The sequence below is a fragment of the Artibeus jamaicensis genome, unplaced genomic scaffold (assembly GCF_021234435.1).
Source record: "Artibeus jamaicensis isolate MK-2021 breed Jamaican fruit bat unplaced genomic scaffold, CSHL_Jam_final scaffold_2693, whole genome shotgun sequence".
In the NCBI taxonomy this organism is placed as follows: Eukaryota; Metazoa; Chordata; class Mammalia; order Chiroptera; family Phyllostomidae; genus Artibeus; species Artibeus jamaicensis.
The window spans coordinates 51,791-173,686 of NW_026522033.1; the positions used below are offsets into that span (position 1 = coordinate 51,791).

At 50.2% G+C, this 121,896-nt stretch overlaps 7 protein-coding genes and 2 pseudogenes across 11 annotated transcripts; 4 read left to right on the top strand and 5 right to left on the bottom strand.

The window, feature by feature from the left end:
* Positions 1-2,026: 2,026 nt before the first annotated feature.
* On the top strand, positions 2,027-7,138 carry LOC119036003 (leukocyte immunoglobulin-like receptor subfamily A member 5). 2 transcript variants are annotated; one of them, XM_037127569.2, is made up of 6 exons: positions 2,027-2,116; positions 2,237-2,272; positions 2,462-2,746; positions 2,891-3,193; positions 5,862-5,912; positions 6,055-7,138. In XM_037127569.2, the coding sequence occupies exons 1-6, from the start codon at positions 2,083-2,085 to the stop codon at positions 6,189-6,191; spliced, it is 846 nt and encodes a 281-aa protein (XP_036983464.2). In that variant the 5' UTR covers positions 2,027-2,082; the 3' UTR covers positions 6,192-7,138. The 2 variants fall into 2 exon arrangements, with proteins under 2 accessions (XP_036983464.2, XP_053512706.1); XM_053656731.1 differs by having other exon boundaries at positions 2,579-2,746.
* A 3,255-nt stretch (positions 7,139-10,393) lies between these two features.
* On the top strand, positions 10,394-15,887 carry LOC119036002 (leukocyte immunoglobulin-like receptor subfamily A member 6; annotated as a pseudogene).
* Positions 15,888-18,539: 2,652 nt separating this feature from the next.
* On the top strand, positions 18,540-23,644 carry LOC119036000 (leukocyte immunoglobulin-like receptor subfamily A member 6). Of its 2 annotated transcripts, XM_053656726.1 has the most exons (9): positions 18,540-18,734; positions 18,910-18,998; positions 19,176-19,211; positions 19,386-19,670; positions 19,823-20,128; positions 20,358-20,639; positions 20,929-21,228; positions 22,571-22,663; positions 23,103-23,175. In XM_053656726.1, exons 1-8 carry the CDS (start codon positions 18,730-18,732, stop codon positions 22,657-22,659), a joined length of 1,392 nt encoding a protein of 463 aa, XP_053512701.1. In that variant the 5' UTR covers positions 18,540-18,729; the 3' UTR covers positions 22,660-22,663; positions 23,103-23,175. The 2 variants fall into 2 exon arrangements, with proteins under 2 accessions (XP_053512701.1, XP_053512700.1); XM_053656725.1 differs by lacking the exon at positions 22,571-22,663 and having other exon boundaries at positions 18,548-18,734; positions 23,103-23,644.
* A 5,709-nt stretch (positions 23,645-29,353) lies between these two features.
* On the top strand, positions 29,354-33,714 carry LOC119036004 (leukocyte immunoglobulin-like receptor subfamily A member 6; annotated as a pseudogene).
* Positions 33,715-43,022: 9,308 nt separating this feature from the next.
* Positions 43,023-48,373, bottom strand: LOC119035994 (leukocyte immunoglobulin-like receptor subfamily B member 3). Its single transcript, XM_053656739.1, has 9 exons — positions 48,340-48,373; positions 47,629-47,913; positions 47,168-47,473; positions 46,661-46,942; positions 46,067-46,366; positions 44,806-44,922; positions 44,179-44,234; positions 43,636-43,797; positions 43,023-43,556 (listed from the first exon to the last, which is right to left on the bottom strand). Exons 1-8 carry the CDS (start codon positions 48,371-48,373, stop codon positions 43,648-43,650), a joined length of 1,530 nt encoding a protein of 509 aa, XP_053512714.1. The 3' UTR covers positions 43,023-43,556; positions 43,636-43,647.
* An 8,315-nt stretch (positions 48,374-56,688) lies between these two features.
* Positions 56,689-65,358, bottom strand: LOC119035993 (leukocyte immunoglobulin-like receptor subfamily A member 6). Of its 3 annotated transcripts, XM_053656730.1 has the most exons (7): positions 65,141-65,358; positions 64,889-64,924; positions 64,432-64,716; positions 63,967-64,275; positions 63,463-63,741; positions 62,858-63,157; positions 56,689-57,254 (listed from the first exon to the last, which is right to left on the bottom strand). In XM_053656730.1, the coding sequence occupies exons 1-7, from the start codon at positions 65,289-65,291 to the stop codon at positions 57,133-57,135; spliced, it is 1,482 nt and encodes a 493-aa protein (XP_053512705.1). In that variant the 5' UTR covers positions 65,292-65,358; the 3' UTR covers positions 56,689-57,132. The 3 variants fall into 3 exon arrangements, with proteins under 3 accessions (XP_053512705.1, XP_053512704.1, XP_053512702.1); XM_053656729.1 differs by lacking the exon at positions 63,967-64,275 and having other exon boundaries at positions 62,858-63,172; positions 63,463-63,744; positions 65,141-65,350; XM_053656727.1 differs by lacking the exons at positions 62,858-63,157; positions 63,463-63,741; positions 63,967-64,275 and adding exons at positions 59,122-59,421; positions 60,218-60,523 and having other exon boundaries at positions 65,141-65,344.
* Positions 65,359-74,568: 9,210 nt separating this feature from the next.
* On the bottom strand, positions 74,569-90,920 carry LOC119035999 (leukocyte immunoglobulin-like receptor subfamily A member 3). Its single transcript, XM_053656740.1, is given in 12 exon segments — positions 74,569-74,654; positions 75,062-75,343; positions 75,569-75,874; positions 76,025-76,309; positions 76,482-76,517; positions 78,201-78,500; positions 78,801-79,082; positions 79,301-79,606; positions 79,758-79,895; positions 79,898-80,041; positions 80,213-80,248; positions 90,902-90,920. Coding segments are annotated over 12 exon segments (2,220 nt in total).
* Positions 90,921-94,022: 3,102 nt separating this feature from the next.
* LOC128626094 (leukocyte immunoglobulin-like receptor subfamily A member 2) lies at positions 94,023-102,493 on the bottom strand. The gene is made up of 5 exons (XM_053656741.1): positions 102,460-102,493; positions 101,761-102,045; positions 100,792-101,073; positions 100,197-100,496; positions 94,023-94,604 (listed from the first exon to the last, which is right to left on the bottom strand). The coding sequence occupies exons 1-5, from the start codon at positions 102,491-102,493 to the stop codon at positions 94,498-94,500; spliced, it is 1,008 nt and encodes a 335-aa protein (XP_053512716.1). The 3' UTR covers positions 94,023-94,497.
* Positions 102,494-111,425: 8,932 nt separating this feature from the next.
* Positions 111,426-121,329, bottom strand: LOC119036001 (leukocyte immunoglobulin-like receptor subfamily B member 3). Its single transcript, XM_053656724.1, is given in 13 exon segments — positions 111,426-113,099; positions 113,285-113,599; positions 113,893-114,174; positions 114,404-114,709; positions 114,866-115,150; positions 115,323-115,358; positions 118,920-119,236; positions 119,530-119,797; positions 120,024-120,186; positions 120,189-120,328; positions 120,485-120,769; positions 120,946-120,981; positions 121,197-121,329. Coding segments are annotated over 13 exon segments (2,664 nt in total). The 5' UTR covers positions 121,246-121,329; the 3' UTR covers positions 111,426-112,917.
* Between the last annotated feature and the right edge of the window lie 567 nt (positions 121,330-121,896).

The window sequence follows — 121,896 nt, forward strand, 5'->3', positions numbered from 1 at the left end:
CCCTATGACCCATGGATAATCCAGAGCAGTACGGCCATTCAGTTTCAGTCTCTGTTCTTCAAGGTCATTCCTTCTCCATTTGGTGCCACGTCCACAGTTGGATCCCTTCCTTGACAAAGTCAGGAGGGGAGGTCCAAGACTTCAAAGAAGCATTTTCCAACCTGGTGGACGTGGCATGGAGGGCATGTTTACCCGCCCCCCTGAGTCAATTTTAGACATATCTAAAACGTAGAATAAGAATAGGCCCCCTGGGACAGCCTAACCAAGGCAGACAGCCAAGTTCCTGTTCAGACCAAGAAGCATAGTAACAGTAACTGCAAAAGCCAACGAATCCGAAATCGCTTGCCAGCTGAAATCGCTTACTAGCTAGAATAGTATAAAAGCTTCAGCTTTACTTTCAATAAAGGTCTTCAGAGCATCACCTGCCTTGAGCTGCGTAGTTGCCTGATTTCCGCGCCGACTTCTACCTTCACCTCGAGGGGACGCTTAGACCCGTTGCGGCCGGACCACGGCAATTTGGGAACTTTCATTTCTCTTTCCTGCACGTGTCTTACCTACGTACTTTAGAGCTGTTGTGAGTAGCTGTACTTGGTTGGTATTCAGAGCACATGTGGTCTCGACTGGGTGCTACAATCCTGCCCTCGACCCTAGACACCTTGATCCTCTCATGTCCCAGCACCTCACGTCTTCATCTGGTCTGCAAATGGAACTCTCCCTCCCATGAACCAGCACCACTGACCCACAGTCACTGTGGGGACTGGGCTTTGTGAGAACATCATTTACATTAGGAGACTGAAACAGAGACTGGACATCCCAGAGCTCACACAAAAACGGGGACAGAAACCACTTCCAGCCTTCACCTGCTCCCACACCCTTTAAAGGTGAGGACCTGGGATCCCTCCCCATCCACTCAGGAGCAGGCAGAATTTCCCTCCTGTGACTTGTGGGTAGTCCTTGTCATGGGGGTCCACTCGGTTTTGGTCTCTGTTCTCCACTGTGCTTCCCTCTTCATTTGTGGAATTTCATCTCTCTTTCCTAGACATGTCCCTGCCTACATAATGGAGAGCTATTGTGAGTAGCTGTGCTTGGCATCCAGAGAAGACAATGTCTCAAGTGGGTGCTAAAACCCTGCCCTTGACCCTGGACACCTTGATCCTCTCAAGTCCCAGCCCACTCACGTCCTCATCCTGTCTGGAAATGAAAGTCTCTCTCCATGAACAAGCACCACTGACCCACAGTCACTGTGGGGACTGGACTTTGTGACAACAGGATTTAGATGAGGAAACTGAGGCAGAGACTGGACACTATCACATGGATCACTTGGGCAATGGTTGATGGTTATTTAAATAAGTATCTGCTGTGAGTAAAAATCAGGGCTGTAACCCATAGCCATGTCCCCTGAAGCTTGATGGCAGGACCACAGCTTGAGGAAGAGGCCTGAACCAGGAAACAAGGGCACTGAGGGGGCAGGGGTCACTCAGAGGCTTGTCCCCCAGAAGGTGGGTGGACGCAGTTGCTGAGAAAAAACGAGAAGTCAGTGGGGGTGGCTGGAATAGAAAGAAAGTCACACTCTGGGGCCAGGAGGAGGGGTGTGTGTCCTTCCCTCATTTCCCTGCTTCTGTCCTTTGTGCTCATTGTCACAGCGACACTCATCTGCACTGCACAGTGAGGAGCAGACAGTGTCTCTGCTGAGCTGAGCTCTGCAGGCACAGGGACCCCGTGTTCCTGAAGCATCTGCAGGGCCTGGGTGACCACTGCCCATGGGGAGGACCCACAGGAAGGGGTTGATAGTTGGACTGAGGGGGAAGGGGACCTCATGGAGGGGGACCTGGAAGGCCATGCCCTGGGTCACTTCACTTGCAAGGGGCATCTCAGGAGGCTGAGGGTCTATTTTTTCCTCCATTATGGGAACAAGGGCCGGACTCCTCAGGAGACACTGTTCCCCTTCCTGAGGGGCTAGTGATGTAACAACCCCGTGACAAAGATGGTCAGCCTCCCAGTGGCCACACCCTATGAGTCTGTCTACACTGAGGACTCCTTGGGCTCTTCTTTCTGCACAGCCAGAACCAGACAGGAGACGCCATGACCCTCATCCTCTGGGCCCTGCTCTGTCTGGGTGAGACGTGAGGGGGGAGGGGAAGCCCTGCTCTGTCAGGACCCCAGGACTCAGGAGGCCCCTGGGGAGGAGGGTTCTGCTCAGGGACAGGGCAAATCTCTCACAGGGACTCTCTTGCAGGACTGAGAGTGGGCCTGAGGACCCCAGTGCAGGCAGGTGAGTCTGTCCCCAGGGGTCCCATATCCCTCTCTGCATAAAGAACAACGGGCCTCCTCATCAGGCACCTTGGGATGAAGAACAGAAGTTCTGGGTTAATGGATGGGGTATGTCAGGGAATATCTTGGGGCTGATATTTGGGGACTGGGGGTGGAAATATCTTGTGACCCAGCCTCTGACTCCTTCCAGGGACCCTCCCCAAACCCACCACCTGGGCTGAGCCAGGCCCCGTGATCCCCTGGGGGAGCTCAGTGACCATCTGGTGTCAGGCGGCCCTGCAGACACAGGATTTCCGTCTGCATAAAGAGGGAAGTCCAACACTCTGGGACAAACAGATGCCACTGGATCCTGAGGACAAGGTCAAGTTCTTCATCACAAACATGACAGACTACACTGCAGGGAGATATCACTGTTACTATGTCAGCCAAAATGTCTGGTCAGAGCCCAGTGACCCTCTGGAGCTGGTGGTGACAGGTGAGAGGACACTCAGAGGTCCCAGCCTCAAGCTCTGCCCTCAGGAAGGGGGATACTTTCAGGAGGTCTCCCCCTCGCGGCCCAGCCCTGGGAGACATGAGGGAGGTGTGGCCCCATTTACCATGCTGCCTCCTTCTCTCCTAGGAGTCTACAGCAAACCCAGCCTCTCAGCCCTGCCCAGCCCTGTTGTGACCTCAGGAGGGAAAGTGACCCTCAGATGTCACTCATATGAGGGATTTAGCATGTTTGTTCTGACTAAGGAAGGAGAAGACAGGCTCTCCTGGACCCTGGACTCACAGCTTCACCCCACTGGGCATTTTCAGGCCCTGTTCCCTGTGGGCCCCATGATACCCAGACAGAGGGGGACTTTCAGATGCTATGGCTGGTATAGGTCCAGACCCCAGGTGTGGTCACCACCCAGTGATGCCCTGGAGCTCATGGTGTCAGGTGAGTCCCTTTCTTGTTTCATCCATGATATGAGGTACCACACAGGTTATTGGGGTCTTTGCTGGGAGGGGAGCACTTGTGAGAGGTGGGGTGAGGGGAGCTTAGGGACTTGTAGGTCAGAGACACAGATCACCCACGGAGATTGAGTGCCTCTGAGGATGTAATGCTCCTCAGATATTCAAGCTCTGGCTACAGTGTCAAGGCTCTGGTTGTCAGCAGGGAGAGATTTCAGGGGAACCAGGGGCTCCAGGGTCTCTGATGGTTCTCGCTTCAGCCCAGCCCAGTGAGGCCTGTGGATGGGTAAGGGAGGCAGGTGACAGGTGAGGTGGCCATGGCAGTGGGTGATGTTGGGGGCCCAGCTGCACAGAGGAGCAGCCCGGTTCACATCAGCAGAAGGCGGATCCCACCCTCTGCTACCCAACCTGGGCTTATGGCCTGTGGGTGGGATGCAATGACAGAGGCTCAGAGTGCCCCCTGGGGTCAAGATCTCATCCAGTTTCTGCCCCGAGACCTTCTGGTCTCAAGTGAGCCACCCCTTCCCCTGTCTTCTCTGAGCTGCAAGGTCAACTGGGGGCCCTGTCCCCAGGAAAGTCTAAGGCATAATGGGAGTGCCAGGTGGCTCCACAGAGAAGGGTCTTCCTGTGAGAGGTGGAAGCAGGTGGGCATCTCCCACCCCTGGCACCTCCTGACCCTCAGGCTCAAACACAGCTGTGCAAGGGAGGGTGATGGCCTTGCTCAATGGTGACACAAAGAGTCAAGTGAGAATGGACTGGAGTCACAGGAGAGAGTCCTGGCCCACTGCCTTCAGGTGTCCCCCACTCAGAACTAGTGTAGCACTGCCCCCAAGAGGTACATGCCACAGGCAGGACCCCCAGGAGAGAGGGTAGAATGTGTGTAGACTCAGCTGCCTAGGGAGGTGAGCTCTGAGGATCTTTCCCCACCTGAGTGAGGGTGAGCTGCCTCGCCAGGACCCGCAGGGGCGTGTCCATTTCTGACTTTCTGGGGCACCAGACAAGTAACTGCTCCAAGACCTGCTCCTGGTCCCGCCCTCTCTGGGATGGTCCTGCCCTCAGGGACAGTCCTGTTTGTCCCAGTAACTGGGACCTTGTACAGATGAAACAGCTGAGGGAGACATGGGTTGTGGGGCAGCAGGTACCTCCAGCCTGGGGACTCAGCTTAGCAAGCAGAAAGCTCGATATCAAGGAGAGTGGGAGGATTTGGAAATTCCCATGGAGGGTGTCAACTGTTCCTGCTTCCACACCGAATCTGTGGGATTTTCCACCAAAAGCCTAGGCCTCTGAGTAGTTTGCTTGGTGCCAGTTTGGAAAATTCGGTGTCCCAATCTGGCTTCTAATACAGGAAAGATAGCTGGACTGTGGAGGAGAGACCGGGAGGGTTAGAGAGAGAACAGACAGACTCTCTCCTGGCCCCTCATTCCAGAGACAGTGAAACCCACCGACCTGCATGGGTGTCCCTGAACACTCTCAGAGGAGGACAGGAGGTGGCTTGGGCCAAGGTGGGGCTACTGTGGGTGATGGTGGAGTCCCCACTTGACACTCTCCAATGGGGAGAAGGGCCCCCACCTGTGGGCATCACTCTGCAGGCCCCTGGGCCCACCTGGAGGCCTCTAGCACTCAGTGCTCACTTGAGACTCAGGTTGGCTGTGGGAGGCCATGGATGGTTCATGAGGCACTGGGGTTTCCTGCCCAGGTTCGGTATGAAATTCATGTCTGCTGTGTATATTTCTGTGCACACTTGTCTATTATAGCATGTTCTCTGAGAAATTGAAAGCAATGCTTCCATATATAGATTTAAGTTATAAACATTTCTGACTTTCAAAAGATAATACACTCATTTTGACTGTGATTCTGTTAAATTTGTCCCTTTATTATGAAAAGTAACCATTTCACATGGCCGCTGTGTGTCAGTAGATTGAGTGCCAGCCTGCAAATCAAATGGTAGCTGGTTTGATTCCCAGTCAGGGCACATGCCTGGGGTGTGGGTCAGGTCTCCAATAGGGGGTGCTCAAGAGGAAGCACACATTGATGTTTCTCTCCCTCTCTTTCTATTTCGAAAACAAATAAACAAACAAACAAATAAATAAATATTTTTAAAGAAAAGTAACATTTTAGTAAAAAGAAGTTTTTTAAAAAATAAATGTGCTTTACATATTTTCTTCTAGACTTCAGATACATTTTGAGGTTTTTTTCATAAAATTGTCCATACATACATCTCAAGAATTTTTCAAGTATCCCGTATATGTGTGTGTATAGATGAGACTAACCCATGGACCCTGAGTCCTCAGCTGCTGAATAAATAAAAGCTCTCCTCTCTAGAGGAGTGAGCTTGGGTGGTTCAGTCTCCCACTGTGAGCAGACAGATTACAAGGACATCCTCTGTTCTGTAATAAGAGACCACATTTCTCAGTAAAACTGAATTATCAGGGCAAAGACAACCTATGTCCCAAAGGGCCTCAGGACCAAAGTCTACACTCAAAAGTCCCCAGGAGACTGACAGGACCCATGACAGCAGACAGGACCCCCATTGCAGAGAAAGGATTCCAGAAGGGCCTGGAAACAGTCACATCATGAGGAACAGGAGAGTTTTGAGGACAGTTGGCTTGAGAGGAATTAACTCCTCACACACGCACTTCTTTATGTTTTTCAAGGAGTAGCCGACATCATCCACCCCTCACACAACAGCTCAGACAACTCGAGTGGTGAGTAGGAGAGTCCTCAGTTGTGGGGCTGGGGCAGAGGGTCCTGTCTGTCAGGGGGAGACTGGTGTGCTGGGTGGGCACCCAGGATCCAAGGGTGACTGTCTGCTATGACCTCTGTGACGTCTTTGTCCACATTTCCTAGACTCCCACCCCCAGGACTACACAGTGGGGAATCTCATCCGCATGGGTGTGGCTGTTCTGGTCCTGCTGGTCCTCGGGGTGCTGCTGTCTCAGGCTCGAGACAGCGAGAGAATGGCCCAGGCTGCCACCAGGACCTGAACACAGAGGTAAAGGAGCACCGTTCAGAGTGGGAGAGACTTGGATTGTGCCCAGAAGGTTCTGGAAGATAATCTGGGACACACTGCATAACATGTCTGGAGCTCACTGCAGGTGGAGGACTCCTTGCTCATATGCAGGACCATGTCTGGACCCTTCTGCCATTAAATTCAGCCCATCTCCTCCCAACCACTGTTGAGTCATGTGACCAGTTCCTACCTTTTCCCAATTCAGTTAAATTAGTGTTGATCCCACATGGCATGGCCACCTCCACACCTCCCAACACTTTCAGAAAACTTGTCCTTCTTTATGTCTAATTACATCTGCCTTGGTGTTTGTATGGAGTGTCCATCCACTCAGTGCACAGCATGCAATCTATTTTAATACATTAATGAGCTGGCATCACAGAGATTCAGTTCACAAGAGAAAAATTTAAAATGATGCCCTAGCACCCTCTCTGGACCCCAGATGCCTTCACCTTTCCCCAGATGGCACCTGTGGACTTTCCACAGGAACCTCCTCACATGGAGTCAAGACTTTTTTCTCTCTACAATTGAGGATATTTACATTGCTTTTTTGGAGAGATGGAAGAGAGAGAGAGAGCAACACTGATGTGAGAAGCAAGCACTGATTGGTTGCCTCCCATACATGCCTGGACAGGGGTTTGAACTTGCAATGTAGGTATGTGCCCTGACTGGGATTGGAAATCACAAGGTTTTGGTTATGGGACGATGCTCCAACCAACACAGCCACACCAGCCTGGGGGAAATCAAGACATTTTTGTCTGAAGGGATCTCCTGGGATGCACTGCCTGGGAAAACCCATTGTTAAAACCATGGGAGTATACAGATAATGTATTAGAGAACTGCACACTTGAGACCTATATGATTCTATTACTCATGTCATCCCAATGAATTCCTCTTAATAAAACACTGGTTCTTGGCATTTTACCATTTCTGGTATTTATGGTCCCTTTGTGGACAACTTCAAGGTGCCCTGTGAGGTCCTGATGCAAAGCTGGGATGTGAAACACAAACTGACTTTCAGAGACAGTACAAGCCAACGTGGGGCACCAGCAACACCAGTCTGACAGACCCACAGTGGGCCTAAGCTGCCTGTCCTTTTGTGTGTAATGATGATTTCTACTTCAGTGTTGTGGCACCATTTCTGTGAAAATACAAGGCCACAGTCCCAACTTATGCAGACAATGGACCAAGGGGAAAACCCTTCTATCCCTTCAGGGAGAGAACAGTGAGCAGATAGAGTTCTAATGCATCACTTGTAGAAGTGCAAATAATAATTGCCAATTGAGTGGATATGTTACACTTACCCACTTAGAGACACAGAGCTGTACCTTTGAGTACCTGCCTTAGAGAACTTGTGTACATGGGCATCATTCACAAGGGCATTGATTAGGGTTCAGGTAGTTCTGGTTTGAGAGTTTTCAGGGAAGTGTGAAGCATGAGGCAACAGAGCCCCTTCCTATGGAAAAGCCCCAACAGAATGCTTGCAGGCTGTGTGCAGTGGGGTCTCAGGGAGTCACCAGGGTGGTAGAAAGAATGTTAGCCAGATAGATAGAGGCTCAGATAGGGCACCTGCCTGCCAGCTGTGTGTAGGCAGGGCTCATCAGAGGAACCATATCCTGTGTTAGTACTGCTGTTGGCAGAGAGCTGCCCCCTGTCTCTTGCCCTGAGGTCAGACAACTCAGTTCATCCTTGTGTGTCCCTGGTTTCTTTCAAGCTGCTGCCCCAGTGCTGAAACTTAGAGGGAGTGAGTCTGAGTAAGTCTGTGTGTGGTTCCTGAAGGTGGAAGTGCCTGGGACTCCAGCAGCCTTCAGACTCAGCAGCTCTCCCTCCTGACTTTTATCTGCCACACAGGGGTGTGGGACCATCCCATTTTGTTTCTCTGAGTCTCCATGTGGCTTCTTCTTTAACCCTTAGTTGTGAGACTCCTGTTCAGCTAGAATTCAGGAACTTCTGGCTGATGGTTTTTCTGTAGTTTTGTAATAATTCTGATGTGGATGAAAAAAGTGTGTGTCATTTTGGTTTTGTTTTGATGTCTTGTGATTGTTTATTTCCCTTGTCCTTCAGATGCATCCATGTAGCACATGACCTCCTTTCCTTCTTTTATAACAAGTTTTATTTCTCAATAAAGTTGACATCAAATATTATGTAAGTTTCTCGGTCACAAGATAGATTACAAATGTATTTTTGAATTTTTGTGCCACTTTTTCTCCCTCTTGCATCTCACTCTCTCCAGTTTGGTGTCATAGTCCTTCTAACTGAATTAAATCATTTTCTATTCCTTTCACCAAGGGTAGAAATATGAAAATATCTAATAACTTGCTCCTCTGGAAGTACCTTGTTTCAGGCTCATTTGCTTTATAAAAAGACTAGAAAACACTTTCCTATTTCAATTAAAGTGTATGATTCAACTCCTCAGAGAGAAAAAAATGTCCCCTGTGGTCAAGGCTCTCTCTCCAGAAATTTGTTCTCTCTCCTGGAGACTCAGCCTCACTGGGTGGAGTTGGGAGGACACACAGGTTCCCACTTAGGGACTGGCCCGGCTGACACATTCACCTTGTCCCTTAAAGCAAATGGGGCTCCGTGTACAATCTTCACTAACACTCTGCTCCTGGAAGGTGTGTCCCCACTGTCTTCTGGTGTCACTCTTTGCTATGAGGAAGTCTGATCCCAGGGAACTTGTCACTATGGTGATGTGCACGTCCTCTAGGAAGTAATTTTAGGGCATTTTATGACCCAATGCCAGTCATGCACCATTTTCTTTTTGATTTGAAATTCACATTAAAATAAAACGAACCATTTAAAAATTTTTATATTGATTGATTTGAGAGGTGGGGCAGAGAGAGAGAGAGCAACATTGATTGTTGACCCACTTCCTGATGCATCCATTGATTCTTTGTGTGTGTGCCCTGACTGGGGATCAAGCCCACAACCTTGGATATTGGGATGATGCTCTGACCCACTGAGTGACCCTGACAGGGCCTAAAATTAACCATTTCTGATGTGTTAAATTGGGTGTAGGATATGTTCTTGTGTTATTATTTGATCTTCATTTTTCTTCATTAAGCACAAAAAGTCAAGATACAGATTTCATATTTATATACCTGCTCCCTAACACTAGATTGGTTTTTCTTCATCTCGGTAAAATGTGGGATTATTTATCTCTCAAGCTGTTACTAAATGCCATGCTCACTTCTTTCTTTCTGACAGTGAAGATATGATGTCCACCCTCCTCACTCTAGTCCCCAATTACCTTCAGTCCCCCCTTCTTGTCTCTCTAGGCTGCATTCTGGAAATTTCCTCTGTATTGTACTCCACTGTCTAAATGGCCCTTCAGCTCTGTCTCATCCTTGATGGGAAGAATTGTTTTCACGTGTCTGTCTATTGGGCTTTTTCATCTCTAAGGTTTCTGACTCATTATATTCATCTACATAAAACAATTCATATTATTGGCTCAAAATTTGAATCCTCCCTATATTTTTTAGGTATTTACATGTGATCATCTTCCATTGCTCTCATATTTTCCTTCTCACTCTCTTTCATTGGGTGTGACAGTCCCCAGTATCAGTAGATGGCATCTACAGCATTGTCTGTCCCTCTCAGGAAGTCTCCACTGTCCACTCTTGTAGGAGCCTCTCCCCTCACACACCTGGTCTCCCTCAGATTCTCCAGGGCTGTTCTGGGAGTCAAGCTGACCAGAGGCTGTGGCAGCTGTCCCTGCCCCATGCAGTCCACTCTCTCAGACTCTGCACCTGCTCAGCGTTCTGCCCACCAGGGCTGGTCTAATAGGAGTCACACACACACACACACACACACACACACACACACACGGGTCAGACACCCATGGCAGACATACTGGACTCAGTGTGTTTCACTGAGGCAGACTGCTCACTGCTGTCCATGAACTTGGGCAAGTCGGAGAGACATCCCAGAGCCCACACAGAAACACGGGGCAGGGACCACACTTCCAGCCTTCACCTGCTCCCTGACTCCTCTTCCTCTGAGGACCTGGGGCCCTTCTCTGTCCACTCAGGTGGAAAGCCCCTTCCTATGACCCTTGGATGGTCCTGGTCACTGGAGGCCTCTCACTTTCAGTTTCTGTTCTCCACTGTGGTTCCCTCTCTTTTGGGAAACTTTCATTTCTCTTTCCTGCATGTGTCTGTGCCTACATACTTTAGAGCTGTTGTGAGTAGCTGTACTTGGTTGGTATTCAGAGCAGACAAGGTATGGAGTGAGTGCTACAATCCTGCCCTTTACCCTGGACACCTCGACCCTCTCATGTCCCAGCCCACTCACGTCTTCATCTGGTCTGGAAATGGAAGCCTCCCTCCCATGAACCAGCACCACTGACCCACAGCCACTGTGGGGACTGGGCTTTGTGTCAACAGGATCCAGATGAGGAGACTGAGGCAGAGACTGGACATTACCACTCAAGGACACAAGGACATTGGATGATGAGTATTTAAGTAAATATCTGCTGTAAGTAAAAATCAGGACTCTAACCAAAATCAATGTCCCCTGATGCTTGAAGGCAAGACATCTTGAAGGCAAGAATTGAACCTGGAAACAAGGGGCACTGAGGGACCAGGGATCACTCAGAGGCTTGTCCCCGGGAAGGTGGGTGGACGCTGTTATTAAGCAAACATGAGAAGTCGATGAGGGTGGCTGGGATAAAAAGAAAGACTCACTCCGGGGTCAGGGAAACATGCGTGTGTCCTTCCCTCAATTCCCTGTGTCTGTCCGTTGTGCTTACTGTCACAGTGACACTCGCTTGAATTGCACAGTGAGGAGGGGACAGTGTATCTGATGACCTGAGCTCTGCAGACACAGGGACCCTCGTGTTTCTGAAGCATCTCCAGGGCCTGGGTGACCACTGTTCATGGGGAGGACCCACAAGGAGATGCTCATGGCCATACTAAGGGGGAATGGGACCCTGTTGGAGAGCCTCTGATCTGAAAATACTCGACCTGGGTTCGAGGAATACTCACCTGCATTCCTGAGGGGCATCTCAGGAGGATCTGAGTGGGATAGTCCTTCATGAGAATATGAGTGGGACTCCTGAGGTGAAACTGTCCCTCTTCCTGAGGGGCTGCTGATGTGACAGCCCCATGACAGCAACAGTCAGCCTCCCAGTGACCATATTCTGCATCTTCCACTTTAGGACACCGTGGTCTCTTCCTCCTGCACAGCTGGGTTCACAGAGGAGACACCATGACCCTCAGCCTCATGGCCCTTCTCTGCCTTGGTGAGATGTGAGGGGGGAGGGGACATCCTGCTCTGTAAGGACCCCAGGGCTCAGGAGGCTCCTGGGGAGGAGGGTTCTGCTCAGGACTCAGGGCAAATCTCTCACAGGGACTCTCTTGCAGGGCTGAGCCTGGGCCTGAGGACTCCAGTGCAGGCAGGTGAGTCTGTCCCCAGGGCTCCCAAGTGTCATTCCCCACTGGGGACAGGAGGCCATCCCCTGGGAAGTTGGGGATGAAGAATGGCAGTTCTGGGATGACAGATGAAGGACATCTGAGATGTTGGGGGCTGAGAGGTAGGCACTGGGGTAAAAAATGTTCAGACTCAGCCCTTCATTCCTTTCAGGGACCCTCCACAAACCGACCCTCTGGGCTGAGCCAGGATCCATGATCCTCTGGGGGAGCTCAGTGACCATTTGGTGTCAAGGGACCCTGGAGGCTAAGGAGTACCATGTGTATAAAGAGGGGATCTCAAAGCCCTGGGATAGGCAGAAGCCACTGGATCCTGGGAACAAAGCCAAGTTCTCCATAACACACACGACAGAGCGCACTGCGGGGAGATATCACTGCTCCTATCTGAGCCAAGGTGTCTGGTCAGAGCGGAGCGACCCGCTGGACCTGGTGGTAACAGGTGAGAAGACACTCAGAGGTCCCAGCCTCAGGCTTTCCCCTCAGGAAGAGGATGCTCTCACGGGGTCTCTCACTCACAGACAAGCCCTGGGTAATGTGAGGGAGGTGTGAGCCCCATTTAACATGCTGCCTCTTTCTTTCCCAGGAGTCAACAGCAAACCCAGCCTCTCAGCCCTGCCCAACCCTGTTGTGACCTCAGGAGGGAATGTGACCCTCCAGTGTGACTCTCGGGAAGAATTTGACAGGTTCATTCTGACCAGGGAAGGAGAAGACAGGCTCTCCTGGACCTTGGACTCAAAGCGACACCCCAGTGGGCAGGTCCAGGCCCTGTTCCCTGTGGGCCCTGTGACCCCCAACCACAGATGGAGGTTCAGATGCTGTGGCTGTTACAAGAAGACACCGCACGTGTGGTCACAGCCCAGTGACTCCCTGGAGCTCCTGGTCTCAGGTAAAGAAGTCTTATCCTGGACCTACCCACAGTTTAGGCACTAGACAGGTTCCTGGGGTTTTTATTAGGACGGAGCCCCATGTGAGAGGTGAAGTGAGGGGAGCACAGGGGCTCCTGGACCAGAGACAGAGAGAGAGAGTGACCTGGGGCCAGGCCAGGAGGGTTCATGGCAGGAGCAGCCCTGTCACTCCTGTCTGGTCCCTGCAGGTGGCTCAGGGAAGCCCTCCCTCCTGACCCAGCAGGGCTCCATTGTGTCCTATGGACAGAGTCTGACCCTCCAGTGTCTCTCTGACATTGGCTGTGACAGATTTTCTCTGTTCGGAAGAGGAAGGACCTCCCCAGATCAGTCCTGCAGCCCCAGGCTGGGCTGCCTCAGGCCAACTTCCCCCTGGACACTGTGAGCAGCTCCCACGGGGGCCAGTACAGGTGCTATGGTGGACCCAGCTTCTCCTCCAAGTGGTCGCCCTCAGTGACCCCCTGGACAACCTGGTGGCAATCCTAGAGCCTATGGGCTCAGTCAGGGACCCAGAGTCTGCTCAGGCACTGCTGGGGGTCTCAGGTGGTAATGGCCAGAATAAGGGGTGTGGGGTCCCCAGGGAAAGAGACAGAGAGAGACAGGAGATGGAAGGGGGAGGAGGAGACAGAGGAAACAGAGCCAGACAGAGAGGAGGGTCCTCAGAAAGGGGCCTGGTGACTCTCAGGTCAGAACATGGTGGGCAGCAGCCCCTCACCCGCCCCCTCTCTCTAGGATGGCTCCCTGACAGACCCTCCCTCTCGGTGCAGCCTGGCCCCATGGTGGCCTCAGGAGAGAACGTGACCCTGCTGTGTCAGTCATGGAGCTGGAGGGACACTTTCTTTCTGACCAAGGAGGGAGAAGCTGGTCCCCCGCTGCGTCTCAGATCACAGTCCCAAGCTCAGCAGCACCAGGCAGAGTTCTCCATGGGTCCTGTGACCTCGGCCCACAGGGGGACCTACAGGTGCTACAGCACAAACCACAGCAGCCCCTACCTGCTGTCACAGCCCAGTGACCCCCTGGAGCTCCTGGTGTCAGGTGAGGCCCCTGACCCTGTCCTCTGTACTCTCACTGGGCCCTGTCCCTAGGAGATTCGGGGAGAGAAATAAATGAGGAGTGCAGGAGGCTCCACAGAGGGGGATCCAGCCCCTGAGAGGTGGAAAGAGACTAGGCCTCCCACCCCTGAGCCCCTGTTCTGAATCTCAGCAGAGAGAAAGAGCAGGAGAGAGGAGGGAGGTGTGTGAGAAGTGAGGAGAAAGGTGATTAGACTGAGCAGAGAGGACAGATCCCCTCCCCCACTCACCTCCTGCATCTTCATCTCAGAGTCTGAGCACCTGGGGTCCCCCCTCCCCTGGGAGCCCAGCTCTGCAGGCCCCTGGGCTCACCTGGAGCGTCCAGCACTCAGTGCTCACCTGAGAGTGAGGAGGGGCTGTGCCAGGCTCAGGAGGAGCTGGGGGCTCCAGCCCACACTCAGGGCTCCCCTGTCTGCTCTGTGGTTCTTGGGGCCCCTCTGTTCCTGCTCCTTTCTGAGGACTTTTGGGCAGTGTGTCAGTGTACAGAGTAACAGTTTAATTTACAGTATATGGAGTCAACATTTAAATGTCTATAATGCTGTTCCTAGTTTCATAGGGAAGACTAAATTCAGACTCTTGTTGCAGAAAAGAACTTCTGGTTACTATTAAGTCTTTGTATGACACACATTTCAAATGAGGTTTTAGTGAACTTCAGAAGCATTTGATAGATATTTGTAAAACTGAGTAACCTTATAGCCAACTTTCAGAACCACACATCTAAGAATGTAATTTGTGTGTAAGCGGTTTGATTCCTTTGTACAGTCTAAATAGTAGAAAGTACCCATAGGAAAGATATTGGTTTGGGTGCATTTATTTCCTCACCAGTATAACTTCCTAAAATTCTCTTTCTTTGGATTGTTTTTCAATTGATCTCACTGATACACTGAGAAAATTATTATAACCACACGTCAAAGGTCACATCACTTATTGCACACTGTATACCTATTTTTCTCGCTCCAAATTCCACATGATAAAATGAGCAAATCACATATGCCATAGCTTTTCCTCTGAATAACAGTTCTATTCATAACCCCAATTATTTCAAGGCAAACTCATTGAGATATCTACATTTTATATTGAATGCGCTATCAACATTTATTTCAATGTTTTTTGATTTCCTTAGAGTTTTGTTAGGATTTATTTTTTACTGACAGATACGCATCTTCTAAAAATTATCTTTTCTTTCTCCTCTATAACTACATGAGACACATTCCAAAAGGCTTCCTGCTTTCAACCATTTGAATATTAATGCAAATGAATAACATTTATTGTCCATGTGCATTTTCCGAACTGTGTGACCTGATATTTAGAATTTTGGTGGGGACCTTTGGAATTAGAACATAAGTGATTAACTTTTTTATATCTTATTTTCTATATCAAAATGGGGAAGCACATTCTCATACTTTCCTAGTTTTGGTGCTTGCAAAATACAGCAATTTGGGGACATTTCTCTGTTCCTAAAAGTGTGAAAACCACAACTGTGGGTTTTCTTGGTTGGCAGTGTTGATAAGTAGTGTGTGGAGTTTGTGTTTTGGGGTAAATATGACAGGATTAACCATCCATCCATGAAATCTTGCCAGAATTTACAGAGTTTGTCCAAAAGAAGAGAGAAGATGACCGGCTGCCCCTTCTGGGCCACTGACCTGATCTCTGACCCTATGGTCCATGGTCCCAAGTCCCTATTCCTTTTCTCCTCTGCCTCCTCCCTACATCCCAAAGAGAAGAAGTTGTTCCCTATTGAAGACCAGACTAGAAACTTCTGGGGACCTGCCTCCTTATGACCTGTTCTGGGTCTTGCGTCACAGACTGAACCCAGAACTCACAGCTCTAAATTATTCCTGAACTGGTACCATTTTTCCCACCTGATCCAGAGCTCTTGGGCACAGCTTGGTCTTTTCATGGTGGCTAGGAGTCAGAGCTGAATTCAGACATTCCAGGGATGCTGACATCAAGGGGATTAAAGAGCCTGGGGGGATACCAGAGTCCTGGAGATTTGGGGCTGCCTGACTATGCTGACCTCCGACCCCACATTTTGCAGCCTCCCAACCCAAAGACTACACAGTGGAAAACCTGATCTGCGTGGGCGTGGCTGGATCGGTCCTGATGGTCCTCGGGGTGATGGTGCTTCAGGCTCGAGACAGTGAGAGACTGGCCCAGGCTGCAGCCAGGACATGAACACAGAGGGGACAGGGCACCATTCAGAGAGAGGGAACCATGGAGCCCATCTGATGACCCAGGAGGAGGTGAAGGACAGTCTCACCGCAGGTGGAGAAACTCTGCTGATTTGTCCATGGGGCAGACAAGTTTTGGGAACAGGAAACGTGAGCCATGTTCCTATGGAGACGCCTCCTCCATCCCACTGTAGGGGGACGCCCCTCCTCATCCTCACTGACTCCCCTTGACTGTCCTCCTGTTCTCACCCCTGTGACATGAGGGGCCGCCCCACATGGCTGGTTTGGGTTCACATCTACACACCCCTTCATGCTGGATCCCACTCACATAAACAAAAGTGGTGTCCTCATACCCCGGGAGGACTTTTTAAGCCATAAAGACAAAGTACTGACACCAGCAACAGAGTGAATGAACATAAACATTCTGCAGCTAAGTGACAGAAGCCACACGGAAAAGATCACGTTTCCTGTGACTGTGTTTGTGTGAAGTGTCCAGCAGGAGGAAACCCACAGAGATGGGAGTCAGGTGGGCTTGTCAGGGGCTGACGAGGAGGAGAAATGAGAGACTGAAGGCTCTGTGGTATTTGGGGGCAGGATTACACAAATTCCTTGTTAAAACAACATTACAGTTCTGGTTGAGACAAGTGTGTTGACTACATTCCAGTGAATTCTATATATTCAAAGGCTCAAATCTATGTTATATGATTTTACCTCATTAGTAAGAAATCCAAGTCAATGGCCATGGTTCCCTGTGGATCCTTCTTACCTCAGAAGTGGCCCCACGTCCCCAGGCAGTTTCATAGGAGGTGGGACTCTCACCAGGTCCGAGATGCCCTCAGTGCCCAGTGCTCAGGCTCAGCCCCTGGGGGGATTCCCACCCTCACTCCTGAGTGTGGTGAGCCCAGGATCCAGGACGAGCAGCATCCTACCTGTCTCCTCTCAGTCTGGGCTCAACTGCCATTCAACAAAATGTGCCCTTTAGCTTCTGATGCCCCCTGAGGGATTGGGAGGCAAGTATGAGGCTTCCAAGTAGCCCTTCCTCCCAAACTCTCTCAAGCCTGGGTCTTTATCAGGCCCAGAAATGACACAGATGAAGCCTCTCCATGTCTCAGGCTCTGCTGATCCTCACAACACCTTGAGAGCTGAGCTTCCACCCTTGTCTGCAGTGAGGGCAAAGGGAGAGGAGAGGGGACTGGCCCACTTCCGATAATGTTTCCCCTTACCTTAGATGAAAATCTCTGAATTGTCTGCAACTGCTGCTACTGCTCGATGCATAGAGACGGGGTGACCAGTGTCAGATGAAGGGTTACCCCTCACAGAGCAGGGTAGTGAGGAGGCAGACCTGCTCAGGGGCCTAGATGGGAGAGATGGAGAGAAGGTCTCCTGCTCACAGACAGCAGGGACTCAGAGGGAGGAGTGGGAGGGAGATACCAAACCACACACCCAGCCAGGAGAGTAGGTGGCTTTTGCAGTGCATCAGGTGACCATGTGCTAATCCTCCCCCCACACCTTCAGCCCCTCAGTGGGTGGTCAGTCCTGGGAAAGCCCTATTGGCTTCCCAGGCCACCCAGGCAGAGATCAGACTTGCCCTCAGCTCTTCCCTCTTTCCGCCCACTACAGAATGAGCACACCCACAGCTCTGACCGAGACCCTGTTTGTGGGTCTCACTTCCCCTTCACAGTCACACTCACATGAAGACCCAGGACATCGTGGGGGTGTGACCCCATCCTCTTCCTCTCTGGCCTCCTGTGGTCCCTCACTCTCAGCTGAGGGGTTTCACTCCCATGCATTTGAAGTTATCTGTCATAAATTCTCCCTGCACGAAATCTTTCCACAGGTCCCCACCTCACTCCAGCCCAGCCAAGCAGCCCCACCTAACGGTCCATGTTGTTGGAGACGAGGCTGAGCTAAACTCTCCATCCCAAGCAGAGACAACTGGTCCCTACAAAGCAGACCCTTCCCAGTGCCCACCTCCCCTCCTCAGAGTCACACACCTGGGTCATGGCCACACCATATGTGTCATGGGCGCCCCCCGAGCCCATCAGAACAGAACACACTCTGCACACCTCCTAGACCAACATAATGACAAAGAAATGTTCCCACCTCTTCTGACTCAGCTTCAATCATATTTGTGCTATGGGTTTTGTGTTGGGTTTCATAAAAAATTCTCATAAACCACACAGAGTACTGATCAGCTCATTACCTCAGTGTTAGATGAGGGCTGGAGTTTTATCACAGTTTATCAACCATTCCTCACTCCTACAGCCTATTCCCACAGAATGTCATCTTCTCAAAGCAGCAACCTGCTTGCACATTTCTTTACTCAAAAGTGCTCCCTTACCTGAAAGATCAAACCCAGGAGTCCCTGCAGGGAGCAGGGACCCCGTGGGACCAGGGCCCAGCACAGCCTGATGACTCACAGCTCTGACAATAATCAGTCTCTTCCTGGTCAAAGGTCCTCTGACCCCCCCTCTGCTGACCCCTAGTGTGTCCTGGTCCCTCCCTCACCTGCAGGTCCCCACACTCCATGGCGTCCACCAATATGGAGTCTCTCTGTGCTCCATTTCCTCCTTCTCTGAAACTTACCAACACAACACCCACATCATCCATTGCCTACATATTTGTACTGTCTGGTGTTGCTAACCAGCAGTGGGTGTGTCCAGGGGAGGAGTCAGTCACCTTCCCCAGTGAACTTCATGCCTGGACTGGGCACCTGCTCGGAAATATTGGCCGGTTTTTGGGGTTTCTGGGATGGAGAAAGGCCGGAAGAAACATTGCATTTCTGTTGTCTCAGGAAAAGGAAGTGAATTGCCCATGGTTACAAGGGTTGTAAAACAGGCAGAATCAGAAATGCAACAGGAACTGGGCTGCTCCTGAGTCCTGCCTGGCGTCCTCTGCCCTCATGTTCTGGGCTAGGTGTCACCCTCCGGATTTGGGTGTCACATGAGGTGGGTGCAGGACATGTGGGGTCTGCAGAGACTGAGATCTGGTCTCCATGGTGCCAGGACCTGCTGTCTCCTCCACCACCCCTCAGGGAGGGCAGGTTGCAGCTGAGGAAGAAACTGACTTGTCACAAAGAGCCAGGACCTTGGTACACACCATGTGTGTCTGTCTGTCCTGCAGGGCTCAGGGACAATTTATGTCATCTGCACCCCTGGAAACCCTGGCAGACAGCTTCATGACCCTGACCTTCATTGCTCTTCTCTGTCTCGGTGAGTTCTGGGGAAAACAGAGGATGGGGTTCTCGGCACTCCCAGATCTAGGACCCAGGAGGCTCAGTGGGGGCAGAGATTCTAAGGAGAGAAGATATCAGCTCAGCAGGGGCCCAAGCCAGGCCTGGAGCTTCTGTGTGTGGGGTGAAGGAAAATCTCACAGGGCCTCTCTTCCAGGTCTGTGTCGGGGCCCATGGCACCAGGTTCAGGCAGGTGAGTTCTCCCCAAGAGCTCATGCTTCAGCACTAAGATGCCCCTTGGCAGCTGAGAAACACACACTGGGTCTGGGCTGATGGTGCCCAGTGTGAGAGGGGCTTTGCAGTGACAGCTGGGGAAACTGAGGTGACAAGGACACCCCGTGACACTGTAGATCTGATTCCTTCCCAGAAGTTCCCCCCAAACCCTCCATCTGGGCTGACCCAGGCCCCATTGTCAGCAAGGGGAGCCCTGTGACCATCTGGTGTCAGGGGTCTCTGCAGGCGGATGGCTACATTCTGTATAAAGAGAGGAGTTCTGAGTCCTTGGATATGAGGATCCCACAGGCCTCCAGCAACAACACCGGGTTCCTCATTCAGTCCATGGGCTCAAAGAACACAGGGCTGTACCAGTGTGCATACAGCTCTGGGGGCAGGCTGTCTGAGAGGAGTGAGCCCCTGCTCCTGGTGCTGACAGGTAAGGGGGAACAGGGTCTCCTATCCAATGTGGGCTCCTGAGAAAATAAAGGGGACAGAGTGTGGCTTTGGGGGGGCCTTACCCCTCACAGCCTACTACTAGGAGAGGTGGGGCGACAGTTCCCTTTAACTCAGATCTTCCTTCTCCCTCAGGAGAGTACAGCCCACCCTCCCTCTCAGCCCAGCCAGGCCTGGTGGTGGCTTCAGGAGGGAACGTGTCCCTCTTGTGCAGCTCCCTGTCCATATGGGACACGTTCCACCTGCTGAAGGAGGGAGGAACTGAGCTGCCCCAACACAGGAAAGCGAAATGGAATTTCTATGCTGTGAGGTGGCAGGCTATCTTCCCTGTGGGCCCCCTGAGCTCCTCCCATGGGGGGACCTACAGATGCTATCGTTCCTCCAGCTACAACCCCAATGTGTGGTCACAGCCCAGTGACCCTCTGCACCTCAAGGTCACAGGTGAGGTGGCCCACTCTTGGCTTCAATTCTTTCCTGGACCCCTAACAATTGATCTTAGCTTGTGCTCAGTAAAGCCATGGGGGATATTGGGGTCAGTGACAGGGGTTTACTGGGGACAGCACAATAGGTAGGACACTTAAGGAGGGACAAGTGAAAGCTCTCCCTGCAGCCCCAGTGGGTGGTGTGTGTGTGTGTGTGTCCCCTGGGTGATAATGACCCTTCTCCCCAGGTGTGTACAGGGAGCCCTCCCTCTCAGCCCAGCCAGGCCCCCTGGTGCTGCATGGAGACAGCCTGACTCTCCAGTGCAGCTCAGAGCCCGGCTTTGACAGTTTTGCTCTGACCAAGGATGAGGGGCCCACATCCCCCTACTGTCTCCATGGGCAGCACAGCCCTGAATTCCCCCTGGGCCCTGTGAACCTTGCCCATGGGGGCCAGTACAGGTGCTACAGTGGACACAACCTCTCCTATGTGTGGTCAGCTCCCAGTGCCCCTCTGGACATCCTGATTGCAGGTGAGGAGCCTGCCCTTCCCCATCCTGACTGTCTGCTTAGGGCCAGGCCCAGGGTCACAGTGGTGGTGATGGAGTCCAGGTCTGGGTCCTTGATGAGAGGCTGAGGGGGGGCTGAGGTTTAGAGGAGGGAGGGACAGGCATAGAAATAAAAGTTGCCCACCAGATGACTGAGAGAAACTGACTGGAGTCACAGAGAGTGTCCCTGGGGAAGGACAGTGTCCCTCAGCTCAGGGAGAAGGTCATGGGGGGAGAAATGACCCTCTGCACATCACAGCCCTCCTCTCCCCAGGAATGTACAGGAAACCCTTCCTCTCAGTCCAGCCGGGGCCCTCAGTGCCCTGGGGAGCTAAGGTGACCCTGCAGTGTCGATCTGAGGTCAGGGCTGACACCTTCCACCTGCACAGGGAGGGGTCCCTGGATCCTCCCCAGCAGCTTCGTCTGCAGGACACAGCTGTCCCCTCTCAGGCCAACTTCACCATCAGCCCTGTGACCTGGGGCCACAGAGGGACCTACAGGTGCTACAGCTCACTCAGCTCCTCCCCCTTCCAGCTGTCACAGGCCAGTGACCCCCTGGAGCTCCTGGTCTCAGGTGAGGGACCCCCACCCCACATCCACTGAGGGAACAGACTCTGTCCCAGGACAGCTCTGGGCTGGGATGGGAAGGAGAGCGAAAGAGTGAGATCAGCAATAGGGGGAATCTCACCCCATAAATGCCATAGAACATGGGGAGTCCCCACCCTCTCCATGCTTCACGCCCCTGAGGGTCCATCCAGTGGTATTTGCAAGGAGGAGACTGAAGTACATGAGGAGACAACATTTGGCGGACATCTACTGGACTATAGGAGACATGAGGAGGCAGGGACACACACAGCCTCCCCTGGTTCCTGTGTTATGCACCAGCTGGGGTCTGCAGACCCTCCTCCACAAGGACAAACTTCATGTCTGTTGGGTAGCAGAGTCCTCATAGCCCAGAGGAGACACAGACTCCACCAGGTTTCTGCTGTTTCTCACTTTATACTTCAACACATCAAATAGTTCCAGAAGGTCTTGTTTTCTACAGTCCTGGGGATAAAGGTGGAGACATAAAGAAGGGGCCTCTTGTCTCAAGCAGGAGGGAGGTCACTAGGTCCCCTGTAATCAGGGGGAGGAAATCCATGAAGGGGAAGATGCCCAGGTCAGGTGGGGAGAAAAGAGCAGGAGCCACACCTGCCTCTGTCTGTGTTGCTGATTCTAGGCTCCTGAGTTGTTCTGGTCCCTGTGGAAGAAATCCCACATAGGAAATAGAGTCGGGGAGACCTCTTCTTTATGGGTTAGACTGAAGGGAGTCCTCTGATGGTCTAAACCCAAGTAGAGGGTTGTCTCAACCCTCTGGCAGTGGGTACCAGTGACAAAATCCTATCTGTATCTGAGACTCACTTCTCTTATCTATCAAAACAGAATCCAACCCAGGATTTGAAAAAGCTTAATCAGTTTAGAAATTTGATGCCACTGAATTCCTGTGGGAGAAAGAGCATAAGTCCACTCTGAACTCTTCCTGCATCCACCAGGGACCACTTTCATTACATGGTTGGGGGAAGACAGTAAAATTTCTGCTCCATTTCCATGACAACCGGTGGTCAGTTGTGTACTCCAAAACACCTCCCACCAGAACTCCTGTCAGTGCCCCCTCCCCCTCCCAGAGTTCCCTGCACTGCCTGTGATTTCATTGGTCACATCAGGGGTTGTCTGTGATCTACAGAGATCTGTGTTTTCATGCAGGTGTGCATCTAAAAGACTTTATTTTTTCATTTACCTTTTTGCTACTTTCTTACCAATCTTCCTATTAGATTAGAAACTGAATGATCACTTAAACTTTATGTAATATTTGGTAATCCTCAATATAAAACAAATATCTATGTTGTACATATTCCATCATTTATTTCTTTAAAAAGAAAGATTGATAGAAAGAAGAAAGGAATGTGACGTGGAAATTATGTTTGTGGATCAAAGACACAAGCAGGCAGCTGAGGTGGGCCAATGAAAAGGTAGATCCGGCTATCACTCCCTCATGTCCTGACCTTCTGGACAAATTGAAGTCCCTCATGTGCATCTTGGGTTTCCAAAGCAATGCAAGTCCAGGCCCCAGAGATGCACACCTGGGGGGTTTGAGTTTGGTACCATTAGTTTGAGAGACACATTGAAGATGAGAAAAGAGATGATGAAAGCTATGCTAGGTCTCTCCTCTCATATCCTATTGATTTTCTTTCCCTCTGGAGCGGTTGATCCTGTGGGATGATGGGTAAACAACTGAGGTTCCAAGAGTAGAGAGGAGGGGAAATTCTCAATTATGGACTCTGCTCACAGCAAAACTGGTCCATGAGATGCAGGTGCCCTGGTGGACATGCAAGGGGGACTGGGGTGATCTGAGTCTGTCCTGACTTCTGGGACTTTTTTACTCACAATTTCTGCCTTGTCAACCCCAAGACTACACAGTGGAGAACCTCATCCGCTTGGGTGTGTCTGGCTTGATTCTCATGGTCCTCGGGGTGCTGCTGTGTGAAGCTTGGCACAGTTGGAGAAGACCCCACGATGCAGCCAGGAGTTGAACACAGGGGACAACAAACCCACCAGTCAGTGAGGCAGAGCCTGGAGAAGAGTCTGATGACCCCAGGAAGCTCTGGAGGAAACTGTGGGCACCCCTGGGAAAGAGTCTGCTGAGAATGTGGAGGGTGTGGGCGTGGTTCCCCTGCAGGGAGAGGCAGGGCTGGGGCTGCAGAGGCTTCCCCACAGTTAGACTGTGGGCATCTCCCCTCACTGCACTGCTGACCTTCCTTGACTGGGCCTCTGTTCTCACCCCCCTGACCTGGGGCTCAGCCCACATCACAGGTTAGGATCCACCCCTGGGCTCACCTTCCATCTCTGGTCCACTTTCATGTAGGACAGTTTTCTTCCTTTTATTCTTCACATTTGCTGATTCTGTATGTCTCTGGGTTGGACAATAAATCTGTTTTAAACAACTGGTTAAATGGATAAATACCAGGCTAGTTTCTTCAGATGGACACAGACAACCCAGTGGTGGTCACCAGGGGGAAGGGTCAGAGTGAGACAGAGGAAGGTGAAGAGAGTGAAATCTATGGTGAGGAGAGATTTGATTTTGGAAGAACTCAGTGCCATATACAGATGATGTATCTTAGAACTGTGTGCTTGAAACTTCTGTAATATTTTAAAGATTTTATTAGTTATTTCCTAGAGAGGGGAAGGGAGGGAGAGAGACATCAATGTGCCATGTAAACACAGATTTCTTGCCTCTGACACACCCCCTGCCTGGGACCTGGCCTGAAACCCAGCCCTGTGCCGTGACCAAGAATAGAACAGGGGACCCTTTGGTTCACAGGCCAATATTCAACCCACTGACCCACACCAATCAGGCCCGACACCTGTGTAATTGTATGACTTCATATCACTGCAATAAATTTCATTGTGAAAGACTAGTCTGAAAAAAATAAAGACAAAACCATCATGAAAAACACAGCCTGATGCCATGAAGGATGCTCTGTGCATCAGATGATGGACCTGGTGTGTTTGCTCCAGAAACTCCAGAGGTGTGTGGAGGGGTGGTCAGGGGGTGTTTGTAAACCAGCTCCCAGATAACACCATTGTTTTCATAAACTCTGATTGTGGCATTTGCCTAATTCCTGGTTGTAAATACTCCTTTCGAGGACTTCCGCCAAGATGGAGGCATAGGTGGAGACGCTGTGCCTTCTCTCACAACCAAGTTTAGAGACAACTTAATATTAGCAACAGAAAACACAGCCAGAACACAGAAAATTGAACTTTTCGGAAGTCTGATAACAACAAATTCTTCAGCCTGACCGGTAAGAGGGGCGAAACCAGCAGCTGTTGGAGTGGGGTTGCACAGAAAAACTCGGTCAGACAGACTCGGGCGCGTGGAACCCAGGTGCAGGGTTGGACCTAGTAAGCGACTCAGCAAGCGACCGTGGGGAAACAGCAAGGAAGCAGGGCTGCGGGTTGACTGTGGTCGCGCTTTCCTGCGCAGATAGACAAGCGAGGGAGTGGGTGGTGAGACTACGGGACTGAGCAGGCCCCACGGGGCTCCGCCATTTCCCCGCTCTGACCCCGCCTCCACATACAGCATCATAACCCAGCGACCTGAGTGGCCCCACCCTGGTGAACCACCCAAGGCTCTGCTACTCACCCAGTGGGGAGAAACAGCAGAGGTGGCCGCCATTTCCCCGCTCTGACCACGCCCCCACATACAGCATCACAACCCCGCGACCTGGTAGTTCAAGGCTCCGCTCCTCATACTTAAAGGGCTCGAACAGACCAAAAATGGCTCAAGAAGATCTCAAAGCCCCAGAGCCTATAAATCTAAGCAACAAAGAAATAGCAAAACTCTCAGACGCACAGTTTAAAACATTGGTGATCAGGATCCTCACAGAACTGGTTGATTATAGCCACAAATTAGACAAACATATGAAGGCAAAACTAATTGAAATGAATGAAATTGCACAGGAAACCAATAGCAATGAAAAGGGAACTGGAACTCAAATCAATGGAGTGGACCAGAAGAAAGCAAATAATGGCCAAACAGAAAAGAGTCAAGAAGCAAGAACTCAAAAAAATGAGGAGAGTCTTAGGATCCTCCAGGACATCTTTAAACGTTCCAACATCCGAATTATAGGGGTACCAGAAGGGGGAAAGGCACAGCCACCAGTGGAAAACTTATTTGAACAAATAATAAAGGAGAATTTCCCCAATCTGGCAAAGGAAATAGACTCCCAGGAAATCCAGGAAGCTCAGAGAGTACCAAAGAAGTTGGACCTAAGAAGGAACACACCAAGGCACATCGTCATTACATTAGCCAAGATTAAAATGAAGGAGAGAATCCTAGAAGCAGCAAGAGCTAAGGGGACAGTCACCTACAAAGGAGTCCCCATCAGACTGTCAGCAGATTTCTCAAAAGAGACCTTACAGGCAAGAAGGGGCTGGAAAGAGGTATTCCAAGTCATGAAATCCAAAGACCTACAACCAAGATTGCTCTATCCAGCAAAACTTTCATTTAGAATGGAAGGACAGATAAAGTGCTTCTCAGATAAGATCAAATTCAAGGAGTTCATCATCACCAAGCCCTTATTATATGAAATGTTAAAGGGACTTATCTAAGAAAAAGAATTTAAAAAAACATGAACAGTGAAAGAACAGCAAACTCACAGTTATTAACAACCACACCTAAAACAAAAGCAAACTAAAAGGACAGCTAGATCAGGAGTGGAAACATAGAAATGAAGATCTCAAGGAGGGTTAGCAACAGGCGAGTGAGAGGAGGAGAAGTGGGGAGAAGGTACAGAAAATAAGTAGCATAGACAGTAGATAGAAAATTGATGGGGGGGCAAGAATAATATGGGAAATATAGAATCTAAAGAACTTGAGACACATGGTCATAAACTGAGGGGGGGTAATGGTGGGGACGGGGGGTAGGGTGGAGGGGAATGAAGGGGGGAATAGAACAACTGTAATGGCATAATCAATCAATCAATAAATAAAAAAATAAATACTCCTTTCTTCCTTTTTATTTTTTGCAGTTATTTATTTATTTATTTTTTAAATATTTAAAAATTATTATTGTACTACAGTTCTCCCGATTTCCCCCCATACACTCTCCTCCGCCCATTTCACAGCGGCCCCACTGGACTCCAACGCTCAGTCTCCATCCACCCTGTTCTCCGTGTCCGTGGGTCATTCATGCACTTTCTTTTCTAGTCCCTTCCTCTTCTTTCTTCTTGTGAGAGGGGAGAGCCGCCCACCACCTTCTTTCACATCCCCTGGTGTTTCCCCAGTTCCATCAACTCACTGAGTCCCAGGGGCGCACATTTTAGGCCGATGGCAGTGGTTACCTGCAAGGATTACTTCACCCAAGGAGCTCAGGCCCAGCTCCCTGGGCATAAAGTGCACTGGGACCAGCCAGGCACAGAGCAGGGGCCCCACCTCGGGCTCGGGTGTGCGCAGAGTCTCTCCTGGACTCAAAGCCACTGCCGCGCCACCTCTTCTGGGCTCCAGGATCGTGGCTGACATGCATTGCAAGCTCCAAAGTCCCGGGGAGGCGCTGCACCACCCTTCCCACCCTGTCCCTCGGGTCCCTGTCCTCCTGTACCTAGGCCTGATCCTGACCCCGAGCAGCTGCCACCAAGAGCCAGTGCACTCCCTTCCCGGCTGCACCAAAGCTCCTTCAAGTCCATGCAGCACCCATCAGCGTGCCTGCCACAAGCCTGGCTGCCACAAGCCTGGCTGCCACAGAAAGTTCGCACACTGGCAGGAGCTGGTCCCCACCGGATGCACACGGACAGAAGCACCTCCCCGGCCCTCTCTCCTCCAAGCCCTTCACCAGCAGCGACCACCTGTCCAAGCTCGGGAGCCTCCACCCTGCTTCCCCTTTAACTGCTCAAGAGCCCGGGCCACACCCATTGCCTCACAGCTTGGCCAGAGTCCCAGCACACAGCCCAGACCCTGCCTGCCCTGCTGGGTCCTGTGCAACCTCGCTCCGCCAGCTGCTGGCTTTGCCCCTCCTACCGGTCAGGCTGAAGAATTCGTTGTTATCAGACCCCAAAAGTTCAATTTTCTGTGTTCTTGCTGTGTTTTCTGTTACTAATATTTTGTTGTCTCTAAAGTTGGTTGTGTGAGAAAGCATGACATCTCCACCTATGCCTCCACCTTGGCGGAAGTCCTCCCAAATTTCAGTTTTAAATACATGCCCCTGTCACTTAGCTTGACTTCCTCACCTGTGAAAATGTTCGATTATTGTTCTGTGGAGCTCTTACTAAATGTCATAGTCACTTCTTTCCTTCTGACACCAGAGATATGACATTGGCCCTCCTCACTCTAGTCCCCAAGTACCTTCAGTCCTCATACATGGTGTCCCTGTGCTGCATTCTGGAAATTTCCTCAACACTGTACTCCACTGTCATAACTGCCCCTTCAGCTCTGTCTCATCCTTGATGGGAAGAATTGTTTAAGTGTGTCCATTCTATTGGGTTGTTCAGCTCTTCAAATTGTAATCAAAACATTCCTCTGTAAAACAATTGATATTCCTGATTCAATATTTGCCTACATTTTCCAGGTATTTGAACATGATAATCTTAATTTACTTTCATATTTCCTTACATGGTTGGTTGCATGTGACAGTCCCCGGAGTCAGTAGATGGTGTCCATAGCTGTCTGTCAGGGTTAGGATTTCTCCACTGTCCACTGTTGTAGGAGTCTCTCCCCTCACACCCCTGGTCTCCCGCAGATTCTCCAGGGCTGTCCTGGGAGTCAGGCTGACCAGGGGCTGTGGCAGCTGCCCCTGCCCCATGCAGTCCACTCTCTCACACTCAGCACCTGCTCAGCATTCTGCCCATCAGGGTTGGTCCAGTGGGAGTCTCACACACACACACACACACACACACACAGGACAGACACCCATGGCTGACATACTGGACTCAGTCTGTTTCAGGACACACAGGGCAGACTGCTCACTGCTGAACATGAACTTGGGTGAGTGGGCAGAGACATTCCAGAGCCCACACAGAACCACAGGGAGGGGAACACGCTTCCAGGCTTTACCTGCTCCCTGACCCCCTTCCTGTGAGGTCCTGGAGTCCCTTTCCTTTTACTCACGGGGGGTGGGGTGGGTCATGTCCCTATGACCCGGGGACAGTCCGGAGCACTACGGCCACTCAGTTTCAGTCTCTGTTCTCCACTGTGGTTTCTTCTCCATTTGGGAACTTTCATTTCTCTTTCCTGCACATGTTTGACTTACATACTTCAGAGCTGCTGTGAGTAGCTGTGCTTGGTATTCAGAGCAGAAAAGGTCTCAAGGGGATGGAATAATCCTGCCCTTCACCCTGGACACCTTGATCCTCTCATGTCCCAGCCCACTCACGTCTTCATCTGGTCTGGAAATGGAAGCCTCCCTTCCATGAACCAGCACCACTGACCCACAGCCATTGTGGGAACTGGGCTTTGTGACAACAGGATCCAGATGACGAGGCTGAGACAGAGATTGGACTTTACCACTCAAGGACACATGGGCATTGGATGACGAGTATTTAAGTAAATATATGCTTTAAGTAAAAATCAGGTCTCTAACCCAAATCAGTGTCCCCTGAAGCTTGTAGGCAGGAACACAGCACGAGGAGGAGGTTTGAACCAGGAAACAAGGGCACTGAGGGGGCAGGGATCACTCAGAGGCTTGTCCCCAGGAAGGTGGGCGGACATTTTTGCTAAGATAAAACGAGAAGTCAGTGACGGTGGCTGGGATAGAAAAAAAAAAACACACACTCTGAGGCCATGGGAAGGGTGTGTTTTCTTTCCTATTCCTCTGTGTCTGTCCTTTGTGCTCATTGTCACAGTGACACTCACCTGAACTGCACAGTGAGGAGGAGACCTTGTCTCTGCTGAGCTGAGCTCTGCAGGCACAGGGACCCCGGTCTTCCTGATGCATCTCCTGGGTGACCACTGTGCATGGAGTGGGGACCCACAGAGAGGGGCCGCTAACTGGGCAGAGAACAAAGGGAGACCCAAGGGGGAGGCTCTGACCTGGAAGAACTTGCCCTGGCTCCACTCACCTGCAAGGGGCCTCTCAGGAGGCTCAGGGACTATAACTTTCCTTATCGTGACAATGACAGCCAGACATGTGGGAAGACACTGTTCCCCTTCCTAATGTGCTGCTGATGTGACAACACTGTTACAGGTCCAGCCAGCCTCCCTGTGGCCACACCCTATGTGTCTATCACCCTCAGGACACCGTGGACTCTTCCTTCTGCAACAGCTGGATTCAGAGACAAGACGCCATGCCCCTCACCCTCACGGCCCTGCTCTGCCTCGGTGAGATGTGAGTGGGGAGGGGAAGCCCTGCTCTGTCAGGACCCCAGGGCTCAACAGGCTTCTGGGGAGGAGGGTTCTACTCAGGACTCAGGGAAAATCTCTCATAGAGACTCTCTTGCAGGGCTGAGCATGGGCCTGAGGACGCCAGTGCAGGCAGGTGAGTCTGTTCCCAGGGCTCCCAGGACTGTCTTCACATAAAGGACAAGGGGCTTACCCATAAGGCAGCTGGGGATGGAGATCAGAAGTTCTGTGTTAATGCATGGGGCACATCAGGGTGGATGCTGGGGCTGAGAAGCAGGGATGGGAATGCAGAATATTTTCTGACCCAGACTCTGATTCCTTCCAGGGACCCTTCCCAAACCCACCCTCTGGGCTAAGCCAGGCTCTGTGATCCCTTGGGGTAGCCTGGTGACCATCTGGTGTCAGGGGACCCTGCAGGCCCAGGAGTTCCGTCTGGATAAAGAGGAAAGTCCAACACCCTGGGACACAGAGAAGATACTGGATCCCAGGAACAAGGCCAAGTTCTCCATCACCTACATGGCAGAGCCACATGCAGGAAGATATCAGTGTTCCTATCTCAGCCAAGGTGTCTGGTCAGACCGCAGTGACCCCCTGGAGCTGGTGGTGACAGGTGAGGGGACACTCAGGGGTCCCAGCCTCAGGCTCTAGCCTCAAGAAGGGGTTTACTCATTCAAAAGTTGAGGGTCTCCCCCTCAAAGCCCAGCCCTTGGGGACATGAGGGAGGTGTAACCCCATTTAATATGCTGCCTTCTTCTCTCCTAGGAGTCTACAGTAAACCCAGGCTCTCAGCCCTGCCCAGCCCTCTTGTGACCTCAGGAGGGACCATTACTCTCCAGTGTGGCTCATGGCAGGGATTTGACAGGTTCATTCTGACCAAGGAAGGAGAAGACAGGCTCTCCTGGACCCGGGACTCACAGCCTCACCCCAGTGGGCAGTCCCAGGCCCTGTTCCCTGTGGGTCCAATGACTCCCAGCCACAGGTGGACATTCAGATGCTATGGATATAAAAGGAACAGACCCCACGTGTGGTCACAGCCCAGTGATCTCATGGAGCTCCTGGTCTCAGGTACATCTCCTTCTTATCTCATCCATGGATAGAGGCACCAGACATTGATTTTCCTGGGGTCTTTGCAGGGAGGGGAGCTCCATATCAGAGGTGGGGTGATGGGGGAATAGGGGCTCTGGGGCGAGAGAGACAGTGGGGACTAGGGGCCAGTCCAGGAGTAGGGTTCATGGGAGGAGCAACCCTTGTCACTCCTGTCTGGTCCCTGCAGGTGGCTCAGGGATTCTCTCCCTCCTGACCCAGCAGGGCCCCATTGTGGCCTATGGACGGAGCCTGACCCTCCAGTGTCTCTCTGACATCAGCTGTGACAGATTTGCTCTGTCCAAGGAAGGGGGAACAGGGCCTCCCCCAGATCACTGACCTGCAGCCCCAGGCTTGGCTCTCAGGCCAACTTCCCCCTGGACACTGTGAGCAGCTCCCACGGGGGCCAGTACAGGTGCTATGGTGGACATAGCCTCTCCTCTGAGTGGTTGGCCCCCAGTGAACCCCTGGACATCCTTGTGGCACGTAAGGAGCCAATAGGTTCAGTCAGGGTCCCACAGTCTGCTCAAGGTCTGCTGGGCGTCTCAGGTAGTGATGACCAGGACAAGGGGTGTGGGCTCCCCAGGGAGAAGAAGGGAGAGACTCAGAGAAAGCAGAGACAGTGAGGAGGGTCTTCCAAAAGGGACCTGGTGACTCTTGGGACAGAACTAGGTGGCCAGCAGTCTCCCACCCACTCCTTTCTCTTTAGGATGTCTCCCTGACAGACCCTCCCTCTCGGTGGAGCCGGGACCCACTGTGGCCTCAGGAGAGAATGTGACCCTGCTGTGTCAGTCACAAAGCCCAACAGACACTTTCCTTTTGACCAAGGAGGGGACAGCCAATCACCCCCTGAGTCTCAGATCACAGTCCCGAGCTCATCAGCACCAGGCAGAGTTCTCTCCATGGGTCCTGTGACCTCAGCCCATGGGGGGACCTACAGGTGCTACAGTGCAAACCACAGCACCTCCTCCTTCCAGCTGTCACAGCCCAGTGACCCCCTGGAGCTCTTGGTCTCAGGTTAGGGACCCCCACATCACGTCCTCTGTGAGAGCAGACTCTGTCCCAGGACAGCTCTGGGCTGGGATGGGAAGGAGGATGAAACAGTGAGGTCAGCAATAGGGGGAATCTCACCCCGTAAGTGATGGAGAAGATAAGGAATCCCCACCCTCACCATGCCTCACCCCACCTAAGGGACCATTCAGTGGTGGTGTGTTCAGGGAGGAGACAGAAGTGTATAAAGGGACAATATTTGGGGGACATGTATTGGACTACAGGACACATGGGGAGGCAGGCTCACCCACAGCCTCCCCTGTTCCTGTGTCATGAAGCAGTCAGGGTCTGCAGACCCTCACCCACACAGACTGCCTAAGTTCTTTTTTTTTTGACCAAGCTTAATCACTGTTGTAAGCATTTTGATTTCCAGGGTTTTAAACCCTCCATCAAACAGGTTGGCTATCTCCTCATCACTTAGCTCTCTTTGTGGAGTTTTGCTCATTTCTTTCCACTATTTCTTCTTCCGGGTGCACCTATTAGGTGGTGAGGGGGCAGAGTCTCCTGAGTATTGAGCAGGGCAGGGCAACCCTCCTCGCTGCATTGCAGCACTGCCTGCAAGGGAGGGTCCAGTGAAGGAACCATGGAACTCCCCTGCTCGGCTCTAGTTCCACTTTCCGAGGAACTTTCATGTGAGCCTGGGAGTTTCTCCCACCACAGCAACCCCCACCAGACTCCACAGTCAGCTCAGAGTCCCAGTTTCCCCTTCAGCCAGCCCTGCCTGCACAGTCCACTGCCTCTCTGTGGGTTCTCTCCTTCCACCTGTCCTACCGATCTGGTTGGTGTTCTTGACTGTTTTTTAGATTCCTTAGTTGTTGGAGTTCCATGCAGTTTGATTTTCTGGCACTTCTGGTTGTTTATTGACTTGAGATGGCTGGAATCCTCCTTTTGGTTGTACATGGAAGCAGAGGGTTCATATCTATACCTCCATCTTGGCCAAAACTCCAATTATTGATTTTTTTAAACAAGAAAGCTTGATGAAAAGAAGAAAGAAACATGACAGAAATTATGTTCCTGAGTCAGAAACATAGGAACTAGCTGAGGGGAAGCAATGAAAAGGTAGACCCAGCTGTCACTCCTTCATGTCGTGATATTCAGGACAAATTGAAGTCCCCTGTGTGCATCTTGGCTTTCCAAAACAATGCAAGTCCAGACCCAGAGATGTCACCTGGGGGAATGAAGTTGGGTCCCATTAGTTAGAGAGACACATTGAAGATTAGGAAAGAGATGACTGAAGCCATTCTACTTTTCTCCTCTCATATCCTGTTGGTTTTCTTTTCCTCGGGAGCTGCTGATCCTCTGGGATGATGGGAAACAAGTCAGATTCCAAGAGTAGAGAGGAGGAGAAATTCTCAATTATGGGGCTGTGCTCAGAGCATCAAAACTGGTCCATGAGATGCAGGTGCCCTGGTGGACATTCAGGGGGACTGGGGTGATCTGAGTCTGTCCTGACTTCTGGGATCTCTTTACTCACAATTCCTAGCTTATCAACCCCAAGACTACACAGTGGGGAACCTCATCCGCTTGGGTGTGTCTGGCTTGATCCTCGTGGTCCTCGGGGTGCTGCTGTGTGAAGCTTGGCACAGTTGGAGAAGACCCCACGATGCAGCCAGGAGTTGAACACAGGAAACAGCAAACCCACCAGTCAGCAAGGCAGAGCCTGGAGAAGAGTCTGATGACCCCAGGAAGCTCTGGAGGAAACTGTGGGCGCCCCTGGGAAAGAGTCTGTTGAGAATGTGGAGGAAGTGGGCTTGGTTCCCCTGCAGGGAGAGGCGGGGCTGGGGCTGGAGGGGCTTCCCCACAGTTAGACTGTGGGCGTCTCCCCTCACTGCACTGCTGACCTTCCTTGGCTGCGCCTCTGTTCTCCTCCATGTGACCTGGGGCTCAGCCCACATCACAGGTTGAGATCCACCCCTGGGCTCACCCTCCATCTCTGGTCCACTTTCCTGTAGGACATTTTTCTCGTTTTTATTGTCCACATTCACGCATTTTGGTTCTCTTTTGGTCAGATTGGTGTGACACAAAATCTTTTTAAACAACTGAATAAATGAATAAATATCAAAAATAGTGTGGCCAGGGCATTGGTGTGGCTCAGTAGATTTGTGGCATTTGCCTAATTCCTGGGTGTAGATGCTCCTTGAGGACGGGGAGAGCCGCCACCACCCTCTCCTCCATGCCCCATCTTTCTCCCCCTCCATTGATGTCACTGAGTCCCAGCTACCAGTGGGTTGTGGTGACCTGAGTGGATTTCTTTGCATGGATATGCTCAGGGCCTCTCTGCGGGCACATGGTGGGCTGAGCCCAGGCATGACCAGAGCGTCCCCACCCCTCCCACAAGACTGGGTTGCGCAGGGTGTCTCGCAGTGCAGGGACATGCCTGCTGGCCACCAAGATCCTGGCCGCCCTGGGAGGTGCACTGCGGAGTCCCCTCCCAGCCCTCTTAGCCCCAGTGCTCCTGCACCTGGTCCAGGTCCTATGCTTGCGTCGCTGCTGCCAAGAGCCACTGAACTCCCTTCCCGGGATTCCCCAAAGCTCCTTCTACTCCTCACCTCTCATAACGCCCTACAAAAGCACACCAGTGAGCGCCCCATCTGGCTGCGAGTACAAGTTCGAGCGCTGCCAGGAGGTGCTCGCAATCACCGGATACACAGGGGGCAGAAGAGCTCCCCCTTCCCTCCCTGCTCCAACTGCTTCACCTGCAGTGACTCCCTGTCCAAACTAGGGCGCCACCACACTGCTTCCATTTTAACTGCTCAGGAAGCCCCGAGCCCCACTCAGAGCGTCCTTCAGCAGCCAGGCTGGAGCCCTGCGCACAGCCCTCAGCTGGACCCCTGGCCGCTCCCAGCACCCCATGCATCCTGGCCGAAGCTCTCCCGGCCCCGAGCACCAGCAGCATGGCTGTAGTACCGGCCCACCTGTCAGCGATCCCCTGAGGACCCTGAGATGCCTCTGATCCCCTCAAGAGAGCAAGGGAGAGGTCTGAGACTGGACTGCAGTCAGTCACCTGAATATGGCCTTCTGGTATGGTGAGTGGAGCCCGTGTCTGTAAAAGCCCATGAGCCATTAATTAAAAAACAAAACAAAACATGAGAGAGAGAGAGAGAGAGAGAGAGAGAGAGAGATTTACCAATAACTGGCCAGATACAGTGAAAGATGAGGACCAGACCTACAACCTGAGAATCCTGCCACAAGAGGGAGCCACAAGCATGAAGCTGGCCCATCCACAGCCCCAGAACACACACAGGACCAACAGAAAGGGTCTCTCATCTGAGAGCAGCTGGTCAAGCTTGCAGGAGGTGACTGCCACATCAAATACAGAAAGAGAACACAAATATTTCAAAGAACATGAAGAATCAGAATCTCTGCCATCACCAAAGATCGCAATAACAGACTGTCATTCTCACAATGAGACGCAGCCTACAACTTCCTGTGGAACAGGGGCTTTAGTTCACCCAAATGGGGGTCTTGCCCTCAGGCAAAGCCAGGTGAGTCCAGGAGAGATTGTGCACCCACTGGCCCAGCAGAGAGTCTTCAAGGCCCTTCAGGGGGGGACCCCTCACATCTGTCTCCCCTGAGGCTCCTTGCTGCTTAAATGTACCTTCTCCTAAACCATTAGCTCTCACAGCTCTGGGATCTCTCAGTGTGTGAGACTCCATGTAATAGACGTGGGTGGGAACAGCAGGGGACTAGGAGTTTGAACCATCAATTCCAGCTAAGAGGTGTGTGTGGGGCAGCCCACAGGGCCCCCCAGCCCCCAGCCACCAGGGAGGAGAATAAGTCTACCAAGATCAAATCTGCTTGCAGAGCAAAGGTGGCTCATCTCTCAAAGGAGAAGGGCCAGGAGCTTGTTCCTCAGTGAACTTTCTTTTTTTTTTTTTTTTGTTGGCTTTTATTTTTTGTAAAAGTGGTTTATTCCCTGGCCATTGTAAAAATTAATGGCCTGCTGAGTAAATATTAGCTTAAGACTTTCAGCAGAGCAGCTCGCTCCTTCTTTTTTTTTATAATTAATTTTATTTAGTTATTTTTCAAGTACAGTTTTTTGTCTATTTTTCAGTGAACTTCTATTGGGTTTAATTTGCATAGGAATACAGGGCATATAGGTAAAGCTCATCAGTCACTGTCAGGCAGTAATGGTCAAACAATAGATAATATTCAAAGAACTCTGAGGGCTTATTGTGAGTCAGGGTCAGAGAGCTAAAGGGCCACGAAACTTTGAGGAACCAAACTCATTTCGTGCTTGGACCCTTATTTAAATTGAGGGTATTAGCATAGCAGGTTTCACAGGATTTCATGCATTCTTTCTTAGCCTGATTGCCCTGGGGAACTGCCTGTTCCCGCCCAGGGCTGCACTGACCTCTGGCATTTTTCAGGCTTAAGTCAGGCAAGGGAAGTAAGGCAGCCAAGGGATTCAGAGACTCCTAGCATACAGAATGAGGACTCAGGCTATATCAAAGCCAAGGGGTGAGGGTCTTTTTCAATAGCCCCCCAAGTGCTTCCCTCAGGGCCCCTTCATGACCATGCTTGTCTTAGATCATCCCTCCCTTGAGGAATCTTTCCTGTCATTGGCTCACTCGTCATCAGCTGGGGCCAAGCAAGGTGAAGTAAAATGGGGCAGAGGCCGTGCTCGTACCAGGAAGATAAGCTTTGTCTCCTTAATGGCTTATGGTCCCAAGGTTTTTTACTCAGCCTTAGCCATGGGGGGTGGGGGGCTACAGCTTCTGAAACCAGGCAGGGAAGTTCCCTACAAAAAGAGTTATAGTTTGGTGACCTGGGCACTGGCCTGCAGTGCCCATGGCATCATGGATGAGACAGAAGACAAATTCACACAGACTACTGAGTCCTGTGGAGGAAAAGGGACGGCCCGGCTACTTCCTCAAGCAGGGAGAGCCTGGGAGCAGCCTGGCAACTCTCTCAAGGGGAGAGCGCTGCGCACCCTTCCCTAGACAAACTTTTATTGGTTTTTTTTGCACAGGAGTTCAGGTACAACTTATTAATCATTGTTAGGCAGTAAACAGTAGATAGCATGCAAAGAACTATTAGGGCTTCTCCTAAGTTAGGGTCTATCAGCTAAAAGGCTACAAAACTTTGGGAAAACAAACTCATTTTCTGCTCAGGCCTTTATTATTTCACTAAGAGAATTCTTAGCAAAGCAGTCTCCACAGGATTTTACATATCCTCTCTCAGGCCTAATCACCCAGGGAGCCCACCATTCCCAGCACAAGACTGCACTACCCTCAGTCATTGTTTCAGGCTTAAGTCAGGCAGAGGAGGCAGATAGCAGAGGAAATCATGGAGATTTCTTGCAGACAGACTGAGGACTCAGTATTTGTCAAAACCCAGGGGTGAGGGGCCATCACCCCCTTTTTTCCATAGCCCCCCCCCCAATCCTTCCCTGGGGCCTCTGTGTGATCATGCCTGTCTTAGGTCGTTCCCCATTTGGGGAATCTTACCCGTCATTGGCTAACTGATCAAGCATTGGGGGCCAGTTATGGAAAAAGGAGCAGAAGTGGCACTCCTGCCAGGGGGATAAGCTTTGTCTCCTTAGTGGCTTATGGTCCGAAGGTTGCTCACTCAGCCTTAGCCATGGGGGGTTACAGCTCCTGAAACCAGGCAGGGTGGTTCCCAACAGGTTGGCATGCGGAGTGTGGACAAGTCACATTTCGTTTCTGAGGCAGAGCTTCTGCCTCTGTTTAACAAGGTAAGTATTACTCTACAAAGTAGTTGTGAAGCTCACATAACAGGATGCATGGATCACAGAGTACAAACATAATTACTATTATTCACCATTTGCAACTTTGGGGACCATACCCTCTCAAGATCACGGAAAGCAAAGAGCATGGACGTACATTTTCCCCCTCAATGTGCATCCTTAAAAGGCTAACCTTACCTGGAAATTCACAAAACATAAACACTTTCTGATTGAGGGTTGGGGGGGGCCTGGTAGCCCCCAGGTCTTAGAGGTGGTATTATCTACTCGTTAGGCTGGGGAGCCCTGGAGCCCCGGGTGAGTGAGTGAGACCAGGATGGAGGAGGCTGGGGTGCTGCCCCAGGACCCAACAGGACTAGGCTTACCAGGGGCCAGGAGTCTCTCTGCTGCCTGTGGCTGGCTCTCTGCTGTGGGCAGCAGGTATGGGCAGGAGTAGCTAACATGCCTGGCTTGGGCTTACTGTGCAGTTGCTCTGAGGAAGGTCTTTTATTTCAGCCCCCATGGGAGATTCAGGGCTCCGTTCCAAAGCAGAAAGTTCTGAAAGAAGCAGGAATACACAGAACCACCTCCAGACTTCAGAGCAGCAATCCCAGGAGTGGAGGACTCAGAAACTGGGATGGCAGAGCTGATGAGACTCAGTGCAAAATCTTCACTGACAATCTGCTCTTGGACGAGTGTCCCCACTGTCTTCTGGTGTCTCTCTTTTCTATGAGGAAATCTGGTGTCAGAGGGCTTCTTATAGTAATTTGCATTTTCCATAGAAAATAATGTTAGGACTCCTTCTCTGGGATCCCTGGCCAGTGCTTCTTGACTTTTTTTTTTAATGGAAATTCACACGATATACTCTTAACCATTTTAATGTGTACAATTCAATGTAAAATAGGATTTTTTTTCATTTTAATTTGCCCTTCATTTGCTTCACTTTCCACAAGGACAAAATACAAATTTCAGTTTTATTTTTTTTAATTTTCTCTTTATTGATTATGCCATTACAGTTCTTCTATTTCCCCCTTCATTCCCCTCCACCCTGCACCACCCCAACCATTTCCACTTTTAGTTTATGACCATGTGTCTCAAGTTCTTTAGATTCTATATTTCCCATACTATTCTTGACCTCCCCCTATCTATTTTATACCTACCGTCTATGCTACTTATTTTCTGTACCTTCTCCCCCCTTCTCCTCCTCCCACTCCCCTGTTGCTAACCCTCCATGAGATCTTCACTTCTATGTTTCCGCTCCTGATCTAGCTGTCCTTGTAGTTTGCTTTTGTTTTAGGTGTGGTTGTTAATAACTGTGAGTTTGCTGTCCTTTCACTGTTCATAATTTTTATCTTCTTTTTCTTCGATAAGTCCCTCTAACATTTCATATAATAAGGGCTTGGTGATGATGAACTCCTTGAATTTGATCTTATCTGAGAAGCACTTTATCTGTCCTTCCATTCTAAATGAAAGTTTTGCTGGATAGAGCAATCTTGGTTGTAGGTCTTTGGATTTCATGACTTGGAATACCTCTTTCCAGCCCCTTCTTGCCTGCAAGGTCTCTTTTGAGAAATCTGCTGACAGTCTGATGGGGACTCCTTTGTAGGTGACTGTCCCCTTAGCTCTTGCTGCTTCAAGGATTCTCTCCTTCATTTTAATCTTGGCTAATGTAATGATGATGTGCCTTGGTGTGTTCCTTCTTGGGTCCAACTTCTTTGGTACTCTCTGAGCTTCCTGGATTTCCTGGAAGTCTATTTCCTTTGCCAGATTGGGGAAATTCTCCTTTATTATTTGTTCAAATAAGTTTTCCACTGGTGGCTGTGCCTTTCCCCCTTCTGGTACCCCCATAATTCGGATGTTGGAGCGTTTAAAGATGTCCTGGAGGTTCCTAAGACTCTCCTCATTTCTTTGAATTCTTGCTTCTTGACTCTTTTCTGTTTGGCCATTCTTTGCTTTCTTCTGGTCCACTCCATTGATTTGAGTCCCAGTTTCCTTTTCATCGCTATTGGTGTCCTGTGCAATTCCATTCATTTCAATTAGTTTCCCCTTCATATATTTGTCTTATTTGTGGCTATGATCAACCAGTTCTGTGAGGATCCTGATCACCAGTGTTTTAAATTGTGCGTCTGAGAGTTTTGCTATTTCTTCATTGCTTAGATTTATAGGCTCTGGGGCTTTGAGATCTTCTTGAGCCATTTTTCATTTGTTCACGCCCGTTAAGTACGAGGAGCAGAGCCTTGGACTCCCAGGTCACTGGGTTGTGAGACTTATGTGGGGGTGTGGTCAGAGCGGGGAAATGGCGGCACCCTCTGCTGTTTTGCGCCTCGCTGGGTGAGGAGCAGCGCCTTAGGTGGTTCACCAGGGCCGGGGAGTCGCTGGGTTATGACGCTGTATGTGGAGGTGGGGTCAGAGCAGGGAAATGGCGGCACCCTCCCTGCCGCTTGCTGCGGGGACCCGCTGGGTCCCCGTCCAATCGCCCACTCCCTGGCTCGTCTATCCGCGCACAACTGCTCGACCACAGTCAACCCGCAGCCCTGCTCTCTCGCTGTTTCCCCGCGGTCGCTTGCTTGGTCGCTCACTAGGTCCCACCCTGCGCCTGGATTCCGACCGAGTTTTCCTGTGCAACCCTGCTCCACCAGCTGCTGGTTTCACCCCTTACCAGTCAGGCTGAAGAATTTGTTGTTAACAGACTTCCGAAAAGTTCAATTTTCTGTGTTCTGGCTGTGTTTTCTGTTGCTAATATTTAGTTGTCTCTAAACTTGGTTGTGTGAGAAGGCACGGCACATCCACCTATGCCTCCATCTTGGAAGTCCAAAACTTTGTTGTTTTTAAACTTGGTTGTGTGAGAAGGCACAATGTTTCCATCTACGCCTCCATCTTGGTGGAAGTCTTTGGCCGGAAGATTTCTTTGTCATTATCTCAGTCTAGGAGGTGTGCAGTGGAGTCTGCTCTGAGTATACTGGCTCAGGGGACCCCCATGACAGGCCCAGTGTGGCCATGACCCAGGTGTGTGAGTTTGGGGAAGGGAGGTGGGCACTGGGAAGGGTCTGCTTTGTAGGACTAATTGTCTCTGCTTGGGATGGACAGGTTAGCTCAGCTTCATCTCCAACAACATGGACCAGCAAGTGAACCCACTTGGATGTGCTGGAGTGAGGTGGGGACCTGTGGAAAGACTTTGTGCAGGGAGGGTCTTTGACAGGTAAGTTCAGGTGCATGGGAGTGAAACCCCTCAACTGGGAGTGAGGGTCCTCAGGAGGTCAAAGAGGAGGCTGATGGGGTCACACCCACATGATGTCCTTGGTCTTCACCTGAGTGTAACTGTGGAGGGGAAGTGGGTCCCAGAAAGAGGGTCTCAGGGTCAGAGCTGTGGGTGTGTTCATTAGTGGGGGGAAGAGAGGGAAGAGCTGAGGGTTTGTCTGATCGCTGTCTGCATGGCCTGGGGAGCCTATGAGGCTGTTCCAAGACTGACCGCCCACTGAGGGGCAGGAGGGATGGTGAGAGGATTACAACATGGTCTCCTGACCCACTGCAAGAGCCACCCACTCTCCTGGTTGGATGTGTGGTTTGGTCTCTTCCTCTCCCCTTCCTCTCTCTGACTTCCTCATGTCTGTGAGCAGGAGACCTTCTCTCCATCTGTCCTATCCAGGCCCCTGAGCATGTCTGCCTCCTCACTGCCCTGCTCTGTGAGGGGTAACCAAGCATCTGACAGTGGTCACTCTGTCTCCATGTTCTGGGCAGTAGCACCAGTTGCAGACAATTCACAGGTTTTAAGTTAAGACAAGAAGAAACATTACTGACTGTTCTGAGCCAGTCCCTTCCCCTCCCCCTTTGCCCTCATTGCAGACAAGGGTGGAAGCTTAGCTCTCACACGTGTTGTGAGGATCAGCAGAGCCTGAGACATGGAGAGACTCCATCTGTGTCATTTCTGGGCCTGATAAAGACCTGGGCTTAGGAGAATTTGGGAGGAAGGGCTACTTGGAAGCAGCCTATGTATCCACCCCTAGCCCCCAGGGGGCATCAGAAGCTACGGGGCAGATTTTGTTGAGTGGCAGTTGACTCCAGACTGAGTGGAGACAGGAAGGTCACTGCTCTTCCTGGATCCTGGACTCATCACACTCAGGAGTGAGGGTGGGAATCCCCCCAGGGGCTGAGCCTGAGCACTGGGCACTGAGGGCATCTCGGACCTGGTGGCAGTCCTGCCTCCCATGAAACTGCCTGGGGATGTAGGTCCACTTCTGAGGTAAAAAGGATCCACAGGGAACCATGGCCATTGACTTGTATTTCTTATTAATGATGTAAATTCATGTAACAGAAAATTGAGCCCTTTAATAAATACAATTCACTAGATTCTAATACATACACAATGTCAACTACAACTTTTATGTAATCTCAAATTTGTGTAACCCTGCCCCCAAATACCATGAAACCTTCAGTCTCCCATCTCTCCTCCTCCTCAGCCCCCGACCAGCCCACCTGACTCCTGTCTCTGTGGGTTTCATCCTCCTGGACACTTCACACAAATGCAGTCACAGAAAACATGATCTTTTCTCTCTGGCTTCTGTCACTTAGCTGCTGACTGTTGATGTTCATTCACTCTGTTGCTGGTGTTGGTACTTTGTCTTTATGGCTTAAAAAGCCCTTCCGGGTTATGAAGACACCACATTTGTTTATGTGAATGGGATCCAGCATGAAGGGGTGTGTAGATATGAACCCAAACCAGCCATGTGGGGCGGCCCCTTATGTCACAGGGGTGAGAACAGAAGGATAGTCAAGGGGAGTCAGTGAGGATGAGGAGGGGCAGTCCCACAGTGGGATGGAGGAGGCATCTCTACAGGAACACGGCTCACATTTCCTGTCCCCAAACCTCGTCTGTCCCATCTGCTACCCTGGACAAATCAGCAGACAGTTTCCCCACCTGTGGTCAGACTGTCCTTCACTACCTCCTGGGTCATCAGGTGGGCTCCCCAGCCCCTCCAACTCTGAACGGTGCTCTGCCCGCTCTGTGTTCCTGTCCTCACTGCAGTGTGGGCCCTCCTCTCAATGTTCAGAGCCTGAAACAGCAGCTCCCCAGCACCACCAGGACCAATCCAGCCACACCCATGCAGATGAGATTCTCCACAGTGTAGTCTTGGGGTTGGGAGGGTAGGGAATGTTGGCCCCAAGAAAAAGGCTGTGGGGGTGGAGGTGTCACATCTGTCATGGGGGGCGTTCCCTCCCTCCCCTACAAAACCTGGGCTGTGGGGCCTGGCTGGCGAAGCCCACAGGCATTGGACGTGTGGAGGCTGTGCTGGGGGAGGCTCCACAGTGACAGTTCTGCCCCAGGCTGAACTGCAGGCCAAAGTTTTCCAGTCTTTACCTTGAACACTATCGTGTTCATAAAGCGTTTGAATGATGCTGTGAGAAGTTATAGATAATACCCCTTTACTTCTGAAGTGTTTTTCATTATAAATTGGTGCAGGGATTTAACAAAAGGGTTTCGTTTGTAGATGCAATTTTTGTTTTTGCTATTTCTTTTAATGTTGAATTTCACAGAATGAGTTGAATCTAAAACCATCCATTCTTTCCTGAAATCAGATACCTGCATGCTTGGGATATTTATCCAGTATATATTCATGCATCCCATTTTAATAATAAAAAAATATTTTATTTATTTTTTTGAAAGAGTGGGAGGGAAGGAGAAAGAGAGGGAGAGAAACATCAGTGTGTGGTTGCTTCTCACACACTCCTTACTGGGGACCTGGCCCACAACCCAGGCATGTGCCCTGACTGGAAATTGAACTGGTGATCCTTTGGTTCACAGGCCAGCCCTCAATCAACTGAACCGCACCAGCCAGGACACACACACATTCTTGAGAAGTCTGTTGCTTTGATTCCAAACTGTATGGGTAGGACTTATCTGTGAATGCATCATCAAGGGACTCCCGGAGGGTCCTAGATGCTGCTGGGGTGGGTGTCAGGTCACCTGGATGGCTGGAGCCCTGCTGAGTGTCCTTAGGGGGCAGCTCTGGTACCTTTTGGGGACCCTTCAGGCCCCCTCCCTGGAGTGTGGGATCCAGGTCCTTCCAGGGCTAGTGGACGGCCAGAGTAGCATAGACACTGGGCTTCTTTGGGGGCTGGTCTGATGGGGAGTGAGGGGGTGCACTTGTTTCCCATCTGGAGGTCATGAGGGTCAGCTGGGTGTAGGTCACATCCTTGGGGTCTTCAGCTGCAGCAGCCTGGAGCAGGGGGACAGTGAGAGGGGTGAAAGGTGGTTGGGGTTGGGGAAGCCTGGGGCCTGGAAAGGACGGGACCCACCTGACTGTCCATCTATCTGTCCTCTTCTGCTTCTCTGCCCTTCTTGTCCAGCAATTCCTCTGACAGGGGGGAAGGAGAAGTGGCCACTCCCTGCCTGAGTCTTGATCTGCAGTTCACCTGGGCGTAGGTCACTTGTTTGGAACTGTCATCGGGCCCGTTGTGCTGCAGAGACAGTGAGACAGAACCGGTGTCTCTTTGATTCCAGTCAGTTCTCCACATGTAGCCAGATTGATGGTTTAAACTTTAAATCAGACTAAGTCACTCTCAGGATAGAATCTGCAGGCACTTCCTGAGCCTTGGGGCATCTGGAAGTTTCTACGGTTCTGACTCTTAACTGAACGCAGTCTGTGTTGCTCATTCAGCTCTTGCTACAGGGCCATCTGGCTGAAGCAGCAGGTCCTGCCTCTGGACCTTTGCACCTGCTGTTTTGTCTGTTCCCTGCCCAGACCACACACTCTCCTGCCCAGTGGAAGTGACCACTGGAGTGAACTGGGCAACAGGAAGGTCCTTGGTGGGTGTCCTGGACAGAAGCAGGGGTCTCACCTGAGGGTCCAGCTCCAGGCCCTCCCCAGGCTGTGGGTCCTTCAGGGCAGCACCTGCTGGGAAAGAATGGGGTGTGTCCCCTGGCAGGGGCCCTGAGTTCTCAGGGCTGCAGACCAGCCTCCTCCCAGGTGGGCCACTAACCCAGGGCTGAGGCGAGGGGCCAGGTCATGCCATGGATATCAGACCTCACCTCTGACTCCCATACTCTCCCAGGCTGTGCCTTCCCCCAACAGCTTCTGAAATCCCTGTGCCCCCTCCCACAGGGTAGCTGTCCCTTTCCCTGACAGAGAGGTGCTTTTGGGCATCAGCCTCTGTCTGGGCCGGTCAAGACGGGCAGTGTCAGCCTTGGGAGGGCAGGGACCCCTCCTTGAGTGATTCCTGAGAAAAGTAGGAAACCCTGACACATGCTTGTGTGTGTATTTCATATTTCAGGTCATTGAAGACAACAAAAGATTACCTGAACTTTGATACATGTAGCGACATTAAGTGTATTCTTTCCAGATTTTTGATGTGAGATTCTGGAGAAATCCATTGTTCAATGTGCCTTCCCCATCTATTTGATTTTCCTGTTCCAGGTGCTCTGAGTCCCTCTCTCCTGTGACCCAGGTCACCCCGTCCCCTACTCACCTGACATCCTGACTTTGCACTGACACCGGTGTCGGAGGAAGAGGAAGAGGAGGAGGGAGAGCAGCAGGACAAGGGCCCCCGAGACCCCAATCAGGATGTTCAGCGACCATTGGAGACCTTGGGTAGGAGTGATGTCATGAATGAGCCAAGATGCCATGTAATGAGCACCTACTGTGTGGGAGGCATGTGCTGGGGTCTGTCCTTCAGCTCCTCTAACCTCACAACCTTGGTGCACCAGGAATGCCTGACCCCCATCCAGTCCCTGCAGCTCAGAGGTTACCACATGCCCCAGGTCACCCAGGCTGGCCGGGGCAGGGCTGGGACTGGATCTCAGGATGTGGGTTCCCTGTGCTGTCCTCTTGCTGCCCCAGGTGGACACAAGCTTCGAGTTCTGGGCTCCTCACCAGCAGGGGCCTGTTCTGTCTCACCTGGAGCTGAGGGCCCTTTCTTATGACCTGTCCCCCAGTGCAGAAGGGACACGGGAGGGGCAGGAGTGTGGAATGGGCTCTGTTTCTCTCCTGAGATTTGCTTTACTCTGAATGTTCTTGGTGCCCCTTTGGGAAGGTGGGGTTGACTGAGGGTTCTGTCCTCCTGAGCTCTGTGAGGCCCCTTGTGTCACCTAACATCACCACAGCCCTGTAAGCAGGAGGGGACCAGAGATGAACAGACATGAACCTGACACTTGGAGAAGAGAAGGGGCCACCCAGCCGCACAGCGGGAGCTGCAGCCCACCTCACCCCACCTCAGCCTGGCTGCCGCACTCTTGGGTCAAATCACAGCATCTTCCTCTGCCATGAACTCCCCCACCCATCAGCTGATTATCTCACAGCCTTGGGGGCCCCATGATCCCCCCAGAATCTCTGACGGACCCCCAACCTCCCTGGGAGACAAGCGTGCCAGTGAGGGTGATGTTCTCTCTGGGAGCAAGGCCTCTGCTGTACACCACACTTGACTTGGCCTCTCATTCTCTGGGAGAAGGAAGGGGATTGGATGGGTGCCCTGGCATTTCTTCCGTTTGCTCAGCCTGAGGCCTCTCCAGCCTCCCTGGGCCCCTGGAACCTGTCTGGGCCCCAGGGATGGGGATGAATTTGAGGCAGGGGTGGGGTTGCTCTGGAGTTCCAATCCCACTGGGAGGTGAGAGTCCCCTCAGGCTGACCCTCATTCAGAGACCACCTCACTCTGTATCCACCTAAAAGTTTGCCTGGGGGGCAGGGTGCTGACCTGTCCATGAGGACACAGGGGAGGGGCTGGGGCTCCTCACCTGAGACCACCAGCTCCAGGGGGTCACTGGGCTGTGACAGCTGGAAGGGGGAGGAGCTGCGTGAGCTGTAGCACCTATAGGTCCCCTGGTGGCCCCAGGTCACATGGCTGATGGTGAAGTTGGCCTGAGAGGGGGCAGCCGTGTTCTGCAGACGAAGCTTCTGGGGAGGATCCAGGGACCCCTCCCTGTGCAGGTGGAAGGTGTCAGCCTTGACCTCAGATCGACACTGCAGGGTCACGTTCGATCCCAAGGACACTGACGGCCCTGGATGGGCCGAGAGGGAGGGTTCGCTGTCCTTTCCTGGGGAGAGCAGGGCTGTGATGTGCAGAGTCATGCTTCCCCCCATAAACTTGTGCCTCAGCTGAGGGACCATGTCCTTCCCCAGGGACACTGTCTGTGACCCCTCTCAGCTCCTGTCAGTCCCTCTGAGTGGGCATGATTTTTTCCATGTACCTTTTCTCACTCCCTCCCTTAGACATTTGTCCTGTTTGCCTCTTGCAGAGGACCCTGAATTGGACCCCATCAACACCATGGTGACCCGGGCCAGAGCCCTGACCTGGCAGTCAGTACAGGGGTCAGGGAAGGGCTCCTCACCTGCAATCAGGATGTCCAGCGGGGGACTTGGGGCTGACCACACATAGGAGATGTTGTGTCCACTGTAGCACCTGTACCGACCCCCGTGGGTGAGGTCCACATGGCCCAGGGGGAAGCTAGGGCTGTGCTGCCCCTGGAGATGCTGGAGGGGAGTGGAACCCTCGTCCTTGGTCAGAGCAAATCTGTCAAAGCCGGGCTCTGAGTGACACTGGAGGGTCAGGCTGTCTCCAGGCAGAAGCAGTGGGCCAGGCTGGGCTGAGAGGAAGGGCTCCCTGTACACACCTGGGGAGCATGTCATTGTCACCCAGGGGACACACACACCCACCACCCACTGGGGCTGCAGGGAGAGCTCTCACTTGTCCCTCCCTAAGTCTCCTGCTTGTGGTTCTGTCCCCAGTAAACCCCTGTCAGTGACCCCCACCTCCCCCAGGGCTTTACCAGGCACAAGGTTTAGACCAGTTATCTGGGGCCCAGGTAAGAATTGAATCCAACTGTGGGCCACCTCACCTGTGACCTCGAGGTGCAGAGGGGCACTGGGCTGTGACCACACATTGGGGGTGGAGCTGGAGGAGCCATAGCATCTGTAGGTCCCCCCATGGGAGGACTTCACGGGGCCAAAAGGGAAGACAGCCTGCCACCTCCTCTCATAGGATCTCTGTTCTGATTTCCTGTGTTGGGGTGGTTCAGCTCCTCCCTCTTTCAGCAGGTGGATAGTGTCCAGTGTGGACTGTGCGCTGCACAGAAGAAACACTCTCCCTCCTGAGGTCACCACAGGGCCTGGCAGTGCTGAGAGGGAGGGTGCGCTGTGCTCTCCTGAGGGAGAAGGAGGATCTGAGTTAAAGGGGACCATACCCCAACTTCCCCAGGAGTAGACTGTGAGACGTGAGGCTCCCCTAAAGCCACACTCTGTCCCCTTCATCCTCTGAGGAGGAGCCCACAGTGGGCAGGAGACCCGGGTTCCCCCTTACCTGTCAGCACCAGGAGCAGGGGCTCACTCCTCTCAGACAGCCTGCCCCCAGTGCTGTATTCACACTGGTACAGCCCTGTGTGCTGTGAGCTCATGGACTGAATGAGGAACCCGATCTTGTTGCTGGAGGCCGGTGGGATGCTCCTATCTGAGGGCTCAGAACTCCTCTCTTTATATAGAATGTAGGCATCCGCCTGCAGAGACCCCTGGCACCAGATGGTCACAGGGCTCCCCTTGCTGATGATAGGGCCTGGGTCAGCCCAGATGGAGGGTTTGGGGGGAACTCCTGGAAAGGAATCAGGTCTGCAGTGTCAGGAGAATCCTTGTCCCCTCAGTTCCCCCAGCCGTTACTCCAAGATCTTTGCCACACTAGTCACCATCTGCCCAGAACCATTGTGTGTCTCTTGGCTCCCCAGGGGTACCATTGTTCAGAAGCATGAGGTTTGGGGGAAGACTCACCTGCCTGGACCTGGTCCCACGAGCCCCAACACAGCCCTGGAAGAGAGTCCCTGTGAGATTTTACTTGACCCCACACACGGAAGCTGCAGGCCTGGTCTGGACCCCTGAGTGCTGGGATCAGACCTGGGGCTGAGCCACCTCTTCTCCTCACCCAGAGGTTGTGTCCGCACTGAGACTCCTTATTTCTGGGGTCTCTGGGACTGTAACCTTGGGCATATAGGGTCCCATCCCTCCTCTTTCCCCCAAAGCTCACCGAGACAGAGAAGGACAGTGAGGGTCCGGGTCATTGTGCTCCCTGCCATGGTCACCAGTGTGCAGACGATGTGTAAATTCACTGCAACACAGAGTAACTAATGGGGTGTTACACGGTCTCAGCTCTGTGTGACAGGTCCTGGGTTCCTCATCAGTGGCCTGATGGGAAGGGAAGTAGACCCTCCCTGAAGAATGGACCTTAGAATACATAAGCTCTGGACATTTCCAACTGATCTGAGTCTCAACAGACCCCACAAGCTCTGCCCCCACTTCATGTGACATCCAAATCCAAGGGTGACCCCTGTCCCAGGACATGTGGGTAGAGGACACTGTGCAGAACTCAGGAGCAGCCCAATTTCTGTTCCAATTCTCACTCTGCACTTTCTTGAACTTTGTGTCCTTGGGTCAGTCACTTCCCTCTCCTGAGACCTGTGAGTGCCCTTTTTCTTCCTTTTTCCCACTGGCCAGGCCCTCAGGCAGCATGTATTGTGCAGTCACCCGGTGCAGTCACCATGCCAGGACCTGGAGAGTCACTGCTGAAGCTACTGGACTCTGTCCCTGGACTCATAGGGCTCAGAGGAATGAAGACAGAGAGGTAGATATGTGGACAGCAGATGAATCAGTTACAGTCTGGCGAGACCGTCCATGTTGGGAGAAAGAACAAGGCTTTCAATAACAGGGGGGCATCATGCAACAAGGTGTTCTTTTTGGGGATGGGATGACCCAAGGCATGAGCAGGGATCAGTCCAGAGGCCATGGGCAGGGAAAGGTCCTTAACCAGAATGAGCTGGGCCATTTCTCAGGAGTGACCACAGTCAGGTGAAGGCTGTATTCTAGGCACACAGGATCTGGAGCACTGTGCAGATTGTCTGGAGTGCATTTGAAGTCAGTGGGGTGGACAGATTTATGTTTTAAAAAGGCTACCCCCACGTGAAAACGTCATGCCAGCAGGCTCTGCTGATAATGAGCTCCATCAGTCATAAAACTCCAACATGCACCTGGCCCATGGATGGCGTGTTGATTAGTATTTTAAGTGAGTCACACAAACCTGTAATGCTGACTGCACTGACAGTTGATGGATGAGGCAGGACAGCTTTCGTTTCTGCCTCATTCTTGGGAAGGAGGTGACTTGGTTCACATTGGCTGAAGGAACAGGAGAGGATACCACAGGATTTTGAAATAGCTCAGTTTCTGTGTGTGCTCTCAGGTGGAGGGGAGTGTGGTGAACTGGTGGTTTTGGTTTTGGAGGGTAAGTTGTGTTTCCTGGGGCTGGTGGGTTTAGCTCCACCCTGAACACTGACAACCTTGAATGCCAGATGGTGCAACATGGATCTGTTCAGAGGGTGGGAACTGGTGGAGGGAGCAGAGCAGACAGGATCAGACCAGGTCCTTTGTAGGAAGAGTCCTCAGGAGGTGGAGAGGAGTGAACTGGAGAAAGTAATGAAGCCTGCATTGGAGGTGCAGGAAGGAGGGTGATGTGAGGACCAGGCATCTTGAGTGTTGTGATGGATCAGGGACATGGTTCAGAGGGGCTCAGTGGGGCATCATGGAGTGCAGTAGATGACCACCTTGGAAGTGGGAGACTGAGAAAGGAAGGCTGTTCTGCCTTCTTCTTGGTGCCTGGAGGGGCCAGTGGGTCTGTCACCAGTAGGACCACTCTTGAGGAGAGTGTGGCATGAGGAGGTGCTGTGGAGAAGGGTCACTGATTGTCAGAAGAAAGTATGACCCTACTGGGACCGGGGATTTTCTTTCCCCAAACCGTTCCCTCCCCTGACTTCCTGTTTGTACAGTCAGCACCAGCCTTTCCTTCACTGCCCCCTTCAAACCTCTGGGTCAGTTCTGCCTCCTCAGGGCCCCTCCTCCCCTGAGCAGAGCTCTTGCTCTCACACTGGGAACTCCCTCTTCAGCATCAGGTAAGAGCCCCTGTGTAGGGCAGCCAGGTTTTCAATGAAAAGAGACAGACCCAGGGATCTGTGAAGCAGTTTATATCCCTTAACTGGGAGTGAAATGAGAATGATATCTGTGAAGAAACATCATGTTGGAAGAAATAGATAGCCAACCATGTCATACACGTCTTCAGAGCCATAAGATTACCTGCCCAGGGAACTCAGCTATGAATCTTTGAAAACCAAGCCCACACACATCATGAGCATCGTCAAACTAGTCAAGGAAAATCAAATCCACCCAGACAGAAATGGCACATCACACATGGAGGAACCATGGTTGGAGTGATTGCAGATTTCCCATCAGAAACCATGATGGTCAGAAGAGTTTAAAGGCCTGAGGGGCAAGAAAAGTTCACCTGGAATTTTTCTGGAAATTTTCTTCAGAATGAAAGTGAAATAAAGGAAACCTGAGCATCTGACCTGATTAGAAGAGAGAAGTTCTTCAAGCAGAAAGGAGATAATTCTAAAGGGATTTTGGAAATTCAAGAATTAAAGGAGAACAAACATATCCAAGCAAATATTTTTGTAAATATAATAGCATATTTTCTTCTCTTAAGTTTAAAAAATATATATGTAGCTGTTGAAAGCAGAAATGGGCACATCACCTGGTGTGGTGTGTGAGGTGTGTGGATGGACCACAGATTCCAATGGCAGCGCAAGGCAGTGGGTGTAAAAGGACCTGCACAGTTGTGAGGCTTTTGCATTGACCTTGCAGAGATGAAGTATAACCTCCTCTGTGCGGAATCTGTGAAATGAGGTTGTATATTATAATACTTACAACTGTCACTGAAAAAGCAATGTACAAAGACTCATAGTTAGAATTCCAGTGGATAGATTAGAATGAAATACTAAAAACCTATCCCGAAACACAGAGAGCAGTGAAAGGAAACCTGAAGAGCAAAGAGCAGATGTGACCTGCAGATGCAAACAGTAAAGTGGGAAACCTAACACCACCTACATTACAGTACATGGAAGTGGTGAAAGCAGAAGTCAATGGCAGATTTTAGGAGTGCATTGATTTCTTCACTCTAGCATATATTAGTGAATGAACGGGTTTATTTCTTTTTTCAAAATATATTTTATTGATTGTGCTATTACAGTTGTCCCATTTTTCCCCCTTTATTTCCCTCCACCCTGCACACCCCCTCCCACCAGCATCCTTTAGTTTGTGCCCGTCAGTTTTTTTGCTTCTACATTTCCCATACTGTTCTTAACCTTCTCCTATTTTCTGCCTACTATCTATGCTATTCTCTGTACCTTTTTTCTCTCTCTCCCCCTCCCACTCCTCTCCTGATAACCCTCCATGTGATCTCCATTTCTGTGATTTTGTCCCTGTTCTAGTTGCTTGCTTAGTTATTTTCTTTAAGGTTTGATTGTTAATAGCTGTGAGTTTGTTGTCATTTTACTGTTCATAGTTTTGATCTCCTCTCTCTTAGATTAGTCCGTTTAACATGTCATATAACAAGGGCTGGGTGATGATGAACTCCTTTAATTTGACCTTATCTGGGAAGCAGTTTAGCTCCTCTTCTATTCTAAATGCAAGCTTTGCTGGATAGAGCAATCTTGGATGTAGGTCCTTGCCTTTTGTGACTTGGAATACTTCCTTCCAGCCCCTTCTTGCCTGCAAGGTTTCTTTTGAGAAGTCAGCTGAAAGTCTAATGGGATCCTTTGTAAGTAACTATCTCCTTTTCTCTTGCTGCTTTTAAGTTTCTCTTCTTCTCTTTAATCTTGGCTAAGGTAAGTATGATATGTCTTCGTGGGGTTTTTTTGGGACTTTCTGAGCTTCCTGGAGTTCCTGAAAGTCTATTTCCTTTGGCAGATTGGGGAAGTTCTCCTTCATTCTTTGTTGAAATAAGTTTTCAATTTCTTGCTCTTTTTACTTCTGGCACCCCTATGACTCAGGTGTTGGAACATTTAAAGATGTCCTGGAGGTTCCTAAGCTTCTCCTCATTGTTTTGAATTCTTGTTTCTTCATTCTTTTCTGGTTGAATGTTTTTCTCTTCCTTCTGCTCCAAACCATTGATTTGAGTCCTGGTTTCCTTCCTGTCATGTTAGTTCCCTGTACATTTTCCTTTATTTTACTTTTCATAGCCTTCATTTTTTCCTCTAATTTGTGACTATATTTCACCAGTTCTGTGAGCATCCTGATGACCAGTGTTTTGAACTGTGCATGTGATAAGCTGGCTATCTCTTCATCACTCAGCTGAATTTTTTTCTGGAGCTTTGATCTGTTCTTTCATTTAGGCCATTTCATTTGTCTTGACAGGCCTTCGAGGTAGCAAGGGGAGGAGGCTTAAGTGTTCATGGGCAGGGCAACCCACATGTCTGCCTTATGACACTGTATGTGGGGGAGGATCTGGGAGGAAGCAGTGCTACTTGCTCTGCTCTCTCCCAGTTTTCAGTCACTCCCCCTGCTACCCACAATCAAATTGGAATCTGCTGTTGCTGATTCCTGGGTGGTGGGTTTGTGTATGTTCCAGGACCCTGTTAGTCTCTGCAACAAACTGCCCTGTGAGGTTTGGAGTTTCTCTTACTGCCACCTCAACCACCACAGGTGTTTTCAGTCAGAGGCTTTGAGGCTTTATTTCCCAGTACTGGAACCCTGGGTTGCTTGGTCTGTCTCACTCTCCAGTTTTTCCTCCTAGTTTATCTGCACGCAAATGTGGGACCTTGTAGTCCATGAGCTGCTGCCTTGCCATGCGTCCTCTCCAGCAGGCTGCTCATCTGCGCCCCTCCTACAGGTCTGGATGAATGTTTGTCCTTTAACTCCTTGGTTGTTGGACTTCCATACAGTTTGATTTTCTGTCAGTTTTGGTTGTTTTTTGCTTTAAATTTGTTGTTGTCATTGTTTTGGTTGTGCGAGGAGGCACCATTTGTCTACCTACAACTCCATATTGGATGGAAGTTATGGGTTTATTTCTGAAGTTTTGATTCTGTTCCATTTGTCTGTATCTCCTTCTTTTTTGCAATTACCATTGTTTTAATTATTAGAACTCTGTAGTATAATTTGATAGCAGGCAGTGTGATGCCTTTAGCTGTATTCTTCTTTTTCAAGATTGCTTTGGGTATTGGTGGTCTTGAGTGGTTTTGTGTGAATTTTATTATCACCTTTTGTATTTCTGTGATAAGCGCAGTTGAAATTTTGGTAGGGCTTGCAGTGAATTTGTCGATTGGGCAGTATACACATTTTAGTGAATTCTTCCTAACTGTAAATGCAGGATATATTTTCATTTATTTCCATCTTTTTCATTTTTTGCCAAAGTCTTAGGGTTTTCAGTGTCCAAATCTTGCACCTCCTTGGCCATTGTCTGTTGTGTTTGATGTTATTGTAAATGGGAATAAATATTCATTACTTTCCTGATTTTGTTATATTTTGCACACAGAAATGCCACTGATTCCTGGATGATTGTTGTGTATCGTGCCATTTACTGAGTTTGTTTTTAAGTTTGTACCATTTTTTGTGGAGTGTTTAGGGGGGTTATATAAAAGATTGTATCATCCACACAGTTTTATTTCTTTCTTTCCAGTTTGCATGGTCTGTGTTTCTTGTCCTTTTCTCATGGTTCTGCCTAGGACAGTTAGTGTGAGTTTCACAGGAGTGGGGAGAGTGGGCTTCCTTGTCCTGTTGCTGATCTCAGAAGAGAAACTCTCAGCTTTTCAGTGTTGAGTCTGATGTTGGCTGTGGGCTTCCACACGTGACCTTTATTGTGCTGAGGGGTGGTCATTCCATCCCCAATGTGTTGACAGTGGTTATTATGAAATGTTTTTTAATGAAAAAAATGGTGTACTTTGTCCAATGTCTTCTCTAAATCTATTCAAACAGGCATATGTTTTATATCATTTACTTTATTATTGTGGTGAAAACCCTTATTGATTTTCACATGTTAAAGTATTGTTCACTACTATCAGGACCCTGTGTTAAATCCCATTTGATCATGGTGTGCAAGAGGTTTAATGTGCTTATGAATTCGTCATGCTAACGTTCATTGAGATATTTTGTATGTATGTTCAAAAAGAATATTGGTCTCTTGTATTATTTTTTTGATTTATTCTTTGGCTGATGCCCTCTGTACCATTGTGCATTTCATTGAGTTACTTTTCCCAGCATGAAATTGATGGGTTTTATTTGATGATTTCTGTCTCTTTGTTGAATTTGCTGTTTGGTCCATGCAATGTTTTCCTGACTTTATTGAAATGTCTTTCTGTTTGTGTCTTGTAGTCATGGAGCGTCTTTTGAATTACATGCTGGGTAAATGGCAGTTCTCCCTGACTTTGGGTTAAGTTATTGGGATTTTATTATGGTCTTTGGTGATGGCTGACATTGTGATTCTTCCTGATCTGCGGAGTGATGTGTTCTCTTTTTGTATTTGATGCCACAGTCACCTCCTGCAAGCCCAACCAGCTGCCCTCAAGTGAGAGACCCTTTCTGTTGGTCCTGAGTGTGTCTGGGGCTTCTGGGACCTTGTGTGGATGGGCCAGCTTCGTGCTTGTGGCTCCCTCTTGTGGCAGGATTCTCAGGTTGTAGGTCTGGTCCTCATCTTTCAGTGTACCTGGCCAGTTGGTAAACTCTTGTCTATATTTTTCTTTAATGTTATTTTAAATAATAGGCCATGACTTTTACAGACAGGGGCACCTAGTCCCCATGCCATCTCCAAGGTCCAGCTGACCCCATTGCAGTCTCAGACCTCCTCCTTGCTTTTTGATGGGATCAAAGGCATGTTAGGTCCTCAGGGGTCTCTGGAACTGAGCCTCCATAACAAGGGTGTTGCTACTGCTCTGGGCAGGGCGAGCATGGGGCGGGGCTGCAAGGGACCCAGGGGCCAGCAGGGTCTGGGCTGTGTGCAGGGCTCTGGCCAAGCTGTGGGGGGATGGGTGTGAGCCCCTGAGCAGTTAAGGCAGAAGCGGGTTGGGGGCAGATCAACTTGGACAGGTTGTCGCTGCTGGTGAAGGGCTTGGAGCAGAGAAGGCAGGGGAGGGGCTTCTGTCCCCTGTGCACTCTGCAGGGACAGGCTCCTGCCAGTGTGCGGGAACTTCTTGTGGCATCCGTGCGTGTGGCAGGCGCGGGTGATGTGAGGTGCACGGACTTGAAGGAGCTTTAGTGCAGCCTGGGAAGGGAGTGCAGTGGCTCTTGGTGGTGGCGGCTCAGGCACAGGATCAGGCCTAGGAGCGGGAGGACAGGGACCAGAGGGAGGGGGACGGGAAGTGTGGTGCAGCGCCTCCTAGGGACTGGGGTCCACAATGCTGGTTCGTGGGGATCCTGGCTCCTAGAGCAGGTGTTGTGGCAGTAACTTTGGGCCCGGGAGAGACACTCTCCTCATACCCACCCTCGGGTGGGGCCCCTGCTCTGTGCCTGGCTGGTCCAGTGCACTTTATGCCCAGGGAGCTGGACCTGAGCTCCTTGGGTGAAGTAATCCTTAGGGTAACCACTCCCATTGGCCTAAAATGTGCGTGCTGGGGTCAGTGAGTTGATGGAACTGGGAAACACCAGGGGATGTGCAACACAGTGGGGAACACTCTCCTGGCCATCAAGAAGACAGAAGGGGAAGGGACTAGAGAAGGAAGTGTATGAATGACCCAGGAACACGGACCACAGGGTGGGAATTGAGTGGAGCCTGGTGGGGCCGGTGTGAAATGGGTGGAGGAGAGTATAGGGGGAAATCGGGAGAACTGTAGTGCAATAATAACTTTAGAATATTTTAAAAATAAAAAATAAATAACAGCAAAAAATAAAAAGGAAGGAAGAAAGGAGTATTTACAACCAGGAATTAGGGAAGTGATACAATCAGGCCTAATCAAAACAATGGTGTTTTCTGGGAGCTGGTTTACAAACACCCCTGACCACCACTCCACACACCTGTGGAGTTTCTGGAGCAAACATACCAGGTCCATCATCTGATACGCAGAGCATCCTTCACCTGACGAGGCAGTGTTTTTCATGATGGTTTTGTATTTCTTCCTCCCAAACTAGTCTTTCACAATGAAATTTATTGCAGTTTTATGAAGTCATACAATTACACAGGTGTCAGCGCTGACTGGTGTGGGTCAGTGGGTTGAACACTGGCCTGCAAACCAAAGGGTCTCCTGTTCTTCTTGGTCAGGGCACACGGCTGGGTTTCAGGCCAGGCCCAGGCAGGGGGTGAATCAGAGGGAAGAAACCCGTGTTTCTGTGGCACATTGATGTTTTTCTCCCTCCTTTCCCCTCTCTAGGAAATAAATAATAAAATCTTAAGAATATTACAGAGGTTTCAAGCACACGGTTCTATGATACATCATCAGTATATGGCACTGAGTTCTTCCAAAATCAAATCTCTCCTCACCATAGATTTCACTCTCTTCACCCTCCTCTGTCTCACTCTGACCCTTCCCTCTGGTGACCACCAGTGTGTTGTCCATGTCCACCAGTTCAAACAATTCCTGGTTTTTATTCTTTTAACCAGTTGTTTCAAACAGATTTATTGTCCGACCCAGAGACATACAGAATCAGCAAATGTGGACAATAAAAGAAAGAAAAATGTCCTGCATGAAAGTGGACCAGAGATGGAGGGTGAGCCCAGGGGTGGATCTGAACCTGTGATGTGGGCTGAGCCCCAGGTCACGGGGGTGAGAACAGAGGTGCAGCCAAGGAAGGTCAGCAGTGCAGTGAGGGGAGACGCCCACAGTCTAGCTGTGGGGAAGCCTCTGCAGCCCCAGCCCCGCCTCTCCCTGCAGGGGAACCACGCCCACACCCTCCACATTCTCAGCAGACTCTTTCCCAGGGGCGCCCACAGTTTCCTCCAGAACTTCCTGGGGTCATCAGACTCTTCTCCAGGCTCTGCCTCAGTGACTGGTGGGTTTGCTGTTTCCTGTGTTCAACTCCTGGCTGCATCGTGGGGTCTTCTCCAACTGTGCCAAGCTTCACACAGCAGCACCCCGAGGACCACGAGGATGAAGCCAGACACACCCAAGCGGATGAGGTTCCCCACTGTGTAGTCTTGGGGTTGATGAGGTAGGAATTGTGGGTGAAGAGGTCACAGAGGTCAGGACAGACTCAGATCACCCCAGTCCCCCTGCATGTCCACCAGGGCACCTGCATCTCATGGACCAGTTTTGATGCTCTGAGCACAGCCCCATAATTGAGAATTTCTCCTCCCCTCTACTCTTGGAATCTGACTTGTTTCCCATCATCCCAGAGGATCAGCAGCTCCAGAGGAAAAGAAAACCAACAGGATATGAGAGGAGAAAACTAGAATGGCTTCAGTCATCTCTTCTCTCATCTTCAATGTGTCTCTCAAACTAATGGTTCCCAACCCAACTCCCCCAGGGGAGCATTTCTGGGGCCTGGACTTGCATTGCTTTGCAAAGTCAAGATGCACACAGGGGACTTCAATTTGTCCTGAATGTCAGGACATGAAGGAGTGACAACTGGATCTACCTTTTCACTACTTCACCTCAGCTGTCTCCTTGTGTCTCTGACTCGGGAACATAATTTGCACATCACAATTCTTTCCTCTTTCTCAATTATTCTTTTTAAAGAGATAGATGATGGAATATGTACAACATAGATATTTTTGGTATTGAGATTTACCGAAGTTAACATAATCTCTAAGTGTTCATTGAGCTTGTAATCTACCAGGAAGATTGGTAAGAAAGGGGCAAAAAAATAAAAAAGAAAATCTTTAGATGCATAGCTGCATGAAAATACAGATCTCTGTAGATCACAGACAGACCCTGATGATGTGACAAATGAAGTCACAGGGAATACAGGGAACTCTGGGAGGGAAAGTGGGCACTGATGGGAGTTCTGGTGGGAGGTGTTTTGGAGGATGACCTGCCCCAGCTGACCACCTGGTGTCATGGAAACAGAGCAGAAACCCTGCTGTCCTTCCACACCCAGGTAATGACAGTTGACCCCATGGAGACAGGACCAGCTCAGATGGGGTTCATGTTCTTTCTCCCACAGGGATTCTCTGGCATCAAAGTTCTAAACTGACTGAGCTTTATCAGATCCTGGAATGGATTGTGCTCTGATAGATGGGAGAAGGGAGTCCCAGATACAAGTAGGATGTTGTCACTGGGACGCATATCAAGGGGGCTGAGCCAGCTCCATATCAGTTCAGACTGTCAGAGGATCTCTGAGTCCTATCTCTGGTTATGACTCACCCTGACCCATAATGGGAGCCTCCTTGACTGTGTCTCCCACGTGGGTGTGATTTTACAAGAACCAGAACAGCTCAGGGGCTCTGAATCAGCAACAAAGACAGAGGCAGTTGTGGCTCCTTCTGTTTTCACCCCACCTGAGCCGGGCATCTTCCCCTTCATGTATTTCCTCCCCACTGATCACATGGGACCCAATGACCATCCTGCTCCTTGAGATAAGAGGTTCCTTCTTTACATCCCCAGGACATTAGGAAACAAGGCCTTCTGGAACTATTTGAAGTATTGAAATGTAAAATGGTGGAGTGTGTGTCTCCTCTAGGCTAAGGGGACTCTGCTACCCAACAGATATTACCTTTGTCCGTGTGGAGGAGGGTCTGCAGACCCCAGCTGCTGCATGACACAGGAACAGGGGAGGCTGTGGGTGTGCCTGCCTCCTCATGTCTCCTATAGTCCAGTAGATGTCCCCCAAATGTTGGCCCTTCACACACTTCAGTGTCCTAACTGAACACACCAGCCCTGGATAGAACCTCAGGTGGGGTGAGGCATGGAGAGGGTGGGGACTCCCCATCTTCTCCATCATTTATGGGGTGTGATTCCCTCTATTGCTGACCTCACTGTTTCACCCTCCTTCCCATCCCAGCCCAGAGCTGTCCTGGGACAGAATCTGCTCCCTCAGTGGACATAGGGTGACAGTACCTCACCTGAGACCAGGAGCTCCAGGGGGTCGCTGGGCTGTGACAGCTGGAAGGGGGAGGAGCTGCGTGAGCTGTAGCACCTGTAGGTCCCTCTGTGGCCCCAGGTCACAGGGCTGATGGTGAAGTTGGCCTGAGAGGGAGCAGCTGTGTCCTGCAGATGAAGCTGCTGGGGAGGATCCAGGGACCCCTCCCTGTGCAGGTGGAAGGTGTCAGCCCTGTCCTCAGATCGACACTGCAGGGTCACATTTGCTCCCCAGGGCACCGAGGGCCCTGGCTGGACTGAGAGGGAGGGTTTGCTGTCTTTTCCTGGGGAGAGGAGGGCTGTGATGTGCACAGGGTCATCCCTACATACCCTTGTCCCCAGCTGAGGGACCATGTCTTTTCCAGGGACACTGTCTGTGACCACTGTCAGCTCCTCTCAATCCCTCTGAGTGGGCATCTTATATCTCCATGCCCCTCACTCTCTCTCTCCTAGACCTCAGCCCCATCAGCCTCTGCTCCAGGACCCTTGCCTAGACCCCATCATCACCATGGTGACCCCAGGGCACAGCCCTGAGCAGACAGTCAGGACAGGGGGCAGGGCTGTGCTTCTCACCTGCAATCAGGATGTCCACGGGGGCGCTGGGGGCCGACCACACATAGGAGAGTTTGTGTCCACTGTAGCACCTGTACTGGCCCCCATGGGTGAGGTTCACCGGGCCAAGGGAGAAGTTGGGGCTGTGCTGTCCATGGAGATGCTGGGGGGGTGTGGGCCCCTCATCCTTGGTCAGAGCGAATCTGTCAAAGCCGGGCTCTGAGTGACACTGGAGGGTCAGGCTGTCTCCAGGCAGAAGCAGGGGGCCAGGCTGGGCTGAGAGGAAGGGCTCCCTGTACACACCTGGGGAGAAGGTCATTGTCACCCAGGGGACACAAACACCCACCACCCACTGGGGCTGCAGGGAGAGCTCTCACATGTCCCTCCCTAAGTGTCTTGCCTGTGGTTCTGTCCCCAGTAAAGTGGAGTCACTGACCCCCACAACCCCCAGGGCTTTACTAGGTACAAGATTTAGATCAGTTATTTGGGGCCCAGGAAAGAATTGCAGCCAAGTGTGGGTCACCTCACCTGTGACCTCGAGGTGCAGAGGGGCACTGGGCTGTGACCACACATTGGGGTTGGAGCTGGAGGAGCCATAGCATCTGTAGGTCCCCCCATGGGAGGAGCTCACGGGACCCACAGGGAAGACAGCCTGCCACCTCCTCTCATAGGATCTGTGTTCTGATTTCTTGTGTTGAAGCAGCTCAGCCCCTCCCTCTTTCAGCAGGTGGAAAGTGTCCCATGTGGACTGTGAGCTGCACAAGAGGGACACGTTCCCTCCTGAGGTCACCACAGGGCCTGGCTGGGCTGAGAGAGAGGGTCCACTGTGTTCTCCTGAGGGAGAAGGAGGATCTGAGTTAAAGGGGACTGTCACCCCACCTTCCCCAGGAGTAGACTGTGAGGGGTTAGTGCCCCCTAAAACCACACTCTGTTCCCTTCATCCTCTGAGAGGAGCCCTCAAGTGTGGAGGAGACCAGATTCCCCCTTACCTGTCAGCACCAGGAGCAGGGGCTCACTCCTCTCAGACAGCCTGCCTCCAGTGCTGTATGCACACTGGTACAGCCCTGTGTTCTGTGAGTTCATGGACTGAATGAGGAACCCGGTCTTGTTGCTGGAGGCCTGTGGGATGCTTGTGTCCAAGGGCTCAGAACTCCTCTCTTTATACAGAGCATAGCCATCCGCCTGCAGAGACCCTTGACACCAGATGGTCACAGGGCTCCCCTTACTGATGATGGGGCCTGGGTCAGCCCAGATGGAGGGTTTGGGGTGACCCCCTAGAATGGAATCAGATCTGTAGGTCAGGGAAGCCTTATTTCCTCAGTTTCCCCACTTGTCACTCTAAGACCCCTCCTATGCTAGTTGCCATCAGCCCAAACCCACTGTGTGTCTCCCAGCTACCCAGGGGCATCATTGCGGTGAAGGAGGAGGTCTGGTGGAAGACTCACCTGCTTGGACCTGGTCCCACGGACCCCAACGCAGCCCTGGAAGAAAGTTCCTGTGAGGTTAACCTTCAACTGATAGGACATGAGAGAAAAGGTATAGGATGGCTCAGGTTGTCTCTTTTCTAATCTTCAATGGGTCTGTCAAACTAACGGTAACAAACTCAATTCCTTGAGGTGACACCTCTGGGGTATGGACTTGCATTGCTTTGGAAAGCCAAGATGCCCACAGGGGACTTCAATTTGTCCTGAATGTCAGGACATGAAGGAGTGATGGCTGGAGGTATGTTTTCATTGCTTCACCTCAGCTGCCTCCTTGTGTCTCTGACTCGGGAACATAATTTCCATGTCACATTCCTTTCTACTTCCTATCAGTCTTTTTTTCAAAAACATAAATAATAGACTGTGTACAGCACAGGTGGTTTTGGTTTTGAGAACTGCCAAATTTAACATAACCTCTAAATGTTCATTCAGCTTGTAATGTAATAGGAATATTGGTAAGAAAGTAGCAAAAAGATAAATGAAAAAGTAAAGTCTTTAGATGCACAGCTGCATGAAAACACAGATCTCTGTAGATCACAGACCGGCCCTGATGATGTGACAAATGAAGTCACAGGACATACAGGGAACTCTGGGAGGGGGAGGGGGCACTGACAGGAGTTCTGGTGGGAGGTGTATCAGAGGATGACCTGCCCCAGCTGACCACCAGGTGTCATGGAAACAGAGTAGAAGCCCAGCCATCCTCCCACACCCAGGTAATGACAGTGGTTCCCCATGGAGACAGGACAAGCTCAGAGTGGACTCATGTTCTTTCTCCCACAGGGATTCTCTGGCATCCAAGTTCTAAACTGACTGAGCTTTTTCAAATCCTGAATTAAATTCTGCTCTGATAGATGGAAAAAATGAGTTCCAGATACAGGTGATTTTGTCACTGGGGTTCATTTCAAACAACCTGAGTCAAGTCTACTTTGATTTAGACTGTCTGAGGGCCCCCTTCACTCTAATCCACAAAGGAGAGGCCTCCCTGCCTCTCTCTCCTATGTGGGATTTTTTCCACAGGGACCAGAACAACTCAGGGGCCTAGAGTCAGCAACACAGACAGAGGCAGGTGTTGCTTCTGCTCTTTTCTCCCCACCTGACCTGGGCATCTTCCCCTTCATGGATTTCCTCCCCACCGATCACATGGGACCCAGTGACCTTCCTCCTGCTTGAGACAAGAGGACCCTTCTTTATGTCTCCACCTTTATCCCCAGGACTTTAGGAAACAAGGCCTTCTGGAACTATGTGAAGTGTTGAAGGCTAAAGTGAGAAACAGCAGAAGCCTGGTGGAGTCTGTGTCTCCTCTGGGCTAAGGGGACTCTGCTACCCAACAGACATGAAGTTTGTCCTTGTGGAGGAGGGTCTGCAGACCTCAGCTGGTGCATAACACAGGAACAGGGGAGGCTGTGGGTATGCCTGCCTCCTCATGTCTCCTATAGTCCAGTAGATGTCCCCCAAATATTGTCTCCTCACGTACTTCAGTGTCCTCTCTCCACACACCAGCACTGAATGGACCCTCAGGTGTGGTGAGGTATGGAGAGGGTCGGGGACTCCCCATCTTCTCTGTCTCTTTCTGGGGTGGGATTTCATTATTGTTGACCTCACTGTTTCCCCTCCTTCCTGTCCCAGCCCAGAGCTGTCCTGGGACAGAGTCTGCTCCCTCAGTGGACGTGGAATGGGGGTCCCTCACCTGAGACCAGGAGCTCCAGGGGGTCACTGGGCTGTGACAGCTGGAAGGGGGAGGAGCTGTGTGAGCTGTAGCACCTGTAGATCCCCTGGTGGCCCCAGGTCACAGGGCTGATGGTGAAGTTGGCCTGAGAGGGGGCAGCCGTGTTCTGCAGATGAAGCTGCTGGGGAGGATCTAGGGACCCCTCCCTGTGCAGGTGGAAGGTGTCAGCCCTGACCTCAGATCGACACTGTAGAGTCACTGTCAATCCCCAGGCAACCAAGGGCCCTGGCTGGACTGAGAGGGAGGGTTTCCTGTACATTCCTGGGGAGAGGAGGGCTGTGATATGCAGAGTCATCCCTCCACCTGTGCCCTTGACCCTGAGCTGAAGGACCATGTTCTTTCCCAGGGACTCTGACTGTGACCCGTGTCAGCTCCTCTGTGTCCCTCTGGATGGGCATATTCTTTCTCATGACCCTCACTCCCTGCTTTCTCACTCCCTCTGCCAGACCTCAGCCCCTCAGCTATTTGTTCCAGGACCCTCACCTGGACTGTGTCACCACCATTGTGACCCCAGGCCAGAGCTCTGAGCAGACAGTCATGACTAGTGATGGGGCAAGTCTCCTCACCTGTAATCAGGATGTCCAGGGGGGCGCTGGGGGCTGACCACACATAGGAGAGGTTGTGTCCACTGTAACACCTGTACTGGCCCCCGTGGGTGAGGTTCACAGGGCCCAGGTGGAAGTCAGGGCTGTGCTGCCCATGGAGATGCTGGTGGGGTGTGGGCCCCTCGTCCTTGGTCAGAGCGAATCTGTCAGATCCGGGTTCCGAGCCACACTGGAGGGTCAGGCTGTCCCCAGGCAGCACAAGGAAACTTGGCTGGGCTGAGAGGGAGGGCTCCCTATACATACCTGGGGAGAAGAGTCATTGTCACCTAGAGGACAAACAGATGCACTGCCCACCAGGGCTGCAGGAAGAGTTCTCATTTGTCCTTTCCTACACCTCCTATCTGTGGTTCTGTCCACAAAAACTCTTGTCAGTGACGCCCACATCCCCTAGGGCTTTACTAGACAAGAAGTTTAGATCAGTTATTTGGAGCACAGGAAAAAACTGAAGCCAAGTGTTGGCCAGTTCTCCTGTGACCTCGATGTTCAGAAGGACACTGGGCTGTGACCACACACTGGGGTCAGAGCTGTTGGAACCATAGCATCTGTAGGTCCCCCCATGGGAGGAGTTCATGGGGCCAACAGGGAAGATAGCCTGCCACCTCCTCTCATAGAATCTCTGTTCTGATTTCCTGCATTGGGGCAGCTCAGCCCCTCCCTCCTTCAGCAGGTGGACAGTGTCCCATGTGGACTGTGAGCTGCACAAGAGGGACACGTTCATTCCTGAGGTCACCACAGGGCCTGGGTGGGCTGAGAAGGAGGGTGGGCTGTACACTCCTGAGGGAGAAGGAGGATCTGAGTTAAAAAGGACCATCATCCCACCTTTCCCAGGAGTAGACTGTGAGGCGTGAGGCCCTGCTAAAACCTCACTTTGTCCACTTCATCCTGTGAGGAGGAGCCTGTAGTGGGAAGGAAACCCAGGTTCCCCCTTACCTGTCAGCACCAGGAGCAGGGGCTCACTCCTCTCAGACAGCCTGCCCCCAGTGCTGTATGCACACTGGTACAGCCCTGTGTCATATGAGCTCATGGACTGAATGAGGAACCCGGTCTTGTGGCTGGAGGCCTGTGTGATTGTTGTGTTCAAGGGCTCAGAACTCTTCTCTTTAAACAGAATGTAGCCATCCACCTGCAGAGACCCCTGACACCAGATGGTCACAGGGTTCCCCTTGCTGACGATGGGGCCTGGGTCAGCCCAGATGGAGAGTTTGGGACCAAATTCTGGAAAGGAATCAGATCTATAGTGTCAGGGGTGTTCTTGTCTCCTCAGTCTCCCCAACAGTCACTCCCAGGACCCTCCCACACTGGTCACTGCCAGCCAGGACCCACTCTGTGTCCTCAGCGTCCCAGAAGCATCATTGTACTGAAGTAAGAGTTTTGGAGGTTTACTCACCTGCCTGGACCTGGTCCCATGGGCCCCAACACAGCCCTGGAAGAGAATTCCTGTGAAATTATCCTTCATCCACACACAGAAGCTCCAGGCCTGTTGTGGGCCTCTGAGTGCTGGGGTCAGACCTGGGGCTGAGCCACCTCTTCTCCTCCCAGATGCTCTGTCCCCACTGAATCTGCTCATTCCTGGGGTCTCTTGTATCCCGGACCTGAAAGATGATGGGATTCCATCCCTCATTGTTCCCCCAAAGCTCACCAAGACAGAGAAGGACACTGAGGGTCCAGGTCATGGTGCTTCCTGCCATGGTCACCAGTGTGCAGACAACATCTAGATTCACTGCAACACAGAGTAACAAATGGCGTGTCACGTGGTCTGACTTCTGTGTGACAGGTCCTGGGTTCCTCATCAGTGGCCTGGCAGGGAGGGAAGCAGCCCCTCCCTGAAAGATAGGCCAGAAGAGACAGCAAGCTCTGGACATTTCAGATCTGAGCCTCAGCAGATCCCACAGGCTCTGCACCCACCTCATGTGACACCCAAATACAGAAGGTGACCCCTGTCCCAGAACATGAGGGTAGAGGACACCAGGCAGGACTCAGGAGCAGCCCAATTTCTGTTCCAAGTTTTACTCTGACCTTGAACTTTGTGTCCTTTGGTAAGTCACTTCCCTCTTCTGAGACCCTGTAAGTGTCATTTTTCTTCCTCTTTCCCACTGGCCAGGGCCTCAGGCAATATGTACTGAGCAGTCACCCTGTGCATTCATGGTTCCAGGCCCTGGAGAGTCACTGCTGAAGCTGCCGGCCTCTGTCCCTGGACTCACAGGGCTCAGAGGAATGAAGACAGGCAGACAGATATGTGGACGGCAGATGGATCAGTTACAGTCTCATGAGACTGTCCATGTTGGGAGAATAACAAGGCAGGGTGGTTCAATAACAGGGGACATCTTGCAACAATGCGTCCTTATCAGGGATGGGATGACCCAAGGCATGAGCAGGGATCAGTCCAGAGGCCATGGGCAGGGAAAGGTCCTTGACCAGAATGAGCTGGGCCATTTCTCAGGAGTGGCCACAGTCAGGTGAAGGCTGTGTTCTGAGAAAACAGAATCTGGAGCACTGTGCAGATTGTCTGGAGTGCATTTGAAGTCAGTGGAATAGACAGGTTTATGTTTTAAAAAGGCTACCCCCACCTGAAAACGTCATGCCAGCAGACTCTGCTGATAATGAGCTCCATCAGTCATAAAACTACAACATGCACCTGGCTCATGGATCGCGTGTTGATTAGTATTTTAAGTGATTCACACAAACCTGTAATGCTCACTGCACTGACTGTTGACTGGGATGAGACAGGACAGCTTTCGTTTCTGTCTCAATCTTGGGAAGGAGGTGACTCGGTTCAGATTGGCTGAAGGAACAGGAGGGGATACCACAGGATTTTGAAATAGTTTCAGTGTGTGGTTTGGTGTGGAGGGGAGTGTGGTTAACAGGGTTGGTTTGGTTGTGGAGAGTGAGTCATGTTTGCTGGGGCTGGTGGGTTTAGCTTCACCCTGAACACTGACAGCCTTGAATGCCAGATGGTGCAACATGGATCTGTTCAGAGGGTGGGAGCTGGTGGAGGGGGCAGAGCAGGCAGCCTCAGACCAGGTCCCTTGTAGGAAGAGTCCTCAGGAGGTGGAGAGAGCAGTGAACTGGAGAAAGGCATGAAGCCTGCATTGGAGGTGCAGGAAGGAGGGTGATGTGAGGACCAGGCATTTTGAGTGTTGTGATGGATCAGGGACATGGTTCAGAGGTGCTCTGTGAGGCATCATGGAGTAGAGTTGATGACAGTCAGGGAAGTGGGAGAGTCCAAAAAAAAAAAGTCTGTTCCACCTTCTTCTTTGTGTATGGAGAGGCCAGTGGGGCTGTCTCCAGTAGGATGGCCCCACGAGAGAGGGCAGCATGGGGAGGAGGTGCTGCAGAAACTGGTCACCATTTCTTAGAAGGAACTACAGCCCTGATGGGACAATGAATTTTCTTTCCTCAAACAGTTCCCTTCACTGACTTCCTGCTCGTATCAGTCAGCACCAGCCTGTCCTTCATTGCCCCCTTCAAACCTCTGGGTCAGTTCTGCCTTCTCAGGGCCCCTCCTCCTCTGACCAAAGCTCTTCCTCTCACACTGGGAACTCCCTCTGCAGTATCAGGTAAGAGCCCCAGTGTAGGGCAGCCAGGTTCTCAATGAAAAGAGACAGACCCAGGGATCTGTGAGGCAGTTTATGTTCCTGAATCAGGAGTAAACTGAGAACAATATCAAAGAAGAAACACAATATTGTACTGTTGTGTTAGAAATAGTTAGCTGACCATGCCATAAATAACTTGAAAGCCATAAATTTACCTGTCCAAGGAACTCAGCTATGAATCTTTGAAAACCAACCCCACACGCATCATGAGCATCATCAAACTAGTCAAGGAAAATGGAATCCACCCAGACAGAAATGGCACATGACACATGGAGGAAACATGATTGGATTGATGCAGATTTCCCATCAGAAATCATCATGGTTAGAAGTTCAAATTCCTGAGAGGTGAGAAAAGTTCAGTGGAATTCTCAATATATTCTTCAGGAAAGGAAGTGAAATAAAGGAATACCGACCATAGGACCTTTTTAGAAGAGTGATCTTCAAGCAGACAGGAGATCATTCTAAAGGGATCCTTGGAAATTCAGGAATTAGAGAAGAACCAACACGTCTAAATGAATATTTATGTAAATGTAATAGCATATTTCCTCCTCTTAACTTTTAAATATATATAGATGGCTGTTGAAAGCAGAAATGGGCACATTACCTGGTATGGTGTGTGAGGTGTGTGGATGGACCACAGATTTTTTTGTCTAATTTGTGACCATATTCAACCAGTTCTGTGAGCATCCTGATGACCAGTGTTTTGAACTGTGCGTGGAATAGGCTGGCTATCTCTTCATCACTTAGTTGTGTTTTTTTCTGGAGGTTTGATCTGTTCTTTCATTGAGGCCATTTCATTCGTCTTGACAGGCCCGTAAGGTAGCAAGGGGAGTAGGCTTAGGCATTCACTGGTAGGGCAACCCACATGTCTGCCTTGTGACACTGTATGTGGGGGAGGATCTGAGAGGGAACAGTGCTGCTTGCTCTGCTCTCTCCCAGTTTTCAGTCACTCTCCCTGCTACCCACAATCAAATTGGAATCTGCTGTTGCTGATTCCTGGGTGGTGGGTTTGTGTATGTTCCAGGACCCTGTTAGTCTCTGCAACAAACTGCCCTGTGAGGTTTGGAGTTTCTCTTACTGCCACCTCAACCACCACAGGTGTTTTCAGTCAGAGGCTTTGAGGCTTTATTTCCCAGTACTGGAACCCTGGGTTGCTTGGTCTGTCTCACTCTCCAGTTTTTCCTCCTAGTTTATCTGCATGCAAATGTGGGACCTTGTAGTCCATGAGCTGCTGCCTTGCCATGCGTCCTCTCCAGCAGGCTGCTCATCTGCGCCCTTCCTACAGGTCTGGATGAATGTTTGTTCTTTAACTCCTTGGTTGTTGGACTTCCATACAGTTTGATTTTCTGTCAGTTTTGGTTGTTTTTTGCTTTAAATTTGTTGTTGTCATTGTTTTGGTTGTGCGAGGAGGCACCATTTGTCTACCTACAACTCCATATTGGATGGAAGTTATGGGTTTATTTCTGAAGTTTTGATTCTGTTCCATTTGTCTGTATCACCTTCTTTTTTGCAATTACCATTGTTTTAATTATTAGAACTCTGTAGCATAATTTGATACCAGGCAGTGTGATGCCTTTAGCTGTATTCTTCTTTTTCAAGATTGCTTTGGGTATTGGTGGTCTTGAGTGGTTTTGTGTGAATTTTATTATCAGCCTTTTGTATTTCTGTGATAAGCGCAGTTGAAATTTTGGTAGGGCTTGCAGTGAATTTGTCGATTGGGCAGTATACACATTTTAGTGAATTCTTCCTAACTGTAAATGCAGGATATATTTTCATTTATTTCCATCTTTTTCATTTTTTGCCAAAGTCTTAGGGTTTTCAATGTCCAAACCTTGCACCTCCTTGGCCATTGTCTGTTGTGTTTGATGTTATTGTAAATGGGAATAAATATTCATTACTTTCCTGATTTTGTTATATTTTGCACACAGAAATGCCACTGATTCCTGGATGATTGTTGTGTATCCTGCCATTTACTGAGTTTGTTTTTAAGTTTGTACCATTTTTTGTGGAATGTTTAGGGGGGTTATATAAAAGATTGTATCATCCACACAGTTTTATTTCTTTCTTTCCAGTTTGCATGGTCTGTTTTTCTTGTCCTTTTCTCATGGTTCTGCCTAGGACAGTTAGTGTGAGTTTCACAGGAGTGGGGAGAGTGGGCTTCCTTGTCCTGTTGCTGATCTCAGAAGAGAAACTCTCAGCTTTTCAGTGTTGAGTCTGATGTTGGCTGTGGGCTTCCACACGTGACCTTTATTGTGCTGAGGGGTGGTCATTCCATCCCCAATGTGTTGACAGTGGTTATTATGAAATGTTTTTTTATGAAAAAAATGGTGTACTTTGTCCAATGTCTTCTCTAAATCTACTCAAACAGGCATATGTTTTATATCATTTACTTTATTATTGTGGTGAAAACCCTTATTGATTTTCACATGTTAAAGTATTGTTCACTACTATCAGGACCCTGTGTTAAATCCCATTTGGTCATGGTGTACAAGAGGTTTAATGTGCTTATGAATTCGTCATGCTACTGTTCATTGAGATATTTTGCATGTATGTTCAAGAAGAATATTGGTCTCTTGTATTTTTTTTTATTTATTCTTTGGCTGATGCCCTCTGTACCACTGTGCATTTCATTGAGTTACTTTTCCCAGCATGAAATTGATGGGTTTTATTTGATAATTTCTGTCTCTTTTTGAATTTGCTGTTTGGTCCATGCAATGTTTTCCTGACTTTATTGAAATGTCTTTCTGTTTGTGTCTTGTAGTCGTGGAGCGTCTTTTGAATTACATGCTGGGTAAATGGCAGTTCTCCCTGACTTTGGGTTAAGTTATTGGGATTTTATTATGGTCTTTGGTGATGGCTGACATTGTGATTCTTCCTGATCTGTGGAGTGCTGTGTTCTCTTTTTGTATTTGATGCCACAGTCACCTCCTGCAAGCCCAACCCCTGCCCTCAAGTGAGAGACCCTTTCTGTTGGTCCTGAGTGTGTCTGGGGCTTGTGGGACCTTGTGTGGATGGGCCAGCTTCGTGCTTGTGGCTCCCTCTTGTGGCAGGATTCTCAGGTTGTAGGTCTGGTCCTCATCTTTCAGTGTATCTGGCCAGTTGGTAAACTCTTGTCTATATTTTTCTTTAATGTTATTTTAAATAATAGGCCATGACTTTTACAGACAGGGGCACCTAGTCCCCATGCCATCTCCAAGGTCCAGCTGACCCCATTGCAGTCTCAGACCTCCTCCTTGCTTTTTGATGAGATCAGAGGCATGTTAGGTCCTCAGGGGTCTCTGGAACTGAGCCTCCAAAACAAGCGTGTTGCTACTGCTCTGGGCAGGGCGAGCATGGGGCGGGGCTGCAAGGGACCCAGGGGCCAGCAGGGTCTGGGCTGTGTGCAGGGCTCTGGCCAAGCTGTTGTGGGATGGGTGCGAGCCCCTGAGCAGTTAAGGCAGAAGCGGGTTGGGGGCGCATCAACTTGGACAGGTTGTCGCTGCTGGTGAAGGGCTTGGAGCAGAGAAGGCAGGGGAGGGGCTTCTGTCCCCTGTGCACTCTGCAGGGACAGACTCCTGCCACTGTGCGGGAACTTCTTGTGGCAGCTGTGCGTGTGGCAGGCGCGGGTGATGTGAGGTGCTTGGACTTGAAGGAGCTTTAGTGCAGCCTGGGAAGGGAGTGCAGTGGCTCTTGGTGGTGGCAGCTCAGGCACAGGATCAGGCCTAGGAGCAGGAGGACAGGGACCAGAGGGAGGGGGACGGGAAGGGTGGTGCAGCGCCTCCTAGGGACTCGGGTCCACAATGCTGGTTCGTGGGGATCCTGGCTCCTAGAGCAAGTGTCCTGGCAGTAACTTTGGGCCCAGGAGAGACACTCTCCTCATACCCACCCTCGGGTGGGGCCCCTGCTCTGTGCCTGGCTGGTCCAGTGCACTTTATGCCCAGGGAGCTGGACCTGAGCTCCTTGGGTGAAGTAATCCTTAGGGTAACCACTCCCATTGACCTAAAATGTGCGCCCGTGGGACTCAGTGAGTTGATGGAACTGGGGAAACACCAGGGATGTGCAACACAGTGGGGAGCACTCTCCTGGCCGTCAAGAAGACAGAAGGGGAAGGGACTAGAGAAGAAAGTGTATGAATGACCCAGGAGCACGGACCACAGGGTGGGAATTGAGTGTTGGAGCCCAGTGGGGCCTGTGTGAAATGGGTGGAGGTGAGTATAGGGGGAAATCGGGAGAACCGTAGTGCAATAATAACTTTAAAATATTTTAAAAATAAATAACAGCGAAAAATAAAAAGGAAGGAAGAAAGGAGTATTTACAACCAGGAATTAGGGAAATGCCACAATCAGGCCTAATAAAAACAATGGCGTTTTCTGGGAGCTGGTTTACAAACACCCCTGACCACCACTCCACACACCTCTGGAGTTGCTGTAGCAAACACACCAGGTCCATCATCTGATAAACAGAGCAACCTTCACCTGACCGGGCAGTGTTTTCATGATGGTTTTGTATTTCTTCCTCCCAAACTAGTCTTTCACAATGAAATTTATTGCAGTTTTATGAAGTCATACAATTACACAGGTGTCAGCGCTGACTGGTGTGGGTCAGTGGGTTGAATATTGGCCTGTGAACCAAAGGGTCCCCTGTTCTATTCTTGGTCAGGGCACACGGCTGGGTTTCAGGCCAGGTACCAGGCACGGGGTGAGTCAGAGGCAAGAAATCTGTGTTCATGTGGCACATTCATGTCTTTGTCCCTCCCTTCACCTCTCTAGGAAATAACTAATAAAATCTTTAAAATATTACAGAGGTTTCAATCACACAGTTCTATGAGACATCATCAGTATATGGCACTGAGTTCTTCCAAAATCAAATCTCTCCTCACCATAGATCTCACTCTCTTTACCCTCCTCTGTCTCACTCTGACCCTTCCCTCTGGTGACCACCAGTGTCACCAGTTCAAACAATTCCTGGTTTTTATTCTTTTAACCAGTTGTTTAAAACAGATTTATTGTCCGACCCGGAGACATACAGAATCAGCAAATGTGGACAATAAAAGAAAGAAAAATGTCCTGCATGAAAGTGGACTAGAGATGGAGGGTGAACCCAGGGGTGGATCTGAACCTGTGATGTGGGCTGAGCCCCAGGTCAGGGGGGTGAGAACAGAGGCCCAGTCAAGGAAGGTCAGCAGTGCAGTGAGGGGAGACGCCCACAGTCTAACTGTGGGGAAGCCTCTGCAGCCCCAGCCCCTCCTCTCCCTGCAGGGGAACCACGCCCACACCCTCCACATTCTCAACAGACTCTTCCAGGGGCGCCCACAGTTTCCTCCAGAGCTTCCTGGGGTCATCAGACTCTTCTCCAGTCTCTGCCTTGCTGACTGGTGGTTTGTTGTCCCCTGTGTTCAACTCCTGGCTGCATCGTGGGGTCTTCTCCAACTGTGCCAAGCTTCACACAACAGCACCCCGAGGACCACGAGGATGAAGCCAGACACACCCAAGCGGATGAGGTTCCCCACTGTGTAGTCTTGGGGGTGATGAGGAAGGAATTGTGAGTAAAGAGATCCCAGAAGTCAGGACAGGCTCCGATCACCCCAGTCCCCCTGCATGTCCACCAGGGCACCTGCATCTCATGGACCAGTTTTGATGCTCTGAGCACAGCCTCATAATTGAGAATTTCTCCTCCTCTCTACTCTTGGAATCTGACTTGTTTCCCATCATCCCAGAGGATCAGCAGCTCCAGAGGAAAAGAAAACCAACAGGATATGAGAGGAGAAAAGTAGAATGGCTTCAGTCATCTCTTCTCTCAGCTTCAATGTGTCTCTCAAACTAATGGTTCCCAACCCAACTCCCCCAGGGGAGCATTTCTGGGGCCTGGACTTGGATTGCTTTGCAAAGTCAAGATGCACACAGGGGACTTCAATTTGTCCAGAATGTCAGGACATGAAGGAGTGACAGCTGGATCTACCTTTTCACTACTTCACCTCAGCTGTCTCCTTGTGTCTCTGACTTGGGAACATAATTTCCACATCACAATTCCTTCCTCTTTCTCAATTATTCTTTTTAAAGAGATAGATGATGAAATATGTACAACATAGATATTTTTGGTATTGAGATTTACCAAAATTAACAGAATCTCTAAGTGTTCATTGAGCTTGTAATCTACCAGGAAGATTGGTAAGAAAGGGGCAAAAAATAAAATAGAAAATCTTTAGATGCATAGCTGCATGAAAATACAGATCTCTGTAGATCACAGACAGACCCTGATGATGTGACAAATGAAGTCACAGGGAATACAGGGAACTCTGGGAGGGAAAGTGGGCACTGACAGGAGTTCAGGTGGGAGGTGTTTTGGAGGATGACCTGCCCCAGCTGACCACCCGGTGTCATGGAAACAGAGCAGAGACCCTGCTGTCCTCCCACACCCAGGTAATGACAGTGGTCCCCATGGAGACAGGACCAGCTCAGAGTGGGGTTCATGTTCTTTCTCCCACAGGGATTCTCTGGCATCAAAGTTGTAAACTAACTGAGCTTTATCAGATCCTGGAATGGATTGTGCTCTGATAGATGGGAGAAGGGAGTCCCAGATACAGGTAGGATTTTGTCAGTGGGATGCACATCAAGGGGGCTGAGCCAGCTCCATATCGGTTCAGACTGTCAGAGGATCTCTGACTCCTATCCCTGGTTATGACTCACCCTGACCCACAATGGGAGCCTCCTTGACAGTGTCTCCCATGTGGGCGTGATTTTACGAGAACCAGAACAGCCCAGGGGCCCTGAATCAGCAACACAGACAGAGGCAGTTGTGGCTCCTTCTGTTTTCACCCCACCTGGGCTGGGCGTCTTCCCCTTCACGTATTTCCTCCCCACTGATCACATGGGACCCAATGACCATCCTGCTCCTTGAGACAAGAGGTTCCTTCTTTACATCTCCAACTTTATCCCCAGGACGTTAGGAAACAAGGCCTTCTGGAACTATTTGAAGTATTGAAATGTATAATGGTTGAGTGTGTGTCTTCTCTGGGCCAAGGGGACTCTGCTACCCAAAAGACATGAAGTTTGTCCGTGTGGAGGAGGGACTGCAGACCCCAGCTGCTGCATGACACAGGAACAGGGGAGGCTGTGGGTGTGCCTGCCTCCTCATGTCTCCTATAGTCCAGTAGATGTCCCCCAAATGTTACCCCTTCCCACACTTCAGTGTCTTAACTGAACACACCAGCCCTGGATAGAACCTCGTGTGGGGTGAGGCATGGAGAGGGTGGGGACTCCCCATCTTCTCCATCATTTATGGGGTGTGATTCCTTCTATTGCTGACCTCACTGTTTCACCCTCCTTCCCATCCCAGCCCAGAGCTGTCCTGGGACAGAATCTGCTCCCTCAGTGGACATAGGGTGACAGTACCTCACCTGAGACCAGGAGCTCCAGGGGGTCGCTGGGCTGTGACAGCTGAAAGGGGGAGGAGCTGAGTGAGCTGTAGCACCTGTAGGTCCCTCTGTGGCCCCAGGTCACAAGGGTGATGGTGAAGTTGGCCTGAGAGGGGGCAGCAGTGTCCTGGAGATGAAGAGGCTGGGGAGGATCCGGGGACCTCTCCCTGTGCAGGTGGAAGGTGTCAGCCCTGACCTCAGATCGACACTGCAGGGTCACGTTCGCTCCCCAGGGCACCAAGGGCCCCGGCTGGACTGAGAGGGAGGGTTTCCTGTACATTCCTGGGGAGAGGAGGGCTGTGATGTGCAGAGTTGCCCTCCCTACATACCCTTGACCCTGAGCTGAGGGACCATGTCTTTTCCCAAGGACACTGTCTGTGACCCCTGTCCACTCCTCTCATTCCCTCTGAGTGGGCATCTTATATCTTCATGCCCCTCACTCTCTCTCTCCTAGACCTCAGCCCCATCAGCCTCTGATCCAGGACCCTTGCCTAGAGCCCATCATCACCATGGAGACCCCAGGACACAGCCCTGAGCAGACAGTCAGGACAGGGGGCAGGGCTGTGGTTCTCACCTGTGATCAGGATGTCCAGGGGTGCGCTGGGGGCTGACCACACATAGGAGAGGTTGTGTCCACTGTAGCACCTGTACCGACCCCCATGGGTGAGGTTCACAGGGCCAAGGGGGAAATCGGGGCTGTGCTGTCCATGGAGATGCTGGGGGGGTGTGGGCCCCTCATCCTTGGTCAGAGCAAATCTGTCAAAGCCGGGCTCTGAGTGACACTGGAGGGTCAGGCTGTCTCCAGGCAGAAGCAGGGGGCCAGGCTGGGCTGAGAGGAAGGGCTCCCTGTACACACCTGGGGAGCATGTCATTGTCACCCAGAGGACACACACACCCACCACCCACTGGGGCTGCAGGGAGAGCTCTCAGTTGTCCATCCCTAAGTCTCTTGCCTGTGGTTCTGTCCTTAAAAAACCCGAGTCACCGACCCCCACATCCCCTAGGGCTTTACTAGGTGGAAGGTTTAGATCAGTTATTTGGGGCCCAGGAAAGAATTGCAGCCAAGTGTGGGCCACCTCACCTGTGACCTCGAGGTGCAGAGGGGCACTGGGCTGTGACCACACATTGGGGGTGGAGCTGGAGGAGCCATAGCATCTGTAGGTCCCTCCATGAGAGGGGCTCACGGGACCCACAGGGAAGACGGCCTGCCACCTTCTCTCATAGGGTCTGTGTTCTGATTTCTTGTGTTGAAGCAGCTCAGCCCCTCCCTCTTTCAGCAGGTGGAAAGTGTCCCATGTGGACTCTGAGCTGCACAAGAGGAACACATTCCCTCCTGAGTTCACCACAGGGCCTAGCTGGGCTGAGAGAGAGGGTCCACTGTGTTCTCCTGAGGGAGAAGGAGGATCTGAGTTAAAGGGAACTGTCACCCCAATTTCCCCAGGAGTAGACTATGAGGGGTTAGGGCGCCCTATAAACACTCTGTTCCCTTCATCCACTGAGGAGCCCATGGTGTGGAGGAGACCAGATTCCCCCTTACCTGTCAGCACCAGGAGCAGGGGCTCACTCCTCTCAGACACTGTGCCCCCAGTGCTGTATGCACACTGGTACAGCCCTGTTTGCTGTGAGCCCATGGACTGAATGAGGAACTCGGTCTTGTTGCTGGAGGCCTGTGGGATGCTTGTGTCCAAGGGCTCTGGACTCCTCTCTTTATACAGAACATAGCCATCTGCCTGCAGAGACCCCTGACACCAGATGGTCACAGGGCTCCCCTTGCTGACGATGGGGCCTGGGTCAGCCCAGATGGAGGGTTTGGGGTGAACTCCTAGAAAGGAATCAGATCTGTAGGGTCAGGGGAGCCTTATTTCCTGTTTCCCCAGTTGTCACTCTAAGATCTCTGCTACACTAGTTACCATCAGCCCAAACCCACTGTGTGTCTCTTCCAGCTACCCAGGGTCATCATTGTGCTGAAGGAGGAGGTCTGGAGGAAGACTCACCTGTTTGGACCTGGTCCCACGGACCCCAATGTAGCCCTGGAAGAAAGTTCCTGTGAGGTTAACCTTCAACTGATAGGACATGAGAGAAAAGGTGTAGGATGGCTTAGGTTGTCTCCTTTCTAATCTTCAATGGGTCTGTCAAACTAACAGTAACAAACTCAATTCCTTGAGGTGACACCTCTGGGGTATGGACTTGCATTGCTCTGGGAAGCCAAGATGCCCACAGGATACTTTAATTTGTCCTGAATGTCAGGACATGAAGGAGTGATGGCTGGAGGTATGTTTTCACTGCTTTACCTCAGCTGCCTCCTTGTGTCTCTGTCTCGGGAACATAATTTCCATGTCACATTCGTTTCTACTTCTTATCAGTCTTTTTTTCAAAAACATAAATAATAGACTGTGTACAGCACAGGTGGTTTGGTTTTGAGAATTGCCAAGTTTAACATAACCTCTAAATGTTCATTCAGCTTGTAATGAAATAGGAATATTGGTAAGAAAGTAGCAAAAAGATAAATGAAAAAGTAAAGTCTTTACATGCACACCTTCATGAAAACACAGATCTCTGTAGATCACAGACAGACCTTGATGATGTGACAAATGAAGTCACAGGCAGTGCAGGGAACTGTGAAAGGGGGAGAGGGCACTGACAGGAGTTCTGGTGGAAGTGTTCTGGAGGATGACCTGACACAGATGACCAGCGGGTGTCATGGAAAAAGAGCAGAAATCCTGCTGTCTTCCCCCAACCATATATTTACAGTGGTCCCTGGTGGACACAGGACAAGTTCAATGGGGGCTCATGTTCTTTCTCCCACAGGGATTCTCTGGCATCAAAGTTCTAAAGTGACTGAGCATTTTCAAATCCTGGACTGGATTCTGCTCTGACAGATGGGAAAAGCGTGTCCTAGACACAGGTAGGATGTTGTCTCTGAAATTCAGTTGAAGGGGCTGTGTCAACTCCACATCGATTTAGACTGTCAAAGGACCCCCTTCAGTCTAATCCATAAAGGAGAGGCCTCCCTGATTCTCTCTCCTATGTAGAATTTATTTCTCAGGGACCAGAACAGCTCAGGGACCTTGAATCAGCAACATAGACAAAGGCAGGAGTGGCTCCTGCTGTTTTCTCCCTACCTGAGCTGGGCAACTTCCCCTTCATGTACTTCCTCCCTGCTGACCACGTGGGTCCCAGTGACCACCCTGCTACTTCAGACAAGAAGCCCCTTCCTTATGTCTCCATCTTTATCCCCAGAACTTTAGGAAACAAGGCCTTCTGGAACTATTTGATGTGTTGAAGTATAAAGTGAGAAATAGCAGAAGCCTGGTGGAGTCTGTGTCTCCTCTGGGCTAAGGGGATTCTGCTACCCAACAGGCATGAAGTTTGTCCGTGTGGAGGAGGGTCTGCAGACCCCAGCTGATGACACAGGAACAGGGGAGGCTGTGGGTGTGCCTGCCTCCTCATGTCTCCTATAGTCCAGTAGATGTCCCCAAAATGTTGTCTCCTCACCTACTTCAGTCTCCTCCTTGCACAAGCCAGGACTGAATAGACCCTCAGGTAGGGTGAGGTATGGAGAGGGTGGGGACTCCCCACTTTCACCATTTCTTTCTGGGGTGGAATTCTCCCTATTGCTGACCTCACTGTTTCCCCCTCCTTCCTCTCCCAGCTCAGAGCTGTCCTGGGACAGAGTCTGCTCCATCAGTGGACGTGGGGTGGGGGTCCCTCACCTGAGACCAGGAGCTCCAGGGGGTCACTGGGCTGTGACAGCTGGAAGGGGGAGGAGCTGCGTGAGCTGTAGCACCTGTAGGTCCCGTGGTGGCCCCAGGTCACAGGGCTGATGGTGAATTTGGCCTGTGAGGGGGCTAGTGTGTCCCACAGACGAAGCTGCTGGGGAGGGTCCAGGGATCCCTCCCTGTGCAGGAGGAAGGTGTCAGCCCTGACTTCAGAGTAGCACTGCAGGGTCACATTTGCTCCCAATGGCACTGAGGGCCCTGGCTGGGCTAAGAGGAAGGGTTTCCTGTACGTTCCTGTGAAGAGGAGGACTGTGATGTGCAGGAAGTCACATCTCCCCAGATATCCTTGACCCTGATGGACCAAGTCCTTCCTCAGAGACACTCTATGACCCCTCTGAACTCCTCTCAGCCCCTGTGAGTGGGTGTCTTTGATCTTCATACTTCTCATTTGCCTTTTCTCACTCCTTCCCCTAGACCCCAGCCCTTTTCAGCCACTGCTCCAGGACCCTGACCTGGACCCCATCACCACCACTGTGACCCCGGGCCTGGCCCTGAGCAGACAGTCAGGACAGGGGGCAGGGCAGAGCCCCTCACCTGCAATCAAAATGTCCAGGGGGGCACTAGGGGCCGACCACAGATAAGAGAGGTTGTGTCCACTGTAGCATCTGTATCGGCCCCCATGGGTGAGGTTCACAGGGCCCAGAGGGAAGTCGGGGCTGTGCTGCTCATGGAGACTCTGAGGGTGTGTGGGCCCTTCATCCTTGGTCAGAGCGAATCTGTCAAAACCAGGCTCCGAGTGACACTGGAGAGTCAGCCTGACTCCAGGCAGCACCAGGGGCCCTGGCTGGGCCAAGATAGATGGTTGTTTGTACACACCTGGGGAGAAGGTCATTGTCACTCAGGGGATACACACACCACCCCTGGGTTACAGGGAGAGCTCTCACTTGTTCCTCCCTAAGATTCCTTTCTGTAGTTCTATCCCCAGTAAAACCCTGTCAGTGACCCCCACAACCTCCACAGCTTTACTAGGCACAAGGTTTAAATCAGTTATTTGGGGCACAAAAAGTACTAACACCAAGTTTGGGCCACCTCACCTGTGACCTCGAGGTGCAGAGGGACACTGGGCTGTGACCACACATTGGGGTTGGAGCTGTTGGAACCATAGCATCTGTAGGTCCCCCCATGGGAGGAGCTCAGGGGGCCCACAGGAAAGACAGCCTTCCACCTGCTAGCAGAGTACTTTCGTTCCAATTTGCTATGTTTGAGCTGCTCAGCACCTCCCTCCTTCAGTAGGTGGAAAGTGTCCCATTTGGACTGTGAGCTGCAATGGAGGGATACCTTCCCTCCTGAGGTCACCACAGGGCCTGGGTGGGCTGAGAGAGAGGGTGCGCTGTGCTCTCCTGAGGGAGAAGGAAGATCTGAGTTAAAGGGGACTGTCACTGTACATTTTCCAGAAGTGGGCTGTGAGGAATGTGGCCCCCCTAAAACCTCACTCTGTTCATCTTCTGAGGAGGACCCCACAGTGGGGAGGAGACCCAGGTTTCCCTTTACCTGTCAGCACCAGGAGCAAGGGCTCACTCCTCTGAGACAGTCTGTCCCCAGTGCTGTATGCACACTGGTACCGCCCTGCATTCTGTGAGCTCATGGACTGAATGAGGAATTCAGTCTTGTTGCTGGAGGCCTGTGGGGCCTCATATCCGAGAGTGGAGAGCCCCTTTCTTTATACAGACTGTAGGCATCTGCCAGCAGAGACCCCTGACACCAGATGGTCACAGGGCTCCCCTTGCTGATGATGGGGCCTGGGTCAGCCCAGATGGAGGGTTTGGGGAGAACTGCTAGAAAGGAATCAGATCTGCAGTGTCAGGAGGGTCCTTGTCCCCTCACTTTCCATAGCTGTCACTCTCAGGCCCATCCCACACTGGTCACCATCAGCCCAGACCCACTGTGTCCCCCATTTGCCCAGGGGCATTTTTGCACTAAAGGAGGAGCTCTGGGGGAGGACTCACCTGCCTGGACCTGTTGCCATGGTGCCTGACACAGCCCTGGAAGAGAGTTCCTGTGAGATTATCCTTCACCCACACACAGGCCTGGTCTGGGCCCCTGAGTGCTGGGATCAGACCTGGGGCTGAGCCCCTTTTTTATCACCTTGAAGTCCTGTCCCCATTTAGCTCCTGAGCCCTGGACATGGCAGGGTTGGGACCCTTTCTTCTCTTTCCCCAAAACTCACCAAGCCAGAGAAGAGTAGTGAGTGTCAATGTCATGATGTGTCGCACAGGGTCCTCAGTGGGGCCAGTGATGTAGGAAGTCCACAGGTTCCAGCCAGACAGGCAAACACAGGCTGTGACAAGATCCCAGCTCTGTGCAACAGCTCACAGTTTCTTCTGCAGCTGCAGTCTGTGCTGCCTGGAGGAAGGTCAAAGAGACACCAGGATCTGGGACCTTTCAAACCAGATCTGATTCTCAGCAGACCTCACACGTCCTGCCCCCACCTCATGGGACACACAAATCCAGATGGTGACCTCTGTCCTGGAAAATTAGGGTAAAGAATGTCAGGCAGGATTCAGAGCAGGGCAGTTTCTGTTCCAGTTCTCACTCTGCCTTTTCTAGACCATTGTTTCCTTGGGTAAGTTACTTCCCTCTCCTGAGACCCTGTAAGTGCCCTTTTCCTTCCTCTTTCCCACTGGCCAGGCCCTCAGGCAGTATGTACTGAGCAGTCACCCGGTGCAGTCACCATGCCAGGACCTGGAGAGTCACTGCTGAAGCTGCAGGACTCTGTCTCTGGACTCACAGGGCTCAGAGGAATGAAGACAGACAGGCAGATATGTGGGCGACAGACAGATCAGTTATACTCTCATGAGACTGTCCATGTTGGGAGAAAGAACAAGGCAGTGAGGTTCAGTAACAGGGGGACATCATGCAACAAGGTGTTTTTCTCAGAGATGGGATGATCCAAGGCATGAGCAGGGATCAGTCCAGAGGCCATGGGCAGGGAAAGGTCCTTGAACAGAATGAGCTGGGCCATTTCTCAGGAGTGGCTGCAGTCAGGTGAAGGCTGTGTTCTAGGCACACAAGATCTAGAGCACCATGCAAATTGTCTGGAGTGCATTTGAAGTCAGTGGAATAGACAGGTTTATGTTTTTAAAAGGCTACCCCTACTTGAAAACGTCATGCCAGCAGGCTCTGCTGATAATGAGCTCCATCAGTCATAAAACTCCAACATGCACCTGGCCCATGGATGGTGTGTCCATCAGTGTGTTAAGTGATTCACACAAACCTGTAATGCTAACTGCACTGACAGTTGACTGGGATGAGACAGGACATCTCTTGGTTCTGCCTCAATCTTGGGAAGGAGGTGACTCAGTTCAGAGTCGGGGAGGAAGCATCAGGAGAGAGCACAGGATTTTGAAATAGCTCAGTTTCTGTGTGTGGTTTGGGGTGAGGGGAGTGTGGTTAACTGGTGGTTTTGGTTTTGGAGGGTGAGTGGTGTTTGCTGGGGCTGGTGAGTTTAGCTCCCCCCTGAACACTGACAGCCTTGAATGCCAGATGGTGCAACATGGATCTGTTCAGAGGGTGGGAACTGGTGGAGGGGGCAGAGCAGGCAGGCTCAGACCAGGTCCCTTGTAGGAACAGTTCTCAGGAGGTGGAGAGAGGAGTGACCTGGAGAAAGGCATGAAGCCTGCATTGGAGGTGCAGGAAGGAGGGTGATGTGATGACCAGGCATCTTGAGTGTTGTGATGGATCAGAAACATGATGCAGAGGGCTCAGTGGGGCATCATGGAGTGGAGTGGATGACAGTCCGGGAAGTGCAAGAGTGAGAAAGCAAGGCTGTTCTACCTTCTTCTTGGTGCCTGGAGGGGTCAGTGGGTCTGTCACCAGTAGGACCACGCTTGAGGAGAGTGTGGCATGAGGAGGTGCTGTGGAGACTGGTCACTGTTTGTCAGAAAAAGTATGACCCTACTGGGACCGGGGATTTCCTTTCCCCAAACAGTCCCCCTCACTGACTTCCTGTTTCTATCAGTCAACACCAGCCTTTCCTTCATTGCCCCCTTCAAAATGCTGGGTCAGTTCTGCCTCCACAGGGCCCCTCCTCCTCTGACCAAAGCTCTTCCTCTCACACTGGGAACTCCCTCTGTAGCATCAGGTAGAGCCCCTGTGGAGGGAAGTCAGGTTTCTAATGAAAACAGACAGAATAAGGGATCTGTGAAGCACTTTATATCCCTTAACTGGGAGCGAAATGAGAGCATTATCAATGAAGAAACAAAATGTTGGAAGAAATAGTTAGCTGATCATGTCATAAATTTATTGAAAGCCATGAGTTCAACTGCCCAAGAAACTCAGCTATGAATCTTTGAAAACCAAGCCCAGACACATCATGAGCATCATCAGACTACTCAAGGAAAATTGAATCCACCCAGACAGAAATAGCACATCACACAATGAGAAACCATGATTGGATTAACAGCAGATTTCCCATTAGAAACCATCAGGGTCAGAACGGTTTAAAGTCCTGAGAGGCGGGAAAAGTTCGGTGGAATTCTTCTGGAAATTTTCTTCAGAATAGAAGTGAAATAAAGGAAACCTGAGGATCTGACCTGTTTAGAAGAGAAAAGTTCTTCAAGCAGATGGGACATAATTCTAAAGGGATCCTTTAAATTCAACAATTAAAGAAGAACCAACATGTCTAAGTAAAAATTTATGTAAATGTAATAGCATATTTTATCCTTTTAACTTAAAATATATATATGGCTGTTGAAAGCAGAAATGGGCACATTACCTGGTATGGTGTGTGAGGTGTGTGGATGGACCACAGATTCCAAGGGCAGCACAAGGCAGTGGGTGTAAAGGGACCTGCACAGTTGTGAGGCTTCTGCATTGACCTTGCAGTGGTTAAGTATTACCTCCTCTGTGTAGAATCTGTGAAATGCGGTTGTATATTATGATACTTACAACTGTCACTGAAAAAGCAACGTACAAACACTCATAGTTAGGATTCCAGTGGATAGATTAGAATGGATACTAAAAAACCATCCCAAACACAGGGAGCAGTACAAGGAAACCTGAAGAGCAAAGAGCAGATGTGACCTGCACACACGAACAGTAAAGTGGGAAACCTAACACCACCTACATTACAGTAGATATAAGTGGTGAAAGCACAAGGAAATGGCAGATTTTAGGAGTGCATTAGAATACTAAATTTCTTCACTCTAGCATATATTAGTTAATGCATGGCTTTATTTCTTTTTAAAATATATATTTTAATTATACTATTACAGTTGTCCCGTTTTTCTCCCTTCATTCTCCTCCACCCTGCACACCTCCTCCCACCAGCATTCCCATCCTTTAGTTCATGTCCATGGTTCATACCCATCAGTTCCTTGGGTTCTACATTTCCCATACTATTCTTAACCTTCTCCTGTCTATTTTATACCTACCATCTATGCTACTTATTCTCTGTACCTTTCCCCCCTCTCTCCCCCTCCCACTCCCCTGCTGATAATCCTCCACGTGATCTTCATCTCTGTGATTTTGTTCCTGTTCTAGTTTTTTGCCTAGGTTTTTTTTTTTTTTTTAGATTTGGTTGTTAATAGCTGTGAGTTTCTTGTCATTTTACTATTCATAGTTTTGATCTTCTTAGTCCCTGTAACATTTCATATAATAAGGGTTGGGTGATGATGAACTCCTTTAACTTGACCTTATGTGGGAAGCAGTTTATTACCATTCCATTCTAAATGCAAGCTTTGCTGGATAGAGCAATCTTGGATGTACATCCTTGACTTTCATGACTTGGAACACTTCTTTCCATCCTCTTCTAGACTGCAAGGTTTCTTTTGAGAAATCAGCTGAAAGTCTAATGGGATCCTTTGTAAGTAACTATTTCCTTTTCTCTTGCTGCTTTTAAGATTCTCTTATCTTTAATCTTGGCTAAGGTAAATATGATGTGTCTTCTCAGGTTCTTTTTGGGGGACTCTGTGATCTTCCTGGACTTCTTGAAAGTCTATTTCCTTTGGCAGATTGGGGAAGTTCTTCATTCTTTGTTGAAATAAGTTTTCAATTCCTTGCTCCTCCTCTTTTTTCTTCTGGCACCCCTATGATTCAGATGTTGGAACATTTAAAGATGTCCTGGAGTTTCCTAAGCTTCTCCTCATTGTTTTGAATTCTTGTTTCTTCATTCTTTTCTGGTTGAATGTTTCTTTCTTCCTTCTGCTCCAAACCATTGATTTGAGTCCTGGTTTACTTCCTGTCACTGTTGGTTTCCTGCATCTTTTTCTTTATTTCACTTTTCATAGCCTTTATTTTGTCCTCTAATTTGTGACTATATTTAACCAATTCTGTGAAAATCCTGATCACTAGTGCTTTGAACTGTGCATGTGATAGGCTGACTATCTCCTCGTAGCTTAGTTGTGTTTTTTTCTGGAGCTGTAATTTATTCTTTACTTTGGGCCATTCCATTGGCCTTGGTGGGCCTGTAAGGTAGTAAGGGGAGGAGCCATAGGTGGTCAGCAGGGTGGGGAACCCACATCTCTGTGTTTGTGGTACTGTATGTGGGGGAGTATTCGAGAGGGTACAATGTTGCTTGCTCTGCTCTCTGCTGGTTTTTACTCACTTCCCCCACTACCCACAATCAAATTGGGCTCTTTTGTTGCTGATTCCTGGGTGGGTGGGTTTGTGTGCATTCTAGGACCCTGTGGGTCTCTCTGAGGATCTCTCCTGTGAGGCTTGGAGTTTCTCCTGCTGCCCCCTCAACCCGCACAGGTGTTTTCAGTCAGAGGCTTTGAGGCTTTACTTTCTGGTACTGGAACTCTGGGTTGCTTTGTCTGTCTCACTCCCCAGTTTTTCCTCCCACTGTATCTGCACACAAATGTGGGACCATCCTGTCCATAAGCTGCTGCCTTGCCATGAATCCTCTCCAGAAGGCTGCCTGTCTGCACCACTCCTACAGGTCTGGATGAATATTTCTTCTTTCACTCCTTGGTTGTTGGACTTCCATACAGTTTGATTTTCTGTCAGCTCTGGTTGTTTTTTGTTTTTAAATTTGTTGTTGTCATTGTTTTGGTTGTGTGAGGAGGCACAGTTTTTGTACCTACATCCCCATCTTGGCTGAAAGGTGTGGGTATATTTCTGAAGTTCTGATTCTGTTCCATTGGTCTGTGTGGCTTTTTAAAAAAATATTTTATTTATTTATTTTTAAAGAGAGGGGACGGGAAGGAGAAAGAGTGGGAGAGAAATATCAATGTGTGGTTGCCTCTCATGTGTCCCCTACTGGGAACCTGGCCTGCAACCCAGGCATATGCCCTGACTGGGAATCGAACCGGCGACCCTTTGCTTCACAGGCCCATGCTCAATCCACTGAGCTACACCAGCCAGGGCTTGTGTGGCTTTTTTTTTTCAAGTATCATGCTGTTTTAATTATTACAACTCTGTAGCATAATTTGATATCAGGCAGTGTGATGCCTTTAGTTCTATTCTTCTTTTTCAAAATTGCTTCGGCTTGGTGGTCTTGTATGAATTTTAGTATAATCTTTTCTATTTTTGTGAAAAGTGTATTTGAAGTTTTGTTAGGACTTGCATTGAATTTGTGGTTGGAAGGGTTTTTTTTAAGATTTTATTTTTTTTATCTTTAGAGGGGAAGGGAAGGAGAGAGGGAGAGAAATATCAATGTATTGTTGTCTCCTGTGCATCCCTTGCTGGGAACTGGCCTGCAACCCAGTCATGTGCCTTGACAGGGAATTGAACCATGATCTTTTGCTTCAAAGGCCTGTGCTCCATCCACTAAGCTACACCAGTCAGGGATGTAGTTTGAAGTTTTGATAGGGCTTGCATTGAATTTGTAGTTTGGGCAGTATACATATTTTAGTGAATCCTTCCTAACTGTAAATGCAGGATATATTTCCATTTATTTCTGTCTTTTCCATTTCTTTTACCAAACTCTTAGAGTTTTCAATGTCCAGACCTTTCACCTCCTTGGTCATCGTCTGTTGTGTTTGATGTTATTGTAAATGGGATTAAAGCTTTATTTCATCTCCTGATGTTTTTGTATTTTGCATATAAAAATGCCACTGATTCCTCAAAGTTCATTTTGTAATCTGCAACTTTACTAAAATGGTTTTTTAGTTTCAACCATTCTTTACTGGCTGTTCAGTGATTTTTAATATATAGGATTATATCACCTGCACACAGTTTTATTTCTGCCTTTCCAATTTGGATCCTTTGTTTCTTGTCCTTGTCTGATGCCTCTACCTAGGATGGGTAGTGTGAGTTGCACAGGAGTGGGGAGAGTGGGCTTCCTTGTTCTGTCACTGATCTCAGAAGAGAAACTCTCAGCTTTTCAGTGTTGAGTCTGATGTTGATTTTGGGCTTCCACACATGACCTTTATTGTGCTGAGGTATGGTCATTCCATCCCCTATGTGTTGACAGTGTTTATTATGAAAAGTCTATTATGAAGGAATGGTCTGTTTTCTCCAATGCCTCCTCTGCATCTGTTGAAAGAAGCACATGTTTCATGTCATATATTTATTAATGTGATGAAAACGTTGATTAATTTGCACATGTTGAGGTGTTTTTTCCAATTATCAGGACCGTGTGTTGAATCCCATTTGATCATGGTGTACAGAACTTTTCACAAGCCCTTGAATTTGTCTTGCTAATATTCGTTGAGACATTCTCCATCTATATTCAACAAGAATATTGGCCTCTTGTTTTTCTTCCCTTTGGTGGATGCCCTCTGTACCATTGTTCATGTCATTCACTTAGCTTTTCAGCCCCAGAAATGATGGGATTTATTTTATGACTTCTGCCTCTTGGTTGAATTTGCAATTTGGCCCATGTAAAAGTGTTCCTGACTTTATTAAGTTGTATTTCTATTTTTGTATTGTAGTTCATTGAGTTTCTATTGAATTATCTGTTGAGCAAACTGTTGTTCTCCATGTCTTTGGGTTTAGTTATTGGGACGTTATTATGATAACGTCGATGGCACAGACTTTGATTCTTTTTGATCTTTGGAGTGGTGTGTTCTCTTTTTGTATGTGATGTTTCAGTCACCTCCTGCAAGCTTGACCAGCTGCCTGGTGCTGAGAGACCCTTTCTGTTTGTCCTGCGTGTGCTCTGGGGCTTCTGGGACCTTGTGTGGATGCGTGTAGCTTCCTCTTGTAGCAGGATTCTCAGGTTGTAGGTCTGGTCCTCATCTTTCAGTGTATCTGGACAGTTGTAGGTAAACAATCTCTCTCTCTCTCTGTCTCTCTCTTTCTCTCTGTCTCTCTCTCTCTCTTTCAGTCTCTCTCATCTCATGTTTTGTTTTTCCTTAAATTAAGGGCTCATGGTTTTACAGACACAGGCCTCAGCCTTCATGCCAGACGGCCATCGTCAGCTGGCTCACCGCAGTCCAGTCTCAGACCTCTCCTTGCTGTCTTGTGGGATCAGAGGCATCTTAGGGTCCTCAGTGGATCGCTGGAAGGCAGCTTGGACCAGGAGCTCCAGGGGGTCACTGGGGTGTTACAGCTGAAAGAGGGAGGAGCTGTGTGAGCTGTAGCACCTGTAGGTCCCTCTGTAGCCCCAGGTCACAGGGATGATGGTGAAGTTGGCTTGAGAGGAGGCAGCCGTGTCCTGCAGATGAAGCTGCTGGGGAGGATCCAGGGACCCCTCTCTGTGCAGGTGGAAGGTGTCAGCCCTGACCCCAGATTGACACTGCAGGGTCACTTTTACTCCCCAGGGCACTGAGGGCCCTAGCTGGGCTAAGAGGGAAGGTTTCTTGTACATTCCTATGGAGAGGAGGGCTGTGATGAGCAGAGGGTCACCCCTCCACCCATAGTCTTGTCCCTGAGCTGAAAGACCATGTCCTTCCTGTTACCCAGGTACACTGTATATAACCCCTCTAAGCTCCTCTCAGTCCCTTTGAGGGACATAATTTATCTTCATGCCCCTCATGCCTTCTCTTTCTCTTTCCCTTCTTTAGACTTCAGTCCCTAAGTTTAAAAAATATATATGTGGCTGTTGAAAGCAGAAATGGGCACATCGCCTGGTGTGGTGTGTGAGGTGTGTGGATGGACCACAGACTCCAACGGCAGCGCAAGGCAGTGGGTGTAAAAGGACCTGCACAGTTGTGAGGCTTTTGCATTGACCTTGCAGAGATGAAGTATAACCTCCTCTGTGCAGAATCTGTGAAATGAAGTTGTATATTATAATACTTACAACTGTCACTGAAAAAGCAACATACAAAGACTCATAGTTAGAATTCCAGTGGATAGATTAGAATGAAATACTAAAAACCTATCCCAAAACACAGAGAGCAGTGAAAGGAAACCTGAAGAGCAAAGAGCAGATGTGACCTGCAGATGCAAACAGTAAAGTGGGAAACCTAACACCACCTACATTACAGTACATGTAAGTGGTGAAAGCAGAAGTCAATGGCAGATTTTAGGAGTGCATTGATTTCTTCGCTCTGGCATATATTAGTGAATGAACGGGTTTATTTCTTTTTTCAAAATATATTTTATTGATTGTGCTATTACGGTTGTCCCATTTTTCCCCCTTTATTTCCCTCCACCCTGCACACCCCCTCCCACCAGCATTCCCATCCTTTAGTTCATGCCCATCAGTTTTTTGGCTTCTACATTTCCCATACTGTTCTTAACCTTCCCCTATTTTCTGCCTACTATCTATGCTACTTCTTCTCTGTACCTTTTTTCCCTCTCTCCCCCTCCCACTCCTCTCCTGATAATCCTCCATGTGATCTCCATTTCTGTGATTTTTGTCCCTGTTCTAGTTGCTTGCTTAGTTATTTTCTTTAAGGTTTGATTGTTAATAGCTGTGAGTTTGTTGTCATTTTACTATTCATAGTTTTGATCTCCTGTCTCTTAGATTAGTCCGTTTAACATGTCATATAACAAGGGCTGGGTGATGATGAACTCCTTTAACTTGACCTTATCTGGGAAGCAGTTTAGCTCCTCTTCTATTCTAAATGCAAGCTTTACTGGATAGAGCAATCTTGGATGTAGGTCCTTGCCTTTCATGACTTGGAATACTTCCTTCCAGCCCCTTCTTGCCTGCAAGGTTTCTTTTGAGAAGTCAGCTGAAAGTCTAATGGGATCCTTTATAAGTAACTATCTCCTTTTCTCTTGCTGCTTTTGAGTTTCTCTTCTTCTCTTTAATCTTGGCTAAGGTAAGTATGATATGTCTTCGTGGGTTTTTTTGGGACTCTCTGAGCTTCCTGGAGTTCCTGAAAGTCTATTTCCTTTGGCAGATTGGGGAAGTTCTCCTTCATTCTTTGTTGAAATAAGTTTTCAATTTCTTGCTCTTTTTATTTCTGGCACCCCTATGACTCAGATGTTGGAACATTTAAAGATGTCCTGGAGGTTCCTAAGCTTCTCCTCATTGTTTTGAATTCTTGTTTCTTCATTCTTTTCTGGATGAATGTTTCTCTCTTCCTTCTGCTCCAAACCATTGATTTGAGTCCTGGTTTCCTTCCTGGCACTGTTGGTTCCCTGTACATTTTCCTTTATTTTACTTTTCATAGCCTTCATTTTTTCCTCTAATTTGTGACTATATTTCACCAGTTCTGTGAGCATCCTGATGACCAGTGTTTTGAACTGTGCATGTGATAAGCTGGCTATCTCTTCATCACTTAGCTGAGTTTTTTTTCTGGAGGTTTGATCTGTTCTTTCATTTAGGCCATTTCATTTGTCTTGACAGGCCTTCGAGGTAGCAAGGGGAGGAGGCTTAGGTGTTCACTGGGCAGGGCAACCCACATGTGTGCCTTATGACACTGTATGTGGGGGAGGATCTGGGAGGGAGCAGTGCTACTTGCTCTGCTCTCTCCCAGTTTTCAGTCACTCCCCCTGCTACCCACAATCAAATTGGAATCTGCTGTTGCTGATTTTTGGGTGGTGGGTTTGTGTATGTTCCAGGACCCTGTTAGTCTCTGCAACAAACTGCCCTGTGAGGTTTGGAGTTTCTCTTACTGCCACCTCAACCACCACAGGTGTTTTCAGTCAGAGGCTTTGAGGCTTTATTTCCCAGTACTGGAACCCTGGGTTGCTTGGTCTGTCTCACTCCCCAGTTTTTCTTTTCAGTTTATTTGCATGCAAATGTAGGACCTTGTAGTCCATGAGCTGCTGCCTTGCCATGAGTCCTCTCCAGCAGGCTGCTCATCTGCGCCCTCCTACAGGTCTGGATGAATGTTTGTTCTTTAACTCCTTGGTTGTTGGACTTTTATACAGTTTGATTTTCTGTCAGTTCTGGTTGTTTTTTGCTTTAAATTTGTTGTTGTCATTGTTTTGGTTGTGCAAGGAGGCACCATTTGTCTACCTACAACTCCATATTGGATGGAAGTTATGGGTTTATTTCTGAAGTTTTGATTCTGTTCCATTTGTCTGTATCTCCTTCTTTTTTGCAATTACCATTGTTTTAATTATTAGAACTCTGTAGCATAATTTGATACCAGGCAGTGTGATGCCTTTAGCTGTATTCTTTTTCAAGATTGCTTTGGGTATTGGTGGTCTTGAGTGGTTTTGTGTGAATTTTATTATCACCTTTTGTATTTCTGTGATAAGCGCAGTTGAAATTTTGGTAGGGCTTGCAGTGAATTTGTCGATTGGGCAGTATACACATTTTAGTGAATTCTTCCTAACTGTAAATGCAGGATATATTTCCATCCTTTTAATTTCTTTTACCAAAGTCTTAGGGTTTTCAGTGTCCAAACCTTGCACCTCCTTGGTCATCGTCTGTTGTGTTTGATGTTATTGTAAATGGGAATAAATCTTTATTTCTTTTCCTCATTTTGTTATATTTTACACACAGAAATGCCACTGATTCCTGAATGATTGTTGTGTGTCCTGCCATTTACTGAATTTGTTTTTAAGTTTTTACTATTTTTTGTGGAGTGTTTGGGGGGGTTATATAAAAGATTGTATCATCCACACAGTTTTATTTCTTTCTTTCCAGTTTGCATGGTCTGTGTTTCTTGTCCTTTTCTCATGGTTCTGCCTAGGACAGTTAGTGTGAGTTTCACAGGAGTGGGGAGAGTGGGCTTCCCTTGTCCTGTTGCTGATCTCAGAAGAGAAACTCTCAGCTTTTCAGTGTTGAGTCTGATGTTGGCTGTGGGCTTCCACACGTGACCTTTATTGTGCTGAGGGGTGGTCATTCCATCCCCAATGTGTTGACAGTGGTTATTATGAAATGTTTTTTTATGAAAAAAATGGTGTACTTTGTCCAATGTCTTCTCTAAATCTATTCAAACAGGCATATGTTTTATATCATTTACTTTATTATTGTGGTGAAAACCCTTATTGATTTACACATGTTAAAGTATTGTTCACTACTATCAGGACCCTGTGTTAAATCCCATTTGATCATGGTGTGCAAGAGGTTTAATGTGCTTATGAATTCGTCATGCTAACGTTCATTGAGATATTTTGTATGTTTGTTCAAGAAGAATATTGGCCTCTTGTATTATTTTTTTGATTTATTCTTTGGCTGATGCCCTCTGTACCACTGTGCATTTCATTGAGTTACTTTTCCCAGCATGAAATTGATGGGTTTTATTTGATGATTTCTGTCTCTTTGTTGAATTTGCTGTTTGGTCCATGCAATGTTTTCCTGACTTTATTGAAATGTCTTTCTGTTTGTGTCTTGTAGTCGTGGAGCGTCTTTTGAATTACATGCTGGGTAAATGGCAGTTCTCCCTGACTTCGGGTTAAGTTATTGGGATTTTATTATGGTCTTTGGTGATGGCTGACATTGTGATTCTTCCTGATCTGCGGAGTGATGTGTTCTCTTTTTGTATTTGATGCCACAGTCACCTCCTGCAAGCCCAACCAGCTGCCCTCAAGTGAGAGACCCTTTCTGTTGGTCCTGAGTGTGTCTGGGGCTTCTGGGACCTTGTGTGGATGGGCCAGCTTCGTGCTTGTGGCTCCCTCTTGTGGCCGGATTCTCAGGTTGTAGGTCTGGTCCTCATCTTTCAGTGTATCTGGCCAGTTGGTAAACTCTTGTCTATATTTTTCTTTAATGTTATTTTAAATAATAGGCCATGACTTTCACAGACAGGGGCACCTAGTCCCCATGCCATCTCCAAGGTCCAGCTGACCCCATTGCAGTCTCAGACCTCCTCCTTGCTTTTTGATGGGATCAGAGGCATGTTAGGTCCTCAGGGGTCCCTGAAACTGAGCCTCCATAACAAGCCTGTTGCTACTGCTCTGGGCAGGGCGAGCATGGGGCGGGGCTGCAAGGGACCCAGGGGCCAGCAGGGTCTGGGCTGTGTGCAGGGCTCTGGCCAAGCTGTGGGGGGATGGGTGCGAGCCCCTGAGCAGTTAAGGCAGAAGCGGGTTGGGGGCAGATCAACTTGGACAGGTTGTTGCTGCTGGTGAAGGGCTTGGAACAGAGAAGGCAGGGGAGGGGCTTCTGTCCCCTGTGCACTCTGCAGGGACAGGCTTCTGCCAGTGTGCAGGAACTTCTTGTGGCAGCCCTGCCTGTGGCAAGCACGGGTGATGTGAGGTGCACGGACTTGAAGGAGCTTTAGTGCAGCCTGGGAAGGGAGTGCAGTGGCTCTGGTGGTAGCGGCTCAGGCACAGGATCAGGCCTAGGAGCGGGAGGACAGGGACCAGAGGGAGGGGGACGGGAAGGGTGGTGCAGCGCCTCCTAGGGACTGGGGGCCACAATGCTGGTTCGTGGGGATCCTGGCTCCTGGAGCAGGTGGCATGGCAGTAACTTTGGGCCCGGGAGAGACACTCTCCTCATACCCACCCTCGGGTGGGGCCCCTGCTCTGTGCCTGCTGGTCCAGTGCACTTTATGCCCAGGGAGCTGGACCTGAACTCCTTGGGTGAAGTAATCCTTAGGGTAACCACTGCCATTGGCCTAAAATGTGCGTGCTGGGGTCAGTGACCTTGATAGAACTGGGGAAACACCAGGGATATGCAACACAGTGGGGAACACTCTCCTGGCCATCAAGAAGACAGAAGGGGAAGGGACTAGAGAAGAAAGTGTATGAATGACCCAGGAACACGGACCACAGGGTGGGAATTGAGTGTTGGAGCCCAGTGGGGCCTGTGTGAAATGGGTGGAGGTGAGTATAGGGGGAAATCGGGAGAACCGTAGTGCAATAATAACTTTAAAATATTTTAAAAATAAAAAATAAATAACAGCAAAAAATAAAAAGGAAGGAAGAAAGGAGTATTTACAACCAGGAATTAGGGAAGTGATACAATCAGGCCTAATCAAAACAATGGTGTTTTCTGGGAGCTGGTTTACAAACACCCCTGACCACCACTCCACACACCTGTGGAGTTTCTGGAGCAAACACACCAGGTCCATCATCTGATGCACAGAGCATCCTTCACCTGACTGGGCAGTGTTTTTCATGATGGTTTGTATTACTTCCTCCCAAACTAGTCTTTTACAATGAAATTTATTGCAGTTTTATGAAGTCATACAATTACACAGGTGTCAGCGCTGACTGGTGTGGGTCAGTGGGTTGAACACTGGCCTGCAAACCAAAGGGTCCCCTGTTCTATTCTTGGTCAGGGCACACGGCTGGGTTTCAGGCCAGGTACCAGGCTGGGGGTGAGTCAGGGGGAGAAATCCGTGTTCATGTGGCACATTGATGCTTTTCTCCCTCCCTTCCCCTCTCTAGGAAATAAATAATAAAATCTTAAGAATATTACAGAGGTTTCAAGCACACGGTTCTATGATACATCATCAGTATATGGCACTGAGTTCTTCCAAAATCAAATCTCTCCTCACCATAGATTTCACTCTCTTCACCCTCCTCTGTCTCACTCTGACCCCTTCCCCTGGTGACCACCAGTGTGTTGTTCATGTCCACCAGTCCAAAGAATTCCTGGTTTTTATTCTTTTAACCAGTTGTTTAAGAAAGATTTATTGCCTGACCCAGAGACATACAGAATCAGCAAATGTGGACAATAAAAGAAAGAAAATGTCCTGCATGAAAGTGGACCAGAGATGGAGGGTGAGCCCAGGGGTGGATCTGAACCTGTGATGTGGGCTGAGCCCCAGGTCACGGGGGTGAGAACAGAGGCGCAGCCAAGGAAGGTCAGCAGTGCAGTGAGGGGAGACGCCCACAGTCTAGCTGTGGGGAAGCCTCTGCAGCCCCAGCCCCGCCTCTCCCTGCAGGGGAACCACGCCCACACCCTCCACATTCTCAGCAGACTCTTTCCCAGGGGCGCCCACAGTTTCCTCCAGAGCTTCCTGGGGTCATCAGACTCTTCTCCAGGCTCTGCCTCACTGACTGGTGGGTTTGCTGTTCCCTGTGTTCAACTCCTGGCTGCATCGTGGGGTCTTCTTCAACTGTGCCAAGCTTCACACAGCAGCACCCCGAGGACCATGAGGATGAAGCCAGACACACCCAAGCGGATGAGGTTCCCCACTGTGTAGTCTTGGGGTTGATGAGCTAGGAATTGTGAGTGAAGAGGTCACAGAGGTCAGGACAGACTCAGATCACCCCAGTCCCCCTGCATGTCCACCAGGGCACCTGCATCTCATGGACCAGTTTTGATGCTCTGAGCACAGCCCCATAATTGAGAATTTCTCCTCCCCTCTACTCTTGGAATCTGACTTGTTTCCCATCATCCCAGAGGATCAGCAGCTCCAGAGGAAAAGAAAACCAACAAGATATAAGAGGAGAAAAGTAGAATGGCTTCAGTCATCTCTTCTCTCATCTTCAATGTGTCTCTCAAACTAATGTTTCCCAACCCAACTCCCCCAGGGGAGCATTTCTGTGGCCTGGACTTGCATTGCTTTGCAAAGTCAAGATGCACACAGGGTACTTCAATTTGTCCTGAATGTCAGGACATGAAGGAGTGACAGCTGGATCTACCTTTTCACTACTTCACCTCAGCTGTCTCCTTGTGTCTCTGACTCGGGAACATAATTTCCACATCACAATCCTTTCTTCTTTCTCAATTATTCTTTTTAAAGAGATAGATGATGGAATATGTACAACATAGATATTTTTGGCATTGAGATTTACCAAAGTTAACGTAATCTCTAAGTGTTCATTGAGCTTGTAATCTCCCAGGAAGATTGGTAAGAAAGTGGCAAAAAAATAAAAGAGAAAATCTTTAGATGCATAGCTGCATGAAAATACAGATCTCTGTAGATCACAGACAGACGCTGATGATGTGACAAATGAAGTCACAGGCAGTGCAGGGAACTCTGGAAGGGGGAGGGGGCACTGGTGGGAGTTCTGGTGGGAGGTGTTTTGGAGGATGACCTGCCCCAGCTGACCACCTGGTGTCATGGAAATGGAGCAGAAACCCTGCTGTCCTCCCACACCCAGGTAATGACTGTGGTCTCTCATGGAGACTGTACAAGCTCAGAGTGGGCTCATGTTCTTTCTCCCACAGGGATTCACTGGCATCAAAGTTCTAAACTGACTGAACTTTTTCAAATCTGGGAATGGATTGTGCTGTGATAGATGGGAGAAGGGAGTCCCAGATACAAGTAGGATGTTGTCACTGGGACGCATATCAATGGGGCTGAGCCAGCTCCATATCAGTTCAGACTGTCAGAGGATCTCTGACTCCTATCTCTGGTTATGACTCACCCTGACCCATAATGGGAGCCTCCTTGACTGTGTCTCCCACGTGGGCGTGATTTTACAAGAACCAGAACAGCTCAGGGGCCCTGAATCAGCAACACAGACAGAGGCAGTTGTGGCTCCTTCTGTTTTCACCCCACCTGAGCTGGGCATCTTCCTCTTCATGTATTTCCTCCCCACTGATCACATGGGACCCAATGACCACCCTGCTCCTTGAGACAACAGGTCCCTTCCTTACATCTCCAACTTTATCCCCAGGACTTTGGGAAACAAGGCCTTCTGGAACTATTTGAAGTATTGAAATGTATAATGGTTGAGTGTGTGTCTTCTCTGGGCCAAGGGGACTCTGCTACCCAACAGACATGAAGTTTGTCCGTGTGGAGGAGGGTCTGCAGACCCCAGCTGCTGCATGACACAGGAACAGGGGAGGCTGTGGGTGTGCCTGCCTCCTCATGTCTCCTATAGTCCAGTAGATGTCCCCCAAATGTTGGCCCTTCACACACTTCAGTGTCCTCTGTCCACACACCAGCCCTGGATAGAACCTCAGGTGGGCTGAGGCATGGAGAGGGTGGGGACTCCCCATCTTCTCCATCATTTATGGGGTGTGATTCCCTCTATGCCAACCTGACTATTTCACCCTCCTTCTCATCCCAGCCCAGAGCTGTCCTGGGACAGAATCTGCTCCCTCAGTGGACATAGGGTGACAGTACCTCACCTGAGACCAGGAGCTCCAGGGGGTCGCTGGGCTGTGACAGCTGGAAGGGGGAGGAGCTGTGTGAGCTGTAGCACCTGTGCGCCCCAGGCCACAGGGCCGATGGTGAAGGTGGCCTGAGAGGGGGCAGCTGTGTCCTGCAGATGAAGCTGCTGGGGAGGATCCAGGGACCCCTCCCTGTGCAGGTGGAAGGTGTCAGCCCTGACCTCAGATCCACACTGCAGGGTCACATTCACTCCCCAGGGCACTGAGGACCCCGGCTGGACTGAGAGGGAGGGTTTGCTGTCCTTTCCTGGGGAGAGGAGGGCTGTGATGTGCAGAGGGTCACCCCTACATACCCTTGTCCCTGAGCCGAGGGACCATGTCTTTTACCAAGGACACTGACTGTGACCACGGTCAGCTCCTCTGTGTCCCTCTGAATGGGCATATTATTTCTCATGCCCCTCACTCCTTCTCTCTCCTGCCAGACCTCAGCCCCCTCAGCTCTGTGCTCCAGGACCCTCACCTAGACCGCGTCACCACCATGGTGACCCCAGGGCACAGCCCTGAGCAGACAGTCATGACTAGTGATGGGGCAGGGCTTCCTCACCTGCAATCAGGATGTCCAGGGGAGCGCTGGGGGCTGACCAGGCATAGGAGAGGTTGTGTCCACTGTAGCACCTGTACTGGCCCCCATGGGTGAGGTTCACAGGGCCAAGGGAGAAGTTCGGGCTCTGCTGCTTATGGAAATGCTGGAGGTGTGTGGGCCCCTCATTCTTGATCAGAGCGAATCTGTCAAACCCGGGCTCAGAGTGACACTGGAGGGTCAGGCTGTCTCCAGGCAGAAGCAGGGGGCCAGGCTGGGCTGAGAGGAAGGGCTCCCTGTACACACCTGGGGAGAAGGTCATTGTCACCCAGGGGACACAAACACCCACCACCCACTGGGGCTGCAGGGAGAGCTCTCACATGTCCCTCCCTAAGTGTCTTGCCTGTGGTTCTGCCCCCAGTAAACCCGAGTCACTGACCCCACAACCCCCAGGGCTTTACTAGGTACAAGATTTAAATCAGTTATTTGGGGCCCAGGAAAGAATTGCAGCCAAGTGTGGGTCACCTCACCTGTGACCTCGAGGTGCAGAGGGGCACTGGGCTGTGACCACACAGTGGGGTTGGAGCTGGAGGAGCCATAGCATCTGTAGGTCCCCCCATGGGAGGAGCTCACGGGACCCACAGGGAAGTCGGCCTGGCACCTCCTCTCATAGGATCTTTGTTCTGATTTCTTGTGTTGAAGCAGCTCAGCCCCTCCCTCTTTCAGCAGGTGGAAAGTGTCCCATGTGGACTGTGAGCTGCACAAGAGGGACACAGTCCCTCCTGAGGTCACCACAGGGCCTGGGTGGGCTGAGAGAGAGGGTCCACTGTGTTCTCCTGAGGGAGAAGGAGGATCTGAGTTAAAGGGAACTGTCACCCCACCTCCCACAGGAGTAGACTATGAGGGGTTAGGGCCCCCTAAAAACACAGTCTGTCCCCTTCATCCTCTGAGGAGGAGCCCTCAGTGGGGAGCAGACCCAGGTTCCCCCTTACCTGTCAGCACCAGGAGCAGGGGCTCACTCCTCTCAGACAGCCTTTCCCCAGTGCTGTATGCACACTGGTAAAGCCCTGTCATCTGTGAGTTCATGGACTGAATGAGGAACCCGGTCTTGTTGCTGGAGGCCTGTGGGATGCTTGTGTCCAAGGGCTCAGAACTCCTCTCTTTATACAGAATGTAGCCATCCGCCTGCAGAGACCCCTGACACCAGATGGTCACAGGGCTCCCCTTGCTGATGATGGGGCCTGGGTCAGCCCAGATGGAGGGTTTGGGGAAAACTCCTAGAAAGGAATCAGATCTGTAGGGTCAGGGGAGCCTTATTTCCTCAGTTTCCCCAGTTGTCACTCTAAGATCCCTCCTACACTAGTCGCCATCAGCCCAAACCCACTGTGTGTCTCCCAGCTACCCAGGGGCATCATTGTGCTGAAGGAGGAGGTCTGGTGGAAGACTCACCTGTTTGGACCTGGTCCCACGGACCCCAACGCAGCCCTGGAAGAAAGTTCCTGTGAGGTTAACCTTCAACTGATAGGACATGAGAGAAAAGGTATAGGATGGCTCAGGTTGTCTCTTTTCTAATCTTCAATGGGTCTCTCAAACTAATGGTACCCAACTCAATTTCTTGAGGTGACACCTCTGGGGTATGGACTTGCATTGCTTTGGAAAGACAAGATGCCCACAGGGGACTTCAATTTGTCCTGAATGTCAGGACATGAAGGAGTGATGGCTGGAGGTATGTTTTCATTGCTTCACCTCAGCTGCCTCCTTGTGTCTCTGACTCGGGAACATAATTTCCATGTCACATTCCTTTCTACTTCCTATCAGTCTTTTTTTCAAAAACATAAATAATAGACTGTGTACAGCACAGGTGGTTTTGGTTTTGAGAATTGCCAAATTTAACATAACCTCTAAATGTTCATTCAGCTTGTAAAGTAATAGGAATATTGGTAAGAAAGTAGCAAAAAGATAAATGAAAAAATCTTTAGATGCACAGCTGCATGAAAATACAGATCTCTACAGATCACAGATAGGATCCCATAATGTGACAAATGAAAGCACAGGACATACAGGGAACTCTGGGAGGGGGAGGGGGCACTGACAGGGGTTCAGGTGGGAGGTGTTTCAGAGGATGACCTGACACAGCTGACCAGCTGGTGTCATGGAAACAGAGTAGAAACCCAGCCATCCTCCCACACCGTGTAATGACAGTGGTTCCCCATGGAGACAGGACGAGCTCAGAGTGGACTCATGTTCTTCCTCCCACAGGGATTCTCTGGCATCAAATTTCTAAACTGACTGAGCTTTTTCAAATCCTGAATTAAATTCTGCTCTGATAGATGGAAAAACTGAGTTCCAGATACAGGTGATTTTGTCACTGGGGTTCATTTCAAGGAACCTGAGTCAAGTCTACTTTGATTTAGACTGTCTGAGGGCCCCCTTCATTCTAATCCACAAAGGAGAGGCCTCCCTGCCTCTCTCTCCTATGTGGGATTTTTTCCACAGGGACCAGAACAACTCAGGGGCCTAGAGTCAGCAACACAGACAGAGGCAGGTGCTGCTCCTGCTCTTTTCTCCCCACCTGACCTGGGCATCTTCCCCTTCATGGATTTCCTCCCCACCGATCACATGGGACCCAGTGACCTTCCTCCTGCTTGAGACAAGAAGCCCCTTCTTTATGTCTCCACCTTTATCCCCAGGACTTTAGGAAACAAGGCCTTCTGGAACTATTTGAAGTGTTGAAGGCTAAAGTGAGAAACAGTAAAAGTCTGGTGGAGTCTGTGTCTCCTCTGGGCTAAGGGGACTCTGCTACCCAACAGACATGAAGTTTGTCCCTGTGGAGGCAGGACTGCAGACCCCAGCTGCTGCATGACACAAGAACAGGGGAGGCTGTTGGTGTGCCTGCCTCCTCATGTCTCCTATAGTCCAGTAGATGTCCCCTAAATGTTGTCCCTTCACACACTTCAGTGTCTTAACTGAACACACCAGCACTGAATGGACCCTCAGGTGTGGTGAGGTATGGAGAGGGTCGGGGACTCCCCATCTTCTCTGTCTCTTTCTGGGGTGGGATTTCATTATTGTTGACCTCAATGTTTCCCCTCCTTCCTGTCCCAGCCCAGAGCTGTCCTGGGACAGAGTCTGTTCCCTCAGTGGGCATGGGATGGGGGTTCCTCACCTGAGACCAGGAGCTCCAGGGGGTCACTGGGCTGTGACAGCTGGAAGGGGGAGGAGCTGTGTGAGCTGTAGCACCTGTAGATCCCCTGGTGGCCCCAGGACACATGGCTGATGGTGAAGTTGGCCTGAGAGTGGGCAGCCGTGTTTTGCAGATGAAGCCGCTGGGGAGGATCCAGGGACCCCTCCCTGTGCAGATGGAAGGTGTCAGCCCTGACCTCAGATCGACACTGTAGAGTCACTTTCGCTCCCCAGGCAACCGAGGGCCCAGGCTGGACTGAGAGGGAGGGTTTCCTGTACATTCCTGGGGAGAGGAGGGCTGTGATGTGTCATCCCTCCACCTGTGCCCTTGACCCTGAGGTGAAGGACCATGTTCTTTCCCAGGGACTCTGACTGTGACCCATGTCAGCTCCTCTGTGTCCCTCTGGATGGGCATATTCTTTCTCATGACCCTCACTCCCTCCTTTCTCACTCCCTCTGCCAGACCTCAGCCCCTCAGCTATTTGTTCCAGGACCCTCACCTGGACTGTGTCACCACCATGGTGACCCCAGGCCAGAGCGCTGAGCAGACAGACTAGTGATGGGGCAAGTCTCCTCACCTGTAATCAGGATGTCCAGGGGGGCACTGGGGGCCGACCACACATAGGAAAGGTTGTGTCCACTGTAACACCTGTACCGGCCCCCGTGGGTGAGGTTCACAGGGCCCAGGTGGAAGTCAGGGCTGTGCTGCCCATGGAGATGCTGGTGGGGTGTGGGCCCCTCATCCTTGGTCAGAGCGAATCTGTCAGATCCGGGTTCTGAGCCACACTGGAGGGTCAGGCTGTCCCCAGGCAGCACAAGGAAACTTGGCTGGGCTGAGAGGGAGGGCTCCCTATACATACCTGGGGAGAAGAGTCATTGTCACCTAGAGGACACACAGATGCACTGCCCACCAGGGCTGCAGGAAGAGTTCTCATTTGTCCTTTCCTACACCTCCTATCTGTGGTTCTGTCCACAAAAACTCTCGTCAGTGATGCCCACATCCCCTAGGGCTTTACTAGACAAGAAGTTTAGATCAGTTATTTGGAGCACAGGAAAAAACTGAAGCCAAGTGTTGGCCACTTCTCCTGTGACCTCGATGTGCAGAAGGACACTGGGCTGTGACCACACATTGGGGTCAGAGCTGTTGGAACCATAGCATCTGTAGGTCCCCCCATGGGAGGAGTTCATGGGGCCAACAGGGAAGACAGCCTGCCACCTCCTCTCATAGAATCTCTGTTCTGATTTCCTGCATTGGGGCAGCTCAGCCCCTCCCTCCTTCAGCAGGTGGACAGTGTCCCATGTGGACTGTGAGCTGCACAAGAGGGACACGTTCCCTCCCGAGGTCACCACAGGGCCTGGGTGGGCTGAGAAGGAGGGTGGGCTGTACACTCCTGAGGGAGAAGGAGGATCTGAGTTAAAAAGGACCATAATCCCACCTTTCCCAGGAGTAGACTGTGAGGCGTGAGGCCCTCCTAAAACCTCACTTTGTCCACTTCATTCTGTGAGGAGGAACCTGTAGTGGGAGGGAAACCCAGGTTCCCCCTTACCTGTCAGCACCAGGAGCAGGGGCTCACTCCTCTCAGACAGCCTGCCCCCACTGCTGTATGCACACTGGTACAGCCCTGTGTGCTGTGAGCTCATGGACTGAATGAGGAACCCGATCTTGTTGCTGGAGGCCTGTGTGATCGTTGTGTTCAAGGGCTCAGAACTCTTCTCTTTATACAGAATGTAGCCATCTGCCTGCAGAGAACCCTGACACCAGATGGTCACAGGGCTCCCCTTGCTGACGATGGGGCCTGGGTCAGCCCAGATGGAGGGTTTGGGGGGAACTCCTGGAAAGGAATCAGATCTATAGTGTCAGGGGTGTCCTTGTCTCCTCAGTCTCCCCAACAGTCACTCCCAGGACCCTCCCACACTGGTCACTGCCAGCCAGGACCCACTCTGTGTCCTCAGCATCCCAGAAGCATCATTGTACTGAAGTAAGAGTTTTGGAGGTTTACTCACCTGCCTGGACCTGGTCCCATGGGCCCCAACACAGCCCTGGAAGAGAATTCCTGTGAAATTATCCTTCATCCACACATAGAAGCTCCAGGCCTGGTGTGGGCTTGTGAGTGCTGTGGTCAGACCTGGGGACATCTCCTCCCAGAAGCTTTGTCCCCACTGAATCTGCTCATTCCTGGGGTCTCTTGTATCCAGCACCTGAGAGATGATGGGATTCCATCCTTCATTGTTCCCCCAAAGCTCACCGAGACAGAGAAGGACACTGAGGGTCCAGGTCATGGTGCTTCCTGCCACGGTCACCAGTGTGCAGACAACATCTAGATTCACTGCAACACAGAGTAACAAATGGCGTGTCACGTGGTCTGACTTCTGTGTGACAGGACCTGGGTTCCTCATCAGTGGCCTGGCAGGGAGGGAAGCAGCCCCTCCCCGAAAGATAGGCCAGAACAGACAGCAAGCTCTGGACATTTCAGATCTGAGCCTCAGCGGATCCCACAGGCTCTGCACCCACCTCATGTGACACCCAAATGCAGAAGGTGACCCCTGTCCCAGAACATGAGGGTAGAGGACACCAGGCAGGACTCAGGAGCAGCCCAATTTCTGTTCCAATTATTACTCTGACCTTGAACTTTGTGTCCTTTGGTATGTCACTTCCCTCTTCTGAGACCCTGTAAGTGTCATTTTTCTTCCTCTTTCCCACTGGCCAGGGCCTCAGGCAATATGTACTGAGCAGTCACCCTGTGCTTTCATGGTTCCAGGCCCTGGAGAGTCACTGCTGAAGCTGCCAGCCTCTGTCCCTGGACTCACAGGGCTTAGAGGAATGAAGATAGGAAGACAGATGTGTGGATGGCAGATGGATCAATTACAGTCTCATGAGACTGTCCATGTTGGGGGAAAGAACAAGGCAGCGTGGTTCAATAACAGGGGGACATCCGGCAACAATGAGTCCTTATCAGGGATGGGATGACCCAAGGCATAAGCAGAAATCAGTCCAGAGGCCATGGGCAGGGAAAGGTCCTTGACCAGAATGAGCTGGGCCATTTCTCAGGAGTGGCCACAGTCAGATGAAGGCTGTGTTCTGAGCAAACAGAATCTGGAGCACTGTGCAAATGTCTGGAGTGCATTTGAAGTCAGTGGGATGGACAGGTTTATGTTTTAAAAAGGCTACCCCCACGTGAAAACGTCATGCCAGCAGGCTCTGCTGATAATGAACTCCATCAGTCATAAAACTCCAACATTCACCTGGCCCATGGATGGCGTGTTGATTAGTATTTTAAGTGAGTCACACAAACCTGTAATGCTGACTGCACTGACTGTTGAGTGGGATGAGACAGGACAGCTTTTGTTTCTGTCTCAATCTTGGGAACCACTCAGACTCGGTTCAGAGTGGCTGAAGGAACAGGAGGGGATACCACAGGATTTTGAAATAGCTCAGTTTCAGTGTGTGGTTTGGGGTGGAGGGGAGTGTGGTTAACAGGGTTGATTTGGTTGTGGAGAGTGAGTCATGTTTGCTGTGGCTGGTGGGTTTAGCTCCACCCTGAACACTGACAACCTTGAATGCCAGATGGTGCAACATGGATCTGTTCAGAGGGTGGGAGCTGGTGGAGGGGGCAGAGCAGGCAGCCTCAGACCAGGTCCCTTCTAGGAAGAGTCCTCAGGAGGTGGAGAGAGGAGTGACCTGGAGGAAGACATGAAGCCTGCATTGGAGGTGCAGGAAGGAGGGTGATGTGAGGACCAGGCATCTTGAGTGTTGTGATGGATCAGGAACATGGTTCAGAGGGGCTCAGTGGGGCATCATGGAGTGGAGTGGATGACCACCTTGGAAATGGGAGAGTGAGAAAGGAAGGCTGTTCTACCTTCTTCTTGGTGCCTGGAGGGGCCAGTGGGTCTGTCACCAGTAGGACCACTCTTGAGGAGAGTGTGGCATGAGGAGGTGCTGTGGAGAAGGGTCACTGATTGTCAGAAGAAAGTATGACCCTACTGGGACCGGGGATTTTCTTTCCCCAAACCGTTTCCTTCCCTGACTTCCTGTTTGTATCAGTCAGCACCAGCCTTTCCTTCACTGCCCCCTTCAAACCTCTGGGTCAGTTCTGCCTCCTCAGGGCCCCTCCTCCCCTGAGCAGAGCTCTTGCTCTCACACTGGGAACTCCCTCTGCAGCATCAGGTAAGAGCCCCTGTGTAGGGCAGCCAGGTTTTCAATGAAAAGAGACAGACCCAGGGATCTGTGAAGCAGTTTATATCCCTTAACTGGGAGCGAAATGGGAATGATATCTGTGAAGAAACATCATGTTGGAAGAAATAGATAGCCAACCATGTCATACACGTCTTCAGAGCCATAAGATTACCTGCCCAGGGAACTCAGCTATGAATCTTTGAAAACCAAGCCCACACACATCATGAGCATCGTCAAACTAGTCAAGGAAAATCGAATCCGCCCAGACAGAAATGGCACATCACACATGGAGGAACCATGGTTGGAGTGATTGCAGATTTCCCATCAGAAACCATGATGGTCAGAAGAGTTTAAAGGCCTGAGAGGCAAGAAAAGTTCACCTGGAATTTTTCTGGAAATTTTCTTCAGAATGAAAGTGAAATAAAGGAAACCTGAGCATCTGACCTGATTAGAAGAGAGAAGTTCTTCAAGCAGAAAGGAGATAATTCTAAAGGGATTTTGGAAATTCAAGAATTAAAGGAGAACAAACATATCCAAGCAAATATTTTTGTAAATATAATAGCATATTTTCTTCTCTTAAGTTTAAAAAATATATATGTGGCTGTTGAAAGCAGAAATGGGCACATCACCTGGTGTGGTGTGTGAGGTGTGTGGATGGACCACAGATTCCAATGGCAGCGCAAGGCAGTGGGTGTAAAAGGACCTGCACAGTTGTGAGGCTTCTGCATTGACCTTGCAGAGATGAAGTATAACCTCCTCTGTGCGGAATCTGTGAAATGAGGTTGTATATTATAATACTTACAACTGTCACTGAAAAAGCAACATACGAAGACTCATAGTTAGAATTCCAGTGGATAGATTAGAATGAAATACTAAAAACCTATCCCAAAACACAGAGAGCAGTGAAAGGAAACCTGAAGAGCAAAGAGCAGATGTGACCTGCAGATGCAAACAGTAAAGTGGGAAACCTAACACCACCTACATTACAGTACATGTAAGTGGTGAAAGCAGAAGTCAATGGCAGATTTTAGGAGTGCATTGATTTCTTCACTCTAGCATATATTAGTGAATGAACGGGTTTATTTCTTTTTTCAAAATATATTTTATTGATTGTGCTATTACAGTTGTCCCATTTTTCCCCCTTTATTTCCCTCCACCCTGCACACCCCCTCCCACCAGCATTCCCATCCTTTAGTTCGTGCCCATCAGTTTTTTGGCTTCTACATTTCCCATACTGTTCTTAACCTTCCCCTATTTTCTGCCTACTATCTATGCTACTTCTTCTCTGTACCTTTTTTCCCTCTCTCCCCCTCCCACTCCTCTCCTGATAATCCTCCATGTGATCTCCATTTCTGTGATTTTGTCCCTGTTCTAGTTGCTTGCTTAGTTATTTTCTTTAAGGTTTGATTGTTAATAGCTGTGAGTTTGTTGTCATTTTACTGTTCATAGTTTTGATCTCCTCTCTCTTAGATTAGTCCGTTTAACATATCATATAACAAGGGCTGGGTGATGATGAACTCCTTTAACTTGACCTTATCTGGGAAGCAGTTTAGCTCCTCTTCTATTCTAAATGCAAGCTTTGCTGGATAGAGCAATCTTGGATGTAGGTCCTTGCCTTTCATGACTTGGAATACTTCCTTCCAGCCCCTTCTTGCCTGCAAGGTTTCTTTTGAGAAGTCAGCTGAAAGTCTAATGGGATCCTTTATAAGTAACTATCTCCTTTTCTCTTGCTGCTTTTAAGTTTCTCTTCTTTTCTTTAATCTTGGCTAAGGTAAGTATGATATGTCTTCGTGGGTTTTTTTTGGGGACTCTCTGAGCTTCCTGGAGTTCCTGAAAGTCTATTTCCTTTGGCAGATTGGGGAAGTTCTCCTTCATTCTTTGTTGAAATAAGTTTTCAATTTCTTGCTCTTTTTACTTCTGGCACCCCTATGACTCAGATGTTGGAACATTTAAAGATGTCCTGGAGGTTCCTAAGCTTCTCCTCATTGTTTTGAATTCTTGTTTCTTCATTATTTTCTGGTCAAATATTTCTTTCTTCTTTCTGCTCCAAACCATTGATTTGAGTCCTGGTTTCCTTCCTGTCATGTTGGTTCCTTGTACATTTTCTTTTATTTTACTTTTCATAGCCTTCATTTTTTTCCTCTAATTTGTGACTATATTTCACCAGTTCTGTGAGCATCCTGATGACCAGTGTTTTGAACTGTGCATGTGATAAGCTGGCTATCTCTTCATCACTTAGCTGAGTTTTTTTCTGGAGCTTTGATCTGTTCTTTCATTTAGGCCATTTCATTTGTCTTGACAGGCCTTCGAGGTAGCAAGGGGAGGAGGCTTAAGTGTTCATAGGCAGGGCAACCCACATGTGTGCCTTATGACACTGTATGTGGGGGAGGATCTGGGAGGGAGCAGTGCTGCTTGCTCTGCTCTCTCCCAGTTTTCAGTCACTCCCCCTGCTACCCACAATCAAATTGGAATCTGCTGTTGCTGATTCCTGGGTGGTGGGTTTGTGTATGTTCCAGGACCCTGTTAGTCTCTGCAACAAACTGCCCTGTGAGGTTTGGAGTTTCTCTTACTGCCACCTCAACCACCACAGGTGTTTTCAGTCAGAGGCTTTGAGGCTTTATTTCCCAGTACTGGAACCCTGGGTTGCTTGGTCTGTCTCACTCCCCAGTTTTTCCTCCTAGTTTATCTGCACGCAAATGTGGGACCTTGTAGTCCATGAGCTGCTGCCTTGCCATGAGTCCTCTCCAGCAGGCTGCTCATCTGCGCCCCTCCTACAGGTCTGGATGAATGTTTGTTCTTTAACTCCTTGGTTGTTGGACTTTTATACAGTTTGATTTCCTGTCAGTTCTGGTTGTTTTTTTTCTTTTTAAATTTGTTGTTGTCATTGTTTTGGTTGTGGGAGGAGGCACAGTTTGTCTACCTACAGCTCCATATTGGGTGGAAATTATGGGTTTATTTCTGTAGCTTTGATTCTGTTCCATTTGTCTGTATCTCTTTTTTCCTCACAATTACCATATTGTTTTAATTATTACAACTTGTAGCATAATTTGATACCAGGCAGTGTGATGCCTTTAGCTCTATTCTTCTTTCTCAAGATTGCTTTGGGTATTGGTGGTCTTGAGTGGTTTTGTGTGAATTTCCCCCCCCCCCCCCCTATTATCACCTTTTGTATTTATGTGATAAGTGCAGTTGAAATTTTGATAGGGCTTGCACTGAATTTTTCAATTGGGCAGTATACACATTTCAGTGAATTCTTCCTAACTGTAAATGCAGGATATATTTCCATCCTTTTACCAAAGTCTTAGAGTTTTCAGTGTCCAGACCTTGCACCTCCTTGGCCATCGTCTGTTGTGTTTGATGTTATTGTAAATGGGAATAAATCTTTATTTCTTTTCCTGATTTTGTTAAATTTTACACACAGAAATGGCACTGATTCCTGAATGATTGTTGTGTGTCCTGCCATTTACTGAATTTGTTTTTAAGTTTTTACTATTTTTTGTGGAGTGTTTGGGGGGGGTTATATAAAAGATTGTATCATCCCACACAGTTTTATTTCTTTCTTTCCAGTTTGCATGGTCTGTGTTTCTTGTCCTTTTCTCATGGTTCTGCCTAGGACAGTTAGTGTGAGTTTCACAGGAGTGGGGAGAGTGGGCTTCCTTGTCCTGTTGCTGATCTCAGAAGAGAAACTCTCAGCTTTTCAGTGTTGAGTCTGATGTTGGCTGTGGGCTTCCACACGTGACCTTTATTGTGCTGAGGGGTGGTCATTCCATCCCCAATGTGTTGACAGTGGTTATTATGAAATGTTTTTTTTATGAAAAAAATGGTGTACTTTGTCCAATGTCTTCTCTAAATCTATTCAAACAGGCATATGTTTTATATCATTTACTTTATTATTGTGGTGAAAACCCTTATTGATTTTCACATGTTAAAGTATTGTTCACTACTATCAGGACCCTGTGTTAAATCCCATTTGGTCATGGTGTACAAGAGGTTTAATGTGCTTATGAATTCGTCATGCTAATGTTCATTGAGATATTTTGCATGTATGTTCAAGAAGAATATTGGTCTCTTGTATTATTTTTTTTGATTTATTCTTTGGCTGATGCCCTCTGTACCACTGTGCATTTCATTGAGTTACTTTTCCCAGCATGAAATTGATGGGTTTTATTTGATGATTTCTGTCTCTTTGTTGAATTTGCTGTTTGGTCCATGCAATGTTTTCCTGACTTTATTGAAATGTCTTTCTGTTTTTGTCTTGTAGTCATGGAGCGTCTTTTGAATTACATGCTGGGTAAATGGCAGTTCTCCCTGACGTTGGGTTAAGTTATTGGGATTTTATTATGGTCTTTGGTGATGGCTGACATTGTGATTCTTCCTGATCTGCGGAGTCATGTGTTCTCTTTTTGTATTTGATGCCACAGTCACCTCCTGCAAGCCCGACCAGCTGCCCTCAAGTGAGAGACCCTTTCTGTTGGTCCTGAGTGTGTCTGGGGCTTCTGGGACCTTGTGTGGATGGGCCGGCTTCGTGCTTGTGGCTCCCTCTTGTGGCAGGATTCTCAGGTTGTAGGTCTGGTCCTCATCTTTCAGTGTATCTGGCCAGTTGGTAAACTCTTGTCTATTTTTTTCCTTAATGTTATTTTAAATAATAGGCCATGACTTTTACAGACAGGGGCACCTAGTCCCCATGCCATCTCCAAGGTCCAGCTGACCCCATTGCAGTCTCAGACCTCCTCCTTGCTTTTTGATGGGATCAGAGGCATGTTAGGTCCTCAGGGGTCTCTGGAACTGAGCCTCCAAAACAAGCGTGTTGCTACTGCTCTGGGCAGGGCGAGCATGGGGCGGGGCTGCAAGGGACCCAGGGGCCAGCAGGGTCTGGGCTGTGTGCAGGGCTCTGGCCAAGCTGTGGGGGGATGGGTGCGAGCCCCTGAGCAGTTAAGGCAGAAGCGGGTTGGGGGCAGATCAACTTGGACAGGTTGTCGCTGCTGGTGAAGGGCTTGGAGCAGAGAAGGCAGGGGAGGGGCTTCTGTCCCCTGTGCACTCTGCAGGGACAGACTCCTGCCACTGTGCGGGAACTTCTTGTGGCATCCGTGCGTGTGGCAGGCGCGGGTGATGTGAGGTGCACGGACTTGAAGGAGCTTTAGTGCAGCCTGGGAAGGGAGTGCAGTGGCTCTTGGTGGTGGCGGCTCAGGCACAGGATCAGGCCTAGGAGCAGGAGGACAGGGACCAGAGGGAGGGGGACGGGAAGGGTGGTGCAGCGCCTCCTAGGGACTGGGGGCCACAATGCTGGTTCGTGGGGATCCTGGCTCCTAGAGCAAGTGTCATGGCAGTAACTTTGGGCCCAGGAGAGACACTCTCCTCATACCCACCCTCGGGTGGGGCCCCTGCTCTGTGCCTGGCTGGTCCAGTGCACTTTATGCCCAGGGAGCTGGACCTGAGCTCCTTGGGTGAAGTAATACTTGCAGGTAACCAGTGCCATTGGCCTAAAATGTGCGCCCCTGGGACTCAGTGTCCTTGATGGAACTGGGGAAGCACCAGGGGATGTGCAACACAGTGGGGAACACTCTCCTGGCCATCAAGAAGACAGAAGGGGAAGGGACTAGAGAAGAAAGTGTATGAATGACCCAGGAACACGGACCACAGGGTGGGAATTGAGTGGAGCCCGGTGGGGCGGGTGTGAAAGGGGCGGAGGAGAGTGTAGGGGGAAATCGGGAGAACTGTAGTGCAATAATAACTTTAAAATATTTTAAAAATAAAAAATAAATAACAGCAAAAAATAAAAAGGAAGGAAGAAAGGAGTATTTACAACCAGGAATTAGGGAAGTGATACAATCAGGCCTAATCAAAACAATGGTGTTTTCTGGGAGCTGGTTTACAAACACCCCTGACCACCACTCCACACACCTCTGGAGTTTCTGGAGCAAACACACCAGGTCCATCATCTGATACACAGAGCATCCTTCACCTGACTGGGCAGTGTTTTTCATGATGGTTTTGTATTTCTTCCTCCCAAACTAGTCTTTTACAGTGAAATTTATTGCAGTGTTATGAAGTCATACAATTACACAGGTGTCAGCGCTGACTGGTGTGGGTCAGTGGGTTGAACACTGGCCTGCAAACCAAAGGGTCTCCTGTTCTATTCTTGGTCAGGGCACACGGCTGGGTTTCAGGCCAGGCCCAGGCAGGGGGTGAATCAGAGGGAAGAAACCCGTGTTTCTGTGGCACATTGATGTTTCTCTCCCTCCTTTCCCCTCTCTAGGAAATAAATAATAAAATCTTAAGAATATTACAGAGGTTTCAAGCACATGGTTCTATGATACATCATCAGTATATGGCACTGAGTTCTTCCAAAATCAAATCTCTCCTCACCATAGATTTCACTCTCTTCACCCTCCTCTGTCTCACTCTGACCCCTTCCCCTGGTGACCACCAGTGTGTTGTCCATGTCCACCAGTTGAAAGAATTCCTGGTTTTTATTCTTTTAACCAGTTATTTAAGAAAGATTTATTGCCTGACCCAGAGACATACAGAATCAGCAAATGTGGACAATAAAAGAAAGAAAATGTCCTGCATGAAAGTGGACCAGAGATGAAGGGGGAACCCAGGGGTGGATCTGAACCTGTGATGTGGGCTGAGCCCCAGGTCACAGGGGTGAGAACAGAGGCGCAGCCAAGGAAGGTCAGCAGTGCAGTGAGGGGAGACACCCACAGTCTAGCTGTGGGGAAGCCTCTGCAGCCCCAGCCCCGCCTCTCCCTGCAGGGGAACCACGCCCACACCCTCCACATTCTCAGCAGACTCTTTCCCAGGGGCACCCACATTTTCCTCCAGAGCTTCCTGGGGTCATCAGACTCTTCTCCAGGCTCTGCCTCAGTGACTGGTGGTTTGTTGTCCCCTGTGTTCAACTCCTGGCTGCATTGTGGGGTCTTCTCCAACTGTGCCAAGCTTCACACAGCAGCACCCCGAGGACCACGAGGATGAAGCCAGACACACCCAAGCGGATGAGGTTCCCCACTGTGTAGTCTTGGGGGTGATGAGGAAGGAATTGTGAGTAAAGAGATCCCAGAAGTCAGGACAGGCTCCAATCACCCCAGTCCCCCTGCATGTCCACCAGGACACCTGCATCTCATGGACCAGTTTTGATGCTCTGAGCACAGCCTCATAATTGAGAATTTCTCCTCCTCTCTACTCTTGGAATCTGAGTTGTTTCCCATCATCCCAGAGGATCAGCAGCTCCAGAGGAAAAGAAAACCAACAGGATATGAGAGGAGAAAACTAGAATGGCTTCAGTCATCTCTTCTCTCATCTTCAATGTGTCTCTCAAACTAATGGTTCCCAACCCAACTCCGCCAGGTGAGCATTTCTGGGGCCTGGACTTGCATTGCTTTGGAAAGCCAAGATGCACACAGGGGACTTCAATTTGTCCAGAATGTCAGGACATGAAGGAGTGACAACTGGATCTACCTTTTCACTACTTCACCTCAGCTGTCTCCTTGTGTCTCTGAGTTGGGAACATAATTTCCACATCACAATCCTTTCTTCTTTCTCAATTATTCTTTTTAAAGAGATAGATGATGGAATATGTACAACATAGATATTTTTGGTATTGAGATTTACCAAAGTTAACAGAATCTCTAAGTGTTCATTGAGCTTGTAATCTACCAGGAAGATTGGTAAGAAAAGGGCAAAAAAAAGAAAAAAGAAAATCTTTAGATGCATAGCTGCATGAAAATACAGATCTCTGTAGATCACAGACAGACCCTGATGATGTGACAAATGAAGTCACAGGTAATACAGGGAACTCTGGGAGGGAAAGGGGGCACTGATGGGAGTTCTGGTGGGAGGTGTATCGGAGGATGACTGACACAGCTGACCAGCTGGTGTCATGGAAACAGAGCAGAAGCCCAGCCATCCTCCCACACCCGTGTAATGACAGTGGTTCCCCATGGAGACAGGACGAGCTCAGAGTGGACTCATGTTCTTTCTCCCACAGGGATTCTCTGGCATCAAAGTTGTAAACTAACTGAGCTTTATGAGATCCTGGAATGGATTGTGCTCTGATAGATGGGAGAACTGAGTCCCAGATATAGGTAGAATTTTGTCGGTGGGACGCACATCAATGGGGCTGAGCCAGCTCCATATCAGTTCAGACTGTCAGAGGATCTCTGACTCCTATCCCTGGTTATGACTCACCCTGACCCACAATGGGAGCCTCCTTGACTGTGTCTCCCATGTGGGCGTGATTTTACGAGAACCAGAACAGCTCAGGGGCCCTGAATCAGCAACACTGACATAGGCAGGCATGGCTCCTTCTGTTTTCACCCCACCTGGGCTGGGCGTCTTCCCCTTCACGTATTTCCTCCCCACTGATCACATGGGACCCAATGACCACCCTGCTCCTTGAGACAAGAGGTCCCTTCCTTACATCTCCAACTTTATCCCCAGGACTTTGGGAAACAAGGCCTTCTGGAACTATTTGAAGTATTGAAATGTAAAATGGTGGAGTGTGTGTCTCCTCTAGGCTAAGGGGACTCTGCTACCCAACAGATACTACCTTTGCCCATGTGGAGGAGGGTCTGCAGACCCCAGCTGCTGCCTGACACAGGAACAGGGGAGGCTGTGGGTGTGCCTGCCTCCTCATGTCTCCTATAGTCCAGTAGATGTCCCCCAAATGTTGGCCCTTCACACACTTCAGTGTCCTCTGTCCACACACCAGCCCTGGATAGAACCTCAGGTGGGGTGAGGCATGGAGAGGGTGGGGACTCCCCATCTTCTCCATCATTTATGGGGTGTGATTCCTTCTATTGCTGACCTCACTGATTCCTCCTCCTTCCCGTCCCAGCCCAGAGCTGTCCTGGGACAGAATCTGCTCCCTCAGTGGACATAGCGTGACAGTACCTCACCTGAGACCAGGAGCTCCAGGGGGTCGCTGGGCTGTGACAGCTGAAAGGGGGAGGAGCTGCGTGAGCTGTAGCACCTGTAGGTCCCTCTGTGGCCCCAGGTCACAGGGCTGATGGTGAAGTTGGCCTGAGAGGGGGCAGCTGTGTCCTGCAGATGAAGCTGCTGGGGAGGATCCAGGGACCCCTCCCTGTGCAGGTGGAAGGTGTCAGCCCTGTCCTCAGATCGACACTGCAGGGTCACATTCGCTCCCCAGGTAACCGAGGGCCCAGGCTGGACTGAGAGGGAGGGTTTCCTGTACATTCCTGGGGAGAGGAGGGCTGTGATGTGCATAGAGTCATCCCTCCACCTGTGCCCTTGACCCTGAGCTGAAGGACCATGTTCTTTCCCAGGGACTCTGACTGTGACCCATGTCAGCTCCTCTGTGTCCCTCTGGATGGGCATATTCTTTCTCCATGACCCTCACTCCATCCTTTCTCACTCCCTCTGCCAGACCTCAGCCCCTCAGCTATTTGTTCCAGGACCCTCACCTGGACTGTGTCACCACCATGGTGACCCCAGGCCAGAGCTCTGAGCAGACAGTCATGACTAGTGATGGGGCAAGTCTCCTCACCTGTAATCAGGATGTCCAGGGGGGCACTGGGGGCCGACCACACATAGGAGAGGTTGTGTCCACTGTAGCACCTGTACTGGCCCCCATGGGTGAGGTTCACAGGGCCAAGGGAGAAGTTGGGGCTGTGCTGCCCATGGAGACGATGGAGGGGTGTGGGCCCCTCATCCCTGGTCAGAGCGAATCTGTCAAAGCTGGGCTCTGAGTGACACTGGAGGGTCAGGCTGTCTCCAGGCAGCAGCAGGGGCCCTGGCTGGGCTGAGAGGGAGGGCTCCCTGTACACACCTGGGGAGAAGGTCATTGTTACCCAGGGGACACACACACCCACCCACCACCTACTGGGGCTTCAGGGAGAACTCTCACATGTTTCTCCCTAAGTCTCTTGCCTGTGGTTCTGTCCCCAGTAAACTGGAGTCACTGACCCCCACAACCCCCAGGGCTTTACTAGGTACAAGATTTAGATCAGTTATTTGGGGCCCAGGAAAGAACTGAAGCCTAGTGTGGGCCACCTCACCTGTGACCTCGAGGTGCAGAGGGGCACTGGGCTGTGACCACACATTGGGGCTGGAGCTGGAGGAGCCATAGCATCTGTAGGTCCCCCCATGGGAGGAGCTCACGGGACCCACAGGGAAGTCGACCTGGCACCTCCTCTCATAGGATCTGTGTTCTGATTTCTTGTGTTGAAGCAGCTCAACCCCTCCCTCTTTCAGCAGGTGGAAAGTGTCCCATGTGGACTGTGAGCTGCACAAGAGGGACAGGTTCCCTCCTGAGGTCACCACAGGGCCTGGGTGGGCTGAGAGGGAGGGTGCGCTGTGTTCTCCTGAGGGAGAAGGAGGATCTGAGTTAAAGGGAACTGTCACCCCACCTCCCCCAGGAGTAGACTGTGAGGGGTTAGTTCTCCCTAAAACCACACTCTGTCCCCTTCATCCTCTGAGGAGGAGCCCTCAGTGGGGAGCAGACCCAGGTTCCCCCTTACCTGTCAGCACCAGGAGCAGGGGCTCACTCCTCTCAGACACTGTGCCCCCAGTGCTGTATGCACACTGGTACACCCCTGTGTTCTGTGAGTCCATGGACTGAATGAGGAACCCGGTCTTGTTGCTGGAGGCCTGTGGGATGCTTGTGTCCAAGGGCTCAGAACTCCTCTCTTTATACAGAATGTAGCCATCTGCCTGCAGAGACCCCTGACACCAGATGGTCACAGAGCTCCCCTGTCTGATGATGGGGCCTGGGTCAGCCCAGATGGAGGGTTTGGGGTGAACTCCTAGAAAGGAATCAGATCTGTAGGGTCAGGGAAGCCTTATTTCCTCAGTTTCCCCAGTTGTCACTCTAAGACCCCTCCTACACTAGTTGCCATCAGCCCAAACCCACTGTGTGTCTCCCAGATACCCAGGGGCATCATTGTGCTGAAGGAGGAGGTCTGGTGGAAGACTCACCTGCTTGGACCTGGTCCCACGGACCCCAACGCAGCCCTGGAAGAAAGTTCCTGTGAGGTTAACCTTCAACTGATAGGACATGAGAGAAAAGGTATAGGATGGCTCAGGTTGTCTCTTTTCTAATCTTCAATGGGTCTGTCAAACTAATGGTACCCAACTCAATTTCTTGAGGTGACACCTCTGGGGTATGGACTTGCATTGCTTTGGAAAGCCAAGATGCCCACAGGGGACTTCAATTTGTCCTGAATGTCAGGACATGAAGGAGTGATGGCTGGAGGTATGTTTTCACTGCTTCACCTCAGCTGCCTCCTTGTGTTTCTGACTCGGGAACATAATTTCCATGTCACATTCCTTTCTACTTCCTATTAGTCTTTTTTTCTTTCTTTTTTTTTAAATTTATTTATTTATTTATTTATTTAAAAAATTTTTTTATTGATTATGCTGTTACAGTTGTTCTATTCCCCCCTTTATTCCCCTCCACCCTACCCCCCATCCCCACCATCACCCCCCCTTTAGTTTATGACCATGTGTCTCAAGTCCTTTAGATTCTATATTTCCCATGCTATTCTTGCCCCCCCTTCTATTTTCTATCTACTGTCTATGCTACTTATTTTCTGTACCTTCTCCCCCCTTCTCCTCCTCCCACTCCCCTGTTGCTAACCCTCCTTGAGATCTTCATTTCTATGTTTCCACTCCTGATCTAGCTGTCCTTGTAGTTTGCTTTCGTTTTAGGTGTGGTTGTTAATAACTGAGTTTGTTGTCCTTTCACTGTTCATGTTTCTTTAACTTCTTTTTCTTAGATAAGTCCCTTTAACGTTTCATATAATAAGGGCTTGGTGATGATGAACTCCTTGAATTTGATCTTATCTGAGAAGCACCTTATCTGTCCTTCCATTTTAAATGAAAGTTTTGCTGGATAGAGCAATCTTGGTTGTAGGTCTTTAGATTTCATGACTTGGAATACCTCTTTCCAGCCCCTTCTTGCCTGTAAGGTCTCTTTTGAGAAATCCGCTGACAGTCTGATGGGGACTCCTTTGTAGGTGACTGTCCCCTTAGCTCTTGCTGCTTCTAGGATTCTCTCCTTCATTTTAATCTTGGCTAATGTAATTACGATGTGCCTTGGTGTGTTCCTTCTTGGGTCCAACTTCTTTGGGACTCTCTGAGCTTCCTGGATTTTCTGGAAGTCTATTTCCTTTGCCAGATTGGGGAAATTCTCTTTTATTATTTGTTCAAATAAGTTTTCCACTGGTGGCTGTGCCTTTCCCCCTTCTGGTACCCCTATAATTCAGATGTTGGAGCGTTAAAAATGTCCTGGAGGTTCCTTAGACTCTCCTCATTTCTTTGAATTCTTGCTTCTTTACTCTTTTCTGTTTGGCCATTATTTGCTTTCTTCTGGTCCACTCCATTGATTTGAGTCCCAGTTTCCTTTTCATTGCTATTGGTGTCCTGTGCAATTCCATTCATTTCAATTAGTTTCGCCTTCATATATTTGTCTAATTTGTCGGTATAATCAACCAGTTCTGTGAGGATCCTGATCACCAATTTTTTAAACTGTGCGTCTGAGAGTTTTGCTATTTCTTCATCGCTTAGATTTATTTCTGGGGCTCTGAGATCCTCCTGCGCCATTCTTGGTCTGTTCTGGCCCTTTAAGTGGGAGGAGCGACGCCTTGGATTCCCAGGTCGCTGGGTTGTGACGCTGTATGTGGGGGCGTGGCCAGAGCGGGGAAATGGCAACCACTCTGCCGCTTCTCGCAGCTGGGTGCGGAGGAGCAGTGCCTTAGGTGGTTCACCTGGGCCGGGCCACTCAGAGTCGCTGGGTTATGACGCTGTATGTGGAGGTGGGGTCAGAGCAGGGAAATGGCGGCGCCCTCCACTGCGGCTAGCGGTGGGGACCTGCCGGCCGGTCCAACCGCCCACTCCCTCGCCTGTCCACCCTCGCACAAATGCGCGACCTCAGTCAACATGCAGCCCCGGGCCGGGCTGTCTCCCCTGAGGTCGCTCACCTGGTTGCTCGCTGGGTCGCTCACTAGGTCTGACCCTGCGCCTGGATTCCGCTGGCCGAGTTCTCCTGTGCAACCCTGCTCCGCCAGCCGCTGGTTTTGCCCCTTACCGGTCAGGCTGAAGAATTTGTTGTTAACGGACTTCCGAAAAGTTCAATTTTCCGTGTTCTGGCTGTGTTTTCTGTTGCTAATATTTAGTTTTCTCTAATCTTGGTTGTGGGAGAAGGCACGGCACATCCACCTATGCCTCCATCTTGGCGGAAGTCCCTTTTTTTCAAAAACATAAATAATAGACTGTACAGCACAGGTGGTTTTGGTTTTGAGAATTGCCAAATTTAACATAACCTCTAAATGTTCATTCAGCTTGTAATGTAATAGGAATATTGGTAAGAAAGTAGCAAAAAGACAAATGAAAAAGTAAAGTCTTTGGATGCACAGCTGCATGAAAACACAGATCTCTGTAGATCACAGACCGGCCCTGATGATGTGACAAATAAAGTCACAGGTAGTGCAGGGAACTCTGGGAGGGGGAGGGGGCACTGACAGGAGTTCTGGTAGGAGGTGTATCAGAGGATGACCTGCCCTAGCTGACCACCTGGTGTCATGGAAACAGAGTAGAAGCCCAGCCATCCTCCCACACCCAGGTAATGACAGTGGTTCCCCATGGAGACAGGACCAGCTCAGAGTGGACTCATGTTCTTTCTCCCACAGGGATTCTCTGGCATCCAAGTTCTAAAGTAACTGAGCTTTTTCAAATCCTGAATTAAATTCTGCTCTGATAGATGGAAAAAATGAGTTCTAGATACAGGTGATTTTGTCACTGGGGTTCATTTCAAACAACCTGAGTCAAGTCTACTTTGATTTAGACTGTCTGAGGGCCCCCTTCACTCTAATCCACAAAGGAGAGGCCTCCCTGCCTCTCTCTCCTATGTGGGATTTTTTCCACAGGGACCAGAACACAGACAGAGGCAGGTGCTGCTCCTGCTCTTTTCTCCCCACCTGAGCTGGGCATCTTCCTCTTCATGGATTTCCTCCCCACTGATCACATGGGACCCAATGACCTTCCTCCTGCTTGAGATAAGAAGCCCCTTCTTTATGTCCCCACCTTTATCCCCAGGACTTTAGGAAACAAGGCCTTCTGGAACTACGTGATGTGTTGAAGTATAAAGTGAGAAACAGTTGAAGCCTGGTGGAGTCTGTGTCTCCTCTGGGCTCTGAGGATTCTGCAAACCAACAGATATGAAGTTTGTCCCTGTGGAGGAGGGTCTGCAGACCCCAGCTGCTGCATGACACAGGAACAGGGGAGGCTGTGGGTGTGCCTGCCTCCTCATGTCTCCTACAGTCCAATACATGTCCCTCAAATGTTGTCTCCTCATGTACTTCAGTCTCCTCCTTGCAAATACCACTCCTGGATGGACCCTCAGGTGGGGTGAGGCATGGAGAGGGTGGAGACTCCCCATTTTCTCTGGCATTTATGCGTTGGGATTTCCCCCTACTGCTGACCTCACTGATTCCTCCTCCTTCCTGTCCCAGCCCAGAGCTGTCCTGGGATGGAGTCTGCTCTTTCAGTGGATGTGGGGTGGGGGGGGTCCCTCACCTGAGACCAGGAGCTCCAGGGGGTCACTGGGCTGTGACAGCTGGAAGGGGGAGGAGCTGTGTGAGCTGTAGCACCTGTAGATCCCCTGGTGGCCCCAGGTCACAGGGCTGATGGTGAAGTTGGCCTGAGAGGGGGCAGCTGTGTCCTGCAGGTGAAGCTGCTGGGGAGGGTCTAGGGACCCCTCCCTGTGTAGGTGGAAGGTGTCAGCACTGACCTCGGATTCACACTGTAGGATCACGTTTGCTCCCCAGGACACTGAGGGCCCAGGCTGGGCTGAGAGGGAGGGTTTCTGGTACATTCCTGTGGAGAAGAGGGCAGTGATGTGCAGACGGTCACATCCTCCCCTGTGTCCTTGACCCTGATCTGAGGACCATGACCTTCTCCTTCCCCAGCTACACCCGATGACCATTTTCACCTCCTTTCAGTCCCTCTGATTGGGCATCTCTTATCTTCATTCTCCTCACTCCCTTTTTCTCCCTCTCAGGCCTTCCCAGCCTCTGCTCCAGGACCTCACTTGGACCCCATCATCACCATGGTGACCCCAGGCCTGAACCCTGGGTGGACAGCCAGGACAGGGGGCAAGGAAGGCCTCCTCTCTTGCAATCAGGATGTCCAGGGGGGGCTGGGGGCCGACCACACATAGGAGAGGTTGTGTCCACTGTAACACCTGTACCGACCCCTGTGGGTGAGGTTCACAGGGCCCAGGGGGAAGTCGGGGCTGTGCTGCCCATGGAGACTCTGGAAGGATGTGGGCCCCTCATCCTTGGTCAGAGCAAATGTGTCAAATCTGGGTTCAGAGTGATACTGGAGGGTCAGGCTGTCTCCAGGCAGCACCAGGGTGCTTGTCTTGGCCAAGAGGGAGGGCTCCCTGTACACACCTGGGGAGAAGGGTCATTGTCACCCGGAGGACACACACACCCACCACCCACTGTTGCTGAAAGGAGAGCTCTCATTTGTCCCTCCCTAAGTCTCTTCCCTGAGGTTCTGTCCCCAGTAAATCAATGTCACTGATCCTCACATCCTCCAGGGCTGTACTAGACACAAGGTTTAGATTAGTTATTTGGGGTCCAGGAAAGAACTGAAGCCTAGTGTGGGCCACCTCACCTGTGACCTCGAGGTGCAGAGGGGCACTGGGCTGTGACCACACATTGGGGTTGGAGCTGGAGGAGCCATAGCATCTGTAGATCCCCCCATGGGAGGAGCTCTGGGGGCCCACAGGGAAAACAGCCTGCCACCTCCTCTCATAGGATCTCTGCTCTGATTTCCTGTGTTGGGGGGCTAAGCCCCACTCTCCTTCAGCAGGTGGAAAGTGTCCCATGTGGACTCTGAGCTGCATGAGAGGGACCCCTTCCTTCCTGAGGCCACCACTGGGCCTGGCTGGTCTGAGAGGGAGGGTGCACTGTGCTCTCCTGAGGGAGAAGGAGGATCTGAGTTAAAGGGGACTTTCACTCCACCTTCCCCAGGTGTGTGCTGTGAGCAGTGAGGTCCCCCTAAAACCTCATTCTGTTCTTTTGCATCTTCTGAGGAGAAGCCAATAGTGTGGAGGAGACCTGGTTCCCCCTTACCTGTCAGTACCAGGAGCAGGGGCTCACTCCTCTCAGACAGCCTGCCCCCAGTGCTGTATGCACACTGGTACAGCCCTGTGTGCTGTGAGCTCATGGACTGAATGAGGAACCCGGTCTTGTTGCTGGAGGCCTGTGGGATGCTCGTATCTGAGGGCTCAGAACTCCTCTCTTTATACAGAATGTAGCCATCTGCCTGCAGAGACCCCTGACACCAGATGGTCACAGAGCTCCCCTTGCTGACGATGGGGCCTGGGTCAGCCCAGATGGAGGGTTTGGGTGGAACTCCTGGAAAAAAAAATCAGACCTGCAGAATCAGGAATGTCCTTGTCCCCTCAGTGTCCCCAGCCCTCACTCTAAGATCTTTCCCATACTGGCCACCATCTGACCAGAACCACTGTGTGTCCCTTGGCTCCCCAGGGGGTACCATTGTGCTGAAGCAGGAGATCTGGGGGAGGACTCACCTGCCTGGACCTGGTCCCACAGGCTCTGACACAGCCCTGGAAGAGAGTCACTGTGAGATTTTCCTTGAACCCACACACAGAAGCTGCAGGCCTGGTCTGGACCCCTGAGTGTTGGAGTCAGACCTGGGGCTGTGCCACCTCTTCTCCCCCTGAAGTTGTGTCCCCACTGAGACTCCTCATTTCTGGGGTCTCTTGCAACTGTAACCTTGGGCATATAGGGTCCCATCCCTCCTCTTTCCCCCAAAGCTCACCGAGACAGAGAAGGACAGTGAGGTTCGGGGTCCTGGTGCTTCCTGCCATGGTCACCAATGTGCAGACGATGTATAAATTCACTGCAACTCAGAGTAACAAATGGGGTGTTACATGGTCTCAGCTCTGTGTGACAGGTCCTGGGTTCCTCATCAGTGGCCTGGCAGGAAGGGAAGTAGCCCCTCCCTGAAGGATGGGCCAAAGGAGACAGCAACCTCTGGACATTTCAGATCTGAGTCTCAGCAGACCCTACAGGCTCTGCACCCACCTCATGTGACATCCAAATCCAGAGGGTGACCCCTGTCCCAGAATGTGTGGGTAGAGGACACCATGCAGGACTCAGCAGCAGCCCAATTTCTGTCCCAGTTTTGACTCTGCTCTGCCTTTTCTTCAACTTTGTGTCCTTGGGTCAGTCACTTTCCTTTCCTGAGACCCTGTAAGTTCCCTTTCTCTTCCTCTTTCCCACTGGCCAGGCCCTCAGGCAGCATGTACTGAGCAGTCGCCTTGTGCAGTCACAGTGCCAGGTCCTGGGCAATCACTGCTGAAGCTGCTGGACTCTGTCCCTGGACTCACAGGGCTCAGAGGAATGAAGATAGACAGGTAGATATGTGGACGGCAGATGGATCAGTTACAGTCTCGTGAGATTGTCCATGTCAGGAGAAGTAACAAGGCAGTGAGGTTCAATAACAGGGGGACATCATG

Coding starts and splice junctions, on each gene's coding strand:
- LOC119036003 (XM_037127569.2), top strand. CDS start 2,083: ATGACCCTCATCCTCTGGGCCCTGCTCTGTCTGG. Junction 2,117..2,236: donor CTGGGCCCTGCTCTGTCTGG/GTGAGACGTGAG, acceptor ACTCTCTTGCAG/GACTGAGAGTGGGCCTGAGG. Junction 2,273..2,461: donor GAGGACCCCAGTGCAGGCAG/GTGAGTCTGTCC, acceptor GACTCCTTCCAG/GGACCCTCCCCAAACCCACC.
- LOC119036000 (XM_053656725.1), top strand. Junction 19,671..19,822: donor CCTGCTCCTGGTGCTGACAG/GTAAGGGGGAAC, acceptor CTTCTCCCTCAG/GAGAGTACAGCCCACCCTCC. Junction 20,640..20,928: donor TCTGGACATCCTGATTGCAG/GTGAGGAGCCTG, acceptor TCCTCTCCCCAG/GAATGTACAGGAAACCCTTC.
- LOC119035994 (XM_053656739.1), bottom strand. CDS start 48,373: ATGACCCGGACCCTCACTGTCCTTCTCTGTCTCG. Junction 46,943..47,167: donor TCTGCACCTCGAGGTCACAG/GTGAGGTGGCCC, acceptor CATGCTCCCCAG/GTGTGTACAGGGAGCCCTTC. Junction 43,798..44,178: donor GCCTGGAGCTGGACCCTCAG/GTGAGACCCCTG, acceptor CTGTCTCTGCAG/CACAACGGGCCCGATGACAG.
- LOC119035993 (XM_053656730.1), bottom strand. CDS start 65,291: ATGAGGAACCCAGGACCTGTCACACAGAAGTCAGACCACGTGACACGC. Junction 64,276..64,431: donor CCTGCTCCTGGTGCTGACAG/GTAAGGGGGAAC, acceptor CTTCTCCCTCAG/GAGTGTACAGCCCACCCTCC. Junction 63,158..63,462: donor CCTGGACATCCTGATTACAG/GTGAGGAGACTT, acceptor TCCTCTCCCCAG/GAATGTACAGGAAACCCTCC.
- LOC128626094 (XM_053656741.1), bottom strand. CDS start 102,493: ATGACCTGGACCCTCAGTGTCCTTCTCTGTCTCG. Junction 101,074..101,760: donor CCTGCTCCTGGTGCTGACAG/GTAAGGGGGAAC, acceptor TCTTCTCCCCAG/GTATGTATAGGGAGCCCTCC. Junction 100,497..100,791: donor CCTGGACATCCTGATTACAG/GTGAGGAGACTT, acceptor TCCTCTCCCCAG/GAATGTACAGGAAACCCTCC.